The sequence below is a fragment of the Heterodontus francisci genome, chromosome 34 (genome assembly GCF_036365525.1).
Source record: "Heterodontus francisci isolate sHetFra1 chromosome 34, sHetFra1.hap1, whole genome shotgun sequence".
NCBI lineage: Eukaryota > Metazoa > Chordata > Chondrichthyes > Heterodontiformes > Heterodontidae > Heterodontus > Heterodontus francisci.
The window spans coordinates 18,143,462-18,287,640 of NC_090404.1; the positions used below are offsets into that span (position 1 = coordinate 18,143,462).

Consider the following 144,179-nt stretch of genomic DNA (forward strand, 5'->3'; position numbering starts at 1 on the left):
ACCCGCCCCACTCGCGCTCTTGGTCGGCAAAGGCCGTCATAGACACGGAAATTGCGTTCTCAGGTCAGAGATCAAGAGACTTGTGCGCAGACTCGTTTTCCTCCTGGGCTGTTTTACTGGAGTCGTGTTGCTGAGTGTGTCTAAACTCTGTCTCCCTATCCCGGTAATGTCGGTGGATTGGAGGTTGCTGTGAGTGTTGGACTATGTTGCCTTTCCTCATTCTTCCTCCTTCTCCCACTCCGAGTTCCAGGCTGCAGGCTCTGGTGGCTCAATGCACCTGGAACGTTAACCCTGTTTCTCTCTCCACAGATGCTGCCTGACCTGCTGAGCATTTCCAGCATTTCCTCCTTTTAATTTCAGATTTTCAGCATCCCCAATATTTTGGTTTTATTTTATTGCAAGTGTTGCTCACAGAACTGAGTCAAGAAACACAGACGGACCAGTTAAGAGCTGGTGTTTATTGGGAGTTGGTGTTGGATGTGGCATTTGCTCTCTGACCTCCTGTGTTGATCTTTTTTGTTGCATCAGTTTGATCTGGAGTGGAGATGGAGGAGAAGCAGCTGCTGGCTTTAATCCCGAGAACTTGTGAGCCCAGTTGGGCCCAACAGTTTCCAATGTGAGACGGTCAAGGGTGGGGAGGCTGCTCAATAAACACCAACCACTCAATGTGAAAGAGTATTGTTTCAGTAACAAGTATTTCTGTGGAGGCTTTTAAGCCATTTTACATATACAGAAGTTGTTCCTTCATTCTTGGGAGATGGCCGTCACTAGCCAGACCAGCATATATTGCCAGTCCCGTGCTGTCCATTGAGATGGTGATGGTGGGCCTTCTTCTTAAACCGCTGCAGTCCGTGTGGTGAAGGTGCTCCCACAATGGTGTTTGGGAAGGAGTTACAGGATTTTCACCCAGTGATGGAGAAGGAATGGTGATATATGTCCAAGTTAACATCAACCTGTATTTATATAGCACCTTTAATTTAATAAAATGTACCAGAGCATTTCATAGGAGTGTTATAAAGCAACATTTGACACTGAGCCACATAAGATATTTGGGCAGATGATCAAAACCTTGATCAAAGAGATGTGTTTTAATCAGTGTCTGAATCACGGAAGGTGAGGTAGAGAGGATTAGGGAGGGATTTCCAAAACTTATGGCCTTGGCAGCTGAAGTCACGGCCACCTGTGATGGAGGAATGAAAAGCAGGGATGTTCAAGATGTCAGAATTAGATGAGCCCTGATCTCTCGGAGGGTTGTAGGTCTGGAGGAGATTATAGAGATAGTGAGGGGTGAGGGAATGGAGGGATTTGAAAGCAAGGATGAGGATATTGAAATTGAGGTGCTGCTTAACTGGGAGCCTGTGTAGGCCAGTGAGCACAGTGGTGATGTGTGAACAGGACTGGGTTCGAGTAAGGACACAGACAGCAGAGTTTTGGATGATCTCAAGCTGACAGAGTAGAATGTGGGAGGCCGGCCAGGAGTGTGTTAGAATAGTCAAGTTGAGAGGAAAGAAATACATGGATGTAAGTTTCAGAGGTAGATGAGCTGAGACAGTGGTGATGTTACTGAGGTGGAAATAGGTGGTCTGAGTGATGGCACCGATTTGCAGTCGGAATTTCATCTCGGGGTCAAATATGACTAAGGTTATGAGCAGTCTGGTTTAGCCTCAGACAGTTTCCAGGGAGAGGGATAGAGTTGGTGACTAGAGACAGGAATTTGCAGCAGGAGCTCAAGACAATGGCTTCAGACTTCCAATATTTAATTGGAGGTAATTTCTGTTCATCCAGTACTGGATGTCAGACAAGTCAGGATGCTGTGTGACTTGGAGGGCAACTTGGAGGTGATGGTGTTCACATACACCTGATACCCTGTTCCTTCTGGATGATGGAAGTTGAGGGTTTGGGAGGTTCTGTCAAAGTTCTGGTCGAGTTGTACATATATGAAATACCTCTCCTCTCCCTGCCCCTCCTCCTCCCTCTCTTTCCTCCCAAAGAGAGCAGAGTCTTGTGTAGGTCCAGACTGGGTGGGAACTTCCCTTCCCTGAAGGACATTAATGAACCAGTTGGGTTGTACATCAATCCAGCAGCTTTCATGGTCACTTTTTCTCGTACTGCCCCCAAAAATTACCAGATTCATTCAGCTCCATTTCACACACTGCCTTTGTGTTTTTGTGAGTTCTGTCACAATTTTTTTTTCTGTTTTTAAATCAATTTCACAGGATTTTCGAAGGGGAGGAATTGCAGCCGTGAAATGCAAAGCAAACATCTGATCGGGATCTGAAGTCGTTGCCCAATTTAGCGTAACCCGAAAACCACTGGATTTTGAACGTGTTAGGAAAAAGCACTGATCACAGTGGGGAGAAACTGTACACGTGTTCTGTGTGTGGCCAAGGTTTTAGCCGATCATCTGGCCTGTCGAAACACAAGTGTAGTCACACTGGGAAGAAACCATGTAAATATGGGGACTGTGGGAAGGGATTGAAGTATCCAGTTGAGCTGGAAACTCATTCACGTAGTCGCACCCTGGAGAGTCCGTTCACCTACTCCGAGTGTGGGAAGGGATTCACTCAATCATCCAACCTGCTGGCACATCAACGGGTTCACGCTGACAGAGACATTTTAAATGTCTAGACTGTGGGAATTGCTATTTATGTTGTGCGGAATTGATGTCCCATCAACGTGTTCACACTGACGAGACCATTCAGGTCCACTCACTGCGGGACTGGGTTCAGGCAATCCTCTGATCTCACTGTACACCAACATATTCACACTGGGGAGAGGCCGTTCACCTGCTCTGAGTGTGGGAAAAGATTCACTCAGTCATCAAACCTGCTGACACACCGGCGAGTTCACACTGGGGAGAGGTCATTCTCCTGCTCTGAGTGTGGGAAAGGATTCACTCAGTCATCCCACCTGCTGACACACCAGCGAGATCACACTGGGGAGAGGCCATTCACCTGCTCTGAGTGTGGGAAAGGATTCGCTCAGTTATCCACCATGCTGACACACCAGCGAGTTCACACTGGGGAGAGGCCATTCACCTGCTTTGAGTGTGGGAAAGGATTCACTCAGTCATCAAACCTGCTGATACACCAGCGAGTGCACACTGGGGAGAGGCCGTTCACCTGCTCTGAATGCGGGAAGGGATTCACTCGGTCCTTCAACCTTCTGACACACCAGCGAGTTCACACTGGGGAGAGGCCGTTCACCTGCTCAGAGTGTGGAAAGGGATTCAAAACTTCATCTAACCTGCTGGCACACCAGCGAGTTCACATTGGGGAGAAGCCGTTTCCCTGCTCAGAGTGTGGGAAGGAATTCAAAACTTCATCCAACCGGCTGAGACACCAGCGAATTCACGTTGGGGAGAGGCCGTTCACCTGCTCAGAGTGTGGGAAGGGATTCAAAACTTCATCTAACCTGCTGTCACACCAGCAAGTTCACAATGGGGAGAGGCCGTTCACCTGCTCAGAGTGTGGGAAGGGATTCAAAACTTCATCGAACCTGCTGTCACACCAGCGAGTTCACACTGGGGAGAGGCCGTTCACCTGCTCAGAGTGTGGGAAGGGATTCAAAGCTTCATCCCAGCTGCAAAGACACCAGCGAGTTCACACTGAGGAGAGGCCATTCACCTGCTCTGAGTGTGGGAAGGGATTCAAAACTTCATCCGAGCTGCAAAGACACCAGCGAGTTCACACTGGGGAGAGGCCATGCACCTGCTCAGAGTGTGGGAAGGGTTTCAAAGCTTCATCCATCCTTCTGGCACACCAGCGAGTTCACACTGGGGAGAGGCCATTCTCCTGCTCTAAGTGTGGGAAAGGATTCACTCGGTCATCCCACCTGCTGAAACACCAGCGAGCACACACTGGGGAGAGGCCATTCACCTGTTTGGTGTGTGGCAAAGAATTCGAAACTTCATCCGATCTGCTGAGACACCAGCGAGTACACACTGGGGAGAGGCCGTTCACCTGCTCTGCATGTGGGGAGGGATTCAAAACTTCATCCCACCTGCTGATACACCAGCAAGTTCACACTGGGGAGAGGCCATTCACCTGCTCAGAGTGTGGAAAGGGATTCAAAAGTTCATCTAACCTGCTGAGACACCAGCGAGTTCACATTGGGGAGAGGCTGTTCACCTGCTCAGAGTGTGGAAAGGGATTCAAAACTTCATCTAGCCTGTTGTCACACCAGCGAGTTCACACTGGGGAGAGGCCATTCACCTGCTCTGAGTGTGGGAAGGGATTCACTCGGTCATCCCACCTGCTGAGACATCAGCGAGTTCACACTGGGGAGAGGCCATTCACCTGCTCTGAGTGTGGGAAGGGATTCACTCGGTCATCCCACCTGCTGACACACCAGCAAGTACACACTGGGGAGAAGCCATTCACCTGTTCGGTGTGTGGCAAGGAATTCAAAACTTCATCCGAACAGCTGACACACCAGCGAGTTCACACTGGGGAGAGGCCGTTCACCTGCTCAGAGTGTGGAAAGGGATTCAAAACTTCATCTAGCCTGCTGTCACACCAGCGAGTTCACACTGGGGAGAGGCCGTTCACCTGCTCAGAGTGTGGAAAGGGATTCAAAACTTCATCTAGCCTACTGTCACACCAGCGTGTTCACACTGCGGAGAAGCCGTTCAGCTGCTCAGAATGTGGTAGGGGATTTAAAACTTCATACGAAGTGCTGTCACACCAGCGAGTTCACACTGGGGAGAGGCCGTTCACCTGCTCAGAATGTGGGATGGGATTCACTCATTCATCCACCCTGCTGGCGCACCGGCGAATTCACACTGGGGAGAGGCCGTTCACCTGCTCCGAGTGTGGGAAGGGATTCACTTGTTCATCCACCCTGCTGGCGCACCGGCGAGTTCACACTGGGGAGAGGCCGTTCACCTGCTCCGAGTGTGGGAAGGGATTCACTTGTTCATCTAACCTGCTGAAACACCAGCGAGTTCACACTGGGGAGAGGCCGTTCACCTGCTCTGAATGCGGGAAGGGATTCCCTCAGTCCTCCAGTCTTCTGACACACCAGCGAGTTCACAAGTAGATCGGGGATGAGAAGTTTCTGCCAAATGGCGGATTTCCAACATTGGGGTTTCGGAAATCAACTAATGGTTTCTCCCTTTCCAACCTTAACTGCTGATAGTTCTGATTTTCTTTAATGCCGGTACAACCACAAACCATTTTTAAGTCGTCTTTGTTTTTTATTTTCTTCCACCTCGGTGGAAATGAGCTTCAACCAGGAAAGCAAGTGGTTACAACTGCATACTCCTTCACAACGTCAGTGTGTCAGTCTTCTGTAAATGGCAAAACAGGAGGTGTGTGTATACTCAGAGCAGTCGTGGGGAAGGTGTTAGAATCGATCATTAAGGAGGCTCCGACTGGGCACTTATAAAAACTCAATGTAATCGGGAATAGTCAGCACAGTTTTGTGAAAGAGAGATCACTTCAACATAGCGGCGCCTCATCAGACCCCTTTCCTATCCTGAGTGGCGTGAAACAGGACTATGTTATCGCACCCACACTTTTTGGGGATTTTCTTCTCCCTGCTGCTCTCACATGCGTTCAAGTCTTCTGAAGAAGGAATTTTCCTCCACACAAGATCAGGGGGCAGGTTGTTCAACCTTGCCCGTCTAAGAGCGAAGTTCAAAGTACGGAAAGTCCTCATCAGGGAACTCCTCTTTGCTGACGATGCTGCTTTAACATCTCACACTGAAGAGTGCCTGCAGAGACTCATCGACAGGATTGCGGCTGCCTGCAATGAGTTTGGCCTAACCGTCAGCCTCAAGAAAAGGAACATCATGGGACAGGATGTCAGAAATGCTCCATCCATCAATATTGGCAACCACGCTCTGGAAGTGGTTCAAGAGTTCACCTACCTAGGCTCAACTATCACCAGTAACCTGTCTCTCAATGCAGAAATCAACAAGCGCATGGGAAAGGCTTCCACTGCTATGTCCAGACTGGCCAAGAGAGTGTGGGAAAATGGCGCACTGACACGGAACACAAAAGTCTGAGTGTATCAACCCTGTGTCCTCAGTACCTTGCTCTATGGCAGCGAGGCCTGGACAACGTATGTCAGCCAAGAGCGACGTCTCATTTCATTTCATCTTCGCTGCCTCCGGAGAATACTTGGCATCAGGTGGCAGGACCGTATCTCCAACACAGAAGTCCTCGAGGCGGCCAACATTCCCAGCATATACACCCTACTGAGTCAGCAGCGCTTGAGATGGCTTCGCCATGTGAGCCGCATGGAAGATGGCAGGATCCCCAAAGACACATTGTACAGCGAGCTCGCCACTGGTATCAGACCCACCGGCCGTCCATGTCTCCGCTTTAAAGACGTCTGCAAATGTGACGTGAAGTCCTGTAACATTGATCACAAGTCGTAGGTGTCTGTTGCCAGCGTTCACCAGAGCTGGTGGGCAGCCATAAAGGTGGGGCTAAAGTATGGCGAGTCGAAGAGACATAGCAGTTGGCAGGAAAAAAGACAAAAGCGCAAGGAGAGAGCCAACTGTGTAACAGCCCCGACAAACCAATTTTTCTGCAGCACCTGTGGAAGAGCCTGTCACTCTAGAATTGGCCTTTATAGCCACTCCACACACCACTGACCACCTCCAGGTGCTTACCCATTGTCTCTCGAGATAAGGAGGCCAAAGAAAGAAAGAAATCATGTTTAACCAATTTACTGAAGTTCTTTGAAGGAGTAACATGTGCTGTGGATAAAGGGGAGCCCGTTAACGACTGTACTTGGATTTCCAGAAGGCATTTGACAAGGTGCCACATAAAAGGTTATTGCACAAAGTAGAAACTCATGGTGTAGTGGGGTAACATATTAGCATGAATAGAAGATTGGCTGGCAGAAAACAGAGTATACATAAATGGGTCCTTTTCTGATTGGCAGGATTTGACAATTAGAGTCCTGCAGGGGCCTCAACTTTTTCCAATTTATATCAATGACTTAGATGGGGGGAGTGTAGGCATGGTAGCTAAATTGGCAGATGACACAAAGATAGGTAGGAAAATATGTTGTGAAGAGGACATAAGGAGGTTGCAGACTGTGATAACAGAATTTTCAAGAACAGAATAATATGGGGACATTTAAGATGAAATAATCAATCATGTATTACTAACAAACTAACTTCGGAGCTGCACAGACAGCTTATCAGTAATGACTTCATAGCTTTAGAGCTTCAGCAGACAGCTTATCAGAATTTAATAGTAGCCTATTCAGTGCTGTAGGGACAGCTTATCAGTACAAATAGACTAACCAGCTAAAACCTAGCAGGACAGCTGCAGCTGTTGAAGACTAACCCTTTGTATGACAATCAGCCCAACGTTCCCAGGAGATAAGGGAATAAGAAACTGCTTGAGGAGAGGGCGACAAGGCCGTGCCCCAATCAGGCCCTGACACCAAGAAACTGCAAAGTTTGTGAACCAATTGGGAACATAAAGGGGGTGTCACTAATTTGTAAGAAGAACTATAAGAAAGGCTTGAATTCCCTCCTCCAGCACGGAGGAAGAGGGAGGAGAGCCCAGGTGTTGTTGTTGTTCGCTTTGCTGATGATGTAACCACTAAGTACTACAATAAAGTTTCTTAAAGCTCCAGTCGGACTTCGTCTCTTTTTGGTGTAACCAATGAGAACATAACAAAACTGAGATCCAACACAGACCAATATATATAGGTTGAGTGAGTGGGCAAAATCTGGCAGATGGAGGATAATGTGGGAAATGTGAAGTTGTTCACTTTGGGAAGAGGAATAAAAAAGCAGAGTATTACTTAAATAGAGAGGGCTCTAGGTATTTTAGTGCATGAGTCACAAAACGTAATAAAGAAGGTGAATGGAACGCTACCCCTGATTACGAGAGGAATTGAAAATAAAAGTAAGGATGTTATGCTTCAGTTATACAGGGCATTGGTGAGACCACATCTCAAATACTGTGTGCAGTTTTGGTATCCTTACTTAAGAAAGGAAGTAAAAGTGATGATGGAGGTTCAGAGGAGGTTTACTAGATTGATACCTGGAATGAGCTTGTTGTCTTATGAGGAAAGGTTGGACAGACCGGGCTTGTTTTCACTGGAGTTTAGAAGAGTGAGGGAGACTTAATTGAAGTATATAAGATCCTGAATGGTTTTGACAAGGTGGATGTGGAAAGGATGTTTCCTCGTGTGGGTGAGTCCAGAGTAATTCTGTTCGAGGAATTTAAAAACTCTCTCCCACTCTCAATAAAGACCCATGTAGAGGAGCAGTGCGTTCAGGGAGCCCGGCAAGTGGCCGTTCTGGTTGATGAGTGTTCTTTAATATGTAAGTCCGTTTCCCAGTGGAGAACCTTTCCTAATCACCTCCACAAATCCAAAAAGGACAAAGGGTGGGAAGGTGATCTCCCCCCAGCCAATCCTGAGAGAGAAAGGAAAGCAGGAGACACAGGGGGCCCTCCTCCAGTCAAGAAGGAAGGTGCTGTGAGCAAGAGTGAGACCTGGAGACCTGTGTGCTTCCATTGTAATAAAGCAGGGCATTTAAAAGCTGACTGCTGGAAACTAAATGGGAAACCAATATGTTTAATCAGGGCACACCTGCTCAGTGAAGACAGGGACCTGATGCAAAGCACAGCAGAACAAGCTGTGGCTTTGACTACAGTAAGAGTCAGACTCAGGAAGCTTACTACGGTCAGTGCAGGAAAAGCTAATAGGATTCCTGAAGGTTATCAGGGTTTTGTGTCTGAAGGGAAAGTAACCCCATACCCCTTGAGTGGGGCAAGCAAGCCCATAGTGATTCTTTGGGACCACGAGATCCCTTCTTAGGGACACAGGTGCCACTAGATCCCTTTTACTGGGAAAAGGCCTGACCTTTCCCCCAGAGCGTGCAGTGAACACCAACATGGTGGTGAATGGTATTGGAGGTCAGTGTATGCCTGTACCTGTACACCGGGTGCACTTGGAGTGTGACCTAGTTTCGGGATCGGTTACCGTTGGGATTGTCCCTAGATTGCCTGTGGACAGGGTTGACCTGCTCCTAGGTAACGGTCTGTTGGGGGTGAAGGTGGTGGTCCCCCAGACGTGAAAGAAAGACCGCAGGAGGTCAGAGAGACAGGGCTGTGGCAGGAGACGGTTCCCTGCAGTTTCCCTAAATGTGTAGTGGATCAGGCCATGAGCAAACCAGTTCCTGCAGAGGAGACTGCATTGGCACTGTGTGCAAATGAGCTCGAGGTCTGCCTGTCCGAGACTTTCTTTGGAAAGTTAGGAGACCCAGGGAATGAATTAAATGGATTTTCCCGAGGTGAGGCTCAGCGAGCCGACCCAGTATTGCGAGAGTTAGCACAGGCTGCCCAGTCTGAAAGTGAAGCCGAGGGAGTCCCTGATTGCTACTGTTTAAAAATGAGGTACTGATGAGGAAATGGAATTCTCCTCACAGACCTGAGGGAAAAGAGTGGACAGTAGTTCATCAGTTCATTGTGCTACAGAGGGACCAGGGAGCAATATTGAGAAGGGCCCATGAGACTACAGTAACTGAACATGCCGGTATATGAAAGACCAAAGCCCACATAAGACAGTAGTTTGACTGGCTAAAACTCCACAAAGATGTGGTGGAGTACTGCAGGAGTTGCTACATGTGCCAGGTTGAGGAGAAACCCCAACCTACAGAGAAACCTCCTAAGTCCTGTACCGGTGTTAGGAGGACTCTCCAGCCAAGGGCTGGTGAACTGTACGGAATCCATGCTGAGAACAAAAGGGGACAAGCAGGCACACGGCTGGCATAGGTTTGGAAAGAGAAGGGGAAAACGTGACCAAGAGGGCAGGTTAAAGAAAGTCCGGGAGGAATCCGGATAAAAACCCCGACTGTGTGGTCAGCCAACCCCAAAAAATTTGAAAAGTTAGACCCCGCCTCTCGGTGGCACAGATCCATGAGGGTGATGCCTCACCTAGTCGAAGTGCCAAGGGAGAGTGCAGCCGAGTCTGCACACATACCTGCAGGTAGGAGTGTCCCAGAGAACAGAGGGGAGATTAACAAAGAATTCTCCCCCACAGTCAGAGGAAAAGTGCACCACCTATCCCCTGAAGGCAAAAGGCTTTGCATGATTCAGCAAAGCACTGAGAGAGAGTTCAGGATAGACCCACCCACCACTAACTCTCCTGGGGGAAAAAAATGACCCGAAAAGGAACAAAACCTAAGGCAGTCATGGGAATGGGCAAACTGAAGAAAAGCTTCCCCTGAAAGAACGACCTGGTTACTGGGATGCCAAAAAAGGGGACATTGAAGCAACATCGGCACCCAGAAAAGACAATTCTAATAGGCTTTAAGATTGCTGAAGGAATGGAAATGAATGAGAGAAATGTATCTTATATTTCTCTCAAAATTGTAATGAAATGTGCCATTTTTTTTTCAAATCGCATTTCATTCCCCTGGGTGTGGAGGTGTCATGCAGGCCCCCACCTGCCAAGAATGAGACACATTAATTTTGCCACATGGACATTAAAACTTAACATTGTTGCTTGGAAGAAAAGAGGGCCTATGACAAGGAATTGCCAGGCCCCTCGTCAGAAAGGCCTTTTATGCATACGAGCAGACAGCATTGGAACAAAGGAACCAGTCCCTGCTTCCCAATATACAGAAGACGTGGTCAGACCAGTTTAGTCACATGACTAACTGGCTGTGGCAGGAATTTGAACTTGCCACAGAGTTTTGAACTGAAACTCAGAAAGCTGTTTGCTCCTGGACTGAAAAGACCTCTCTCCTTTCTGCTCTCATTTCTTTCTCACCAGCTTTGGAATCCATTGAAGATACAGGAACCCCAAGAGAGAAATGTCTCCTGCAGTGAACAAGGTTTAAGAATACCGGGCCCCAACGAAAAGCAAGAATGACTTCCAAGCAAGAACGACCTACAAAAGGACTACAATGAGCCCGAAGCACAGTAACAAGAAACTCTTCTGATATTGCCTCAAACTTCTCCACTTTATTTTTTTTCTTCCACTCTTTTCTGTCTCGACTTGCATGTGTGTATTGCATATGCATGCTAACTTGGGGGCACGGCGTGTATCCATAGGTGTTAACCGAATTAGAGTTTAAGTTTAAATTTTAATAAATTTCACTTTTCTTCTTTAAACCTAAGAAGGCCTGTCTGTGTCATTTCTTTGCTTTATAATTGGAAAGCAGTGATCAAGGATTCGCTAAGGGGGAGCTCAAAACACACCGTGTTTAAAAATTAATTCCTGTTACAGTAAGATCAGGTGAAGGCTGAAAGACACCCCTAGACATCTTTCTCACCTGGTCGTAACAATATGGAATTGGCTGAGTGACAGGAAACAAAGAGTAGTGGTGAAGAGATGTTTTTCAGGCTGGAGGAAGGTTTGTAGTGGAGTTCCCCAGGGGTCAGTGTTGGGACCTTTGCTTTTCCTGATATATATTAATGGCCTAGACCTTGGTGTACGGGACACAATTTAAAAAGTCTGCAGATGATATGAAAATTGGAAGCATTGAGAACTGAGGAGGCTCGTGTCGAACTCAAAAAGGACACAGACAAGTTGGTGGAATGGGCCGACAGGTGTCAGATGAAGCTCAATGCAGAGAGGTGAGAAGTGATTCATTTTGGTCGGAAGAACATGGAGACACAGTATAAAATAAAGGCTACAATTCTAAAGGGGGTGCAGGAGCAGAGGGACCTGGGTGTATACGTGCATAAGTCATTGACGGTGTTCGGATAGGTTGAGAGAGCAGTTAATAAAGTATACAGCATCCTCGGCTTTATTAACAGAGGAATAGTGGACAAGAGCAAGGAAGTTATGTTGAAGTTGGAGATGACACTAGTTTGACCTCAGCAGAAGGCAGGGGAATATTGCTCTTTCGGAGAGCAGGTACGGACACAACGGGCCGAATGGCCTCCTCCTTCTGTGATTCTGCGAAGCCCCGCCCCACTCTCTCCCGCGACCACCTCCCTCTCCGCCTCCGCCCCGGTCTGGTCGCGCATGCTCACCTCACACCGCCCGCCTGGCTGATGGACATCAGCTCCGGACCAATTGGAAGAGCGTTTGGGGGGAGGGGCGTGGCTGGAGGCCCGCTCGGGCGACGGGTCTGCCAACGAAACGGAGCGTGCGAGGGGGCGGGGCTTGCGCCAAGGAGGGGGCGCGGTCTTTCCCTTCAGTCCCGCCCCACTCGCGCTATTGGTCGACAGCCGCCGTCAACTCATCGGAAAAGCGTTCTCTCAGGTCAAAGATCAAGAGCCGTGTGCGCAGACTCGTTTTCCTCCTGGGATGTTCTACTGGAGTCGTGTTGCTGAGTGTGTCTAAACTCTGTCTCCCTATCCCGGTAATGTCGGTGGATTGGAGGTTGCTGTGAGTGTTGGACTATGTTGCCTCTCCTCATTCTTCCTCCTTCTCCCACTCCGAGTTCCAGGCTGCAGGCTCTGGTGGCTCAATGCACCTGGAACGTTAACCCTGTTTCTCTCTCCACAGATGCTGCCTGACCTGCTGAGCATTTCCAGCATTTCCTCCTTTTAATTTCAGATTTTCAGCATCCCCAATATTTTGGTTTTATTTTATTGCAAGTGTTGCTCACAGAACTGAGTCAAGAAACACAGACGGACCAGTTAAGAGCTGGTGTTTATTGGGAGTGGGAGTTGGATGTGGCATTTGCTCTCTGACCTCCTGTGTTGGTCTTTTTTGTTGCATCAGTTTGATCTGGAGTGGAGATGGAGGAGAAGCAGCTTTAATCCCGAGAACTTGTGAGCCCAGTCGGGCCCAACAGTTTCCAATGTGAGAGGGTCAAGGGTGGGGAGGCCGCTCAATAAACACCAACCACTCAATGTGAAAGAGTATTGTTTCAGTAACAAGTATTTCTGTCGAGGCTTTTAAGCCATTTTACATATACAGAAGTTGTTCCTTCATTCTTGGGAGATGGCCGTCACTAGCCAGACCAGCATATATTGCCAGTCCCGTGCTGTCCATTGAGATGGTGATGGTGGGCCTTCTTCTTAAACCGCTGCAGTCCGTGTGGTGAAGGTGCTCCCACAATGGTGTTAGGGAAGGAGTTACAGGATTTTCACCCAGTGATGATGAAGGAATGGTGATATATGTCCAAGTTAACATCAACTTGTATTTAAACTGCACCTTTAATGTAATAAAATGTACCAGAGCATTTCACAGGAGTGTTAGAAAGCAACATTTGACACTGAGCCACATAAGATATTTGGGCAGATGATCAAAACCTTGATCAAAGAGATGTGTTTTAAGAAGTGTCTAAAGCATGGAAGGTGAGGCAGAGAGGATTAGGGAGGGATTTCCAAAGCTTATGGCCTTGGCAGCTGACGTCACGGCCACCTGTGATGGAGGAATGAAAAGCAGGGATGCTCAAGATGTCAGAATTAGATGAGCCCTGATCTCTCGGAGGGTTGTAGGTCTGGAGGAGATTATAGAGATAGTGAGGGGCGAGGGCATGGAGGGATTTGAAAGCAAGGATGAGGATTTTGAAATTGAGGTGCTGCTTAACTGGGAGCCTGTGTAGGCCAGTGAGCACAGTGGTGATGTGTGAACAGGACTGGGTTCAAGTAAGTACACAGGTAGCAGAGTTTTGGATGATCTCAAGTTTACAGAGGGTAGAATGTGGGAGGCCGGCCAGGCGTGTGTTAGAATAGTCAAGTTGAGAGGTAACAAATACATGGATGTAAGTTTCAGAGGTAGATGAGCTGAGGCACTGGTGATGTCACTGAGGTGGAAATAGGCGGTCTGAGTGATGGCGCCGACATGCAGTCGGAATCTCATCTCGGGGTCAAATATGACACTAAGGTTATGAACAGTCCGGTTTAGCCTCAGACAGTTTCCAGGGAGAGGGATAGAGTTGGTGACTAGGGAGAGGAATTTGTAGCAGGAACTGAAGACAATGGCTTCAGACTTCCCAATATTTAATTGGAGGTAATTTCTGTTCATCCAGTACTGGATGTCAGACAAGTCAGGATGGTGTGTGACTTGGAGGGCAACTTGGAGGTGATGGTGTTTGCGCACACCTGATACCCTGGTTTTCTGGATGATGGAAGTTGAGGGTTTGGGAGGTTCTGTCAAACGTCTCGTCGAGTTGTACATATATGAAATACCTCTCCTCTCCCTGCCCCTCCTCCTCCCTCTCTCTCCTCCCAAAGAGAGCAGAGTCGTGTGTAGGTCCAGACTGGGTGGTAAGTTCCCTTCCCTGAAGGACATTAATGAACCAGTTGGGTTGTACATCAATCCATCAGCGTTCATAGTCACTTTTTCTCGTACTGCCCCCTAAAATTACCAGATTCATTCAGCTCCATTTCACACCCTGCCTTTGTGTTTTTGTGAGTTCTGTCACAATTTTTTTTTCTGTTTTCAATCAATTTCACAGGGTTTTCGAAGGGGAGGAATTGCAGCCGTGAAATGCAAAGCAAACATCTGATCGGGATCTGAAGTCGTTGCCTAATTTAGCGGAACCCGAAAACCACCGGATTTTGAACGTGTTGGGAAAAAGCACCGATCACAGTGGGGAGAAACTGTACACGTGTTCTGTGTGTGGCCAAGGTTTTAGCCGATCATCTGGCCTGTCGAAACACAAGTGTAGTCACACTGGGAAGAAACCATGTAAATATGGGTACTGTGGGAAGGGATTGAAGTATCCAGTTGAGCTGGAAACTCATTCACGTAGTCGCACCCTGGAGAGTCCGTTCACCTACTCCGAGTGTGGGAAGGGATTCACTCAATCATCCAACCTGCTGGCACATCAACGGGTTCACGCTGACAAGAGACATTTTAAATGTCTGGACTGTGGAAATTGCGATTCAGGTTTTGCGGAATTGATGTCCCATCAACGTGTTCACACTGACGAGACCATTCAGGTCCACTCACTGCGGGACTGGGTTCAGGCAATCCTCTGATCTCACTGTACACCAACATATTCACACTGGGGAGAGGCCGTTCACCTGCTCTGAGTGTGGGAAAGGATTCGCTCAGTTATCCACGCTGCTGATACACGAGCAAGTACACACTGAGGAGATGCCGTTCACCTGCTCTGAATGCGGGAAGGGATTCACTCGGTCCTTCAATCTTCTGACGCACCAGCGAGTTCACAATGGGGAGAAGCCGTTCACCTGCTCAGAGTGTGGGAAGGGATTCAAAACTTCATCTAGCCTGCTGTCACACCAGCGAATTGACATTGGGGAGAGGTCATTCACCTGCTCAGAGTGTGGGAAGGGATTCAAAACTTCATCCCACCTGCTGAGACACCAGCAAGTTCACATTGGGGAGAGGCCGTTCACCTGCTTAGAGTGTGGAAAGGGATTCAAAACTTCATCTAACCTGCTGTCACACCAGCAAGTTCACATTGGGGAGAGGCCGTTCACCTGCTCAGAGTGTGGGAAGGGATTTAAAACTTCATCTAACCTGCTGTCACACCAGCGAGTTCACATTGGGGAGAGGCCATTCACCTGTTCACAGTGTGGGAAGGGATTCAAAACTTCACCCCACCTGCTGAGACACCAGCGAGTTCACACTGGGCAGAGGCCATTCACCTGCTCAGAGTGTGGGAAGGGATTCAAAATTTCATCCCACCTGCTGAGACACCAGCGAGTTCACACTGGGGAGAGGCCATTCACCTGCTCAGAGTGTGGGAAGGGATTCAAAACTTCATCCACCCTGCTGATACACCAGCGAGTTCATTCTGGGGAGAGGCCATTCTCCTGCTCTGAGTGTGGGAAAGGATTCACTCGGTCATCCCATCTGCTGACACACCAGCGAGTTCACACTGGGGAGAGGCCATTCTCCTGCTCTGAGTGTGGGAAAGGATTCACTCGGTCATCCAATCTGCTGACACACCAGCGAGTTCACACTGGGGAGAGGCCATTGTCCTGCTCAGAGTGTGGGAAAGGATTCACTCAGTTATCCACCCTGCTGACACACCAGCGGGTTCACACTGGGGTGAGGCTGTTCACCTGCTGTGAATGCGGGAAGGGATTCACTTGGTCCTTCAACCTTCTGACACACCAGCGAGTTCACACTGGGGACAGGCCATTCAACTGCTCAGAGTGTGGAAAGGGATTCAAAACTTCATCTAACCTGCTGTCACACCAGCGAGTTCACATTGGGGAGAGGCCGTTCACCTGCTCAGAGTGTGGAAAGGGATTCAAAACTTCATCTAACCTGCTGTCACATCAGCGCGTTCACACTGGGGAGAGGCCGTTCACCTGTTCTGAGTGTGGTAGGGGATTTAAAACTTCATCTAACCTGCTGTCACACCAGCGAGTTCACATTGGGGAGAGGCCGTTCACCTGCTCAGAGTGTGGAAAGGGATTCAAAACTTCATCTAACCTGCTGTCACATCAGCGCGTTCACACTGGGGAGAGGCCGTTCACCTGTTCTGAGTGTGGTAGGGGATTTAAAACTTCATCTAACCTGCTGTCACACCAGCGAGTTCACATTGGGGAGAGGCCGTTCACCTGCTCAGAGTGTGGAAAGGGATTCAAAACTTCATCTAACCTGCTGTCACACCAGCAAGTTCACACTGGGGAGAGGCCGTTCACCTGCTCTGAATGTGTGGAAGTGAGCAGAACGACATGGCACTATGCTGGATGGGAAATATAGCCAAGTTAGGAGTAGTCACTTTGCTGAGCTCTGATGAAATGATTTAAAGCTTGAGAAACTGCAATGAAATAGTTAAAAGTAAAGGCTGAGAGTGTGAGATCGTATAAACTTACAGGCACTGGTAATTGCAAGGACATTTATTCATTCATGACTTGATTGTGTGACTCCTTGTGGTTTGGAACAAATGGATTCCTGTGAGAGATGCTGGCCATCCCTGTGTGAGTGATGATAAGGAATGAAAGGCCACACTATCACTGTATACTGTTGCTGCTTGGTGTTACTTCATGATGTGACTTGATAGAGATTACAGGATCCCAGGACTTATGACAATTGTGGGAAGCAAAAGCAGTATCTGTGGGAATCAAAATCAGTATCTTGTTTCTAACTCCTCTTCCTTTGCTAATTGTCTTAATGTCTGTTTTCTTTTAATCTTGCTGATACAAAACGATATTTTATTAGTAACAAGTATGTATTGAGAATGGAGTGTATTGTAACCTCAGTAACAGATGTACTGCATGTCACCACGTGGGTGAAGTCGAATTGTACCGCACTGATTGGTTAAACAAGGAGGTGTAGCATGAATCTTAATGTATAAACAGTAGTACCTGTATCACAAACTTCACTTACTCTGGGGGGGGACCCGACAGACTCTGGTGGAGTCAGTGCCGCTGTTCTCAGAGTAAGTCCGCTGGCGACTGCGCAAATAAAGTAATTGATTTTACCTACACATCCGACTCGGTATATTTACTGAACCAGACTGAAGGCAAAAAGAACTCAGATTTACAAATGCGGGAAGGGATTCCCTCGGTCCTCCAGTCTTCTGACACACCAGCGAGTTCACAAGTAGCTCGAGGATGAGAAGTTTCTGCCAAATGGCGGATTTCCAACATTGGGGTTTCGGAAATTTACCACTGGCTTCTCCCTTTCCAACCTTAACCACTGATAGTTCTGATTTTCTTTAATGCCGGTACAACCACAAACCGTTTCTAAGTCGTCTTTGTTTTTTATTTTCTTCCACCTCGGTGGAAATGAGCTTCAACCAGGAAAGCAAGTGGTTGCAACTGCATACTCCTTCACAACTTCAGTGTGTCAGTCTTCTGTAAATGGCAAAACAGGAGGTGTGTGTATACTCAGAGCAGTCGTGGGGAAGGTGTTAGAATCGATCATTAAGGAGGCTCCAACTGGGCACTTATAAAAACTCAATGTAATCGGGAATAGTCAGCACAGTTTTGTAAAGGGTAAATCGTGTTTAACCAATTTACTGGAGTTCTTTGAAGGAGTAACATGCGCTGTGGATAAAGGGGAGCCCGTTAACGATTGTACTTGGATTTCCAGAAGGCATTTGACAAGGTGCCACATAAAAGGTTATTGCACAAAGTAGAAACTCATGGTGTAGTGGATAACATATTAGGATAAATAGAAGATTGGCTGGCAGAAAACAGAGAGTATACATAAATGGGTCCTTTTCTGATTGGCAGGATTTGACGAGTGGAGTCCTGCTGGGGCCTCAACTTTTTCCAATTTATATCAATGACTTAGATGAGGGGAGTGTAGGCATGGTAGCTAAATTGGCAGATGACAAAAAGATAGGTAGGAAAGTATGTTGTGAAGAGGACATAAGGAGGTTGCAGACCAATATATATATATAGGTTGAGTGAGTGGGCCAAACTTGGCAGATGGAGTATAATGTGGGAAATGTGAAGTTGTTCACTTTGGCAAGAAGAATAAAAAAAGCAGAGTATTACTTAACTAGAGATGGCTCTAGGTATTTTAGTGCATGAGCCACAAAAAGTAATAAAGAAGGCGAATGGAACGCTACCCCTGATTATGAGAGGAATTGAAAATAAAAGTAAGAATGTTATGCTTCAGTTATACAGGGCATTGGTGAGACCACATCTCAAATACTGTGTGCAGTTTTGGTATCCTTATTTAAGAAAGGATGTAAATGTGCTGAAGGAGGTTCAGAGGAGGTTTACCAGATTGATACCTGGAATGAGCTTGTTGTCTAATGAGGAAAGGTTGTTTTTGCCTTCGTGGGATATCTTAGCAGAGACTACTTGAGAACTGACACAGCTCATTTGACATGGTTTAAAATTAATGGTTCAGGATCAGTAGCTGGGAAGTCGCTGGTCTGCAGCAAAAACATTGGTCTGTCAATAGGAAATTGAAACTTGCTTCCATTTACACAGCAGTGTGTGTTTGAAGTAATTTCTGAAAACCCTGCACAAACTGATTACTGTATGTGAATATTCTGCAGTGAGCATGAGCTGTATAAACTGAATATATCCTGTGCTTTGCAGCAACTGAAGTGATCTGGAATTTCCACTTATCGGTTTGCTCAGGTGTCTGGCTGAATTCCATTCATTGTTCATCTCCACTTTCACTGTCTACTGCCCCAGTCACACTGTAAACCTTGAGTCAGTGTGAAGCTGTCTTTTGCACCATACTGATGCAAGGCAAGGAGTATAACTCTGGCCATCTTTCTTCAAGGCAGCTAAAATGGCCAACTGAGACCTGGTCCCTTTTAATACAAAGCAAGCTAACTGGAAAAGCACTTGAGGTTTATTCCTTGTTGCCAGGTGGGAGTTCATCACATTATGAACTGACCAAAAATGCTATCCTCGGGCATCTGAATTAGTACCCAAAGCCTACCGCCAAAAGTTTAGAACCCTCAAAAAGCAAGCTAATCAAACTTATCTGGAGGTAAGCAGCTGGCTTTTGACCGGTGGCTGAGGGCTCTTAAAATACAGCTCAGCTATGAGACTCTCAGGGGAGTAATTCTGTTCGAGGAATTTAAAAACTCTCTCCCACTCTCAATAAAGACCCATGTAGAGGAGCAGTGGGTTCAGGGAGCCCGGCAAGCGGCCGTTCTGGTTGATGAGTTTTCTTTAATATGTAAGTCCGTTTCCCAGGGGAGAACCTTTCCTAATCACCTCCACAAATCCAAAAACGACAAATTGTGGGAAGGTGATCTCCACCCAGCCAATCCTGAGAGAGAAAGGAAAGCAGGAGACCCAGGGGGCCCTCCTGCAGCCAAGAAGGAAGGTGCTGTGAACAAGAGTGAGAACTGGAGACCTGTGTGCTTCCATTGTAATAAAGCAGGGCATTTAAAAGCTGACTGCTGGAAACTAAAGGGGAAACCAATATGTTTAATCAGGGCACACCTGATCAGTGAAGACAGGGACCTGATGCAAAGCACAGCAGAACAAGCTGTGGCTTTAACTACAGTAAGAGTCAGACCCAGGAAGCTTACTACGGCCTGCGCAGGAAAAGCTAATAGGATTCCTGAAGGTTATCGGGTTTTGTGTCTGAAGGGAAAGTGACCCCATACTCCTTGAGTGGGGCAAGCAAGCCCATAGTGATTCTTTGGGAACACGAGATCCCTTCTTAGGGACACAGGGGCCACTAGATCCCTTTTACTGGGAAAAGACCTGACCTTTTCCCCAGAGCATGCAGTGAACACTAAAATGGTGGTGAATGGTATTGGAGGTCAGTGTATGCCTGTACCTGTACACCGGGTGAACTTGGAGTGTGACCTGGTTTCGGGATCGGTGAACGTAGAGATTGTCCCTAGTTTGCCTGTGGACAGGGTTGACCTGCTCCTAGGTAACGGTCTGTTGGGGGTGAAGATGGTAGTCCCCCAGACGTGAAAGAAAGACCGCAGGAGGTCAGAGAGACAGGGCCGTGGCAGGAGACGGTTCCCTGCAGTTTCCCTAAATGTGTAGTGGATCAGGCCATGAGCAAACCAGTTCCTGCAGAGGAGACTGCATTGGCAGGGGAGGTGGTGGAAGCAGATACGATAGCGACGTTGAAGAGACATTTTGACAAACATATGAATAGGAAGGGAATAGAGGGATATGGGCCACGGAAGTGCAGAAGGTGTTAGTTTCAACAGGCATCAAGATCGGCGCAGGCTTGGAGGGCCGAATGGCCTGTTCCTGTGCTGTACTGTTCTTTGTTCAAAGCCAGTTCCTGCAGAGGAGACTGCATTGGCACTATGTGCAAATGAGCTCGAGATCTGCCTGTCCGAGACTTTCTTTGGAAAGTTAGGAGACCCAGGGAATGAATTAAATGGATTTTCCCGAGGTGAGGCTCAGCGAGCTGACCCAGTATTGTGAGAGTTAGCACAGGCTTCCCAGTCTGAAAGTGAAGCAGAGGGAGTCCCTGATTGCTACTGTTTAAAAATGAGGTACTGATGAGGAAATGGAATTCTCCTCACAGACCTGAGGGAAAAGAGTGGACAGTAGTTCATCAGTTAATGGTGCTACAGCGGTACTGGGGAGAAATGTTGAGAAGGGCCCATGAGACTACAGTAGCTGAACATGCCGGTATATGAAAGACCAAAGCCCACATAAGACAGTAGTTTGACTGGCTAAAACTCCACAAAGATGTGGTGGAGTACTGCAGGATTTGCTACATGTGCCAGGTTGAGGAGAAACCCCAACCTACAGTGAAACCTCCTAAGTCCTGTACCGGTGTTTGGAGGACCCTCCAGCCAAAGGGTGGTGAACTGTACGGGATCCATGCTGAGAACAAAAGGGGACAAGCAGGCACACGGCTGGCATAGGTTTGGAAAGAGAAGGGGAAAAAGTGACCAAGAGGGCAGGTTAAAGAAAGTCCGGGAGGAATCCGGATAAAAACCCCTACTGTGTGGTCAGCCAACCACAAAAAAATTGAAAAGTCAGACCCCGCCTCTAGGGGGCACAGATACATGAGGGTGTTGCCTCACCTAGTCGAAGTGCCAGGGGAGAGTGCAGTCGAGTCTGCACACATACCTGCAGGTAGGAGTGTCCCAGAGAACAGAGGGGAGATTAACCAAGAATCCTACCCCACAGTCAGAGGAAAAGTTCACCACCTATCCCCTGAAGGCAAAAGGCTTTGCATGATTCAGCAAAGCACTGAGAGAGTGTTTAGGATAGACCCACCCACCACGAACTCTCCTGGGGGGAAAAATTGACACCAACAGGAACAAAACCTGAGGCAGTCATGGCAATGGGCAAACTGAAGAAGAGCTTCCCCCAAAGAACCACTTGGTTACTGGGATGCCAAAAAAGGGAACATCAAAGGAACACCGGCAACCAGAAAAGACAATTCGAATAGGCTTTAAGATTGCTGAAGGAATGGAAATGAATGAGAGAAATGTATCTTATATTTCTCTCAAAATTGTAATGAAATGTGCCATTTTTTTTTCAAATCGCATTTCATTCCCCTGGGTGTGGAGGCGTCATGCAGGCCCCCACCTGCCAAGAATGAGACACATTAATTTTGCCACATGGACATTAAAACTTATCGTTGTTGCTGGGAAGAAAAGAGGGCCTATCACAAGGAATTGCCAGGCCCCTCGCCAGAAAGGCCTTTTTTGCATACCAGCAGACAGCATTGGAACAAAGGAACCAGTCCCTGCTTCCCAATACACAGAAGATGTGGTCAGACCAGTTTAGTCACATGACTAACTGGCTGTGGCAGGAATTTGAACTTGCCACAGAGTTTTGAACTGAAACTCAGAAAGCTGTTTGCTCCTGGACTGAAAAGACCTCTCTCCTTTCTGCTCTCATTTCTTTCTCACCAGCTTTGGAATCCATTGAAGATGCAGGAACCCCAAGAGAGAAATGTCTCCTGCAGTGAACAAGGTTTAAGACTATCGGGCCCCAACGAAAAGCAAGAATTACTTACAAGCAAGAACTACCTGCAAGAGGACCGCAATGAGCCCGAAGCACAGTAACAAGAAACTCTTCTGATATTGCCTCAAACTTCTCCACTTTATTTTTTTCTTCCACTCTTTTCTGTCTCTACTTGCTTGTGCATATTGCATATGCATGCTAACCTGGGGCACGACGTGTATCCATAGTTTCTTAACCGAATTAGAGTTTAAGTTTAAATTTTAATAAATTTCACTTTTCTTCTTTAAACCTAAGAAGGCCTGTCTGTGTCATTTCTTTGCTTTATAATTGGAAAGCAGTGAACAAGGATTCACTAAGGGGGAGCTCAAAACACACAATGTTTAAAAATTAATTCCTGTTACAGTAAGATCAGGTGAAGGCTGAAAGACACCCCTAGACATCTTTCTCACCTGGTCGAAACATTATGGAATAGGCTGAGTGACAGGAAACAAAGAGTCGTGGTTAAGAGATGTTTTTCAGGCTGGAGGAAGGTTTGTAGTGGAGTTCCCCAGGGGTCAGTGTTGGGACCTTTGCTTTTCCTGATATATATTAATGGTCTAGACCTTGGTGTACAGGACACAATTTAAAAGTTTGCAGATGATATGAAACTTGGAAGCATTGAGAACTGAGGAGGCTCGTGTAGAATTCAAAAAGGACACAGACAAGTTGGTGGAATGGGCCGACAGGTGTCAGATGAAGCTCAATGCAGAGGTGAGAAGTGATTCATTTTGGTAGGAAGAGCATGGAGACACAGTATAAAATAAAGGCAACAATTCTAAATGGGGTGCAGGAGCAGAGGGACCTGGGTGTATACGTGCATAAGTCATTGACGGTGTTAGGATAGGTTGAGAGAGTAGTTAATAAAGCAGACAGTGTCCTCGGCTTTATTAGCAGAGGAATAGTGGACAAGAGCAAGGAGGTTATGCTGAAGTTGGAGATGACACTAGTTTGACCTCAGCTGGTGTATTGCGTCCAGTTCTGGGTGCCGCACTTTCAGAAAGACGTGAGGGCATACGGAAAAACATTGACAAATGGTTCCAAGGATTAGGAACTTCAGTTATGAAGACAGATTTAAGAAGTTAAGACTGTTTTCCTTGGAGAAGAGAAGGCTGAGAGGTGATTTGATAGAGGTATTCAAAATAATGAGGGGTCTGGACAGAGTAGATAGAGAGAAACTCTTCCCACTGGTGAAAGGATCGAGAACCAGAGGGCACAGATTTACAGTATTTGGGAAGAGAAGCAAAAGTGACATGAGGGAAAACTTTTTCATGTCGCTCGTGGTTAAGGTCTGGAATGTGCTGCCTGAGAGTGCGGTGGAGGCAGGTTCAATTAAAGCATTCAAAAGGGAAATAGACTGTTGTATGGAAAGGAAGAATGTGCAAGGTTATGAGGAGAAGGTGGGGGAATGGAACTGAATGCATTGCTCTTTCGGAGAGCAGGTACGGACACAATGGGACGAATGGCCTCCTCCTGCACTGGAACAATTCTGTGATTCTGCAAGCCCGCCGCCCTCTCCCCCGCGACCACCTCCCCCTCGGATTCAGACCGGTCTGGTCGCGCATGCTCACCTCACACCGCCCGCCTGGCTGATGGACATCAGCTCCGGACCAATTGGAAGAGCGGTCGGGGGGGGGCGTGGCTGGAGGCCAGCTCGGGCGACGGGTCCTCCAAGGAATCGGAGCGCGCGAGGGGGGCGGGGCCTCCCCGTCCTGACCCGCCCCACTCGCGCGATTGGTCGGCAAGTGCCGTCATAGACACGGAAATTGCGTTCTCAGGTCAGAGATCAAGAGCCGTGTGCGCAGACTCGTTTTCCTCCTGGGCTGTTTTACTGGAGTCGTGTTGCTGAGTGTGTCTAAACTCTGTCTCCCTATCCCGGTAATGTCGGTGGATTGGAGGTTGCTGTGAGTGTTGGACTATGTTGCCTCTCCTCATTCTTCCTCCTTCTCCCACTCCGAGTTCCAGGCTGCAGGCTCTGGTGGCTCAATGCACCTGGAACGTTAACCCTGTTTCTCTCTCCACAGATGCTGCCTGACCTGCTGAGCATTTCCAGCATTTCCTCCTTTTAATTTCAGATTTTCAGCATCCCCAATATTTTGGTTTTATTTTATTGCAAGTGTTGCTCACAGAACTGAGTCAAGAAACACAGACGGACCAGTGAAGAGCTGGTGTTTATTGGGAGGGGGTGTTGGATGTGGCATTTGCTCTCTGACCTCCTGTGTTGGTCTTTTTTGTTGCATCAGTTTGATCTGGAGTGGAGATGGAGGAGAAGCAGCTTTAATCCCGAGAACTTGTGAGCCCAGTCGGGCCCAACAGTTTCCAATGTGAGAGGGTCAAGGGTGGGGAGGCTGCTTAATAAACACCAACCACTCTGTGAAAGAGTATTGTTTCAGTAACAAGTATTTCTGTCGAGGCTTTTAAGCCATTTTACATATACAGAAGTTGTTACTTCATTCTTGCTAGATGGCCGTCACTAGCCAGACCAGCATTTATTGCCAGTCCCGTGCTGTCCATTGAGATGGTGATGGTGGGCCTTCTTCTAAACCGCTGCAGTCTGTGTGGTGAAGGTGCTCCCACAATGGTGTTAGGGAAGGAGTTACAGGATTTTCACCCAGTGATGGTGACGGAATGGTGATATATGTCCAAGTTAACATCAACTTGTATTTATATCGTACCTTTAATGTAATAAAATGTACCAGAGCATTTCATAGGAGTGTTATAAAGCAACATTTGACACTGAGCCACATAAGAAGATATTCGGGCAGATGATCAAAACCTTGATCAAAGAGATGTGTTTTAAGAAGTGTCTAAAGCATGGAAGGTGAGGCAGAGAGGATTAGGGAGGGATTTCCAAAGCTTATGGCCTTGGCAGCTGAAGTCACGGCCACCTGTGATGGAGGAATGAAAAGCAGGGATGCTCAAGATGTCAGAATTAGATGAGCCCTGATCTCTCGGAGGGTTGTAGGGCTGGAGGAGATTATAGAGATAGTGAGGGGCGAAGGCATGGAGGGATTTGAAAGCAAGGATGAGGATTTTGAAATTGAGGTGCTGCTTAATGGAGAGTCTGTGTAGGCCAGTGAGCACAGTGGTGATGGGTGAACAGGACTGGTTACGAGTAAGGACACAGGTAGCAGAGTTTTGGATGATCTCAAGCTGACAGAGTAGAATGTGGGAGGCCGGCCAGGGATGTGTTAGAATAGTCAAGTTGAGAGGAAAGAAATGCATGGATGTCAGTTTCAGAGGTAGATGAGCTGAGACAGTGGTGATGTTACTGAGGTGGAAATAGGCGGTCTGAGTGATGGCACCGATTTGCAGTCGGAATTTCATCTCGGGGTCAAATATGACTAAGGTTATGAACAGTCCAGTTTCGCCTCAGACGGTTTCCAGGGAGAGGGATAGAGTTGGTGACTAGAGAGAGGAATTTGTAGCAGGAACTGAAGACAATGGCTTCAGACTTCCCAATATTTAATTGGAGGTAATTTCTGTTCATCCAGTACTGGATGTCAGACAAGTCAGGATGCTGCGTGACTTGGAGGGCAACTTGGAGGTGATGGTGTTTGCGTACACCTGATAACCTGGTCCTTCTGGATGATGGAAGTTGAGGGTTTGGGAGGTTCTGTCAAAGTTCTGGTCGAGTTGTACATATATGGAATACCTCTCCTCTCCCTGCCCCTCCTCCTCCCTCTCTCTTTCCTCCAAAAGAGAGCAGAGTCTTGTGTAGGTCCAGACTGGGTGGTAAGTTCCCTTCCCTGAAGGACATTAATGAACCAGTTGGGTTGTACATCAATCAGCAGCTTTCATGGTCACTTTTTCTCGTACTGCCCCCAAAAATTACCAGATTCATTCAGCTACATTTCACACACTGCCTTTGTGTTTTTGTGACTTCTGTCACAATTTTTTTTTCTGTTTTTAAATCAATTTCACAGGATTTTCGAAGGGGAGGAATTGCAGCCGTGAAATGCAAAGCAAACATCTGATCGGGATCTGAAGTCGTTGCCCAATTTAGCGTAACCCGAAAACCACCAGATTTTGAACGTGTTCGGAAAAAGCACCAATCACAGTGGGGAGAAACTGTACACGTGTTCTGTGTGTGGCCAAGGTTTTAGCCGATCATCTGGCCTGTCGAAACACAAGTGTAGTCACACTGGGAAGAAACCATGTAAATATGGGGACTGTGGGAAGGGATTGAAGTATCCAGTTGAGCTGGAAACTCATTCACGCAGTCGCACCCTGGAGAGTCCGTTCAACTACTCCGAGTGTGGGAAGGGATTCACTCAATCATCCAACCTGCTGGCACATCAACGGGTTCACGCTGACAAGAGACATTTTAAATGTCGAGACTGTGGGAATTGCTGTTTAGGTTCTGTGGAACCGATGTCCCATCAACGTGTTCACACTGACAAGAGACCATTCAGGTCCACTCACTGCGGGACTGGGTTCAGGCAATCCTCTGATCTCACTGGACACCAACATATTCACACTGGGGAGAGGCCGTTCACCTGCTCTGAGTGTGGGAAAGGATTCGCTCAGTTATCCACCATGCTGACACACCAGCGAGTTCACACTGGGGAGAGGCCCTTCACATGCTCTGAATGCGGGAAGGGATTCACTCAGTCCTTCAACCTTCTGACACACCAGCGAATTCACACTGGGGAGAGGCCGCTCACCTGCTCTGATTGTGGGAAGGGATTCAAAACTTCATCCGAGCTGCAAAGACACCAGCGAGTTCACACTGAGGAGAGGCCATTCTCCTGCTCTGAGTGTGGGAAGGGATTCAAAACTTCATCCGAGCTGCAAAGACACCAGCGAGTTCACACTGGGGAGAGGCCATTCTCCTGCTCTGAGTGTGGGAAAGGATTCGCTCAGTTATCCACCATGCTGGCACACCAACGAGTTCACACTGGGGAGAAGCCGTTCACCTGCTCAGAGTGTGGAAAGGGATTCAAAACTTCATCTAACCTGCTGTCACACCAGCAAGTTCACACTGGGGAGAGGCCATTCACCTGCTCTGAGTGTGGGAAGGGATTCACTCGGTCATCCCACCTGCTGACACACCAGCGAGTACACACTGGGGAGAGGCCATTCACCTGCTCTGAGTGTGGGAAGGGATTCACTCGGTCATCCCACCTGCTGAGACACCAGCGAGTACACACTGGGGAGAGGCCATTCACCTGTTCGGTGTGTGGCAAGGAATTCAAAACTTCATCCAAACAGCTGACACACCAGCGAGTTCACACTGGGGAGAGGCCGTTCACCTGCTCAGAGTGTGGAAAGGGATTCAAAACTTCATCTAGCCTGCTGTCACACCAGCAAGTTCACACTGGGGAGAGGCCGTTCACCTGCTCAGAGTGTGGAAAGGGATTCAAAACTTCATCTAGCCTACTGTCACACCAGCGTGTTCACACTGCGGAGAAGCCGTTCAGCTGCTCAGAATGTGGTAGGGGATTTAAAACTTCATACGAAGTGCTGTCACACCAGCGAGTTCACACTGGGGAGAGGCCGTTCACCTGCTCAGAATGTGGGATGGGATTCACTCATTCATCCACCCTGCTGGCGCACCGGCGAATTCACACTGGGGAGAGGCCGTTCACCTGCTCCGAGTGTGGGAAGGGATTCACTTGTTCATCCACCCTGCTGGCGCACCGGCGAGTTCACACTGGGGAGAGGCCGTTCACCTGCTCCGAGTGTGGGAAGGGATTCACTTGTTCATCTAACCTGCTGAAACACCAGCGAGTTCACACTGGGGAGAGGCCGTTCACCTGCTCTGAATGCGGGAAGGGATTCCCTCAGTCCTCCAGTCTTCTGACACACCAGCGAGTTCACAAGTAGATCGGGGATGAGAAGTTTCTGCCAAATGGCGGATTTCCAACATTGGGGTTTCGGAAATCAACTAATAGTTTCTCCCTTTCCAACCTTAACTGCTGATAGTTCTGATTTTCTTTAATGCCGGTACAACCACAAACCATTTTTAAGTCGTCTTTGTTTTTTATTTTCTTCCACCTCGGTGGAAATGAGCTTCAACCAGGAAAGCAAGTGGTTGCAACTGCATACTCCTTCACAACGTCAGTGTGTCAGTCTTCTGTAAATGGCAAAACAGGAGGTGTGTGTATACTCAGAGCAGTCGTGGGGAAGGTGTTAGAATCGATCATTAAGGAGGCTCCGACTGGGCACTTATAAAAACTCAATGTAATCGGGAATAGTCAGCACAGTTTTGTGAAAGGGAGATCACTTCAACATGGCGGTACCTCATCAGACCCCTTTCCTATCCTGAGTGGCGTGAAACAGGGCTATGTTATCGCACCCACATTTTTGGGGATTTTCATCTCCCTGCTGCTCTCACATGCGTTTAAGTCGTCTGAAGAAGGAATTTTCCTCCACACAAGATCAGGGGGCAGGTTGTTCAACCTTGCCCGTCTAAGAGCGAAGTTCAAAGTACGGAAAGTCCTCATCAGGGAACTCCTCTTTGCTGACGATGCTGCTTTAACATCTCACACTGAAGAGTGCCTGCAGAGTCTCATCGACAGGTTTGCGGCTGCCTGCAATGAATTTGGCCTAACCATCAGCCTCAAGAAAAGGAACATCATGGGACAGGACGTCAGAAATGCTCCATCCATCAATATTGGCGACCACGCTCTGGAAGTGGTTCAAGAGTTCACCGACCTAGGCTCAACTATCACCAGTAACCTGTCTCTCAATGCAGAAATCAACAAGCGCATGGGAAAGGCTTCCACTGCTGTGTCCAGACTGGCCAAGAGAGTGTGGGAAAATGGCGCACTGACACGGAACACAAAAGTCCGAGTGTATCAACCCTGTGTCCTCAGTACCTTGCTCTATGGCAGCGAGGCCTGGACAACGTATGTCAGCCAAGAGCGACGTCTCATTTCATTTCATCTTCGCTGCCTCCGGAGAATACTTGTCATCAGGTGGCAGGACCGTATCTCCAACACAGAAGTCCTCGAGGCGGCCAACATCTCCAGCATGTACACCCTACTGAGTCAGCAGCGCTTGAGATGTCTTGGCCATGTGAGCCGCATGGAAGATGGCAGGATCCCCAAAGACACATTGTACAGCGAGCTCGCCACTGGTATCAGACCCACCGGCCGTCCATGTCTCCGCTTTAAAGACGTCTGCAAATGTGACGTGAAGTCCTGTAACATTGATCACAAGTCGTAGGTGTCTGTTGCCAGCGTTCACCAGAGCTGGTGGGCAGCCATAAAGGTGGGGCTAAAGTATGGCGAGTCGAAGAGACAGCAGTTGGCAGGAAAAAAGACAAAAGCGCAAGGAGAGAGCCAACTGTGTAACAGCCCCGACAAACAAATTTTTCTGCAGCACCTGTGGAAGAGCCTGTCACTCTAGAATTGGCCTTTATAGCCACTCCAGGCGCTGCTCCACACACCACTGACCACCTCCAGGCGCTTACCCATTGTCTCTCGAGATAAGGAGGCCAAAGAAAGAAAGAAATCATGTTTAACCAATTTACTGGAGTTCTTTGAAGGAGTAACATGTGCTGTGGATAAAGGGGAGCCCGTTAACGACTGTACTTGGATTTCCAGAAGGCATTTGACAAGGTGCCACATAAAAGGTTATTGCACAAAGTAGAAACTCATGGTGTAGTGGGGTAACATATTAGCATGAATAGAAGATTGGCTGGCAGAAAACAGAGTATACATAAATGGGTCCTTTTCTGATTGGCAGGATTTGTCGAGTGGAGTCCTGCAGGGGCCTCAACTTTTTCCAATTTATATCAATGACTTAGATGAGGGGAGTGTAGGCATGGTAGCTAAATTGGCAGATGACACAAAGATAGGTAGGAAAATATGTTGTGAAGAGGACATAAGGAGGTTGCAGACTGTGATAACAGAATTTTCAAGAGCAGAATAATATGTGGACATTTAAGATGAAATAATTAATCATGTATTACTAACAAACTAACTTCGGAGCTGCACAGACAGCTTATCAGTAATGACTTCATAGCTTTAGAGCTTCAGCAGACAGCTTATCCGAAATTAATAGTAGCCTATTCAGTGCTGTAGGGACAGCTTATCAGTACAAATAGACTAACCAGCTAAAACCTAGCAGGACAGCTGCAGCTGTTGAAGACTAACCCTTTGTATGACAATCAGCCCAACGTTCCCAGGAGATAGGGGAATAAGAAACTGCTTGAGGAGAGGGCGACAAGGCAGTGCCCCAATCAGGCCCTGACACCAAGAAACTGCAAAGTTTGTGAACCAATTGGGAACATAAAGGGGGTGTCACTAATTTGTAAGAAGAACTATAAGAAAGGCTTGAATTCCCTCCTCCAGCACGGAGGAAGAGGGAGGAGAGCCCAGGTGTTGTTGTTGTTCGCTTTGCTGATGATGTAACCACTAAGTACTACAATAAAGTTTCTTAAAGCTACAGTCGGACTTCGTCTCTTTTTGGTGTAACCAATCAGAACATAAAAAAAACTGAGATCCAACAACTTGGTGTAGTCGGCAGGATCGCTGGAGGATCGAGACCAAAGCACTGGACATCGGTCCTTTATGGGGCCCCAGAGGTAAGGATTCCTCTTTGTTTGAAAAGTCATTGGCCGTTGTCTAGGCTCGGTACTCCACCACGCGATCCCGAACCTCTTTGTTCAGTAACTCAAGTCCATTCGGGGGGAATACGGAAGACGAAAACCCCATATTTAGGCGCCTGATTTGGCGTTATTCGGCGTAATACCGACCCACGGGCTTCGACGGAAGCTCCATCGGCTTGAGTTTCTGTAGAAATACCCGGTTATACCGACCCTACGGCATTGATAAAATGACCAACGAAGACAACCGACAGTTACCAACTACCGTCAAAGGTGGGCGGGCCCTGCCTGATGTTCCCGAAGATGAAATACTTGGTCAGTTAATAGAATGTATGGAGCAATGGTTTAATTTGGCTAAAACATACACAGACATTGGGCAAAAATATGGCACCGCCACGGGACAGTGGTCCCTGGAAGAGATAAAGAGAGTCTGGGGGAAAAACAACCTGTTTAAAGGATAGAGAACGGACCCAATGGTCCCTAGCCGTCATGGGCCAGATCAGCGTAATGAAATTATCCAACAAGCTCAACGTGACCTAACTAATGTGAAGGACCAATTGAAGGCGGTCTGCGAACAATTGAAAGAGGAAAAGCTTAAAGTGGAACAGTTAGAAGCTGCCCATAAAAAGCTAGAAATTGGAAATAGAGAACTTAAAAGACAACTACAGGATGAACGAGCGATCCAATTGAAGGGACCGCTTTACGGACCCCCCCCCCAACCACCACCACCGACTAACATATATCCGAGTTTGAAGATGTTACAAAAAGAACAACACCTACTGCAACTGCATGATGCAGGTCTAGCGGAGGACGAGTCCTCCAGTGAAGAAAGTGACACTGATGATGATGGTTTGCCTTTCCCGCGACTAGCTCCCCTCAAACAGAAACACATTAAGGTTAAGCAGGAAAAGAAGACTGTGGATGGTAACGAGGTCACAACGGCCCAGCACAACACCTACTGGTCGCATGTCCTGGCGGATCCTCAGAAGATTGATAAGTGGTCTAAAGAATTGCCTGACCCAAAGAAGGGGGGGGTCAGAAGACGTGGCAACAACTGGAACGTCTGAAGGGAATTTACCACCTCCACCCGTGGGACGGGGTACAGATTCTGACTGTGATGGTGCCTGGGAGAGCAGCCCGAAGACTGAACAGAGGTCAAAGCTGCTTTGGGCGAGGACGAACAGAAACTAGATGCCGCATGGATTACGATTGGCCAGTGGTTGCGAGCATTCTGTCCTGCAAAGACGGATTGGAATAAAATTACAGCCTGTCAGCAAAAAGGTGCCGAAGAGGTGCGGGAGTATGAAGAGAGGTTTCGATCTGTTTGGCTGGAACACTCGAGGATAATGGACATTGCTCCGGAGGATCTGGACGATACCCGTTTTGTGCCCTTGAAGTCTGCCTTTATTGCTGGACTAAAACCAGAATTATCCAAGATGCTGAAGGTAACCTTACCAGAGTGGGAAGGCACAGGAGTAAGTTATGCGCAGTTAATTGATCGATGCAGTCAGCTGGACAGGGACATGGGAGCAAAACTCCGCGTTATGCAGACAGGTCAGATACCGAAAGAGCCTGACAAAGGGCGAGGTCAGCGACCCGGCAAATGTTACTGTTGTGGGAAGGAAGGCCATTGGGCTAAGACGTGTAAAGTGAAAGGACGAGGCAGAGGACACCCGGGACATAACCCGGAACCCAAACCAGGACCATCTGATAACGACCTCTTAGAGAAGCTTAAACAGCTTATTCAGTTAACACCCCAGCACCCGGAGGAGTTATCATCTTTTCTGAGTGTAACAAAAAACTAGAGGAGTCCCCCCTTGTCGTTTCGGTGCCTCTCCAGGCGCTATTAGAAAATAGAAAAGATGGATTGTATATAACTGCGAGGGTGGGCGACCAAGATATTGACTTTTTATTGGATGCTGGAGCCGAATTAACGTGCATACCTCAACAATACGGAAACCCTCTACTAATGAACGGTAAGACTAAAACAGCTCACGGAGCAGGGGGCAATAAGTTAGTAATCAGGAAGACTCAGCCCATACGTATTGGTTTTGGTCCGCACGATTTGATAACACCAATTTGGATAGGTCCGGTGGACCAAGCCCTTCTCGGTATGGACATTCTTACCCAACTGAACTCTTTGTTACATTTTAAAGGCGGTCAGGTAACTTGGTCTATCAGAAGTTTGAAGAAAGAGGAGCTCAGGGAACACCCAATATGGGCCCAGGATAAGAACGATTGTGGGCTACTTCAAATGGAACCGGCAACATTTACGGGACCTGCTCCGCCCTGTACCAAACAATATCCCATTAGTCTGACCTCCGTTGCAGGAATCCTACCCGTAATCAAACAGTTAGAAGAGCGAGGAGTGCTAATTAAAACACACAGTGCATCCAACAGCCCTGTGTGGCCAGTACTGAAACCAAACGGGACTTGGCAGCTTACTGTAGACTATAGGAAAGCTGACCAGTGTATTGACCAAAAGGCCCCTCTGGTAGCTGACCCCCCCGACGGTATTTAATACCCTGAAGCCAGAACACGAATGGTTTTCTGTTATCGATCTGGCTAATGGATTCTGGTCGGTGCCACTGGCACCCGAGGTCCAACCGTGGTTCGCCTTTACCGTACAACAACAACAGTACACATGGACACGACTGCCACAGGGTTTCCACAACAGCCCTACGGTATTTCATATGGCCCTACAAAACCATTTGAGGGAGTTACCTTCCATGCACTCCACGGTCATCCAGTACGTGGACGACATTCTGTTAGCCTCTGAGACAGAAGAACAGCACGAGCAAGATCTGCATACCCTATTGAACCACCTTCATCAGAGAGGACACAAAGCCAGTATCGACAAAGCACAAATAACTCAAGGGGAGGTTGTGTCCCTGTTGGAGAATTTTTCTGAGCTTTGCTAATTATTACTTAACTTTGTAGAAGCAGAAAAACAGGACACAGCTTGTAGCTAATCTAACCACAACCAACGGTCATAAATTGTAGACAGAGCAGCTAACCACAATCAGACATTACGGCCAGATATGGTGTCTGGAGTGGGCATTGGATTAAGGAACTAGCTTGTTATTGTTGAAACTGATGTTTTGCTGACCTCGGACTCTGCGTGGTGCACAGTCACGTAGGCGGTGTTGTGATCATCTTGTGGGCATTTATCTAATTGTGAAATTGTTAGCTCTGCCTCTGTAATACTATATAAATCCACGGCGTTCTGTAGCTCTTTGGGAGTAGCACTGGACCGCCTTTAGGTCAGGTGTGCAACCCCATGATATCACGCAATAAAGTGTTTGATTCTCAACGTCTGAGTCCGGAGAATTTGTTCAACAATTGGGCACAATCTGGATTTTCTCCAACAGTTTGGCATAGTCGGCAGGATCCCTGAGTTCACTGGATCCAAAAGAACCTAGTGAAAAAAAAAAACGAATCAACAGGATCAGGGGTAAGTCAACTTTTCTGCGACCCTAATGTCTCAATCACCCAGCCTGAGCCGGAATTAAGAGGGTGACTGGGCCCCACGTGAAGGCCAGATAACTGGGAGAGGGGGACTAGAGGGGTCAAGGAAGAATTGGCTGAAACCTGATCAGAAAAGGTCTAAAATTGAGTAAGTTAAATCTCACACATGGGAAGTGAGTAATTCTGCGAAGGGAAGTTGAAAAGGAGATAAGTAGAAAATCCAGTAAATTTAGAAAATTTGGTGTAGAAGCTGATCCATACCTGAGTCCACGAGATGATCTCGCACATGGGTGGAGAAAGCGGCTGTGTGACAAGACTGGTGGGACAGGAATGAGTAGGGCTGTAACTAATAATACCAATTTGACCCGCCAGGCAAGTGATCGTTGCTCCTGAGTTCACCAGCTGATCTGGCCCAAGAGAAAGAAGGTGTGAGACAAGACTGGAGAACGAAAGAGGCTTGGCCTGAGAGACAGGGGTGACCCGGTTAGCTGACCTTGAGAATTTAACATTAACTGCGCCTGTTCGTATCCTTGTGTCTATTCGTTTTGTTGTGTCTTGTTTGTTTTCCTTTGTTTTAATGCTACTTGATTCATAGAAAAGAAGTCATAAAATTAGAAGGTTTTGAGAATGTTGGAAGCTTCCATGAATTGAATATCTGGGATGTACAACTTGTGTTCTGTAGAACTGACTGTCGTTAACTCTTTGTTGTCTGGCTTTAATATTGAAAATTGAATTCTATTAAGTTGTTTGGAATTGAGTGAGTGTGAAAAGTGATTGTTGAGTGTGTTCATTTCGATTTAGTGTTGTGCACCCAGGAATGGGATATAAAATTGAATTATATTTTAAGTTAAAGTTTTATTTTTAGTTGGTTTTGCAACTGTGAATAGGCAGTGAATAATTTTCTGAGGGATAAGCTTCAGCCTTGAAGGTCTGAAGATGTCTGGCAGAAATCCAATTTGGGGTTTGGAACATTGTTTTAATTGGAAACTCTGCTATTGTTTTATTTTACAGTCTAAATTTGAAGACATGTTTTACTGACTGTTATATTGTTTTAAGGGAGAGATAAATAAACAAAGGAAATATAGGAAAGATTCTGTCTGTTTAAAAAGCTGGTGTTAAATCTTTTGTTGTAAGAATGTTAAATAACTTTTCTTTAGTTTTTGGTTTTATTACAGTCATTTGAAAAGGCGCCTGAAGAAAGAGCAAGAAAATGAAGTAATTTACCTATCTTTTAAAATAAGCACGTGCTATTCTGTTCTGTTGTGTGTAGTTAATAAGTATTATAAGTTAATAAGTCTGAATTGAATTAATACTGTTAAGGTTAATTGACCTGTTTAAGTTGAAGAACTGGAAATTTCATTTGCAACCACAATGAACTTTCAAGTTTAGCATGTCGAGTTTTGGAGGAGTCTTAAGTTCCGGATAGAGGACTCACTCATAGAACATCGGCAGTTTCGATTTTTAAATATTATTGCAGTGAATTAGAATTGGAATCATCTTTGTTATAAAAATCCTTGGATTAGGAACCTCTGACAAGAGATACTGAAAGTTTGGAAACAATTGGAGTTTAATCTAAAATGCTGTCTTTCCTGATGGAGATGCTTTCCTTTGAAGTTGAAAATGTTACACATGATTTTGTTGTTTTTAAACCCTAAGGATACCAAAAGGATTGAAAAAAGTTTAAAATGGTTATTGTTCTTTTCGATCAGAAAAGAAAGGTTTCGTAAAATGACAAAGCTGAGAATGTTTGCTCTGCCCCCTTGGAGACAAACAAAGAACTTAACTCGCTGCAGTTTTTTTGCATTGCTGAGACTCAAATTTATACATATTGGACATTGTCAAATTTTACATTTCTAAGTTGACAGAATTGGACAAATTAACCCATTGGGCTCAGGGGCAGAGCCACAATGGATTCTTTTTAAGCAGGTGACGGCAGGTTCCAAGGCCACATGAGAACTGATGCCACAACAAGAGATCCAGCAGCTTTGAAAATTTAAAACTTAATTGCAGACATCAAATATCATAGCATCTTTATCAATGAGACAAAATGCTTGAGAAGGAAAGATAGTTGCAAGCATTTCTGTTCTTAACGTACAAAAAGTACAACCAAGTCTGGGCATAAGAAATTGGAATCAATAAACAAAATTTAATTGATATGAGTGGTTATTTAAAGCACTCAAAGGGAAATTTATCTGATATTTAAGAGGACAATCAAAGTTTTAGAAAATAACAAATCAGTGGTTTACTGTGTTGGACATTAGCAATGGATTCTGGTCCATACAGTTGGCACAAGAGTGTCAATATAAATTTGCGTTTACGTTCCAGGGACAACAGTACATCTGGATGTGTCTCTCCCAGGGATTTTATAATAATTGATCGATATTCCACCTTCCTCCAGAAGGTCAGAGTGAAAGTTAAGCTGAAAATGGCACAGATAATGAAGGAAAAGGTTTCATATTTGGGAACAGTAATAACACAGGGAAAGCATGAGACAGAGCAAAAGTGAGTGCAGACAATCCTCGAACTCCCCCTAGCGCAAGATATTAAAGCTCTAAGATAAAAAAAGGACAGTTCCTATTTCAGGTTGTGAGATTAAACAGACAAGAAGCGCCAACCCAACGGTTAACCCCACATCCGAATTCCCGACGAGTAAGGTTATGACCCAACAGCCACAAGTGACTGGTCTCCCTTGCCCGGTCTTGACTACAGGACCAGAAAATGGACTTGCGATAATAAAAACGAATAAAATTGTATATGATAATATAAAGCTTGAGTTGGTACCGGTAATATTGATTTTCTCAGATATCCAGCTACCTGACTGGTGCCCTGAGAAGACCCGAGAGTTGTACAAGGTATTACTGTAACAATTGTTGAGACAGGAATTTGGTAATGAGAAAATGATAAATAGATTACATAAAATACAATGATATTTTACCCTATGTTATGGAAATTGGGAAAAGAGGTAATTGGAACAACATTGTCCATTGTCTAAGTGTAGTCTGGAAAACCAGGTGATCATATGTCCTCATCCTAAATATCAAACGGCAGAATCAAAATATGGATTTAATACCACTGTAAATTGCACCAGGGAGGCGAGGAAAGCATTGTCAGGACTAACCCATGTGGCCTATATGGGAAAGGGGAGATATTGCTTAACCACCACAGCGAAGGAGTACCAGTATGGACATAAACGGACTTGTCCGGTGAGCAACAGTCAACCCAGAAGCCATTGCAAGCTGGAACAACAGTCGAAGATGCTACAAGATGAGATTGACAAGATAAATGATTCTACCTGGCAGGAGGACTTATGGAACTGGGGGTCAGACGTGCAGATACACCCCTGCTTTAGAATTATCTCCCATGTCCTGATAGTGGTTTTGGGTATCATGTGAGAACAGAATTTTAGAATTTTAAGAACAGAATTTTATGGGCACATTTAAGCTGAGATTAATCAATCATGTATTGCTAGCTTGGCCTAGCGGCTGCTACAGTGCGATGGCAGGAAAATATATTATGTTTCAATGACTACTTTAAGCCCCAGACCTCTCCCCTCCACATATGATGATGTTTTGTTATCATGGTATGATAAAAGGAGGGATTGTTGGAGAATTTTTCTGAGCTTTGCTAATTATTACTTAACTTTGCTAATTATTACTTAACTTTGTAGAAGCAGAAAAACAGGACACAGCTTGTAGCTAATCTAACCACAACCAACGGTCATAAATTGTAGACAGAGCAGCTAACCACAATCAGACATTACGGCCAGATATGGTGTCTGGAGTGGGCATTGGATTAAGGAACTAGCTTGTTATTGCTGAAACTGATGTTTTGCTGACCTCGGACTCTGCATGGTGCACAGTCACGTAGGCGGTGTTGTGATCATCTTGTGGGCATTTATCTAATTGTGAAATTGTTAGCTCTGCCTCTTTTATACTATATAAATCCACGGCGATCTGTAGCTCTTTGGGAGTAGCACTGGACCGCCTTTAGGTCAGGTGTGCAACCCCATGATATCATGCAATAAAGTGTTTGATTCTCAACGTCTGAGTCCGGAGAATTTGTTCAACAATTGGGCACAATCTGGATTTTCTCCAACAGTACCTGGGACAAAAGCTTTCGAAGGGAAAGAAAGAACTCACCCAGGACAGGACTGCCGCTATTCGAGCTGCCAAACAGCCAACTACTATCCAGGAACTTAGGGCTTTTTTGGGTTTGTGTAACTTCAACAGAAACTGGATCGACTCCGATACACAGCTGGCTCAACCGTTAACCGATCTCCTGAAGGGAAAGCGGGCCTCTAAAGAATCCGTGACTCTAACCAAAGAACAACAAGAAGCTTTTGAAAATTTAAAGAGAGCTCTGTGCTCAGCGCCAGCCCTGGGAATCCATGACAACGGGAAACCGTTCACCCTGTTTGTACACGAAAAAGAGGGATATGTGACTGCCATACTAACACAAGAGCACGGGGACAAACAGAGACCTATTGGATATTATTCAAAAAGACTGGACACCACCGCCCTAGGATGGGGCAGTTGTTTAAGAGCTATGGAAGCTACATGTCAAGCAGTAATGGCTACTGCAGGTCTGGTGTTAAATCAAAAGTTAACCGTTAAGTATCCGCACACAGTCCACACTTTGCTATCCATGAACAGAGTATCCCAAGTGACCGCAGCTAGATGGACCCGATGGACAACAGTCCGAGAGGCTGCTAATCTCCACATCGTCCGGGCCAGCCCGGTAAATCCAGCGCCTATGCTCCCGTGGTCTGAGGAGATAGAGGAAGAAGAACATGATTGTGTAGAGATTATGGAAGAAACAGAGGAGACAGCCCTAGCGGCAGAAGAAGCATTGCTCAACCCAGTTTTAATCCTATTCACAGACGGATCCTCCTTTGTTGACAACGGTATACGGAAAGCAGGATGGGCAGTTACAACCCAACATGACGTTTTGGAAGTGGGATGCCTGTCTCCAGGAACATCAGCCCAACAAGCCGAACTGCGAGCCCTGTCGGAAGCATGTCGAATAGCAGAAGGAAATACAACTAATATTCAAACAGACTCATGGTATGCTTTTGGAGTTGCTCACGACTTTGGTCAGTTGTGGCGCAAAAGAGGATTTCTCACCACAGCTGGTACACCTATTCGAAATGGGAAAGAAGTTCGAGACTTGCTAGAGGCGATGCAATTGCCACAAAAGGTATCTATTTTGAAATGTAAAGTCCATACGAAGGACAACACTATAGAAACAAAAGGGATTGCCCTAGCCGACAAGGCAGCCAAGGAAGCCGCCTCGCAGGGTGATCCCCCGGACGCAAATATGTGAACTGAATGTGTCCCGTCTGACACAAGAACTACAAATGATGCAGAGTGAATGTTCCAAAGATAAAAAATGGACCTGGATGGAAGCAGGGATGAAGATAGGTGACGACTGCATCTGGAGGCAAAGGGACACCGAGAAACCCGTCGCACCACAGGCGCTGATGCCCTTTTAAGCACAACAAATTCACTCCTGGGGCCACCTGGCCCCGCAACAGATGACTGCACGGTTCTAGAAAAGCTGGTGGGGTCGAGGGTTTAAAAAACATGCCAAGCTGGTGGCTGACCACTGTGTGGTCTGTCAGAGAAACAATCCAGGACCCACTACGATAATGTCTCAACTAAGAGCCCCTGCCCCAGCCGGACCCTTTCAGTGCTTACAAGTTGACTATATCACTCTCCCACCTTGCCAAGGATACACTGGCATTTCAGTCATTGTTGACAAATCTTCTAGATGGGTAGAGGCCGTCCCAGCCAGAAATGCCACGGTCAATCACAACGCGAAGGTCCTGTGTAAGGATTACATCCCCAGATGGGGAGTACCGGTCAGCATTGACTCTGATCAAGGAACTCATTTCACAGGCCCGGTCTGTCAGGAAGTCAGTCAAGTACGAAACATTACGTGGGATTTACACTGTCCTCATCACCCACAGTCATCAGGTCAAGTGGAACGAATGAATCAGACGCTAAAGCAGCGACTATCCAAGTATCACCAGGAAGGAATAAAGTGGCCTCAGGCATTGCCGATAGTTCTGTGTAGTATCAGAGCTACAGGCTTGAGCCCATTTGAAGTAATAACAGGAAGACCCATGTCTTTGCCGGGAACAATTGACCTACGTAAAGCGGATTGTCACTTGATGAGTGACACTTTACTCGAACATTGCAAGAACTTAATAAATGCTGTCAGTTCTGCTTCTTCGCAGGTATCGGCAGCTTGGGGTGACCCACCAGAAGGAGGGCACGACATCGTCCCGGGAATCTGGGTCTATGTGAAGAAAATACACAAAGAACCTTTGGGCGCCAAGTGGGAGGGACCTTTCCAAGTGCTACTGACCACCCAGTCAGCAGTTAAAGCCGAAGGAAAGAAAGCCTGGATACACGCCTCTCACGTAAAACGAGTGACCCGTGATTAAATGCTGAATTATTAATTGCTGCCATGTTTAAAATTTGTATCATCTTCTTTGCATGTATTTTAAGTAGTTGCTCATTTTTGTCGAACCAAACCTGTCCACATGGGGAAAGTAATCGAATGGCCAGAGAATTACATGTTAAATCTTTCCTTTACATGACCTATACTTATGCTAAAGAAGCTAACCTCTCCCGCTGTTGGACATGTGCACACATCCATTCCAGGGGAGGCATCCCCTTAGGTCCCATTCCGTCTAATGCATCAGAGAAGGCGGAATGGATCGCAAGAGGGTCTCGGAGCAGACGTGCCTTCATGGGGTGGTACTGACCCCATTACAATCGGACCCGAGAACCTCCGTTCTTGGTCCTTACTAACACCTCAGGCATGGGAAGACCACAGGCATTCATATGCCTGGTTAGAGACCAAAAGGGTGGACGAGAAGTGAGACGATGTAACTGCTCCCACTATTTCAATGTGACTCCAGGCGCTAAATCTATTTTCCTGCGGGACTTGAGGAACTAAAGGATCGGGACGCCACCTGGCGGGTGGACCCCTAAACAGTTAGAAACCCCATTGCCTACAACGGTATGTATTTTATTTGCGGCAACAAAGCCTATCCCTGGTTACCGAAATTCTGGACAGGATCATGTTACTGAGGTTATGTTGCACCTTATATCCATCATTTGACCTCCCTGTATAAGCCACCTCAGGGACGAAGAAGGAGACGAGCTATCACAGAGACTGAGAGATGTTTCTCGATTATGCTCCCGTGGTACGGTACAGATAAAATAGCCAGGGAATCCATCAATATGGCTTCGGTCCTAGAAAAAGTGTCCAATGACACCGCCGAAGCCCTTGATAAAATAATTGCAGAAATGGTAGCTATCCGCACCGTAGCACTCCAGAACCGAATGGCCTTAGATTTTGGCCCAGCAGAAAAGGGGGGTGGGTACATGTGCTCTGATATGACCCGAGTGCTGTACATACATTCCAGATAGCTCCGACGAAATTTCCAATCCGGCAGCACACACCCGAAAGGAGATGGAAAAGCTAAAACAACCCCCAGCTTCCACCTTGTGGGGTTGGGTGACCAGTTGGCTGGGCTCGATAGGGACCTCGGTGGTACAGGGTTTGGTTTTATTTCTAGTTATAATTGTAATTCTGTATTTGATGTTTTTGCTTATTAAGTGCTGTTGCAAACAAGTAACTGAAGCCCCTGCAAAACCTATGATTTTACAGAGCTCCCGCGGGCCCCTCCTGTGGCAGAAGCAGGCAACGTATTGAGTGTGACCCCTCCGGGTGTTGAAGGCTGTTTCTAAACAAGTAGAGACCATTAAAGGCACCGAGGTGGGATCAAGGGAATGATTCTTAAAAGTGTTTTGAAGAATCAAAGGGGGGACTGTGAGAACAGAACTATTGGGGACATTTAAGATGAAATAATTAATCAATCATGTATTACTAACAAACTAACTTCGGAGCTGCACAGACAGCTTATCAGTAATGACTTCATAGCTTTAGAGCTTCAGCAGATAGCTTATCAGAAATTAATAGTAGCCTATTCAGTGCTGTAGGGACAGCTTATCAGTACAAATAGACTAACCAGCTAAAACGTAGCAGGACAGCTGCAGCTGTTGAAGACTAACCCTTTGTATGACAATCAGCCCAACGTTCCCAGGAGATAGGGGAATAAGAAACTGCTTGAGGAGAGGGCGACAAGGCAGTGCCCCAATCAGGCCCTGACACCAAGAAACTGCAAAGTTTGTGAACCAATTGGGAACATAAAGGGGGTGTCACTAATTTGTAAGAAGAACTATAAGAAAGGCTTGAATTCCCTCCTCCAGCACGGAGGAAGAGGGAGGAGAGCCCAGGTGTTGTTGTTGTTCGCTTTGCTGATGATGTAACCACTAAGTACTACAATAAAGTTTCTTAAAGCTACAGTCGGACTTCGTCTCCTTTTGGTGTAACCAATGAGAACATAAAAAAACTGAGATCCAACACAGACCAATATATATAGGTTGAGTGAGTGGGCAAAATCTGGCAGATGGAGTATAATGTGGGAAATGTGAAGTTGTTCACTTTGGCAAGAGGAATCAAAAAGCAGAGTGTTTGTTTTTGCCTTCGTGGGATATCTTAGCAGAGACTACTTGAGAACTGACACAGCTCATTTGACATGGCTTAAAATTAATGGTGCAGGATCAGTAGCTGGGAAGTCTCTGGTTTGCAGCAAAAACATTGGTCTGTCAATAGGAAATTGAAACTTGCTTCCATTTACACAGCAGTGTGTGTCTGAAGTAATTTCTGAAAACCCTGCACAAACTGATTACTGTCTGTGAATATCCTGCAGTGAGCATGAGCTGTATAAACTGAATATATCCTGTGCTTTGCAGCAACTGAAGTGATCTGGAATTTCCACTTATCGGTTTGCTCAGGTGTATGGCTGAATTCCATTCATTGTTCATCTCCATTTTCACTGTCTACTGCTCCAGTCACACTGTGAACCTTGAGTCAGTGTGAAGCTGTCTTTTGCACCATACTGATGCAAGACAAGGAGTATAACTCTGGCCATCTTTCTTCAAGGCAGCTAAAATGGCCAACTGAGACCTGGTCCCTTTTAATACAAAGCAAGCTAACTGGAAAAGCACTTGAGGTTTATTCCTTGTTGCCAGGTGGGAGTTCATCACATTATGAACTGACCAAAAATGCTATCCTCGGGCATATGAATTTAGTACCCAAAGCCTACCGCCAAAAGTTTAGAACCCTCAAAAAGCAAGCTTATTAAACTTATCTGGAGGTATGCAGCTGGCTTTTGACCAGTGGCTGAGGGCTCTTAAAATACAGCTCAGCTATGAGACTCTCAGAGGAGTAATTCTGTTCGAGGAATTTAAAAACTCTCTCCCACTCTCAATAAAGACCCATGTAGAGGAGCAGTGGGTTCAGGGAGCCCGGCAAGCGGCCGTTCTGGTTGATGAGTTTTCTTTAATATGTAAGTCCGTTTCCCAGTGGAGAACCTTTCCTAATCACCTCCACAAATACAAAAAGGACAAAGGGTGGGAAGGTGATCTCCGCCCAGCCAATCCTGAGAGAGAAAGGAAAGCAGGAGACACAGGGGGCCCTCCTCCAGTCAAGAAGGGAGGTGCTGTGAGCAAGAGTGAGACCTGGAGACCTGTGTGCTTCCATTGTAATAAAGCAGGGCATTTAAAAGCTGACTGCTGGAAACTAAATGGGAAACCAATAGGTTTGATCAGGGCACACCTGATCAGTGAAGACAGGGACCTGATGCAAAGCACAGCAGAACAAGCTGTGGCTTTGACTACAGTAAGAGTCAGACTCAGGAAGCTTACTACGGCCAGTGAAGGAAAATCTAATAGGATTCCTGAAGGTTATCAGGGTTTTGTGTCTGTAGGGAAAGGAACCCCATACCCCTTGAGTGGGGTAAGCAAGCCCATAGTGATTCTTTGGGACCACGAGATCCCTTCTTAGGGACACAGGGGCCACTAGATCCCTTTTACTGGGAAAAGGCCTGACGTTTCCCCCAGAGCGTGCAGTGAACACCAAAATGGTGGTGAATGGTATTGGAGGTCAGTGTATGCCTGTACCTGTACACCGGGTGCACTTGGAGTGTGACCTAGTTTCCGGATCGGTGACCGTTGGGATTGTCCCTAGTTTGCCTGTGGACAGGGTTGACCTGCTCCCAGGTAACGGTCTGTTGGGGGTGAAGGTGGTAGTCCCCCAGACGTGAAAGAAACACCCCAGGAGGTCAGAGAGACAGGGCTGTGGCAGGAGACGGTTCCCTGCAGTTTCCCTAAATGTGTAGTGGATCAAGCCATGAGCAAACCAGTTCCTGCAGAGGAGACTGCATTGGCACTGTGTGCAAATGAGCTCAAGGTCTGCCTGTCTGAGACTTTCTTTGGAAAGTTAGGAGACCCAGGGAATGAATGAAATGGATTGTCCCGAGGTGAGGCTCAGCGAGCCGACCCAGTATTGCGAGAGTTAGCACGCTGCCCAGTCTGAAAGTGAAGCAGAGGGAGTCCCTGATTGCTACTGTTTAAAAATGAGGTACCGATGAGGAAATGCAATTCTCCCCACAGACCTGAGGGAAAAGAGTGGACAGTAGTTCATTGTGCTACAGAGGTACTGGGGAGAAATATTGAGAAGGGCCCATGAGACTACATTAGCTGAACATGCCGGTAAATGAAAGACCAAAGCCCACATAAGACAGTAGTTTGACTGGCTAAAACTCCACAAAGATGTGGTGGAGTACTGCAGGAGTTGCTCCATGTGCCAGGTTGAGGAGAAACCCCAACCTACAGTGAAACCTCCTAAGTCCTGTACCGGTGTTTGGAGGACCCTCCAGCCAAGGCCTGGTGAACTGTACAGGATCCATGCTGAGAACAAAAGGGGACAAGCAGGCACACGGCTGGCATAGGTTTGGAAAGAGAAGGGGAAACGTGACCAAGAGGGTAGGTTAAAGAAAGTCCGGGAGGAATCCGGATAAAAACCCCGACTGTGTGGTCAGCCAACCACAAAAAATTTGAAAAGTTAGACCCCACCTCTAGGTGGCACAGATCCATGAGGGTGTTGCCTCACCTAGTCGAAGTGCCAGGGGAGAGTGCAGTGGAGTCTGCACACATACCTGCAGGTAGGAGTGTCCCAGAGAACAGAGGGGAGATTAACCAAGAATCCTACCCCACAGTCAGAGGAAAGGTTCACCACCTATCCCCTGAAGGCAAAAGGCTTTGCATGATTCAGCAAAGCACTGAGAGAGTGTTCAGGATAGACCCATCCACCACTCACTCTCTTGGGGGGAAAAAATGACCCCAACAGGAACAAAACCTTAGGCAGTCATGGCAATGGGCAAACTGAAGAAAAGCTTCCCCTGAAAGAACCACCTGGTTACTGGGATGCCAATAAAGGGGACATTAAAGCAACACTGGCACCCAGAATAGACAATTCTAATAGGCTTTAAGATTGCTGAAGGACTGGAAATGAATGAGAGAAATGTATCTTATATTTCTCTCAAAATTATAATGAAATGTGCCATTTTTTTTTCAAATCGCATTTTATTCCCCTGGGTGTGGAGGTGTCATGCAGGCCCCCACCTGCCAAGAATGAGACACATTAATTTTGCCACATGGACATTAAAACTGAACATTGTTGCTGGGAAGAAAAGAGGGCCTATGACAAGGAATTGCCAGGCCCCTCGTCAGAAAGGCCTTTTATGCATACTAGCAGACAGCATTGGAACAAAGGAACCAGTCCCTGCTTCCCAATATGCAGAAGACGTGGTCAGAGCAGTTTAGTCACATGACTAACTGGCTGTGGCAGGAATTTGAACTTGCCACAGAGTTTTGAACTGAAACTCCGAAAGCTGTTTGCTCCTGGACTGAAAAGACCTCTCTCCTTTCTGCTCTCATTTCTTTCTCACCAGCTTTGGAATCCATTGAAGACACAGGAACCCCAAGAGAGAAATGTCTCCTACAGTGAACAAGGTTTAAGAATACCGGGCCCCAATGAAAAGCAAGAATGACTTACAAGCAAGAACTACCTACAAAAGGACTACAATGAGCCCGAAGCACAGTAACAGGAAACTCTTCAGATATTGCCTCAAACTTCTCCACTTTATTTTTTTTCTTCCACTCTTTCCTATCTCTACCTGCATGTGCGTATTGCATATGCATGCTAACTTGGGGCACGGCGTGTATCCACAGGTGTTAACCGAATTAGAGTTTAAGCCTAAATTTTAATAAATTTCACTTTTCTTCCTTAAACCTTGGAAGGCCTGACTGTGTCATTTCTTTGCTTTATAATTGGAAAGCAGTGAACAAGGATTCACTAAGGGGGAGCTCAAAACACACCGTGTTTAAAAATTAATTCCTGTTACAGTAAGATCAGGTGAAGGCTGAAAGACACCCCTGGACATCTTTCTCACCTGGTCGAAACATTATGGAATAGGCTGAGTGACAGGAAACAAAGAGTAATGGTTAAGAGATGTTTTTCAGGCTGGAGGAAGGTTTGTAGTGGAGTTCCCCAGGGGTCAGTGTTGGGACCTTTGCTTTTCCTGATATATATTAATGGTCTAGACCTTGGTGTACGGGACACAATTTAAAAGTCTGCAGATGATATGAAAATTTGGAAGCATTGAGAACTGAGGAGGCTCGTGTCGAACTCAAAAAGGACACAGACAAGTTGGTGGAATGGGCCGACAGGTGTCAGATGAAGCTCAATGCAGAGGTGAGAAGTGATTCATTTTGGTCGGAAGAACATGGAGACACAGTATAAAATAAAGGCTACAATTCTAAAGGGGGTGCAGGAGCAGAGGGACCTGGGTGTATACGTGCATAAGTCATTGATGGTGTTCGGATAGGTTGAGAGAGCAGTTAATAAAGTATAGAGTATCCTCGGCTTTATTAACAGAGGAACAGCGGACAAGAGCAAGGAAGTTATGTTGAAGTTGGAGATGACACTAGTTTGACCTCAGCAGAAGGTAGGGGAATGGATCTGAGTGCATTGCTCTTTCGGAGAGCAGGTACGGACACAACGGGCCGAATAGCCTCCTCCTTCTGTGATTCTGCGAAGCCCCGCCCCATTCTCCCCCGCGACCACCTCCCTCTCCGCCTCCGCCCCGGTCTGGTCGCGCATGCTCACCTCACACCGCCCGCCTGGCTGATGGACATCAGCTCCGGACCAATTGGAAGAGCGTTTGGGGGGAGGGGCGGGGCTGGAGGCACGCTCGGGCGACGGGTCTTCCGACGAAACGGAGCGTGCGAGGGGGCGGGGCTTGTGCCAAGGAGGGGGCGCGGTCTTTCCCTCCAGTCCCGCCCCACTCGCGCTATTGGTCGACAGCCGCCGTCAACTCATCGGAAAAACGTTCTCTCAGGTCAAAGATCAAGAGCCGTGTGCGCAGACTCGTTTTCCTCCTGGGCTGTTTTACTGGAGTCGTGTTGCTGAGTGTGTCTAAACTCTGTCTCCCTATCCCGGTAATGTCGGTGGATTGGAGGTTGCTGTGAGTGTTGGACTATGTTGCCTCTCCTCATTCTTCCTCCTTCTCCCACTCCGAGTTCCAGGCTGCAGGCTCTGGTGGCTCAATGCACCTGGAACGTTAACCCTGTTTCTCTCTCCACAGATGCTGCCTGACCTGCTGAGCATTTCCAGCATTTCCTCCTTTTAATTTCAGATTTTCAGCATCCCCAATATTTTGGTTTTATTTTATTGCAAGTGTTGCTCACAGAACTGAGTCAAGAAACACAGACGGACCAGTGAAGAGCTGGTGTTTATTGGGAGGGGGTGTTGGATGTGGCATTTGCTCTCTAAACTCCTGTGTTGGTCTTTTTTGTTGCATCAGTTTGATCTGGAGTGGAGATGGAGGAGAAGCAGCTTTAATCCCGAGAACTTGTGAGCCCAGTCGGGCCCAACAGTTTCCAATGTGAGAGGGTCAAGGGTGGGGAGGCCGCTCAATAAACACCAACCACTCAATGTGAAAGAGTATTGTTTCAGTAACAAGTATTTCTGTCGAGGCTTTTAAGCCATTTTACATATACAGAAGTTGTTCCTTCATTCTTGGGAGATGGCCGTCACTAGCCAGACCAGCATATATTGCCAGTCCCGTGCTGTCCATTGAGATGGTGATGGTGGGCCTTCTTCTTAAACCGCTGCAGTCCGTGTGGTGAAGGTGCTCCCACAATGGTGTTAGGGAAGGAGTTACAGGATTTTCACCCAGTGATGATGAAGGAATGGTGATATATGTCCAAGTTAACATCAACTTGTATTTAAACTGCACCTTTAATGTAATAAAATGTACCAGAGCATTTCACAGGAGTGTTAGAAAGCAACATTTGACACTGAGCCACATAAGATATTTGGGCAGATGATCAAAACCTTGATCAAAGAGATGTGTTTTAATCAGTGTCTGAATCACGGAAGGTGAGGTAGAGAGGATTAGGGAGGGATTTCCAAAACTTATGGCCTTGGCAGCTGAAGTCACGGCCACCTGTGATGGAGGAATGAAAAGCAGGGATGTTCAAGATGTCAGAATTAGATGAGCCCTGATCTCTCGGAGGGTTGTAGGTCTGGAGGAGATTATAGAGATAGTGAGGGGTGAGGGAATGGAGGGATTTGAAAGCAAGGATGAGGATATTGAAATTGAGGTGCTGCTTAACTGGGAGCCTGTGTAGGCCAGTGAGCACAGTGGTGATGTGTGAACAGGACTGGGTTCGAGTAAGGACACAGACAGCAGAGTTTTGGATGATCTCAAGCTGACAGAGTAGAATGTGGGAGGCCGGCCAGGAGTGTGTTAGAATAGTCAAGTTGAGAGGAAAGAAATACATGGATGTAAGTTTCAGAGGTAGATGAGCTGAGACAGTGGTGATGTTACTGAGGTGGAAATAGGTGGTCTGAGTGATGGCACCGATTTGCAGTCGGAATTTCATCTCGGGGTCAAATATGACTAAGGTTATGAGCAGTCTGGTTTAGCCTCAGACAGTTTCCAGGGAGAGGGATAGAGTTGATGACTAGAGAGAGAAATTTGCAGCAGGAGCTCAAGACAATGGCTTCAGACTTCCAATATTTAATTGGAGGTAATTTCTGTTCATCCAGTACTGGATGTCAGACAAGTCAGGATGCTGTGTGACTTGGAGGGCAACTTGGAGGTGATGGTGTTCACATACACCTGATACCCCGGTCCTTCTGGATGATGGAAGTTGAGGGTTTGGGAGGTTCTGTCAAAGTTCTGGTCGAGTTGTACATATATGAAATACCTCTCCTCTCCCTGCCCCTCCTCCTCCCTCTCTTTCCTCCCAAAGAGAGCAGAGTCTTGTGTAGGTCCAGACTGGGTGGTAACTTCCCTTCCCTGAAGGACATTAATGAACCAGTTGGGTTGTACTTCAATCCAGCAGCTTTCATGGTCACTTTTTCTCGTACTGCCCCCAAAAATTACCAGATTCATTCAGCTCCATTTCACACACTGCCTTTGTGTTTTTGTGAGTTCTGTCATAATTTTTTTTTCTGTTTTTAAATCAATTTCACAGGGTTTTCGAAGGGGAGGAATTGCAGCCGTGAAATGCAAAGCAAACATCTGATCGGGATCTGAAGTCGTTGCCCAATTTAGCGTAACCCGAAAACCACTGGATTTTGAACGTGTTAGGAAAAAGCACTGATCACAGTGGGGAGAAACTGTCCACGTGTTCTGTGTGTGGCCAAGGTTTTAGCCGATCATCTGGCCTGTCGAAACACAAGTGTAGTCACACTGGGAAGAAACCATGTAAATATGGGGACTGTGGGAAGGGATTGAAGTATCCAGTTGAGCTGGAAACTCATTCACGTAGTCGCACCCTGGAGAGTCCGTTCACCTACTCCGAGTGTGGGAAGGGATTCACTCAATCATCCAACCTGCTGGCACATCAACGGGTTCACGCTGACAGAGACATTTTAAATGTCTAGACTGTGGGAATTGCTATTTATGTTGTGCGGAATTGATGTCCCATCAACGTGTTCACACTGACGAGACCATTCAGGTCCACTCACTGCGGGACTGGGTTCAGGCAATCCTCTGATCTCACTGTACACCAACATATTCACACTGGGGAGAGGCCGTTCACCTGCTCTGAGTGTGGGAAAAGATTCACTCAGTCATCAAACCTGCTGACACACCGGCGAGTTCACACTAGGGAGAGGCCATTCACCTGCTCTGAGTGTGGGAAAGGATTCGCTCAGTTATCCACCATGCTGACACACCAGCGAGTTCACACTGGGGAGAGGCCATTCACCTGCTTTGAGTGTGGGAAAGGATTCACTCAGTCATCAAACCTGCTGATACACCAGCGAGTGCACACTGGGGAGTTGCCGTTCACCTGCTCTGAATGCGGGAAGGGATTCACTCGGTCCTTCGACCTTCTGACACACCAGCGAGTTCACACTGGGGAGAGGCCGTTCACCTGCTCAGAGTGTGGAAAGGGATTCAAAACTTCATCTAACCTGCTGGCACACCAGCGAGTTCACATTGGGGAGAAGCCGTTTCCCTGCTCAGAGTGTGGGAAGGAATTCAAAACTTCATCCAACCGGCTGAGACACCAGCGAATTCACATTGGGGAGAGGCCGTTCACCTGCTCAGAGTGTGGGAAGGGATTCAAAACTTCATCGAACCTGCTGTCACACCAGCGAGTTCACACTGGGGAGAGGCCGTTCACCTGCTCAGAGTGTGGGAAGGGATTCAAAACTTCATCGAACCTGCTGTCACACCAGCGAGTTCACACTGGGGAGAGGCCGTTCACCTGCTCAGAGTGTGGGAAGGGATTCAAAGCTTCATCCAAGCTGCAAAGACACCAGCGAGTTCACACTGAGGAGAGGCCATTCACCTGCTCTGAGTGTGGGAAGGGATTCAAAACTTCATCCGAGCTGCAAAGACACCAGCGAGTTCACACTGGGGAGAGGCCATGCACCTGCTCAGAGTGTGGGAAGGGTTTCAAAGCTTCATCCATCCTTCTGGCACACCAGCGAGTTCACACTGGGGAGAGGCCATTCTCCTGCTCTAAGTGTGGGAAAGGATTCACTCGGTCATCCCACCTGCTGAAACACCAGCGAGCACACACTGGGGAGAGGCCATTCACCTGCTTTGAGTGTGGGAAAGGATTCACTAAGTCATCAAACCTGCTGATACACCAGCGAGTGCACACTGGGGAGAGGCCGTTCACCTGCTCTGCATGTGGGGAGGGATTCAAAACTTCATCCCACCTGCTGATACACCAGCAAGTTCACACTGGGGAGAGGCCGTTCACCTGCTCAGAGTGTGGAAAGGGATTCAAAAGTTCATCTAACCTGCTGAGACACCAGCGAGTTCACATTGGGGAGAGGCTGTTCACCTGCTCAGAGTGTGGAAAGGGATTCAAAACTTCATCTAGCCTGTTGTCACACCAGCGAGTTCACACTGGGGAGAGGCCATTCACCTGCTCTGAGTGTGGGAAGGGATTCACTCGGTCATCCCACCTGCTGAGACATCAGCGAGTTCACACTGGGGAGAGGCCATTCACCTGCTCTGAGTGTGGGAAGGGATTCACTCGGTCATCCCACCTGCTGACACACCAGCAAGTACACACTGGGGAGAGGCCGTTCACCTGCTCAGAGTGTGGGAAAGGATTCACTAAGTCATCAAACCTGCTGATACACCAGCGAGTACACACTGGGGAGAGGCCGTTCACCTGCTCAGAGTGTGGAAAGGGATTCAAAACTTCATCTAGCCTGCTGTCACACCAGCGAGTTCACACTGGGGAGAGGCCGTTCACCTGCTCAGAGTGTGGAAAGGGATTCAAAACTTCATCTAGCCTACTGTCACACCAGCGTGTTCACACTGCGGAGAAGCCGTTCAGCTGCTCAGAATGTGGTAGGGGATTTAAAACTTCATACGAAGTGCTGTCACACCAGCGAGTTCACACTGGGGAGAGGCCGTTCACCTGCTCAGAATGTGGGATGGGATTCACTCATTCATCCACCCTGCTGGCGCACCGGCGAATTCACACTGGGGAGAGGCCGTTCACCTGCTCCGAGTGTGGGAAGGGATTCACTTGTTCATCTAACCTGCTGAAACACCAGCGAGTTCACACTGGGGAGAGGCCGTTCACCTGCTCTGAATGCGGGAAGGGATTCCCTCAGTCCTCCAGTCTTCTGACACACCAGCGAGTTCACAAGTAGATCGGGGATGAGAAGTTTCTGCCAAATGGCGGATTTCCAACATTGGGGTTTCGGAAATCAACTAATGGTTTCTCCCTTTCCAACCTTTACTGCTGATAGTTCTGATTTTCTTTAATGCCGGTACAACCACAAACCATTTTTAAGTCGTCTTTGTTTTTTATTTTCTTCCACCTCGGTGGAAATGAGCTTCAACCAGGAAAGCAAGTGGTTGCAACTGCATACTCCTTCACAACGTCAGTGTGTCAGTCTTCTGTAAATGGCAAAACAGGAGGTGTGTGTATACTCAGAGCAGTCGTGGGGAAGGTGTTAGAATCGATCATTAAGGAGGCTCCGACTGGGCACTTATAAAAACTCAATGTAATCGGGAATAGTCAGCACAGTTTTGTAAAGGTTAAATCGTGTTTAACCAATTTACTGGAGTTCTTTGAAGGAGTAACATGTGCTGTGGATAAAGGGGAGCCCGTTAACGATTGTACTTGGATTTCCAGAAGGCATTTGACAAGGTGCCACATAAAAGGTTATTGCACAAAGTAGAAACTCATGGTGTAGTGGATAACATATTAGGATAAATAGAAGATTGGCTGGCAGAAAACAGAGAGTATACATAAATGGGTCCTTTTCTGATTGGCAGGATTTGACGAGTGGAGTCCTGCTGGGGCCTCAACTTTTTCCAATTTATATCAATGACTTAGATGAGGGGAGTGTAGGCATGGTAGCTAAATTGGCAGATGACAAAAAGATAGGTAGGAAAGTATGTTGTGAAGAGGACATAAGGAGGTTGCAGACCAATATATATATATAGGTTGAGTGAGTGGGCCAAACTTGGCAGATGGAGTATAATGTGGGAAATGTGAAGTTGTTCACTTTGGCAAGAAGAATAAAAAAAGCAGAGTATTACTTAACTAGAGATGGCTCTAGGTATTTTAGTGCATGAGCCACAAAAAGTAATCAAGAAGGCGAATGGAACACTACCCCTGATTATGAGAGGAATTGAAAATAAAAGTAAGAATGTTATGCTTCAGTTATACAGGGCATTGGTGAGACCACATCTCAAATACTGTGTGCAGTTTTGGTATCCTTATTTAAGAAAGGATGTAAATGTGCTGAAGGAGGTTCAGAGGAGGTTTACCAGATTGATACCTGGAATGAGCTTGTTGTCTAATGAGGAAAGGTTGTTTTTGCCTTTGTGGGATATCTTAGCAGAGACTACTTGAGAACTGACACAGCTCATTTGACATGGTTTAAAATTAATGGTTCAGGATCAGTAGCTGGGAAGTCGCTGGTCTGCAGCAAAAACATTGGTCTGTCAATAGGAAATTGAAACTTGCTTCCATTTACACAGCAGTGTGTGTTTGAAGTAATTTCTGAAAACCCTGCACAAACTGATTACTGTATGTGAATATTCTGCAGTGAGCATGAGCTGTATAAACTGAATATATCCTGTGCTTTGCAGCAACTGAAGTGATCTGGAATTTCCACTTATCGGTTTGCTCAGGTGTCTGGCTGAATTCCATTCATTGTTCATCTCCACTTTCACTGTCTACTGCCCCAGTCACACTGTAAACCTTGAGTCAGTGTGAAGCTGTCTTTTGCACCATACTGATGCAAGGCAAGGAGTATAACTCTGGCCATCTTTCTTCAAGGCAGCTAAAATGGCCAACTGAGACCTGGTCCCTTTTAATACAAAGCAAGCTAACTGGAAAAGCACTTGAGGTTTATTCCTTGTTGCCAGGTGGGAGTTCATCACATTATGAACTGACCAAAAATGCTATACTCGGGCATCTGAATTAGTACCCAAAGCCTACCGCCAAAAGTTTAGAACCCTCAAAAAGCAAGCTAATCAAACTTATCTGGAGGTAAGCAGCTGGCTTTTGACCGGTGGCTGAGGGCTCTTAAAATACAGCTCAGCTATGAGACTCTCAGGGGAGTAATTCTGTTTGAGGAATTTAAAAACTCTCTCCCACTCTCAATAAAGACCCATGTAGAGGAGCAGTGGGTTCAGGGAGCCCGGCAAGCGGCCGTTCTGGTTGATGAGTTTTCTTTAATATGTAAGTCCGTTTCCCAGGGGAGAACCTTTCCTAATCACCTCCACAAATCCAAAAACGACAAAGGGTGGGAAGGTGATCTCCACCCAGCCAATCCTGAGAGAGAAAGGAAAGCAGGAGACCCAGGGGGCCCTCCTGCAGCCAAGAAGGAAGGTGCTGTGAACAAGAGTGAGAACTGGAGACCTGTGTGCTTCCATTGTAATAAAGCAGGGCATTTAAAAGCTGACTGCTGGAAACTAAAGGGGAAACCAATATGTTTAATCAGGGCACACCTGCTCAGTGAAGACAGGGACCTGATGCAAAGCACAGCAGAACAAGCTGTGGCTTTAACTACAGTAAGAGTCAGACCCAGGAAGCTTACTACGGCCTGCGCAGGAAAAGCTAATAGGATTCCTGAAGGTTATCGGGTTTTGTGTCTGAAGGGAAAGTGACCCCATACTCCTTGAGTGGGGCAAGCAAGCCCATAGTGATTCTTTGGGAACACGAGATCCCTTCTTAGGGACACAGGGGCCACTAGATCCCTTTTACTGGGAAAAGACCTGACCTTTTCCCCAGAGCATGCAGTGAACACTAAAATGGTGGTGAATGGTATTGGAGGTCAGTGTATGCCTGTACCTGTACACCGGGTGAACTTGGAGTGTGACCTGGTTTCGGGATCGGTGAACGTAGAGATTGTCCCTAGTTTGCCTGTGGACAGGGTTGACCTGCTCCTAGGTAACGGTCTGTTGGGGGTGAAGGTGGTAGTCCCCCAGACGTGAAAGAAAGACCGCAGGAGGTCAGAGAGACAGGGCCGTGGCAGGAGACGGTTCCCTGCAGTTTCCCTAAATGTGTAGTGGATCAGGCCATGAGCAAACCAGTTCCTGCAGAGGAGACTGCATTGGCAGGGGAGGTGGTGGAAGCAGATACGATAGCGACGTTGAAGAGACATTTTGACAAACATATGAATAGGAAGGGAATAGAGGGATATGGGCCACGGAAGTGCAGAAGGTGTTAGTTTCAACAGGCATCAAGATCGGCGCAGGCTTGGAGGGCCGAATGGCCTGTTCCTGTGCTGTACTGTTCTTTGTTCAAAGCCAGTTCCTGCAGAGGAGACTGCATTGGCACTATGTGCAAATGAGCTCGAGATCTGCCTGTCCGAGACTTTCTTTGGAAAGTTAGGAGACCCAGGGAATGAATTAAATGGATTTTCCCGAGGTGAGGCTCAGCGAGCTGACCCAGTATTGTGAGAGTTAGCACAGGCTTCCCAGTCTGAAAGTGAAGCAGAGGGAGTCCCTGATTGCTACTGTTTAAAAATGAGGTACTGATGAGGAAATGGAATTCTCCTCACAGACCTGAGGGAAAAGAGTGGACAGTAGTTCATCAGTTAATGGTGCTACAGCGGTACTGGGGAGAAATGTTGAGAAGGGCCCATGAGACTACAGTAGCTGAACATGCCGGTATATGAAAGACCAAAGCCCACATAAGACAGTAGTTTGACTGGCTAAAACTCCACAAAGATGTGGTGGAGTACTGCAGGATTTGCTACATGTGCCAGGTTGAGGAGAAACCCCAACCTACAGTGAAACCTCCTAAGTCCTGTACCGGTGTTTGGAGGACCCTCCAGCCAAAGGGTGGTGAACTGTACGGGATCCATGCTGAGAACAAAAGGGGACAAGCAGGCACACGGCTGGCATAGGTTTGGAAAGAGAAGGGGAAAAAGTGACCAAGAGGGCAGGTTAAAGAAAGTCCGGGAGGAATCCGGATAAAAACCCCTACTGTGTGGTCAGCCAACCACAAAAAAATTGAAAAGTCAGACCCCGCCTCTAGGGGGCACAGATACATGAGGGTGTTGCCTCACCTAGTCGAAGTGCCAGGGGAGAGTGCAGTCGAGTCTGCACACATACCTGCAGGTAGGAGTGTCCCAGAGAACAGAGGGGAGATTAACCAAGAATCCTACCCCACAGTCAGAGGAAAAGTTCACCACCTATCCCCTGAAGGCAAAAGGCTTTGCATGATTCAGCAAAGCACTGAGAGAGTGTTTAGGATAGACCCACCCACCACGAACTCTCCTGGGGGGAAAAATTGACACCAACAGGAACAAAACCTGAGGCAGTCATGGCAATGGGCAAACTGAAGAAGAGCTTCCCCCAAAGAACCACTTGGTTACTGGGATGCCAAAAAAGGGAACATCAAAGGAACACCGGCAACCAGAAAAGACAATTCGAATAGGCTTTAAGATTGCTGAAGGAATGGAAATGAATGAGAGAAATGTATCTTATATTTCTCTCAAAATTGTAATGAAATGTGCCATTTTTTTTTCAAATCGCATTTCATTCCCCTGGGTGTGGAGGCGTCATGCAGGCCCCCACCTGCCAAGAATGAGACACATTAATTTTGCCACATGGACATTAAAACTTATCGTTGTTGCTGGGAAGAAAAGAGGGCCTATCACAAGGAATTGCCAGGCCCCTCGCCAGAAAGGCCTTTTTTGCATACCAGCAGACAGCATTGGAACAAAGGAACCAGTCCCTGCTTCCCAATACACAGAAGATGTGGTCAGACCAGTTTAGTCACATGACTAACTGGCTGTGGCAGGAATTTGAACTTGCCACAGAGTTTTGAACTGAAACTCAGAAAGCTGTTTGCTCCTGGACTGAAAAGACCTCTCTCCTTTCTGCTCTCATTTCTTTCTCACCAGCTTTGGAATCCATTGAAGATGCAGGAACCCCAAGAGAGAAATGTCTCCTGCAGTGAACAAGGTTTAAGACTATCGGGCCCCAACGAAAAGCAAGAATTACTTACAAGCAAGAACTACCTGCAAGAGGACTGCAATGAGCCCGAAGCACAGTAACAAGAAACTCTTCTGATATTGCCTCAAACTTCTCCACTTTATTTTTTTCTTCCACTCTTTTCTGTCTCTACTTGCTTGTGCATATTGCATATGCATGCTAACCTGGGGCACGACGTGTATCCATAGTTTCTTAACCGAATTAGAGTTTAAGTTTAAATTTTAATAAATTTCACTTTTCTTCTTTAAACCTAAGAAGGCCTGTCTGTGTCATTTCTTTGCTTTATAATTGGAAAGCAGTGAACAAGGATTCACTAAGGGGGAGCTCAAAACACACAATGTTTAAAAATTAATTCCTGTTACAGTAAGATCAGGTGAAGGCTGAAAGACACCCCTAGACATCTTTCTCACCTGGTCGAAACATTATGGAATAGGCTGAGTGACAGGAAACAAAGAGTCGTGGTTAAGAGATGTTTTTCAGGCTGGAGGAAGGTTTGTAGTGGAGTTCCCCAGGGGTCAGTGTTGGGACCTTTGCTTTTCCTGATATATATTAATGGTCTAGACCTTGGTGTACAGGACACAATTTAAAAGTTTGCAGATGATATGAAACTTGGAAGCATTGAGAACTGAGGAGGCTCGTGTAGAATTCAAAAAGGACACAGACAAGTTGGTGGAATGGGCCGACAGGTGTCAGATGAAGCTCAATGCAGAGGTGAGAAGTGATTCATTTTGGTAGGAAGAGCATGGAGACACAGTATAAAATAAAGGCAACAATTCTGAATGGGGTGCAGGAGCAGAGGGACCTGGGTGTATACGTGCATAAGTCATTGACGGTGTTAGGATAGGTTGAGAGAGTAGTTAATAAAGCAGACAGTGTCCTTGGCTTTATTAGCAGAGGAATAGTGGACAAGAGCAAGGAGGTTATGCTGAAGTTGGAGATGACACTAGTTTGACCTCAGCTGGTGTATTGCGTCCAGTTCTGGGTGCCGCACTTTCAGAAAGACGTGAGGGCATACGGAAAAACATTGACAAATGGTTCCAAGGATTAGGAACTTCAGTTATGAAGACAGATTTAAGAAGTTAAGACTGTTTTCCTTGGAGAAGAGAAGGCTGAGAGGTGATTTGATAGAGGTATTCAAAATAATGAGGGGTCTGGACAGAGTAGATAGAGAGAAACTCTTCCCACTGGTGAAAGGATCGAGAACCAGAGGGCACAGATTTACAGTATTTGGGAAGAGAAGCAAAAGTGACATGAGGGAAAACTTTTTCATGTAGCTCGTGGTTAAGGTCTGGAATGTGCTGCCTGAGAGTGCGGTGGAGGCAGGTTCAGTGAAAGCATTCAAAAGGGAAATAGACTGTTGTATGGAAAGGAAGAATGTGCAAGGTTATGGGGAGAAGGTGGGGGAATGGAACTGAATGCATTGCTCTTTCGGAGAGCAGGTACGGACACAATGGGACGAATGGCCTCCTCCTGCACTGGAACAATTCTGTGATTCTGCAAGCCCGCCGCCCCCTCCCCCGCGACCACCTCCCCCTCGGATTTAGACCGGTCTGGTCGCGCATGCTCACCTCACACCGCCCGCCTGGCTGATGAACATCAGCTCCGGACCAATTGGAAGAGCGGTCGGGGGGGGGGGGCGGGGCTGGAGGCCAGCTCGGGCCACGGGTCCTCCAAGGAATCGGAGCGCTCGAGGGGGGCGGGGCCTCTCCGTCCTGACCCGCCCCACTCGCGCTATTGGTCGGCAAAGGCCGTCATCGACTCGGAAATTGCGTCATATCAGGTCAGAGATCAAGAGCCGTGTGCGCAGACTCGTTTTCCTCCTGGGATCTTTTACTGGAGTCGTGTTGCTGAGTGTGTCTAAACTCTGTCTCCCTATCCCGGTAATGTCGGTGGATTGGAGGTTGCTGTGAGTGTTGGACTATGTTGCCTCTCCTCATTCTTCCTCCTTCTCCCACTCCGAGTTCCAGGCTGCAGGCTCTGGTGGCTCAATGCACCTGTAACGTTAACCCTGTTTCTCTCTCCACAGATGCTGCCTGACCTGCTGAGCATTTCCAGCATTTCCTCCTTTTAATTTCAGATTTTCAGCATCCCCAATATTTTGGTTTTATTTTATTGCAAGTGTTGCTCACAGAACTGAGTCAAGAAACACAGACGGACCAGTTAAGAGCTGGTGTTTATTGGGAGTGGGTGTTGAATGTGGCATTTGCTCTCTAACCTCCTGTGTTGGTCTTTTTTGTTGCATCAGTTTGATCTGGAGTGGAGATGGAGGAGAAGCAGCTGCTGGCTTTAATCCCGAGAACTTGTGAGCCCAGTCGGGCCCAACAGTTTCCAATGTGAGACGGTCAAGGGTGGGGAGGCCGCTCAATAAACACCAACCACTCAATGTGAAAGAGTATTGTTTCAGTAACAAGTATTTCTGTCGAGGCTTTTAAGCCATTTTACATATACAGAAGTTGTTCCTTCATTCTTGGGAGATGGCCGTCACTAGCCAGACCAGCATATATTGCCAGTCCCGTGCTGTCCATTGAGATGGTGATGGTGGGCCTTCTTCTTAAACCGCTGCAGTCCGTGTGGTGAAGGTGCTCCCACAGTGGTGTTTGGGAAGGAGTTACAGGATTTTCACCCAGTGATGGAGAAGGAATGGTGATATATGTCCAAGTTAACATCAACCTGTATTTATATAGCACCTTTAATGTAATAAAATGTACCAGAGCATTTCATAGGAGTGTTATAAAGCAACATTTGACACTGAGCCACATAAGATATTCGGGCAGATGATCAAAACCTTGATCAAAGAGATGTATTTTAATCAGTGTCTGAATCACGGAAGGTGAGGTAGAGAGGATTAGGGAGGGATTTCCAAAACTTATGGCCTTGGCAGCTGAAGTCACGGCCACCTGTGATGGAGGAATGAAAAGCAGGGATGTTCAAGGTGTCAGAATTAGATGAGCTCTGATCTCTCGGAGGGTTGTGGGTCTGGAGGAGATTATAGAGATAGTGAGGGGTGAGGGAATGGAGGGATTTGAAAGCAAGGATGAGGATATTGAAATTGAGGTGCTGCTTAACTGGGAGCCTGTGTAGGCCAGTGAGCACAGTGGTGATGTGTGAACAGGACTGGGTTCGAGTAAGGACACAGACAGCAGAGTTTTGGATGATCTCAAGCTGACAGAGTAGAATGTGGGAGGCCGGCCAGGAGTGTGTTAGAATGGTCAAGTTGAGAGGAAAGAAATACATGGATGTAAGTTTCAGAGGTAGATGAGCTGAGACAGTGGTGATGTTACTGAGGTGGAAATAGGCGGTCTGAGTGATGGCACCGATTTGCAGTCGGAATTTCATCTCGGGGTCAAATATGACTAAGGTTATGAGCGGTCTGGTTTAGCCTCAGACAGTTTCCAGGGAGAGGGATAGAGTTGGTGACTAGAGAGAGAAATTTGCAGCAGGAGCTCAAGACAATGGCTTCAGACTTCCAATATTTAATTGGAGGTAATTTCTGTTCATCCAGCACTGGATGTCAGACAAGTCAGGATGCTGTGTGACTTGGAGGGCAACTTGGAGGTGATGGTGTTCACATACACCTGATACCCTGGTCCTTCTGGATGATGGAAGTTGAGGGTTTGGGAGGTTCTGTCAAAGTTCTGGTCGAGTTGTACATATATGAAATACCTCTCCTCTCCCTGCCCCTCCTCCTCCCTCTCTTTCCTCCCAAAGAGAGCAGAGTCTTGTGTAGGTCCAGACTGGGTGGTAACTTCCCTTCCCTGAAGGACATTAATGAACCAGTTGGGTTGTACATCAATCCAGCAGCTTTCATGGTCACTTTTTCTCGTACTGCCCCCAAAAATTACCAGATTCATTCAGCTACATTTCACACACTGCCTTTGTGTTTTTGTGAGTTCTGTCACAATTTTTTTTTCTGTTTTTAAATCAATTTCACAGGGTTTTCGAAGGGGAGGAATTGCAGCCGTGAAATGCAAAGCAAACATCTGATCGGGATCTGAAGTCATTGCCCAATTTAGCGTAACCCGAAAACCACTGGATTTTGAACGTGTTAGGAAAAAGCACTGATCACAGTGGGGAGAAACTGTACACGTGTTCTGTGTGTGGCCAAGGTTTTAGCCGATCATCTGGCCTGTCGAAACACAAGTGTAGTCACACTGGGAAGAAACCATGTAAATATGGGGACTATTGGAAGGGATTGAAGTATCCAGTTGAGCTGGAAACTCATTCACGTAGTCGCACCCTGGAAAGTCCGTTCACCTACTCCGAGTGTGGGAAGGGATTCACTCAATCATCCAACCTGCTGGCACATCAACGGGTTCACGCTGACCAGAGACATTTTAAATGTCTAGACTGTGGGAATTGCTATTTATGTTCTGCGGAATTGATGTCCCATCAACGTGTTCACACTGACGAGACCATTCAGGTCCACTCACTGCGGGACTGGATTCAGGCAATCCTCTGATCTCACTGTACACCAACATATTCACACTGGGGAGAGGCCATTCACCTGCTCTGAGTGTGGGAAAGGATTCACTCAGTCATCAAACCTGCTGACACACCGGCGAGTTCACACTGGGGAGAGGCCATTCTCCTGCTCTGAGTGTGGGAAAGGATTCGCTCAGTTATCCACCATGCTGACACACCAGCGAGATCACACTGGGGAGAGGCCATTCACCTGCTTTGAGTGTGGGAAAGGATTCACTAAGTCATCAAACCTGCTGATACACCAGCGAGTGCACACTGGGGAGAGGCCGTTCACCTGCTCTGAATGCGGGAAGGGATTCACTCGGTCCTTCAACCTTCTGACACACCAGCGAGTTCACACTGGGGAGAGGCCGTTCACCTGCTCAGAGTGTGGGATGAGATTCAAAACTTCATCTAACCTGCTGGCACACCAGCGAGTTCACATTGGGGAGAAGCCGTTTCCCTGCTCAGAGTGTGGGAAGGGATTCAAAACTTCATCCAACCTGCTGAGACACCAGCGAATTCACGTTGGGGAGAGGCCGTTCACCTGCTCAGAGTGTGGGAAGGGATTCAAAACTTCATCTAACCTGCTGTCACACCAGCAAGTTCACATTGGGGAGAGGCCGTTCACCTGCTCAGAGTGTGGGAAGGGATTCAAAACTTCATCGAACCTGCTGTCACACCAGCGAGTTCACACTGGGGAGAGGCCGTTCACCTGCTCAGAGTGTGGGAAGGGATTCAAAGCTTCATCCGAGCTGCAAAGACACCAGCGGGTTCACACTGAGGAGAGGCCATTCACCTGCTCAGAGTGTGGGAAGGGATTCAAAACTTCATCTGAGCTGCAAAGACACCAGCGAGTTCACACTGGGGAGAGGCCATGCACCTGCTCAGAGTGTGGGAAGGGTTTCAAAGCTTCATCCATCCTTCTGGCACACCAGCGAGTTCACACTGGGGAGAGGCCATTCTCCTGCTCTGAGTGTGGGAAAGGATTCACTCGGTCATCCCACCTGCTGAAACACCAGCGAGTTCACACTGGGGAGAGGCCATTCACCTGTTCGGTGTGTGCCAAGGAATTCAAAACTTCATCCGAGCTGCTGAAACACCAGCGAGTTCACACTGGGGAGAGGCCGTTCACCTGCTCAGAATGCGGGAAGGGATTCCCTCGGTCCTCCAGCCTTCTGACACACCAGCGGGTTCACACTCGGGAGAGGCCGTTCACCTGCTCTGAATGCGGGAAGGGATTCCCTCGGTCCTCCGGCCTTCTGACACACCAGCGAGTTCACACTGGGGAGAGGCCATTCTCCTGCTCAGAGTGTGGGAAGGCATTCACTCAGTCATCCACCCTGCTGAAACACCAGCGAGTTCACAAGTAGCTCGGCGATGGGACGTTTCTGCCAAATGGTGGATTTCCAACCTTAGCCACTGATAGTTCTGATTTTCTTTAATGCCGGTACAACCACAAACCGTTTTGAAGTCATCTTTGTTTTTTATTTTCTTCCACCTTGGTGGAAATGAGCTTCAACCAGGAAAGCAAGTGGTTGCAACTGCATACTCCTTCACAACTTCAGTGTGTCAGTCTTCTGTAAATGGCAAAACAGGAGGTGTGTGTATACTCAGAGCAGTCATGGGGAAGGTGTTAGAATCGATCATTAAGGAGGTTCCGACTGGGCACTTATAAAAACTCAATGTAATCGGGAATAGTCAGCACAGTTTTGTGAAAGAGAGATCACTTCAACATGGCGCCTCATCAGACCCCTTTCCTATCCTGAGTGGCGTGAAACAGGGCTATGTTATCGCACCCACACCTTTTGGGATTTTCTTCTCCCTGCTGCTCTCACATGCGTTCAAGTCTTCTGAAGAAGGAATTTTCCTCCACACAAGATCAGGGGGCAGGTTGTTAAACCTTGCCTGTCTAAGAGCGAAGTCCAAAGTACGGAATGTCCTCATCAGGGAACTCCTCTTTGCTGACGATGCTGCTTTAACATCTCACACTGAAGAGTGCCTGCAGAGTCTCATCGACAGGTTTGCGGCTGCCTGCAATGACGTCAGAAATGCTCCATCCATCAATATTGGCGACCATGCTCTGGAAGTGGTTCAAGAGTTCACCTACCTAGGCTCAACTCTCACCAGTAACCTGTCTCTAGATGCAGAAATCAACAAGCGCATGGGAAAGGCTTCCACTGCTATGTCCAGACTGGCCAAGAGAGTGTGGGAAAATGGCGCACTGACACAGAACACAAAAGTCCGAGTGTATCAAGCCTGTGTCCTCAGTACCTTGCTCTATGGCAGCGAGGCCTGGACAACGGATGTCAGCCAAGAGCGACGTCACAATTCATTCCATCTTCGCTGCCTCCGGAGAATACTTGGCATCAGGTGGCAGGACTGTATCTCCAACACAGAAGTCCTCGAGGCGGCCAACATCCCCAGCCTATACACACTACTGAGTCAGCGGTTTTTGAGATGGCTTGGCCATGTGAGCCGCATGGAAGATGGCAGGATCCCCAAAGACACATTGTACAGCGAGCTCACCACTGGTATCAGGCCCACCGGCTGTCCATGTCTCCGCTTTAAACACGTCTGCAAACGCGACATGAAGTCCTGTGACATTGATCACAAGTCGTGGGAGTCTGTTGCCAGCGTTCACCAGAGCTGGCGGGCAGCCATAAAGGTGGGGCTAAAGTGTGGCGAGTCGAAGAGACTTAGCAGTTGGCAGGAAAAAAGACAAAAGTGCAAGGGGAGAGCCAACTGTGTAACAGCCCCGACAAACAAATTTTTCTGCAGCACCTGTGGAAGAGCCTGTCACTCTAGAATTGGCCTTTATAGCCACTCCAGGCGCTGCTCCACACACCACTGACCACCTCCAGGTGCTTACCCATTGTCTCTCGAGATAAGGAGGCCAAAGAAAGAAAGAAATCATGTTTAACCAATTTACTGGAGTTCTTTGAAGGAGTAACATGCGCTGTGGATAAAGGGGAGCCCGTTAACGACTGTACTTGGTTTTCCAGAAGGCATTTGACAAGGTGCCGCATTAAAGGATATTGCACAAAGTAGAAACTCATGGTGTAGTGGAGTAACATATTAGCATGAATAGAAGATTGGCTGGCAGAAAACAGAGGATACATAAATGGGTCCTTTTCTGATTGGCAGGATTTGACGAGTGGAATCCTGCAGGGGCCTCAACTTTTTCCAATTTATATCAATGATTTAGATGAGGGGAGTGTAGGCATGGTAGCTAAATTGGCAGATGACACAAAGATAGGTAGGAAAATATGTTGTGAAGAGGACATAAGGAGGTTGCAGACTGTGATAACAGAATTTTCAAGAACAGAATAATATGTGGACATTTAAGATGAAATAATTAATCATGTATTACTAACAAACTAACTTCGGAGCTGCACAGACAGCTTATCAGTAATGACTTCATAGCTTTAGAGCATCAGCAGACAGCTTATCAGAAATTAATAGTAGCCTATTCAGTGCTGTCGGGACAGCTTATCAGTACAAATAGACTAACCAGCTAAAACCTAGCAGGACAGCTGCAGCTGTTGAAGACTAACCCTTTGTATGACAATCAGCCCAACGTTCCCAGGAGATAAGGGAATAAGAAACTGCTTGAGGAGAGGGCGACAAGGCAGTGCCCCAATCAGGCCCTGACACCAAGAAACTGCAAAGTTTGTGAACCAATTGGGAACATAAAGGGGGTGTCACTAATTTGTAAAAAGAACTATAAGAAAGGCTTGAATTCCCTCCTCCAGCACGGAGGAAGAGGGAGGAGAGCCCAGGTGTTGTTGTTGTTCGCTTTGCTGATGATGTAACCACTAAGTACTACAATAAAGTTTCTTATAGCTACAGTCGGACTTCGTCTCTTTTTGGTGTAACCAATGAGAACATAACAAAACTGAGATCCAACACAGACCAATATATATAGGTTGAGTGAGTGGGCAAAATCTGGAAGACGGAGTATAATGTGGGAAATGTGAAGTTGTTCACTTTGGCAAGAAGAATAAAAAAGCAGAGTATTACTTAAATAGAGAGGGCTCTATGTATTTTAGTGCATGAGTCACAAAAAGTAATAAAGAAGGTGAATGGAACGCTACCCCTGATTATGAGAGGAATTGAAAATAAAAGTAAGGATGTTATGCTTCAGTTATACAGGGCATTGGTGAGACCACATCTGAAATACTGTGTGCAGTTTTGGTATCCTTATTTAAGAAAGGATGTAAATGTGCTGAAGGAGGTTCAGAGGAGGTTTACTGGATTGATACCTGGAATGAGTTTGTTGTCTTATGAGGAAAGGTTGGACAGACTGGGCTTGTTTTCACTGGAGTTTAGAAGAGTGAGGGAGACTTAACTGAAGTATATAAGATCCTGAATGGTTTTGACAAGGTGGATGTGGAAAGGATGTTTCCTCGTGTGGGTGAGTCCAGAACTAGGGGACACTGTTTTAAAATTAGGGGTCGCCCTTTTAGGACAGAGATGAGGAGAAATTTTGTCTCTCAGAGGGTTTGTGCAACCTTGGAACTCTCTGCCTCAGAAGGTGGTGGAGGCGGGGTCATTGAATATGTTTAAAGCCGGGGTAGATAGATTCTTGTTAGGCAAGGGAATTGAAGGTTATCGAGGGTAGATGGGAGTTTGGAATTCGATACACAAACAGATCAGCCATGATCTTATTGAATGGCAGAGCAGGCTAGAGGGGCAGAATGGCCAATTTCTGCTCCTAATTCGTATGTTCATTTGTATGACCAATTCCGAGTGTTTGTTTTTGCCTTCATGGGATATCTTAGCTGAGACTACTTGAGAACTGATACAGCTCATTTGATATGGCTTAAAATTAATGGTGCAGGATCAGTAGCTGGCAAGTCGCTGGTCTGCAGCAAAAACATTGGTCTGTCAATAGGAATTTGAAACTTGTTTCCATTTACACAGCAGTGTGTGTCTGAAGTAATTTCTGAAAACCCTGCACAAACTGATTATGTGAATATCCTGCAGTGAGCATGAACTGTATAAACTGAATATATCCTGTGCTTTGCAGTAACTGAAGTGATCTGGAATTTCCACTTATCAGTTTGCTCAGGTGTATGGCTGAATTCCATTCATTGATCATCTCCATTTTCACTGTCTACTGCCCCAGTCACACTGTAAACCTTGAGTCAGTGTGAAGCTGTCTTTTGCACCATAGTGATGCAAGACAAGGAGTATAACTCTGGCCATCTTTCTTCAATGTGTGGTTTGGCATTGCTTAAGATTATCTGGAAAAGGCTGTCCTGCACCACAAGTGTTGTACATCGGCTACAGTGCAACTATCCTGTGAACTCTCTGCAGTTACTGTAAATGGTCACTGGGCTTCTGAGGCTGATGGCACAATACTCTGTACATGTATGAATATGTATATACAGAGTGCTGCCTTTCTCCAAGCCTACACAATAGTTATGATTTTCAGCTCACCTTGCTGTTAAATGCAGCTGCCACTGCACCAATTGATGCAGTAGAACAGGAGCCAGAAGTGTTCATCACTGTTGGGATATACAGCTGTCCATTGGACCTGCTGCATTGTCACAGGGCCATGACCAAACTTTTGAGCCTGATTTGGGGATGATGCAACAGAACCTCAAACTTGTTACTGTAGAGGTCGTCATCGTCGGCTATCCCTCGATTCGAGGATGACGTCTACTCAAGGTCGCGAGTTTCTGCCATGGGTCTTCAGGTCACTGAACAGGCCTATTCTCGACCCGCAGATCTTTGGTCACATGGGGCAGGACGTCCCACCAGGTAGTGGGACCCGGAGTGCAGGATTTGCTTCCTGGAGGTACAACATTAGTCTCATTACTTTTCCACTGTCACTAGCAAGATCTGGTACAATTTTTACATTGCATAATATTTGGATCCTTTGAAGAGGAAAATCACATTTTTAAAAATTTTTCATTAAGATTATGAGATCTGCACTGCAAACAGGATTATTTTAGTTTAGAATCTTTATAGTATGACAAATTACCATGAGTCATATTTAAAAACAAACATACTATTTTAAGAGGCACCATATTGAAGTTAATAAGGTTATTTTCCTCTTTTGTGCTTGAAGATAAATAATTGTCTGAAGGAAAATTGGGTCGGGAGTATCACTTTCTCCTAACAGAATGTATGTGATATTCCTGTCCATTTAATTTAATGGACAGCAAATTGGACAGGCTGTATAACTGGTATACAATCCTCCCTACCTGGTTTTACTTTCTGCTTCGTTCAGGTGATTATGTCACAGCACAAAATAAGAACAATGACCCCAGTTATGTTCAAGTTTCTGGATTGTCAATGTCTCATAAATGTTTACTTTTTATTAATTTATATACCTACTGATTTGTTCACATCACTTACCAAGGTACCAGAACGTGCCATCTGGTATGTTTATATATATCGCTTTCCATTAAAGTTGACACATCTTCACAGAACACCTTTTACATGAACAAGCTATAAATAGGCAGAAGCAGGACATTGAGAACATGAAGCTCCGTAAAACCAATTATCAGCTGTCAGGTAAGTCTCATGAAATTGTATTCTGAGTACAGTGCAATTTTATTCATTACATATGCAAAATTGTACAAAATTACCATTACTCAACCAGTTTGCTTCAATAACAGTGCTATAATTACATGATTCATTGTCCAAAAAAAAATCAGACGTTTGGTCTTTGGCCACTAATTTTCAGACCTTTTGGTCTTTGGTCACTTTCACCCCTGCATTTGTTTCTTGTTTTTGTGAAATACTCTCCCTATTAGTGCTGAACTACTGGATAACTCTGATTACATTTCTATGTGTTGATACATGTCTATAAAGTGTCTGTGTGTCCAGATTTAACGAAGTTGTGATTTATAACCAATAAATGATGTTTCGGGCATGACTTGTAGTCTGGTATCTTGGTGATTTGTCAAGAAAGATTTAATTCACTCACTCAGCAGCTTGAGAGGAACCAGACTGAGGTTTAATGAACATAAGAAATAGGAGCTGGTAGTGGGGGTGCTGTAGCAGAGTGGTTATGTTACTGAACTAGTAATCCAGAGGCCCGGACTAATGATGCAGAGACATGAATTCAAATCCCACCATGGCAGTTCAGGGTTTTAAGCTCAATCAATTAAATAAATCTGCGATAAAAAAGCCAGTATCCGTAATGGTGACCATGAAACTACCGGATTGTCCTTAAAAACCCACCCGGTTCACTAATTTCCTTGAGGAAAGGAAATCTGCCGTCCTTACCCAATCTGGCCTATATGTGACTCCAGACCCAGAGAAATGTGGTTGACTCTTAACTGCCCTATGAAACAACCTAGCAAGCCACTCAGGTATGTACAAAGAGGCAGCTCACAGCCACCTTCTCAAGGGCAATTAGTAATAGGCAAAAAACACTGACCTTTCCAGCAATGCCCACATTCTGTGAATAAATAGAACAATTGCCTCATCCCAGGAACCAGACGAGTGAACCTTCATTGCATTCCCTCAAGGGCAAGTATGTCCTTCCTTTGGTAAGGAGACCAAAACTGCACACAGTATTCCAGGTGGGGCCTCACCAATGTCCTGTATAATTGCAGGAAGACTGCTTGACTCTTATACTCCAATCCCTTTATAACAAAAGCTAACATACCATTTGCCTTCCTAATTGCTTGCTGTACCTGCATGTTAACTTTCTGTGATGCATGTACAAAGACACCAGTTCCCTCTGAATGCAAACATTTCTCAGTATCTCACCATTCACAAAAAAATTTTTTTTTTTATTTTTCATATCAAAGTTGATGACTTCACACATCACATTGTATTCCATTTGTCACGTTCTTGCCCACTCACCCAACCTGTCTATATCCCTCTGCAGCCTGTTTGTGTCCTCCTCACTGCTTACTTTCCCACCTAACTCTGTATCATCAGCAAACCTGGATACATTACACTCAGTCCCCTGTTACAGACAGGTAGGTAATGGGGGTGACTGGCTTCCACTTTTCACCTCCCAACTGATCACAGATAGTGGTATTCTTAAACTCTTGTTTCAGTCCCTGAGTGTCTTGAGGGTCAAATAAACAGACCAACAGCAGGAAAGAAAGATAACTATTGTTTCCGCAATAACTGAATTGTTGTCAACCTTCACCCACCACACATAAGGATAGATCGAAAGGAAAAGGTAAGATGCACTTAAAGCCCCAAGTGATAAAAGAGTTTTGTGGTTTGCAAAAACCTGTTGCATCATTTCTGGAGGAAAATCTTTTCAAAGGTGCAGGCCTGGATGTTTGTAGTCTTGAACTTGCTGAAGTGCTGCAGACTTCTGATTTACTTCTGCTGGTGGGGAATTCAAAGTCACCTTGCAATTTCTCTCTGTCTCAGTTGTCCAGAGATGGATTGAAACTGTTTTTGCAGACATCACACCTTTGCTCAACTGGTCGGCCTCACAGCTTCTCTGGCTGGAAGTTTGGCCTTCAGTCTCTCTCTATCTCCCTCTCTTTAAGGAAATAGTCTGATCAGCTTGTTTTAGTTATGTGAGCAAAGAATACTCTCCCCTGCAGGGTTTATACAATGTCTTTGAACGTGCACCATTGTTAAAAATGGGGTTTGAAGATGGCTCATCATGATACCGTGGTGTTAGGTCACACTTATTATTTTGGTTTTGAATCCACAGTCTCCCTCTCTGCCAAGGTCTTTGATAACTCAATTGTTGAAGATAGGAGCCACTTTGCTTTGAATTGCCTGTTTCCCATTCACAGTTTGCATGGCACAGTGGTTAGCACTGCAGCCTCACAGCTCCAGCGACCCGGGTTCAATTCTGGGTACTGCCTGTGTGGAATTTGCAAGTTCTCCCTGTGACCGTGTCGGTTTTCGCCTGGTGCTCTGGTTTCCTCCCACATCCAAAGACTTGCAGGTTGATAGGTAAATTGGCCATTATAAATTGCTCCTAGTATAGGTAGGTAGTAGGGGATTATAAGGAAGGTGGGGATGTGGTAGGAACATGGGATTAGTGTAGGATTAGGATAAATGGTTGGCACAGACTCGGTGGGCCGAAGGGCCTGTTTCAGGCTGTATCTCTAAATAAAAAATAAATAATGTCTTCCCAGGGCTGGACCAGATGTGATGATGGGTTTTGATCTCCAACAGCCCAGATGTATTTTGTATTACAGGAGGGGAGTCACCTGACCCCCTACCCAATCTTGTCTGCTGCAATGTGTCCATGTTTTGGAGTTTAACTCACCAGTTCATTTTTTATAGATCATAACTGCTCCAGTTCACTTCTTTTTTCATCCTTGCTCCTCCTGTGAGTGTAACAGCTGAGTCTGTCTGGGTTCAGTTCTACACTCACTGGTTTCCCTCTTTCTCCTCCCCTGAAGGTGCTGACTCTCTCGCTCTCTGTACGTGCTCTCTCCCCCTCCTCCAACACTCTGCCTCTCCCTGTCCATTGTAACATCTCCCAGTTCTGTTGATGGACTCTCACTGACCACTCTCCATTTCTCCTTCTTATGCAGATGCTTCCTGATCATCGCCATTTCATATAATCATACAGCAGAGAAGGAGGCCTTTTGGCCCATCGTGTCTGTGCCGGCCATCAAGCACCTATCTATTCTAATCCCATTTTCCAGCACCTTGCCCGTAGCCTTGTATGCTATGGCGTTTCAAGTGCTCACCAAAATACTTCATAAATGTTGTGAGGGTTCCTGCCTCTTCCACCTCTTCAGGCAGTGTGTTCCAGATTCCAACCATGCACTGGGTGAAATTTTTTTTCTTCAAATCCCCTCTAAACCTTACCTTAAATCTATGCCCCCTGGTTATTGACCCCTCCACAAAGGGAAAAAGTTTCTTCCTATCTAATTTATCAATGCCCCTCATAATTTTGTATACCTCCATCATGTCCCCCCTCGGCCTTCTCTGCTCGAAGGAAAACAACCCTAGCCTTTTCAGTCTTTCTCCATAGCTGAAATGCTCCAGCCCAGGCAACATCCTGGTGAATCTCCTCTGCACCCTCTCCAGTGTAATCACATAATGTGGTACCCAGAACTGTACACAGTACTCCAGCTGTGGCCTAACTAGCATTTTATACAGCTCCATATTAACCTCCCTCCTCTTATATTCTGTGCTTTGGCTAATAAAGGCAAGTATCCCATATGCCTTCCTAACCACCTTATCTACCTGTGCTGCTGCCTTCAGTGATCCATGGACAAGTACACCAAGGTCCCTCTGACACTCTGTACTGAGGGTCCTACCATCCATTGTATATTCCCTTGCCTTGTTAGTCCTCCCAAAATGCATCACCTCACATTTCTCAGGATTAAATTCCATTTGCCACTGCTCTGCCCATTTTACCAGCCCATCTATATCGTCCTGTAATCGAAGGCATTCCTCCTCACTATTTACGACACCATCAATTTTCATGTCATCTGTGAACGTACTGATCATATCTTCTATATTCATGTCTAAATCATTAATGTACATTACAAACAGCAAGGGTCCCAGCACCGATCCCTGTGGTACACCACTGGTCACAGGCTTCCACTCGCAGAAGCATCCCTCGACCATCACCCTCTGCCTCCTGCCACTAAGCCAATTTTGGATCCAATTTGCCAAATTGCCCTGGATCCCATGGGCTCTTACCTTCTTAACCAATCTCCCATGTGGGACCTTATCAAAAGCCTTACTGAAGTCCATGTAGACTACATCAACTGCTTTACCCTCATCTACACATCTAGTCACCTCCTCGAAAAAGTCAATCAAGTTAGTTAGACATGATCTCCCCCTGTCAAAGCCATGCTGACTATCCCTGATTAATCCCTGCCTCTCCAAGTGGAGATTAATCCTGTCCCTCAGAATTTTTTCCAATAGTTTCCCAACCACTGATGTTAGACTCACTGGCCTGTAATTACCTGGTTTATCCTTGCTACCCTTCTTGAATAATGGTAGCACATTCGCTGTCCTCCAGTCCTCTGGTACCTCTCCTGTGGCCAGAGAGGATTTGAAAATTTGTGTTAGAGCCCTTGTTATCTCCTCCCTTGCCTCACATAACAGCCTGGGATCCATCTTGTCTGGGCCTGGGGATTTATCCACTTTTAAGCCCGCTAAAACAGCTAATACTTCCTCCCTATCAATGCTAGTTCAAGTATATCACAATCCCCCTCCCTGATCTCTACACCTACATCGTCCTTCTCCATAGTGAACACAGATGAAAAGTAATCATTTAAAACCTCACCTATGTCCTCCAGCTCCACACACAGATTGCCACTTTGGTCCCTAATGAGCCCTACTCTTTCCCTGGTTATCCCTTTGCCCTTAATATGCTTACAAAATGCCTTAGGATTTTCCTTCATCTTGCCCGCCATTGTTTTTTCATGTCCCCTCTCCGTTCTCCTTATTACTTTTTTAAGTACCCCCTACACTTCCTATACTCCTCTAGTGCCTCTGCTGTTTTCAGCTCTCTGAATCTGCCATAAGCCTCCTTTTTTTCCTGATCCAATCCTCTATATCCGTTGACATCCAGGGTTCCCTGGATTTGTTGCACCTACCCTTCACCTTAACAGGTACATGTCAGCTCTGAACTCTCACTAGTTCCTCTTTGAATGACTCCTACTGGTCTGATGTAGACTTTCCTACAAGTAGCTGCTCCCAGTCCACTTTGGCCAGATCCTGTTTTATCATCTTAAAATCGGCCTTCCCCCAATTCAGTACCTTTATTTCCGGTCCGTCTTTGTCCTTTTCCACAACTACCTTAAATCTTACAGAGTTATGATCACTATCCCCGAAATGCACCCCCACTGACACTTCTACCACTTGTCCAGCTTCATTCCCTGGGATGAGGTCCAGTACTGCCCCTTCGCTTGTATGACTTTCTACATATTGGCTCAAAAAGCTCTCCTGTATGCATTTTAAGAATTCTGCCCCCTTTAAGCCCTTTGCACTAAGACTATCCCAGTTGATATTAGGGAAGCTGAAATCCCCTACTATTATTACCCTATTATTTTTACACCTCTCTGAGATTTGCCTACATGTCTGTTCCTTTATCTCTCCCTGACTGTTTGAAGGCCAGTAGTACATTCGCAGCCAAGTGATTGCTCCCTTTTTGTTTTTAAGTTCTACCCATATGGCCTCATTTGAGGAACCTTCTAAGATATCATCCCTCCTTACTGCAGTAATTGACTCCTTGATCAACAGTGCAATGTCACCTCCTCTTTTATCCCCTCCCCTGTCATGCCTGAAGATTCTATCCCCTGGAATATTGAGCTGCCAGTCCTGCCCCTCCCTCAACCATGTCTCTGTGATGGCAATAATATCATACTCCCATGTGCTAATCAACGCCCTCAATTCATCTGCCTTACTAGTAAGACTCCTTGCATTAAAATAGATGCAATCCAGCCTTGCATTTTTCACTTGTGCCTTAACAGGCCTATATTTGCTCTGCCTTCCAGACTGACTTAGTTTCTCTTTTATTTTTGACTGTGCATCATCCCTTACTGTACCTCCACTCTGTATCCCAACCCCTGGAAAATAAGTTTAAACGTCGCCCCCCCCCCCCCCCCCCAACAGTACTCGCAAACCTCCCAGCAAGGATATTGGTCCCGTTCCAGTTCAGGTGCAACCCGTCCAACTTGTACAGGACCCAACTTCGCCAGAAACAGACCCAGTGATCAAGGAAACTAAAGCCCTCCCTCCTGCACCATCTCCTCAGCCACATATTCATCTGCTCCATCCTCCTATTCCTATACTCACTAGCACGTGGCACTGGGAGTAATCCAGAGATTACAACCTTTGCGGTCCTGCTTTTTAATCTGCTACCTAGCTCCCTAAAGTCTCACTCCTCTACACTTTCCCCAAAACCTTGGAAATTTCCCCTCTGAAGTTTTTATCTAATTCCCTTTTGAAAGTTATTATTGAATCTGTTTCCTCCACCCTTTCAGGCAGTGCATTCCAGATCAGAACAACTCACTGTCTAAAAACATGTCTCCTCACCTCCTCCCACTGGCTTTATTGGTTAATTATTTTAAATCTCTGTCCTCTGGTTACTGACCCTCCTGCCAGTGGAAACAGTGTCTCCCTCTCTACTCAATGAAAATCCCTCATCATTTTGAACCGGTCTGTTAAATCTACCCTTAACCTTCTCTGCTCTCAGGGGAACAATCCCAGCTTCTCCAGAGAACTGGAACTCCTCATCCCTGGTATCATTCTAGTAAATCTCCTCTGCAAGGCCTTGATTCTTTTCCAAAATCTGGTGCCCAGAAGTGGACACAATACCCCTGCTGAGTATGCTGTGGAGACTCAGTCATTGATATGTTCAGGACAAAAATCAAGAGATTCCTAGATGTGAAAGATATCAAGGGATATGGGGATCGTGTGTGAAAATGGGGTTGAGGTTGATCAGTTATGATCTAGTTGAATGGTGGAGCAGGCTCGAGGGGCTAAATGGCTTGCTCCTGCTCCGATTTCCTATGTTTCTATGAGATCTAACTAGTGATTTATAAAGGTTTAGCAGAACCTCCTTGCTTGTTTACTCCAGAGTTCTGTTTATAAAGCCAAGGATCTGGTCTGCTTTTTAAACAGCTTTATGAATTTGTACTGTCACCTTCAAAGATTTGTGTACATGCACCCCCCAGATATCTCTGATCCTACACTGTGATTTTTTGTTGTTGTATTCTTTCATGGGATGTGGGTGTCGCCGGCAAGACCAGCAACTTTTTTGCCCATCCCTAATTGCCCTTGACAATTGAATGGCTGGCTCGGTCATTTCAGAGGGCAGTGAAGACTCAACCACATTGCTGTGGGTCAGGAGTCACATGGAGGTCAGACCGGGTAAGGACGGCAGATTTCCTTCCCCAAAGGACATGAGTGAACCAGAAGGGTTTTTACAACAATCGATGATAGTTCCCTGGCACCATTACTGGGACTAGCTTTAAATGCCAGACTTTTATTGATTACGTTTATATTCCACCAGCTGGCATGCTGGGATTTGAACCCTTGTTGAACTCATTCACATGGGCCTCTGCATTTCTCATCCAGTGACATCATCACTATGCGGCCATCTCTGCATTTAGTTTGTGTAGCCTCTCCCCATTCTTCTTTCCAAAATGCATTACTTTACACTTTACCGCATTAAATTTCATCTGTCATGTATCTGCCCATTGCACCAATCTGTCAATATCTTCCAGAGAGCTGGTACCATCCTTCGAACTGAATAGCAATCCTTTACAGACACTCCCTGACCAGTCTCCATTTCTCCTCCACTTACAGACACTCCCTGACCAGTCCGCCAAACAATTGGAGTGACTGAGTGGGCGGGGCTGATCCCGGATCTCCCTCGTTGGCTGAAACTCTGTATCATTGTGAAAGGTGATTTCTCTCAAACTCCAGGAGCAAACTGTTCTTGTTCTGTTGTGGCTTTAAACAGATGAAACCCTGTGGGTGTGGAGCAAACATTTCAACATTTGTTAGTGAAGTGGATTCATTCAGGACAGACAACAGGGATTATTTCAAGGAACAACAGTGTGGACTGAGAAAAGAAATGCAGTGGATGTTGTGTAGATGGATTGTCAAAAGGTGTTTGATAAGGTGTCAGACAGGAGGTTTGTTGGTAAAATTAAAGCTCACGGAATTTAAGGGAGTGGGGCAGCGTGGATAGGAAATTGGGTAAAGGGCAGAAAACAGAGAATCGTGGTTAATGGATGTACTGAGTGGAGGGATGGAAACAGTGGTGTTCCCCAGGGTCAGTGTTGGGAGCATTGCTTTTCTCAATATAGAGAAATGATCTGGGCTTGGGTATATGGGGCACAAGGTCAAAATCTTCAGACGACTTTAAAATAGTGAATGTGGGGAACTGTGAGGAGGAATGTAAGTGACTCATTATGAATACAACGGTTAGGAAATGGGACAGGGAGATGTCAGTTGAAACTTACCACATAGAAATGTGACATGATAGAGATTGGGAGGAACGAAATGGGAGGAAGTGGACATTAAATGGGATAGGTTTAAAAGGAGTAGAAGAGCAGAACAGTAAAGAGGTGGAAGGTTCTAGCTAACACCTTGTCTTAGCAGGTTGGAGAGTCCAGTCCCAGGGATTTTAATTCCTTGTTAAGAAATATAAGCTGAGCAGATTCTCTGTCCTCTACCATATCTTATATTGATCCATCAATTAGAGTAAACATGCAAGTCCCGCGTGTCCACAGTCACATACACGAGGTTAGCCCACTGGATGGAACCTTGGGCACCCTGAGCTTGATCTCTGGTGTCTCCAGTCCCGACTGCCCCCTTACATCAGTATCCCCTCACTTTTATACCCTGTAGTGATCCAGCTCTGGCACCTGACTCTTCTTTGTCTTCACTGCTGGGTTTTGATGGGAAGTGAGGAAAAGACAGCTGGAACTTCTCCAATCTGTGATTTACAAGGACACATTCCCTGGTTCCCAGCGGCTCCTTTTCTTCAGTAATGTTCTCATTATCCCTAAACTACCCTGCCTACTGTTAATCCTGTTATTTCTTACAGTTTCACAATTATATATATAAACATCAGACATTATAATCGAATCTATTCTATGACTCACTCTAGTTTCAGTTTATATTGTGGTTAATAACAGACAAACCCTGTCCTTTCCCCTGATCTGATTAGAGTTTCCAATGAGCTAATTCGGTGGTATGGAATGTCTTATCAGTGTTGCCATGATGACCTGTCTGCAGTGAAGTGCCTGTTTGAGTTTCTAATTCAGATTAAACTTCTACATCCCACAATACACATTATATCAGTTATTTGATGTCAATGTATTTTAGCCATATTATGTAAATATTTCTAAACCCAACAAGTGGTTCAGAGACACAAGCCTTTAAAAGTGGGAGGACAAGTTGATAAAGTGGTTAAAAAGCACATGGGATCCTAGTTTTATAATTCGGGGAGTAGAGTACAAAAGGTCAGAGGTCATGTAAACAAACCATTGGTTAGGCTGCAGTTAGAATATTGGGTCAAGTTTTGGGATCTTACACCAGGAAGGATGTCAAGGCCATGGAGAGGGTGCAGAAGAGATTCACTGAGATGATACCAGGGAAGAGAGGCTTTAGTTATCAGGAGAGATTAGAGAAACTAGGGCTCTTTTCATTAGAACAAAAGATTGTTGGAGATCTGAGGGAGGGCTTCAACATTTCATTAAATGAGGAAAATCTATTTGCACCAGTTGGTAGGTCAGTAATTAGAGGGCATCACATTCAAATCATCACCAAAAGATTCAGACCTCGGGACGAAATATCGAGCAGACAGTACAAAAATGTTGAGGACACTCACTGTCCCTCTGGAAGTGTGCCCAGGAGAGAAACTGATGGGTTTCTCTCATCTTTGGGTGCAATGTTGTTCTTATCGAGGTAATGAATATCAGTGCCTGGAAATGGAGCATTCAGTGCACTGAGTGTCTGCTTGAAGCATTCTCCAGTCAGACACAGTATGGATTAGATACAGAGTAAAGTTCCGTCCACACTGCCCCATCAAACACTCTGAGGACAGGTACAGCACTGGGTTGGCTGCTGCCTAATTGGATTGCTGAGTGCTGATTGCAGCAACGAGGTGCAGCTGACTGCTGCAGTCAGTGAATAGGAGGAGTTGCGGCTGGGGAGAGGAGCTGCCACAGGGGAAGCAAGTGCTACAGTTTTTCAACAACTTTAACTGCAAGAGACTAAAAAAGAAAAGAAAAAACGGGTGAGATACAGAGTAAAGCTCACTCTACACTCTGCCATCAAACAATCGGCGGGCAGGAACAGCATGAGGTTAGATACAAAGTAAAGCTCAATCTACACAGTCCCATCAAACACTCCAAGGGCAGATACGTGTTCATATTACCAATACCTTCCTTGTATACTAAGACTAGGAGAGGCACTCTGGAATATAGAGGGAGCTGAGACGTTGGTAGTGGGGGAAATTCTAGAGTCCATTATCAAAGATTTCATAGCAGAGCACTTAGAGAACAGAGGTAGAATCGGGCAGAGTCAGCATGGATTTACGAAAGGGAAATCATGCTTGACAAATCTACTAGAATTCTTCGAGGATGTAACTCGCAGAGTTGATGAGGGGGGGCCAGTGGATGTGGTTCATTTGGACTTTCAGAAGGCTTTCGACAAAGACCCACATAAGAGATTAGCGTGTAAAATTAAAGCGCTTGGGATTGAGGGTAGTGTATTGCGTTGGATAGAACATTGGCTGGAAGACAGAAAACAAAGGAGAAGGATAAATGGGTCTTTTTCCAAACGGCAGGCAGTGACTAGTGGGATACCGCTGGGATCGGCGCTTGGACCCCAGCTAGTCACAATATATATTAATGATTTAGATGAGGGAACCAAATGCAATATCTCCAAATTTGCAGATGACACAAAACTGGGTGGGAGGGTGAGTTGTGAGGAGGATGCAGAGAGGCTTCAGGGTCATTTGGACAAGTTGAGTGAGTGGGCTAATGCATGGCAGATGCAGTGTAATGCGGATAAATGTGAGGTTATCCACTTTGGTAGCAAAAACAGGAAGGCAGATTATTATCTGAACGGCTATAAACTGAGAGAGGGGAATATGCAGCAAGACCAGGCCTTCATAACGAGAGGATTCGAGTACAGGAGCAGGGCTGTCTTGCTGCAATTATACAAGGGAATATTGTGTGCAGTTTTGGTCTCCTTATCTGAGGACGATGTTATTGCTATAGAGGGAGTGCAGCGAAAGTTTACCCGACTGGTTCCTGGGATGGCGGGACTGACGTATGAGGAGAGATTGAGTCGGCTAGGATTGGGGGTAGTTCAGGAGACTGAGTGGGGCATCTCATAGAAACCTATAAAATTCTAACAGGACTTGACAGGGTAGATGCAGGAAGGATGTTCCTGATGGTGGGGGAGTCCAGAACCAGGGGTCATAGTCTAAGGATACGGGGTAAACCTTTCAGGACTGAGATGAGGAGAAATGTCTTCACCCAGAGAGTGGTGAGCCTGTGGAATTCACTACCACAGAAAGTAGTTGAGGCGAAAACATTGTATGTTTTCAAGCAGGAGTTAGATATAGCTCTTGGGTCTAAAGGGATCAAAGGGTATGGGACGAAAGCGGGAACAGGTTACTGAGTTGGATGATCAGCCATGATCATAATGAATGGTGGAGCAGGCTCGAAGGGCTGAATGGCCTACTCCTGCTCCTATTTTCTATGAGACCTGGCCATGAGAATAACCGAAGGTCTGAGAACTGAAATAATCTAGAGTAATGATGAGGTGTTAGTCCTGGCTCGGTGCTTACATTCTCATCTCTGAGTCAGTAGGTTCTGGGTTCAAATCTGCATCCAGAGACTTGAGCACATAATCTAGGCTGATATTCCAATGTAGTACTGAGGGAACACTGCAGTGTCAGAGGTCCCATATTTCACACAACACCTTCAGCCAAGACCCCAACTATCCTGTCAGATGGACACAAATGATCTCAAAGTTATCTCGAAGAGCAGAGGTTTTCTCCCCAGTGTGCTGTCAATATTCATCCTTCAGGCAACATCACTAATTTTACGGCCACGTGGTGAGATTTGGGTTGTTCCCACTGTTGAACTCCCACCTGACCAGAGCAAAGCGTGTTTTGTTTTAAGGGTTTAGCCCCCTGGTGTTTTATTTGTCAAATAAACAGACAGTAACAGGCTTTCGTGTAGGTTTTAAAACAAAAAGTCAATTGTTTATTGATCAATACACCTGATCCTGAAATTGTCACACCCACATCCACTCATGCATTCACTCAAATACGCAGACAAGAGACTAATAGAGAGGGAAAAAGGGGGAAGCAATTCTAAGTGGGTGGGGGGGTAGGTAGATTTCGGCGGCGGTCTTGGTGAACCTGTTGAATTCTCTTGGAAATCCAGTTCCCATTGTTTGCAGGCCTGAGGTGTTTTTAGGTTTCTCTCTTGTTGAAAGTTCACTGCTGTATAGAGTAGATACAGAATTCTGTAGCAGGGCATGTGTTTCTGGTTTGCTGGAAACAAGCTTCTTGATACTGCCTTTTTCTCAGGTGTCTCTCTCTCTCGGCTGCTTTTTAAGGCAAAGCTGCCATTACTTCTCACCTCCAGGTAGGAGACGCTTTGGTCTCTCCCAAAGGTGATGTCACAATGGCCCAGGACGTGGCTACTTCACACCTTCTTTGTTTCAGAAGAACCCATTCAATATGGGAATATTCTAGGAGGGGTGCAATTGACACCTCTTAGCTTTGAAGATTTTCCTTTGTTTATTCAAACTGTCTGACAGGGACAAAGTCCAAGTCCTTTTCCTTTGGCAGCTATTTTGGAACATTGTACACTTTTTAAAGAAAGGTCCATTTTTTAAAAGATAGAGTCAGTTTTTATAACTTCAGAATTTTGTCCATAATTCCTATCATTACACCTCTTGTGTGTGTGACACCAAGAAAAGATTATGTGGTCAAGGCCAATTTTCTGTTTGTGGGACTCGCTGTGCACAATTTTTCTGCTGCATTCCTGACGTTAAAAGGACTTGCATTTATACAGCGCCTTTCATAACCTCAGGATATTCTAAAGCATTGTACAGCCAATGAATGTCTTTTGAAGTGTCATCACTGTTGTAATGCAGGAAAGACAGCAGCCAATTTGCACACAGTAAGATCCCACAAGCAGCAATGTCATAATGACCAGACCATCTGTTTTACTGATGTTGATGAAGGCATAAATATTGATCAGGACACCGGGGATAACTCCCCTGCTCGTCTTTGTAATAGTGCAACAGGATCTTTTACATTCACCTGAGGCGGGGCCTCAGTTTAAATTTTCATCTGAAAGACAGGATCTCCGAGCATGCAGCACTCCCTCAGTACTGCACTGGAGTGTCAGCCTTGATTTTTGTGCTCAGGTCCTGGAGAAAACTTGAACCCATGACCTTCTGACTCAGAGGTGAGAGTGTTACCCACTGAGTCACAGCTGTCAACAGCACTGAGTAAACATCAAAAGAACTTCATTATCTGTAAAAACACTATGGGACATTCTGATGTCATGAAAGGCACTTTACAAATACAAGTCTTCCACAAAAAAAAAGGAGAAAAGGCCCAAAAATGTTACAGTCACTAACAGAACATCAGTCTCCTCTTATCTTAGAAAAATCATATCATATATCCGAAATAGTAAACTCCAGCCCAGTTACAGGAATTATAAACTGAAATAAATCCCAACATGGTCCAGTCCTGGATGTGATTAACAACAGCAATAACAGCAGAATCCAATCCCTGCAGTCACTTGTGAACTCGCTGGTGTGTCAGCAGGTTGGATGAATCAGTGAATCCCTTCCCACACTCTGAGCAGGTGTATGGCTTTTCCTCAGTGTGAACCCGCTGGTGTGTCAGCAGGGCGGATGAGTGAGTGAATCCCTTCCCACACACAGAGCAGGTGTATGGCCTCTCCCCAGTGTGAGTGCGACGGTGTCGCAGCAGGGTGTAAGACTGGGTGAATCCCTTCCCACACTCAGGGCAGGTGAATGGCCTCTCCCCAGTGTGAGTGCGCTGGTGTACAGTGAGATCAGATGATCGCTTGAACCCACTCCCGCAGTGAGAACACCTGAATGGTTTCTCGTCGGTGTGAATGCGTTGATGGGACATCAATTCAGTGGAACTTTTATAGCAAGTCCCACAGTTTCGACATTTAAAAGGTCTCTCATCAGTGTGAACTCGCTGGTGTGTCTGCAGGTTGGATGACCGAGTGAATCCCTTCCCACACTCGGAGCAGGTGAACGGCCTCTCTCCAGTGTGAACGCGCTGGTGTATCAGCAGGTGGGATGACCGAGTGAATCTCTTCCTGCACACGGAGCAGGTGAACGGCCTCTCCCCAGCGTGAACTCGCTGGTGTATCAGCAGGGTGGACGAACAGGTGAATCCCTTCTCACACTCGGAGCAGGTGAACGGCCACTCCCCAGTGTGAACTCGCTGATGCGTCAGCAGGTTGGACGACCGAGTGAATCCCTTCCCACACTCTGAGCAGGTGAACGGCCTCTCCCCAGTGTGACTGCGCCGGTGAACTTCCAGTTCTGATGGGTAATTGAATCCCTTCCCACAGTCCCCACATTTCCACGGTTTCTCCATGGTGTGGGTGTCCTTGTGTCTCTCCAGATTGGACGATCAGTTGAAGCCTTGTCTACACGCAGAACACGTACGGTTTCTCCCTGTTGTGAATGGTGTGATGTTTTTCCAGGCTGTGTAACTGGTTAAAGCTCTTTCCACAGTCAGTGCACTGGAACACTCTCACTCGGGTGTGTGTGTGTGTCTTGGTGATTTTCCAGTCACACTGATGTTTGAAATCTTTTCCCACAGACAGAACAAACATTTCTCCTTCCACATTCAAAGGCCAATGATATTCAGGTCCTGATGAATCGAGTGACTGTCAGATCCTGACGTGCTGTTTAGTTTGAGTTTCCCGTCTGTAAATCTTTCCCTTCTAATACCCTATAAAAGGAGTTTACAAAGGTCATCACTGTCAGTACAGGATAAAAATTCAGAACAGACAGTTCTAGTTTCTATGGAACATTCTTTCCTCTCTCGTTCTCCCCAAACATGTGGTCCATTCAAACTAAAAGAAGCCAAAACAAGCAACAAAGTCCCAACAATAGCAAAGGGAACCTTCTGAGATCGACCAGAATGGCGTTACCAGTGTCTGTGAGACATTCTGTACCCTGAAGTACCCCTCCCGGCACGGACAAGACCATGAAAGACAGAGCGGCAGACACAGAGACACCCTCATCCCCAACATGGTCCCTGCACATCCTGGACCTACACATTGCTGTTTTAACCAGGCCCAAGAGCAGATCCAGGAGAAGGTTGTCTGACTTACTCACCACCCCCCTCCCCCTCTCACCAAGTGACCAAAGATTAGGAGAGTGGAAGTAAATTGTAACCAAAGCTTTTGATAAGGTCCCAGATGACAGACTGGTCACCAAAGTAAATGCCCAGGGGATCCAAGGCAAAGCGGCAAGTTGGAGCCAAAATTGGCTCAGAGGCAGGAAGCAAAGGGTAACAGTCGATGGGTGTTTGTGTGACTGGAGGCTGTTTTCAGTGGGGTTCTGCAGGGATCAGTACTCGGTCCCTTGCTTTTTGTGGTTATATATCAATGATTTGGACTTGAATGTAGGGGGTTTGATTAAGAAGTTTGCAGATGGTACAAAAATTGACCGTGTGGTTGATACTGAACAAGAAAGCTGTAGACTGCAGGAAGATATCAATGGACTAGTCAGGTGGGCAGAACAGTGGCAAATGGAATTCAGTCTGGAGAAGTCTGAGGTGATGGATTTCCGGACAGCTGACAAGGCAAGGGAATATACAATAAATGGTAGGATACTAAGAAGTACAGAGGAACAGAGGGACCTTGGTGTGCATGTCCACAGATCCCTGAAGGTGGCTGGTAGGGGAATTAGGTGGTTAAGAAGGCATAAGGGATACTTGCCTTTATTAGCCAAGGCACAGAATATAAGAGCAGGGATATTATGCTGGAACCGTACAAAACACTGGTTAGGACACAGCTGCAGTACTGCGTGCAGTTCTGGTCAGCACACCATAGGAAAGATGTGATTGTATTAGAGAGGGTACCGAGGAGACTTACAAGGATGTTAGTTGGACTGGAGAATTCTAGTTATGAGGAAAGATTGGATAGGGTAGGGCTGTTTTCTTTGGATCAGAGGAGGCTGAGGGGAGACCTAATTGACATACATAAAATTATGAGAGGTCTGGGTAGAGTAGAGAGGAAGGCCTTACTTTCCTTGGTTGAGGGGTCTATAACCAGAGGGCATAGATTTAGAGTAAGAGGTAGGAGGTTTAAGAGGGAATTTGAGGGGAAATGTTTTCACCCAGAGGGTGGTGGGATCTGGAACTCACTGCCTGGGAGGGTGGTACAGACAGAAACCCTCATAACATTTAAATAGTACTTAGATATGCACTTGAAGTGACCTAACCTACAAGGCTACGGACCAAGAGCTGGAAAGTGGTATTTGGCTGGATGGCTCCTTGCTGATGATGGGCTGAATGGCCTCCTTACATTCTGTAGATTCCTAGAGATACTAAGTTGAGGAGCAGCCCCTTCAGGTGACTACGCAGGGGCTGTAACCTCTCACACTGAGTATATACATGACCCACGGACTCCTCTCGGCTCTAAAGATCACACACAGCCTGCGAGTGGGCGAAGCTGCTTAAAGCCCTGTTGTCCAGGATGCTTCATCTCCTGGGCACTAGGACCTGGTTTGGAACAGAGACACGGTGAAGCCCCACCCACTCTCTACATCCTCACCAAGATGGCCACACATGCGTCCTGACCTCACCCTCTCCAAGATGGAGGCGCTGTAGTCTCTTATTCGGGGCCTCAGGCCGACCCCAGGTGTTTATGAAGCTTCCCAGCCCAGCCATGGCTCCAATTCCTCCCCTGTGCCCACAATCTCCTCCCGAACTGCCTGTTCCATCTGACACCGTCTCCATCACCTGCACTGCATCTGCTCAAAACACAATCCGATTCTGCGCCAGTGCACTGGGCTCCTGCAGTCATTGATAGGGGACTTTCTGACCCAGAGAGAGGCCTGGGTAATTAATTCACCATTGAATGGTCCAAATGTCAAATGGATTATTATTTTTGTGACATCCCATGATGACTGGGGCCGGGGAGACAATGAAGAAAATTATTAAATAAATTATACAGAAACCCGAGTGCCCGGCATATCAACTATGGCGTGAAGTACAATGGGACTTCTGTTCATTACCCACATTTGGACTCAGGAATTAGAAGGATGTTTTCACAATTTTCAGATGACACCAAATTGGTGGTTGAACTAATGTGGAGACTGCACTGAAATCCAGGAAGATATAAACAGGCTGGCAGACTGGACAGATAAATGGGAAATGAAATTCAACACAGTGAAATGTGAGCTGGTTCATTTTGGGAGGAGGAATAAGGAGGCCAGTTATTGGTTAGAATGTAAGAAATTAAATGGAGCAGAGGAGCAAAGAGATCTGGGAACAGAGTCACATAAATCACTAAAAGGAGCAACACAAGTCGATAAGAGAGCAAAGAAAGAGCTGATGTTCTTTTCTAGAGGAATACAATGTAACAGCAGGGAGGGAATGTTAAATTTATAGAGAACCTCACTTAGAAGGACTGTGAGCTGTTCTGGTCTCCATATTAAAAAAGGATATTGAAGCACTGAAGAAAGTGCAGAATAGATTTACAAAGATGTCACCAGAGAGGATGCTACAATCCAGCAAGATTGAGCAGGCTGGGGCTCCTTTCTCTGGTAAAGAGAAGACTAGGTGGAGATCTGATAGAGGTCTTTAAAATTATCAGTGAGTCAGAACAAGGGAGCAGCAATATAAGACAGACATTAACAGGTCAAATAGAGAACTTAGGAGGAATTTCTTTACTCAGAGTGGTGGGAATGTGGAACTCACTGCCACGTGGAGTGGTTGAAGCAGATAGCAATGATGTGTTTAAGGAGAGGCTCAATATATTTATGAAGGAGAAGGGAATAGAGGAATGGGGGGGGGGGGGGGGCAGGGTGGGATGAGGCAATTAGATTGGGAGGAGGCTCATGTGGATTATAAACACCAGCACAAACTAGTGGGGCCAAACAGCCTGTTTCTGGGCTGTAATTCTGTGTATGTACAGTAGGGGGTGGATTAACGCTCGGGTTTACAGGGCCCAGGGATGGAATAATGAAAGGCCTGGCTCTAAGTTTTAGACTATGCCCCCAAGTGCTGGGTTCCCCAACCAGTGAAAATAGTTTCTCTATATTTACCCTGTCAGTTTCATTCAATATCTTGAAAACTGTGATCAATTCACGCCTTAATTTTCTGAATTCCAGAGAATACAACCCTCAGCGAGTTGGTTCATTCTGGCAGAAGGAAGAGGGAGAGGCAATTATATACTTAATGGTGCAGTTCTAAAGAGTGTGCAGGGATGGAGGTACCTGGGGGTTCATGTGCATAGATCATTGAAGGTGGCAGGACACATTGAGAGAACAGCTGGCAAAGCAAATGGGATCTTGGGCCTCATAAATAGAGGTATTGAATGCAAGAGGAAGGAAGTTATGCTGAATTTTTATAAAGTTCTGGTTAGGCCACAACTGGAGTATTGTGTCCAGTTCTGGTCACCACACTTCAGGAAGGATGTGAAGGTCCACGAGAGGGTGCAGAGGAGATTTACCAGAATGGTTTCAGGGATGAAGGAATTTAGCTACAATGTTAGGTTGGAGAAGCTGGGGTTGTTCTGCTTGGAGCAAAGGGGGTTGAGGGGAGATTTGGTAGAGGTGTACAAGATTGTGACAGGTTTAGTTAAGGTAGACAAAGAAAAGCTGTTCTCATTAGCTGATGGTACAAGGACTTGGGGACACAAATTAAGGTTTCGCACATGAGTTACAGGAGGGATGTCAGGAAGAAGTTTTTTTACGCAGCGAGTGGTAATGACCTGGAACTCTCTGCCTACGAGGGAGGTGGAAGTGGAGACGATCAATGATTTCAAAAGGAAATTGGATGGGCACCTGAGGGAAATAAACCTGCAGGATTACGGGGATAGAGCGGGGGGAATGGGACTGACTGGATTGCTCGACAGAGAGCTGGCATGGAATCAAAAAGCTGAATGTCCTCCTTCGGTGTTGCAATGACTATGACTCATTTGTGTAATCTCTATTTGTTATTTAACCCTTGGAGTCCAGGTATCATTCAGGTAAATCTACACTGCACTCCCTCCAAGCCCAATATATCCTTCCTAACGTGTGGTGCTCAGAACTGAACACAATACTCCAGGTGTGGTCTAACCAGGGCTTTGTGTATCTCAGTGCTTTTCCAGTCACACTGATACCTGAAATCTTTTCCCACAGACAGAACAGACAAACCTTTTTCCTTCCACATTCAAAGGTCGATGATATTCAGGTCCTGATGAATCGAGTGACTCTGTCAGATCTTGATGTGATGTTTGATTTGAAACTCCCCATCTGCAAATCCTCCCTTTCTAAGCCCCTGTAAAAGGAGTTTACAAAAGTCATCACTGTCAGTGCAGGATAGACATTCACAACATTCTCTCCTCCTGCTTCCTGGCCCGGGATGTCTGCACATGCGCCCTGCTGCACACTGTCCTGAGGGAGACAACACACCATCCTGGATTCGCATCTGCGGCTGCAGAAACGGCTGTCTATTTCCCTAACTGTTGAATCTCTTTTCACTATTGCTCTTCCAATCACCTTTGTGCTCCCTGCGCAGCTGAGCCAACCGTGGTGCTATGGATGTAGCTCTGCCTGCACTCCCCAGATGAACAATCACCTTCATCAGTACTCAGAACTGAACACTGGCTGCAGAGTGAGATGCTCTCAGGAGTCTCCTGCACTACCTGCTTGTTTTTTTCTTGACTGTCTGTTGGCCACCCGTTCCCTCTTTCCCTACATACTCTTAAGCTGCACGGTGACCACATCTCTAAAAGTGCTATCCACGAAGCTCTCAATCTCACAGATGCGCTGCAACGAAGCCAGCTGCTGCTCATGCTCCAAAACCCAGAGGTCCAGGTGCTGCAATTGATGGCACTTCATGCACAAATGATTACCCAAGACACGGGAAGTGTTCTGGAGTTCCCACATAGCACAGGATGTGCACTGCAGAGGTTGGAGCAACCCTGCCATTCCTCTATTTATTCAATAATAAACCTTGCTACTCCTCCTAAATCTTACCGATATGAATAAACCTTACTACTTAAAAATAAAAGACTCACAAGCTACTCACTTCCTTTCGGTTATATAGAATCACAGAGTCATTTATGGCACAGAAGGTGGCCATTCAGCCCATTGAGACTATGCCAGCTCTCCACGGAGCTGCCCAATTAGTCCCCCTCCCAGCTTGATTCCCCTAGCCCTGCAAGTTTATTTTCTTCATTAGTTTGCTTAATTAAAAGCATGTAATTTTAAGTCTTACTGTGGGATGTAGCGGTACGAATGATTAAAGCATCCCAATGATTTTTCTTCCTCTGTTATTTGAACTCAGCTAATGCCTCAATCAAACCAGCGGAGAGAGGGATTGCATAACCACATGAGGTGCTCCTACCCTAGTAACCAACAACATGTTGCAGCTTTTTCCAAACCTTGGGAGATATCGCCTTGCCTCGTGTGTTAAAGTTCATATACCCAACATCAAGGAATCTCCAATGCAATCAGCTGTTTATTTATATATCAGGTTACAAGATACTGGCAACACAATATCTGAAACAAAAACAAGAAACACTGGAAATACTCAGCAGGTCTGGCAGCATCTGTGGAGAGTCAGTGACCCTTCTTCGGAACTTATATCTGAATATCTCAATAATCTGAAGCAGCACAAGCTGACTGACTCCATCCTCTTCTGCTTTCCTTATTGCTGACAGCATCTCACCTCCTGATGTCACTTAAATCTCGGGAAGCTCCCCCTAATTCTGAAGAAAACGGGAATGTTTAATTTCCAGCTCCTTGTACTAACTTCCTAACTTTGAAGAAAGTGAAACAAAGCTACAATACTTACCAGCCAATCAACTCACAGGCTTCCTGACTCGGTGGAAACGGGAGAAGAAACCAGGAAGCGGCTGCGAGGATGGGGGAGGCGCTGCACCATCGCTTTAATGGAGCCCCCTCCCTCTCTCCGGGACCCTCGCCGAACTCGGCGGCTCTGATTCGGGGCCTGAGAGCCGCTGAGACTCCGTATTGCTGAGGCCACGCTCGGCCTCGTTCAGCTTCCGGGAGCCGCACCGCGCATGCTCCACTCAGTGGGGGCAAGCTCCGGGGCCACCCCGCGCCTGCGCATTCCGGCCCTGCTCCGATCGATAGGTCATATTCCAGCGCGCCGAGCATTCTGGACAGGATAGTCTACCATTTATACATAAATGGTATGGAAAGTTCATGTTTCATGCTGACAAAAATACAATAGTATAAAACAGGTATATAATAAAAGCAAAATACTGCCGATGCTGGAAATCTGAAATTTTAAAAAAAGAAATGCTGGAACTGCTCAGCAGGTCTGGCAGCATCTGTGGAGAGAGAAGCAGAGTTAACGTTTCAGGTCAGTGGCCCTCCTTCAGAACTCATGATGGTCTGATGAAGGGTCACTGAACTGAAACGTTAACTCTGCTTCTTTCTCCACAGATGCTGCCAGACCTGCTGAGCATTTCCAGCATTTCTTGGTTTTATTTTAGTATAAAACAGGTGATTGCCAACAAACTGACAACCACTGACACACACGCAAATGTACCTTCACTGACTGAAACGTCACTGTCTGCAGCTGCTAGGAATAAAGAAGGCGCTGCTAAATTCGACACAGAATCACAGAATTGTTACAGCGCAGAAGGAGGCCATTCGGCCCATCGTGTCCGCACTGGCTGTCCGATAGAGCAATTCCCTCAGTCCCATTCCTCTACTTCTCCCATAACCATGCACATTCTTCCTTTTCATATAACTGTCTAATTCCCTTTTGAATGCTTCAATTGAATCTGCCTCCACCACTTTCTTAGGCAGTGCATTCCAGAACTTAACCACTCGCTGCGTTAAAAAGTTTTTTCTCATGTCCCTTTTGCTTCTCTTCCCAAATACTTTAAATCTGTGCCCTCTCATTCTTGATCCTTTCACCAGTGGGAACAGTTTTTCTCCATCTACTCTGTCCAGACCTCTCATGATTTTGAATACCTCTCAGCCTTCTGTTCTCCAAGGGAAACAGTCCTAACTTCTCCAATCTATCTTCATAACAGAAAATCCTCATCCCTGGAAGCATTCTCGTGAATCTCTTCTGCACTCTTTCCAATGCCTTCACGTCTTTCCTCAATTGTGGTGCCCACAATTGGATGCAGTACTCCAGCTGACGCCGAACTAGTGTCTTGTACAATTTCAACATAACTTCTTTGCTCTCGTACTCTATGCCTCTATTAATAAAGCCCAGGATCTGTATGCTTTATTAAATGCTCTCTCAACCTCTACTGCCACCTTTAATGACTTATGCACATATACATCTCGGTCCCTATGTTCCTGCACTCCCTTTAGAATTGTGCTCTTTATTCTATATTGTCTCTCCATGTTCTTCCTACCGAAATGAATCACCTCACATTTCTCTGCATTGAACTTCTGTCACCTGTCTGCTCATTCCACCAACTTGTCTAAGTCCTTTTGAAGTTCTACACTACCATCCTCACAATTCACAATGCTTCCAAGTTTCGTATCATCTGCAAACTCGGAAGTTGTGCCCTGTACACCAAGGTTTAGGTCATTAATATATATCAAGAAAAGCAAGGGTCCCAACACTGATCCCTGGGGAACTCCACTGCAAACCTTCCTCTAGCCCGAAAAATGTCCATTACCACTACTCTTTGTTTCCTGTCACTCAGCCAATAGTTATATGCCTATAGAAAACTTTAGGATTTCCTTTAATGCTAGCTGCCAGTCTCTTCTCATGCTCTCTCTTTGCTTCTTTTAGTTGCGTTTTCACTTCCCCTCTGGACCTTCCATATTCATCTTGGTTCTTGATAGTATTTTCTATCTGGCATCTGTTATAAGCACACGTTTTCTTCCTTATTTCAATCTCTTCCTCTTTTATCATCCAGGGAGCTCTGGATTTGTTTGCTCTACTTTTCCCCTTTGAGGGAACATACCTTGACTGTGCCCAAACTATCTCTTCTTCGGAGATAACCCATTGTTCTTCTACCGATTTTCCTGCCAGCTTTTGACTCCAATTTATTCACCCCAGCTCCATTCTTACCCCACTGAAGTTGGCCTTCCCCCAGTTAATTATTCTTACCATGGATTGCTCTTTGTCCTTTTCCATAGTCAGCCTAAACCTTATAATACAATGATCACTATCCCCGAAATGCTCTCCTACTGATACTTGATCCACTTGGCCGACTTCATTCCCAAGAACCAGGTCTAGCAGTGCCTCCTTTCTCATTGGACTAGCAACATACTGTTGTAGATTGTTTTCCTAAACACACTATGGAAATTCTTGCCCCTCACTGCCCTTTACACTACTATTTTCCCAGTCTATGTTTGGATAATTAAAGTCCCCCATTAAAACTAACCTATAATTTTTGCACCTCTGTAATTTCCTTGCAAATTTGTTCCTCCATGTCCTTCCCTATTGTTGCCTATAGACAAAACCTAGCAATGAAACTGCACCTTTTTTGTTCCTTAACTCGAGCCAAATTGATTCTGTCCTCGACCCCCCTGGACATCCTTTTCCTCCAGCACTGCCATGCTCTCCTTAATCAATACCACCATCCCTCCTCCTTTTTTCCTTTTCCTATCTTTCTTGAACACCTTGTATCCAGGAATATTCAACACCCAGTCCTGCCCTTCTTTGAGCCAGGTCTCTGTTATAGCCACAACATCATATTTCCACATGGCAATCTGCGCCTGTACCTCACCAGTCTTATTAACCACACTCCATGCATTCATGTACATGCACATTAACCCTGATTCAGATGTTATTACTTTCTCCCTTACTCTGACCCCACCTAATAACGCACTATCCCCTACTCTCGTGCTATCTATCCCCCCCCCCCCCCCCCCCCCATATTCTGTGCACCTTGGTATTCCTCTCAAATACTTGCTCCTGGTTCCCATCCCCCCTGACTAGTACCAGTTTTACTTCCCTCCAATCTGAGCTCCCTCTCAGGTTCCCATCCCCCTAAAAATTTAGTTTAAACCCTCCCCAACAGCACTAGCAAATCTCCCTGCAAGGATACTTGTCCCAGTCCTGCTAAGATGCAACCCGTTCATCTTGTACAGGTCCCACCTGTCCCAGAACTGGTACCAATATCTTAGAAATCTGATGCCCTCCCTCCTACACCAGTTCTCCAGACATGTGTTCAATCACTCAATTCTCCTATTCCTATGCTCACTTGCACGTGGGACTGGGAGTAATCTTGAGATTACTGTTTTTGAGGTCTGCTGTTCAATCTCCTTCCTCACTCCTGAAAATCTGCTTTCAAGACCTCATCCCACTTCTTACCTCTGTCATTGGTACCAACATGGACCACACCCTCCCCCAGAAGAATGTCCTGCAGCCTCTCGGTGTCATCTTTGACCATGGCATGAGGGAGGCAACACACCATCCTGGAGTCAGGTTTGGTGCCACAGAAACGCCAGTCTATTCCTCTAAATAATGAATCACCCATCACAACTGCTCTTCCACTCCTCTTCCCTCCCCTCCTGTGCCGCTGAGCCACCTGTGGTGCCACAAACTTGGCTCTGACTGCACTCCTCTGAGGAACCATCACCCACACCAGTATCCAAAATGGAAAACCAATTAGAGAGTGAGATCATATCAGGGGACTCCTGCAGTACCTGATTGGTTCTCTTAGACTGCCTGGTGGTCACCCATTCCCTATCTGCCTGCATGCTCCTAATCTGTGGTGTGACCACCTCCCTAAACATGCTATCGATGTAGTCCTCTGCCTCATGTATGCACAATAGTGACACCATCCGCCACTCGAGTTCCGAAACCTGGAGCTCAAGCTTCTGCAGCCGGTGACACCTTCTGCAGATGTGTTTGTCTGGGACACATGGTGCATCCCTGACTTCCCACATGCCACAGGCTGTACATTCCATTCAGCAGAGCTTCCCTGCCATAACTTAACTTTATAGATTATTTATTAGAAATAGAATAGCTTACCAGGTACTTACCCAACAGCTCCTTCCACTGCACCAAAGCAAGAACCAAATACTGGAGGGTTAAAAAAGTAGGGAAAAAAAGAAAAATGGAACACCTCCGCCCCCTTTACAAAAGTTGCCACTCACCAAACTCCAATCTCCACTCTCAGCTTGTAATCTGCACACTGGGGCCGGAATCTTACGGTGGATGGATGCGAGTCGGAATACGACGTGAAAGTCGGTGGCGAACCCGCGTCCGCCTAGCCCGGGTATCCGTCCCATATTTTACGGGTCCCCGGGCTTTAATTGCAGCTCTTAGTCGCAGCAGCGCCACCGGGAGTGGTGGCCACTGCTGGGACTGCAGCCCAGCTGATGCCATGGATTGAGGAGGGAAGGTAAGTAAGGGCATGCCTCTCCAGGGGGATCGGTCCTTCCCTGGTGAGGCTGGATTGGTCGTTTGGGGGGGGGGGGGTGCGGGGAGGAGGGGGTGTCGTGGGTCCCGGGGGTGGGTTGGAAGACAGGGGTGGCCCTCAATCGGGAGACTAATAGGCCTTACCAATGATAAAGCTTTGCTATTACTAATAAACCTTACTGCTATTAGTGAACCTTACAAATACTGATAAACCCTAATAATACTTAATACAGCTTATGTATTAAATTGTCCTAACTTGAACTAATACACTTTCTACGGGCCTCTCCCACTCACTATTATAATTATAAAAACCACTTTAGCTTTTGGTTTATATACTAATAAATTGATCAAGTGCTATTCTAGATTTGATTTAAATTAAGTTGAAAGGTTACCTATATGCTCATCCAGCTGCTTTCTGTGTCCCTGCTCACTTTTCGAATTTTTCCCGCTGTGCTCTCTCTCTCTCTCTCTCTCTTGGTCTGTCTCCTGCCTCTGTCAATGACTCGATGCCTAATAACATCCGTTCAGTAAATTCATTCATTAAATTCAGTTGGAAATTGTTCAATACTCTCAATCAATGATCATTTGTGAGAATTACTCTGTAGCAGTCTATGTCAAGAACACAGTAGAACTACATGTACATATTGATAACAGTGTGATAATTCTCCCACTGTGTCAATAACACAATAGATGGACATTTACACTATGTGTGAAAAGTCACCAACAGTAGCAGTGTTAATAACACAACATAATTGGATTTACATTGTGACACCAGTGTGACAATTCACCACAGTAACAGTGTCAATAACACAATAGAACTATCTTTACATCATGAGATTGTCGCAGTAAATGGAAATAAAATTATGTCATTAAAATGATGAAATGGGAGCGGTCAATGGAAAATAGCTTACCATTAAAGGGGAGCAATTATACTAATAATGGTGAGAAACTATGATGCTAAAGGGGGAAAATGTTAAAGTTAAAGGGGAGAAATTGAATCATTAATGCCAGTAAAGGGATGAAATTATATCGTTAGGATAGACAATTAATGCCATTAAATTGAAAAAAAAAATACATTCTCTGAATAGGGCAGATTTATACCAGTTAAAAAGGAGAAATTGGCCCATTAAATGGGAGAAATTATCCAGTTAAATTGGAGAAATTATGCGACAAAATGAAAGAAAGGATATCGACATGGTGGAGAGGCCCTACTGGTCAATGGAAGCAGAGATACAGGTAACCAATAATTCATATAACTAATAAACAACTACAATACATTATCTGGAATCCCGATAGCTGCAAGAACGGGATAGTAAATGGCAAACAGCAGACCTTTTGGTGATATAAAAGCAAAATACTGCGGATGCTGGAAATATGAAATAAAAACAAGAAATGTTGGAATCATTCAGCAGGTCTGGCAGCATCTGTGGAAAGAGAGAAGCAGAGTTAACGTTTCGGGTCAGTGACCCTTCTTCGGAACTGACAAATATTAGAAATGTCACAGGTTATAAGCAAGTGAGGTGGGGGTGGGGCAAGAGATAACAAAGGAGAAGGTGCAGATTGATGATCCTTTTGGTGATTCGTGCACTTCTATCAGAAGCTCTGAGCGCGTTCTGCACTGCACTGAAAGGTTGTCGCATTTATACCTGGTGTCAGGCTCCAGGGAGATAGTTAGATGGTTTACTCTTTTACATTAATTACACTAATTGAAAGAAACATGTTATTAACGCTGATGTCACTCTCATGTTTATGTTTTGATTGAATGGAATGTTTTAAAGGGCACTGACACGGCTCTGAAGTGAAATACCCGGAAAGTGCAGCATGATCCCAATTACATTTCTTCAAAGAACAAAGAACAAAGAAAATTACAGCACAGGAACAGGCCCTTCAGCCCTCCAAGCCTGCACCGATCCAGATCCTCTATCTAAACATGCCGCCTATTATCTAAGGGTCTGTATCTCTTTGCTTCCTGCCCATTCATGTATCTGTCCAGATACATCTTAAAAGACGCTATCGTGTTCGCGTCTACCACCTCCGCTGGCAACGCGTTCCAGGCACCCACCACCCTCTGCGTAAAGAACTTTCCACGCATATCCCCCCTAAACTTTTCCCCTCTCACTTTGAACTCGTGACCCTGAGTAATTGAATCCCCCACTCTGGGAAAAAGCTTCTTGCTATCCATCCTGTCTATACCTCTCATGATTTTGTACACCTCAATCAGATCCCCCCTCAACCTCCATCTTTCTAATGAAAATAATCCTAATCTACTCAACCTCTCTTCATAGCTAGTGCCCTCCATACCAGGCAACATCCTGGTGAACCTCCTCTGCACCCTCTCCAAAGCATCCACATCCTTTTGGTAATGTGGCGACCAGAACGGCACGCAGTATTCCAAATGTGGCCGAACCAAAGTCTTATACAACTGTAACATGACCTGCCAACTCTTATACTCAATACCCCGTCCGATGAAGGAAAGCATGCCGTATGCCTTCTTGACCACTCTATTGACCTGCGTGGCCACCTTCAGGGAACAATGGACCTGAACACCCAAATCTCTCTGTACATCAATTTTCCCCAGGACTTTTCCATTTACTGTATAGTTCACTCTTGAATTGGATCTTCCAAAATGCATCACCTCGCATTTGCCCTGATTGAACTCCATCTGCCATTTCTCTGCCCAACTCTCCAATCTATCTATATTCTGCTGTATTCTCTGACAGTCCCCTTCACTATCTGCTACTCCACCAATCTTAGTGTCATCTACAAACTTGCTAATCAGACCACCTATACTTTCCTCCAAATCATTTATGTATATCACAAACAACAGTGGTCCCAGCACGGATCCCTGTGGAACACCACTGGTCACACGTCTCCATTTTGAGAAACTCCCTTCCACTGCTACTCTCTGTCTCCTGTTGCCCAGCCAGTTCTTTATCCATCTAGCTAGTACACCCTGGACCCCATGCGACTTCATTTTCTCCATCAACCTTCCATGGGGAACCTTATCAAACGCCTTACTGAAGTCCATGTATATGACATCTACAGCCCTTCCCTCATCAATCAACTTTGTCACTTCCTCAAAGAATTCTATTAAGTTGGTAAGACATGACCTTCCCTGCACAAAACCATGTTGCCTATCACTGATAAGCCCATTTTCTTCCAAATGGGAATAGATCCTATCCCTCAGTATCTTCTCCAGCAGCTTCCCTACCACTGACGTCAGGCTCACTGGTATATAATTACCAGGATTATCCCTGCTACCCTTCTTAAACAAGGGGACAACATTAGCAATTCTCCAGTCCTCCAGGACCTCACGAGTGTTTCAGGATGCTGCAAAGATATCTGTTAAGGCCCCAGCTATTTCCTCTCTCGCTTCCCTCAGTAATCTGGGATAGATCCCATCCGGACCTGGGGACTTGTCCACCTTAATGCCTTTTATAATACCCAACACTTCCTCCCTCCCTATGCCGACTTGACCTAGAGTAATCAAACATCTGTCCCTAACCTCAACATCCGTCATGTCCCTCTCCTCGGTGAATACCGATGCAAAGTACTCTTTTAGAATCTCACCCATTTTCTCTGACTCCACGCATAACTTTCCTCCTTTGTCCTTGAGTGGGCCAATCCTTTCTCTAGTTACCCTCTTGCTCCTTATATATGAATAAAAGGCTTTGGGATTTTCCTTAACCCTGTTTGCTAAAGATATTTCATGACCCCTTTTAGCCCTCTTAATTCCTCCTTTCAGATTGCGCCTACATTCCCGATATTCTTTCAAAGCTTCGTCTTTCTTCAGCCTCCTAGACCTTATGTATGCTTCCTTTTTCCTCTTAGCTAGTCTCACAATTTCACCTGTCATCCATGGTTCCCTAATCTTGCCATTTCTATCCCTCATTTTCACATGAACATGTCTCTCCTGCACGCTAATCAACCTCTCTTTAAAAGACTCCCACATATCAAATGTGGATTTGCCTTCAAACAGCTGCTCCCAATCTACATTCCCCAGCTCCTGCCGAAATTTGGTATACTTGGCCTTCCCCCAATTTAGCACTCTTCCTTTAGGACCACTCTCGTCTTTGTCCATGAGTATTCTAAAACTTACGGAATTGTGATCACTATTCCCAAAGTAGTCCCCTACTGAAACTTCAACCACCTGACCGGGCTCATTCCCCAATACCAGGTCCAGTATGGCCCCTTCCCGAGTTGGACTATTTACATACTGCTCGAGAAAACCCTCCTGGATGCTCCTTACAAATTCTGCTCCATCTAGACCTCTAACACTAAGTGAATCCCAGTCAATGTTGGGAAAATTAAAATCTCCTATCACCACCACCCTGCTGCTCCTACATCTTTCCATAATCTGTTTACATATTTGTACCTCTATCTCACGCTCGCTGTTGGGAGGCCTGTAGTACAGCCCCAACATTGTTACCGCACCCTTCCTATTTCTGCGTTCTGCCCATATTGCCTCACTGCTCAAGTCCTCCATCGTGCCTTCCTTCAGCACAGCTGTGATATCCTCTTTGACCAGTAATGCAACTCCTCCACCCCTTTTACCTCCCTCTCTATCTGACCCGAAGCATCGATATCCTGGGATATTTAGTTGCCAATCATGCCCTTCCCTCAACCAAGTCTCAGTAATAGCAATAACATCATACTCCCAGGTACTAATCCAAGCCCCAAGTTCATCTGCCTTACCTACTACACTTCTTGCATTAAAACAAATGCACCTCAGACCACCAGTCCCTTTGCGTTCATCATCTACTCCCTGTCTACTCTTTCCCTTAGTCACGCTGACTTCATTATCTAGTTCCTTACAGGCTTTAGTTACTACCTCCTTACTGTCCATTGACCTCCTCATTTGGTTCCCATCCCCCTGCCACATTAGTTTAAACCCTCCCCAACAGCATTAGCAAAAGCACCCCCAAGGACATTGGTTCCAGTCTGGCCCAGGTGTAGACCGTACAATTTGTAATAGTCCCACCTCTCCCAGAACCGGTCCCAATGTCCCAAAAATCTGAACCCCTCCCTCCTGCACCATCTCTCAAGCCACGCATTCATCCTGACTATTCTTTCATTTCTACTCTGACTAGCACATGACACTGGGAGCAATCCTGAGATTACTACCTCTGAGGTCCTACTTTTAACTTGGCTCCTAACTCCCTAAATTCGGCTTGTAGGACCTCATCCCGTTTTTTACCTATATCATTGGTGCCTATGTGCACAACGACAACTGGCTGTTCACCCTCCCCTTTCAGAATGTTCTGCAGCCGATCTGAGACATCCCTGACCCTTGCACCTGGGAGGCAACATACCATTCGGGAGTCTCGTTTTCGACCACAGAACCGCCTATCTACTCCTCTTACAATCGAATCCCCTATGACTATAGCCCTTCCACTCTTTTTCCCACCCTTCCAAACAGCAGAGCCAGCCACGGTGCCATGAACCTGGCTACTGCTGCCTTCCCCTGGTGAGCCATCTCCCTCAACAGTATCCAAAATGGTATACCTGTTTTGGAGGGAGATGACCGCAGGAGCCACCTGCGCTGCCTTCCTGCTCTTTCTCTGCCTTTTGGTCACCCATTCCCTTTCTCCCTCAGCAATCCTAATCTGCGGTGTGACCAATTCGCTAAACGTGCTATCCACGACCTCCTCAGCATCGCGGATGCTCCAAAGTGAGTCCATCCGCAGCTCCAGAGCCATCATGCGGTCTAACAACAGCTGCAGCTGGACACACTTCCAGCACGTGAAGGAGTCAGGGACATCAGCCGCGTCCCTGAGCTCCCACATTGAGCAAGAGGAGCATAACACGGGTCTGAGATCTCCTGCCATTTTTAATCTTAAGCTTAACTTAGTCTTAACTTAGATAAATGAAAAAGGAACGAAAAGTTTTTACCAATCACACGAAAAAAAAATAGAAAAAGCCTTACCTTATCGACACACCACCGAGTCCTTTTTTTTTGGTTAGAGGAGGAGGGTGGGTGGGAGACACTACAGGTGTAGTGTCTCTGGTTCAGCCGCTGCCCAAATATATAGGGCTTACTTACCCAGCTGCCACCTCGCTCTCCCTGTTGCTGCTGCAAAAAGAAAAAGATAATGAAAAGCTCAATAGGTGGTTACAATGGTGAACATAAGAGTTGTACACGAGGAATTATCGGTTTAACCTCACCTCCCCATTCCCCTCAATGTTGAGCTAAGCGGTCTCAGGCATAAGGTATAACCGACCAGAGATATTCTGGTCCTAAAGAAAAACACAGCCAAGTTCTCGTCTCTGTTCACTGTTAAATCTGTGTGATCATAGGTCACATGCAACGTGATTCCAAATCTCAGAGGGACTGCACACTCACGTTAACACAACTAGCTATGTATTTGGTGTAGACAGGCCTAGTTATGCAGGGTTAAATTCAGTGTGCACAGACTTAGTTCTTCTCGATTGCTTTCCTTGCAATCGTGTCCATCTCAGTTCCGTTATATTCACATGTGGGCACATCCAATTCAGCTTAACACGTCCAGTTCAGAACAGCTACATTCAGTATGAACATGCAGAGTTCAGCGCCCTTGCATTCAGTGTGGACTGGTCCAGGTCAGCGCAGTTATCGTTCTGGTGGGCAGGACCAGTTCAGTAAATTTTACATTCCGTTTTGACAAGGCCACTTCAGTTCATAGCGGTAACATTCGGTGTGGACTGGTCCAGTTCAGCATGGTTGCATTCGGTGGTGACAAGTCCAGCTCAAAGTGGGTACGTTCAATGTATACAGGTTCAGTTCAGTGCGGTTACATTCCGTCTGTACAGGTCAGGTTCCACACACTTACATTCTGAGTTGACAGGACCCTATTCAGCAAGGTTACTTTGTGTGTCGATGGGAACGTATGAACATCGGACTGAGGAGCAGGAGTAGGCCATTCGGCCCTTCGATTCTGCTCTGCAATTTGAGAAGATCATAGCTGATCTGGTTGTGGTCTCAAATCCACTTTCCTTTCTCTTTCCACGCACCCCCCCCCCCCCCCCCATAACCCTTGACTCCCTTGTCTATCAGAAATGTAACTCAACCTTGAATAAATTCAATGACCCTGCCTCCAATGATTTCTGGGGAAGGGAACACCGCAGACTATCGACCCTCTGATTGAAAAAATCTCCTCATCTCCGTCTTAAAAGGGAAACCTTTTATTTTTAAACTGTGCCCCCTAGGTTTAGTCTTCCCCACAAGAGGAACCATCCTCCCGGTATCCACTTTATCAAGTCCCCTCATGACCTTATATGTTCCAATAAGATCACCTCTCATACTCCCAATGGGTGCAGGCTCAACCTATGCATCCTTTTTTCATAAGATAAGCTCGTCATCCTGGGCATTAGTCGAGTGAATGTTCTCTGAACTGCTTCTAATGCAAGTATGTACTCAGTATGTAGACTGCCCGACCAGAGGGGAGGCAATATTGGATTTGGTACTAGGTAATGAACCAGGGCAAGTGATAGAGCTGTTGGTGGGCGAGCACTTTGGAGATAGTGATCACAATTCTGTAGCATTCACTGTGGTAATGGAGAGGGATAGGTATGTGCAACAGGGCAAGGTTTACAATTGGGGGAAGGGTAGATATGATGCTGTCAGGCAGGAACTGAGGAGCATAAGTTGGGAGCATATGCTGGCAGGGAAGGGCACGGTCGAAATGTGGAACTTTTTCAAGGAGCAGATAGTAGGGGCCATTGATAAGCATGTCCCTGTCAGACAGGGAAGGGATGGTCATGTGAGGGAACCGTGGTTGACAAGAGAGGTTGAGAGTCTTGTTAGGAAGAAGAAGGATGCGTATATAAAGTTGAGGAAAAAGGGCACAGGCATAGCTCTGGAGGGATACAAGATGGCCAGGAAGGATCTGAAGAAAGGGATTAGGAGAGCTAAGAGAGGGCATGAAAAATGCTTGGCGGGTAGGATAAAAGAAAACCCCAAGGCCTTTTACGCGTATGTCAGAAATATGAGGATGACTAAGGGGACCGTAGGTCCGGTCAAGGACAATAGCGGGAGACTGTGTGTTGAGCCGGAAGAGATAAGTGAGGTTTTGAATGAGTACTTCTCTTCGGTATTTACGAATGAGAAGGGGTGTATTACTGAAGAGGACGGTGGGAAGCAGACTGGTAAGCTCGAGGAAGTGCTCGTTAGGAGGGAAGATGTGTTGGGGTTTTTGAATAACTTGAAGATAGACAAGTCTCCCGGGCCTGACGGGGTATATCCAAGGATGTTATGGGAAGCAAGGGATGAAATTGCAGAGCCGCTGGCAATGATCTTTTCATCTTCTCTGCTGACGGGGGTGGTACCAGGTGATTGGAGGGTGGCAAATGTTGTGCCCCTGTTCAAGAAAGGGAATAGGAACAACCCTGGGAATTACAGGCCAGTTAGTCTTACTTCGGTGGTAGGCAAGTTGATGGAAAAGGTGCTGAGGGATAGGATTTCTGAGCATCTGGAAAGACACTGCTTGATTCGGGACAGTCAGCACGGTTTTGTGAGGGGTAGGTCTTGCCTCACAAGCCTGATTGAATTCTTTGAGCAGGTGACCAAGCAAGTGGATGAGGGTAAACCAGTGGATGTGGTGTACATGGATTTTAGTAAGGCATTTGATAAGGTCCCCCATGGTAGACTTATGGAGAAAGTCAGGAGGCATGGGATAGTGGGGAATGTGGCCAGTTGGATTAAGAATTGGCTAACTGATAGAAGGCAGAGAGTGGTCTTAGATGGTAAATACTCAGCCTGGAGCCCAGTTACCAGTGGCGTGCCGCAGGGATCAGTTCTGGGTCCTCTCCTGTTTGTGATTTTTATTAACGACTTGGATGAGGAAGTCGAAGGGTGGGTCAGTAAATTTGCAGATGATACAAAGGTTGGTGGAGTTGTGGATACCGAGGAGGGCTATTGTCGTCTGCAAAGGGACTTGGATAGGTTGCAGTGCTGGGCTGAAAAGTGGCAGATGGAGTTTAACCCTGAAAAGTGTGAGGTCGTCCATTTTGGAAGGACAAACATGAATGCAAAATACTGGGTTAACGGTAGGGTTCTTGGGCATGTGGAGGAGCAGAGAGACCTTGGGGTCTATGTGCATAGATCATTGAAAGTTGCAACTCAAGTGGATAGGGCTGTGAAGAAGGCATATGGGGTGTTAGCGTTCATTAGCAGAGGGATTGAATTTAAGAGCCGTGAGGTGATGATGCAGCTGTACAGGACCTTGGTAAGGCCTCATTTGGAGTACTGTGTGCAGTTCTGGTCGCCTCATTTTAGGAAGGATGTGGAAGCCTTGGAGAGGGTGCAGAGGAGATTTACCAGGATGTTGCCTGGAATGGAGAATAAGTCTTACGAGGAAAGGCTGAACATTCTAGGCCTCTTCTCATTAGAAAGGAGAAGGATGAGGGGTGACATGATAGAGGTTTATAAGATGATCAGGGGAATAGATAGGGTAGACAGTCAGAAACTTTTTCCCCGGGTGGAGCAAAGCGTTACAAGGGGTCATAAATTTAAGGTGAAGGGTGGGAGATATAAGGGGGATGTCAGGGGAAGGTTCTTTACCCAGAGAGTGGTCGAGGCATGGAATGCCTTGCCCGGGGAAGTTGTTGAGTCAGAAACTTTAGGGACTTTCAAAAGGCTTTTGGATAGGTATATGGATAAAGGAGAATGATGGGGTATAGATTAAATTGTCCTTGACAGAGGACAAAGGATCGGCACAACATTGTGGGCCGAAGGGCCTGTTCTGTGCTGTATGTTCTATGTTCTATGTTCTATGTTCTATGTATTTTTTGTGTCAAATAAGGAGACCAAAACTGTACACAGTACTCCAGATGTGGTCTCACAAAGGAGAAGGTGTAAATGGGACAAGGTCACAGAATAGCTGACCAGAAGGTCGTGGAGCAAAGGCAAACAATATGTTAATGGTGTGTTGAAAGACAAAGCACTAGTACAGATAAGGTGCTAATGGACTGAAATTGAACAGCCGCAAGTACAAACATGAAAAAACAGTGGGTAAGCAAACTGAACAAACTAAGATGAAATAAAATAAAATAAACATTTAAAAAATTTTTAAAAGGAAGAAGAAAAAAATAACTAAAAATAAAAGTAAAATGGGGGGCCCGTCATGCTCTGAAATTATTGAACTCAGTGTTCAGTCTAGCAGGCTGTAGTGTGCCTAATTGGAAAATGAGGCAATAGAACTACATTTGCACCATGGTAACAGTGAGATAATACACCCACAGTAACAGTGTCAATAACACCATTGATCTCTATTTACACCGTGATAACAGTGCAATAATTCACTCACAGTACGTGCGAATAACAGAATAGAACTGCATTTACACCGTGATAACAGTGTGACAGTTCACCCACTGTAAATGTCAATAACACAATAGAAATACATTTACACTGTGATAATAGTGTGATAGTTCACCCACAGTCACAGTGTGAACGGAATAGAACCACGTTTACATCGTGAAATGGCACAAGTAAAGGGGGGAGTCTTATACAGTTAGAAGTCCTAAATTATACTTTCAAGCAGGAGAAATGGCACTGGTTAATGGGAAAATGATTTGGCTAAAGAGGTGAAAGTATGCCGTAAATGTGGAAAATGATACAGGCTACAGGGAGAAATTACATTTATAATGTGATGAAATTGTACAAGTTATGGGGGGAGAAATTACATTTCTACAGGGGACTAATTATATCACCAATGATGAGAAATTATATCAGTGAATAGCTAAAAGAATTATACAGTTAAAATGGGAAATTAATACCATTAAAGTGCAAAAACTGATACTGTAAAACGGGAGAAATTAAACCAATTGGAGGAAAGACATGTTCCCGTTAAGGTGCAAAAATTAGCTCGTTAAAGGGAAGAAAGGATATCCATAATTTGGAGAAGCGCTACTAGTAAACGAGAGCTGTGACAAAGCTAGTTAATGATTCCCGTAACTAATAAATTATTACAATACCTTACCTGGAACCCCAATAGCTGCAAGGATGGGATAGTAAATGGCAAATGCCAGACCTTTTACTAATCGATGCATTTCTATCAGAAGCTTTGAGCACCCTTTGAATTGCACATTTATAGCTGATGTCAGGCTCCAGGGAAATAATTTTGATGTTTTACATCAACTGCATTAATTGAAACAAAGATTTTAGTGCAGCTATATTAAAAGCAAAATACTGCAAATCTGAAATAAAAACAGGAAATGCTGGAAATACTCAGCAGGGTCTGGCTGTATCTGTGGAAAGAGAAGCAGAGTTAACGTTGTAGGTCAGTGACCCTTCTTCAGAAGTTCTGGAGGGGCAGCGGACCAGGCCAGGATAGGGGAGCAGAGCGGGCTGGGGATGGGGGGGCGGGGTAGTGGAGCGGGCCAATGAAAGGCGTGGAGCAGAGCGGGCCTGGGACGGGGGGAGCAGAGCGGGCCAGGGCTGGAGGGGGGCGGGAGCGGAGCGGCCAAAAGAGTGGAGCGGCTAAAGAGAGCAGTGAGGGGGGGGAAGCAGAGCGGCCAGAGAGAGCAGCAAGGGGGGGGGGAGCAGATCGGCCAGAGAGACCAGCGAGGGGGGGAGGGGAGTGGCTGGAGAGACCAGCAAGGAGGGGAGTGGAGTGGCCGGACAGAGCGGAGTGGCCGGAGAGAGCAGCAGGGGATGAGCAGAGTGGCCAGAGCGAGCAACGAGGGGGGGGTGAGCAGAGCAGCCGGAGAGAGTGGAGTGGCCGGAGAGAGCAGCAAGGGGGGGAAATGGAGTGGCTGGAGAGAGCTGCGGGGGGGGGGGGGTGGTGCGGAGTGGCTGGAAAGAGCAGTGAAGGGGGGGAGTGGAGTGGCGGGAGAGAGCATCGAGGTGGGGAGCGGAGTGGCCGGAGAGAGCATCGAGGGGGTGTGGAAGCGGAGCGGCCTGAGAGAGCAATGAGGGGGGTGAGCGGAGTGGCCGGCGAGAGCAGCGAGGGGAGGGAGCGGAGTGGCCAGAGAGAGAATCGAGGTGGGTAGCTGATCTTGAGGCATGGGTGAATATGTTAGCGTTGCATTGCTGTACACGTAAAGCACATGCGCAGAGGCTGACCAGGCACATTGCCCAAAGATGAACACGTCACGCGATGACATCATTGGCGCTTGCGCTAACCAGTCCTGGCAAGTCAGAATGCAGTGCACGCGCAGAGAGCAGGAGCCCGTCTGCGCAAGTGCACACCTTGGTGCAGCCTGATGACGTCAGTGGCCGGCTATGTTGTCAGGAATCGCTTGATATAAAATACCATTAGACATTTTTCAAACAGCTCAGTTTACAGATGTTTCCTACAACCACCGCTGTTTTCTCAGCGCAATATTTTCATCTTCTGATAACTGTTACCACCACGGTGGGAGCAACACACTGTCAATTCAGTCCCGACACTCAACAGGTCGCAGCATATCATTAAGCTATCACCAAATCAGAAAAAAAAAACAGCCAAATTAAACACTCTCGTATCCCCAGAATGGAGCAGACAAACCAGGTACCTTTCAATAACAACAAATTAATTATCAATGAAAAGAAACTGAACCTTAAAGACTATTAAGATAAATCTATTTCTAAAGACATTATAAATTCTTAATTTAATCTAACTCCAGCATTCACGCACATACATTCAAAAATACCAGTGGTCTAGTTCTAAAGGTAGAGAGTTTAAAATTGTCGTTTAAGTGTGAAGATAATCAAAGTTCATTCGAAGTCTTCATCCAGATTTGATGAAAATACCCTGTTCTTGTTAGGCATTCAAACAGTTTGGCTGTTGCAGCATTAAACATTTCTTTCAACGATGAGCACAGCAATACAAATAATTTGTTCAAAAAGAAAAGCTTTTATTCTTTACTCAGGGAATTAACTTGGCTTGTATCTTTGTAGATCTTTTCTTGAGAGAGAATAAAAAAGCTCCTTTCTTCAGATTGCCCCGCTGGAAAAGCCTCTCAGAACTAATGGGTTTAAGCCAGTGTCTGCCAGTTCCACACACAGTCAAACGGACACATCATCCCTCTCTACTGATATTGCTCAGGGTAGCCAAAGATGCAGGTGTGGTACTGTGTCTCCAGATTTCTAGAATGTTCTCTCCCTTAAAGGTGCACTGTTTATAAGTCTTAAAGGCACATACACAGTTTTTTAATCCGAGGAGAAATACGTTTTTCCTCATGTCCCATCTAATCCTTCTACCAATCGCCTTAAATCTGTGTCCCCTGCTAATTGTCTTTTTGCTTGGGGAAACAGGTCCTTCCTGTCCACTCTATCTAGGCCCCTCATAATTTTTTACACTTCAATTAAGTCACCCCTCAGCCTCCTCTGTTCTAAAGAAAACAACCCTATCCTACCCAATCTTTCCTCATAGCTGCAACTTTCAAGCCCTGGCAACGTTCTTGGAAATCTCCTCTGTACTCTCTCCAGAGCAATTGTGTCCTTCCTGTAATGTGGTGACCAGAACTGTACACAATACTCCAGCTGTGGCCTAACCAGCGCTTTATACAGTTCCAGCTTTACATCCCTGCTTTTTTATTCTATACCTCGGCCAATAAAGGAAAGCATTCTATCTGCCTTCTTCACCACTCTATCTACCTGTCCTGCCAACTTCAGGGACCTGTGGACATGCACTCCAAAGTCTCTCACTTCTTCTACCCCTCTCAATATCCTCCAGTTTATTGTGTGCTCGGAGTACATTAATATTTCTTTATTGTCCTGGTGGACATCTACCTCAAAATGTTTGACAGCCAGCAGTGGAACATTTTTTTTTAACGGTAATTTATTTTTCTTGAGAAGGACCCTACTGGCTTCTCTATGCCTGATTCATCATTCTGCAATAGGACCGCACCAACCCCCAGGTTCCTAGCATCGATCATTATTTTAAAGAGTTTAGCGAAATTTGGAGCAGCCAACACTGGTTCATTAGTTAAGATTGCCTTTAGCTTTTCAAAAGCTGACTGGCATTCATCTAACTATACCACTTTGTTTTTCTTTTCTTGTAGCAAATTGGTTAATGGAGCAGTGACAGCATTAAAATTCCGTGCAAATTTCCTGTAAAAACCGCACATCCCTAAAAGCCTCATTATTGTCCATTTAGATTTAGGGATAGGGAACTCTACTAAGCCTTGTACCTTTGCCGTTTTTGGCAATACCTGTCCTTGCCTCACTCTGTGTCCAAGGTAAGTTACTCTTGCTTTCCTGAATTCGCTCATTGCTAGCTTTATCACTAAGGCCACAGCTTTTAACTTTCTAAACAGAATTTTTAGCTGGTTTAAGTGTTCTTGCCAAGTGGTACTGTATATTAGTACATCATTGAGATATATTACACAGTTGGGAACACTGGCTACCACCTGATTCATTAATCTTTGAAAAGTGGCTGGGGCATTTTTTTTTAGCCCAAATGGCATCACTCGGCACTTATAAACCCATCAGGTTACAAAAGCTGATATTTCTTTGGCTTGAGGAGTCAAAGGAACTTGTCAGTATCCCGTTAACAAGTTGATCTTGGCAAGAAACCTAGCACTGCCCACTCTGTCAATGCAGTCTTCTAAAGGCAGAATTGGATTGGAGTCTTCTTTACCACATTGACTTTTCTATCTCTATACAAAACTTGGTTGACCCATCAGGTTTAGGTACTCGAACTATCGATGAAATCCAGCTAATTTGACTGGGTGCAATCTAATTGTTTTCCAGCATGTACAGGATTTCTACTTTCACTTGGGCCTGTTTATCCGGACTCAAGCAGTAAGGATGTTGTTTTAATGGAATTGTTCTTCCTATATCCATATGATGTGTGGTTGTGGTTATACATCCCGGATGATCCCTACAAACTCTTTTAAATGTTGCGAAAAGCCTGGTTAGGTTTTCATGTTGTTTTGCCTCTAAGTGCAAAAGGATGTGGTCTAATTTTCCTTGTCATTCTGTATTCGCTAATCTGATATTTGGAGGTTCAATCTGAGAATTTCCTAGGCCTGTTCTGCCTCATCCTCACTATCCTTTTCCTTCTCAACAGACCCGATTAGCAGACATACTTGCACTGGTTTATCCTCCTCCCTGCGATAATATTGCTTTAACATATTGATGTGACACAACCAGTTCTTCTCCTGGTGATCAGGGGTGTCAATCAAGTAATCTACCTTACCCACTCTTTAGATCACTCTATATGGGCCACTGAACCGTGCTTTTGATGGTTCTCCCTGTAGTAAGAACAATATCAATACTTCATCCCCTGGTTGAAAATCGTGGATTTTTGCATTCTTGTCTGCCAATTTTTTCATATTGGCTTGGGATGCTTTAATGTGTTCCTGAGTCACATCACAATCTTTTGTGAGCCTATCCCGGAACACAGATATATAGTCCAATATCGAAGATTCGTTCTTCTGTTCCAAGAATCTGTCTTTTATGGGAACTAGTGGTGCCAGCTTTATGGTAGGTTGCAGTTTTCCCACCATTTGATATGTATGGCAAGCCCTACAAAATTGTCTCAAATCCTTTGTAAGACCTGGCCAGTAATAATGTTTGCTTATGAGTGATTTGGTTTTCTGAATTCCCCTGTGTCCTGCAAAAGGAATGTCGTGTTCTAACCTTAATAATTCCTGTCGATATTTAGGTGGTGCCACTACCTGTTCAACAACTGTCCAGTCTTCATCCGCAGGTCTATGAGACAGTCTCCATTTCCTCCTCAAAACGCCATTTGCTATATGTCACCTTCTGGAACACCTTTCACCTCAGCTTCTGTCAGAGGCATCTGCTATTCGGTATATCCCTGGATCAGCTTGCTGTGCAGCAATGATAGAAGATCTGTTAAACATCTCACTTGGATTATCTAAATCCCCAAATATGGTTTCAGATTCTTGATGTTTGTGGTGCCACGTTTACTTCCGACAATGGATTCTGTTTAACCATTACTCAGGTGACGACAGACACAGGAAATATTCCTGGGATGTGTTCCTGTAATTGCTCTGTTTCCTTAATTTTACTTGGTTCCTCTGTAATTATAGGAGAAACTGATACTTTTGATCTGGCCAAATCATTTCCTAGGAGTAGATCAATTCCCTCTACTGGCAAACTGTGGTCAACTCCTACACTTACTATCCCAGATATTAAGTCACTCTCCAGGTGTAATTTATGCAAAGGTACGGCTATATACTTCCTGCCACTTCCATCAACTAAAACTTTAACATTCAAGGTGCACTCTGGTCAAAACATTATATCTTTCCCCAGCTCCTGTATCCCTGAGTATAATGATAGGTTTTCCTACCTCATTTGCAGGATATGGAATTACTCTCCCCTTTGACAAAAAATCATCACAACTTTCGGGTTTTATTTCTTAACCGCTACACTCTCTTTTGTTTTTATATCTGGTTTTGCAGCTGCCATTAAAGCTATAGCCTGGCCTGCTATACTCTCAGTCAGAGTCTTTTCCTCTGAACTAACTTTGTGTACCTCAACAAGTCCTATGGGTTTACCTTGCAATTTCCAGCATTCTGGATGAAGATGACCCGTTTTGTGACACTGATAACACTTTGGCTTGCGATCCTCACTTCTACCCTCAGCATCTTCCTTTCTAGCCTGAGCAGGTGATCCTGGAGCATTCGCAGTTGTTCCTTCTTGTCCCAGTCTACGTGCCTTCCTTTCACTCTCCCACTTTCTATCCTTCTCAGGTTTATGGGGGCCACGGACAAAAGGTTTTGGCTTATTCACATGTTCGAAATCATCGCAATTTCTGCTGCTTGCCTAGCTTTCAAAACTTTCAGGTTATCTACATGAGTTCTCACCACTTGAAGGAATGGAGTTTTTAAAATTCCTCCAAGAGAATCAACTGTCAAAGATTCTCATATGTGGTTTCCATCTTTAATGTCTGTATCCAACAGTCAAAATTAATTTGCTTCACCCTCTCAAATTCTACAGATGTCTGCCCAGTCAATCTCCATATGTTCTGAAACTTCTGACGGTGAGCTTCAGGGACTAACCCATACACAGCGGGGACGCTTTTTTTTGGCATCTCATAATCTGCAGAAGCCTCTTCAGCAGGCATGGCGTAAACTTCATGAGCTCTGCCTCCCAACCTGCTTTGCATAAGCAGTGTCCAACTTTCCTTTGGCCATTTCATCTGTTTGGCTATTTTTTCAAAAGATATGAAAAATGCCCCTACGTTCCTTTCCTCAAACTTAAGAAGAACTTATATAAATTTAAAAAGCGTTTGGCTGGGTCCGGGGCTGAATTCAGATTCTTATTGACCTGAATTTTCCCTGGAGGCAAGACCACCCCTTTGTCTTAGTTCCATCTCTCTGAACCTAAATTCCCTCCCTTTCTGCCTTTCCACTTTATCAAGTTCAAGTTTTCTTAACTCTTTTTCAGCCTCAAGTTTCCTTTTGCTGTTTCTTTTTCCTGCTCAAGTTTTATCATTTTGAAATGAATCTTCGCCAATTCCACTGCATCACTATCTGACTTATTATCTTCCTGTTCCTCTTCTTCTTCTTCCTATTTTAAACGTTGGACTATGACATTAAATATCTCTGCTTTTTTAGCACTTGATTTCAAATGTAACCCCAATTTTGCCACCAATTCTTTTAGTTTCTTCTTAGTTAAAGTTAGTCAAAGTCACTGAGGGAAACATTCTCCTTACCCAGAAACTCTGCGGCAACTGCTAATGCCATTACAATTTATGTTATCCCAGAGATGAGCAATTAATATGACTCCAAATGTGAGCCCCCCAATTAGTCTGATTCCGATCCCAGATGCCAGCCATCCAATTAAGTATGGTCCTGATCCCAGACGAGCCCCCAATTAAATGTGTTATGACTGCAGCAGGAGCAACGCACTGTCGATTCAGTCCCATCACTCCACAGGTCGAATCATATTATTAAGCTTTCACCAAATTGGAAGAAAACAGTCAAATTAAACTCTAGTATCTCCAGAATGAAGTAGACCAAAACAGGTATCTTTAGATAACAACAAATTAACAACTTATTTATTTTAAAAATCTTGAAGACTATTACGATAAAACTATGTCGAAAGACCTCATGACTTCTTAATTTAATCTAACTCCCGCATTCAAGCATGTACATTGAAAAATAACAGTGGTCCAGTTTTAAAGGTAGAGTGTTAAAAAATTAGTTGCCTCTTAAACGTAAAATAAATAAGTAAAATTGTTGCATTTTATGTTCCCAGTAAATGAGATCTTCTGATGTGAAGATAATCAAAGTTCCTTCGAAGTCTTCATCCGGATTTGATGAAAATACTCTGTTCTTGTTAGGCATTCAAACAGATCAGCTGCAGTAGCATTAAACAGTTCTTTCATCGATGAGCACAGCAATATAAATAATTTGTTGAAAAAGAAAAGCTTTTCTCCCTTGCTCAGGGAATTAACTTGGCTTGTATCTTTGTAGAATTTTTTCTTGAGAGAGAATAAAAAAGCTCCTTGCTTCAGATTGCCTTGCTGGAAAAGTCTCATAGAACTAAGTAGTTTTAGCCAATTTCTGCCAGTTCCACACACAGGGCTGAATTTTACTGGCCCCTCGACACCGTGGGTCGTGGCACGGGGCCGGTAAAATGATGCAGGAAGAGGCCCGTCTTGACCCATGACGCCGAGAAGGGCCCGCCACGTATTACCGGCAGTGGCAGGCCTCGGTGCGGCCCCTCCCCCGCCGCGTGGCAGCGGCACCACAATCAACACATGGTAATGATTACTTACCTTTGCTGATTATGCAGCCTCTCCACTGACACTGCCGGAATTTTCATTGAACGGGCAGCCATCACCAGCCTTCCCGTTCATGATCTGACGGGTCCTCACTCAGCATTATGGAAGGGAGGAGGGAGGGGGAGATACACAGGGGTCGAACCCTGTATTCTGGAAGGGAGGAGGGAGGGGGGATATGCAGGGGTCTAACTCTGCATTCTTAAAGAGAGGAGGGAGGAGGCATATGCAGGGGTCTAACTGTATTCTGGGAGGGAGGGGGGGATACACAGGGGTCGAACCCTGTATTCTGGAAGGAAGGAGGGAGGGGGGATATGGAGGGGTCTAACTCTGCATTCTTAAAGGGAGGAGGGAGTGGGGACACACAGGAGTTGAATCCTGTATTCTGGAAGGGAGGAGGGAGGGGGGGGGGGGTGGTGATACACAGGGGTCTAACTCTGCATTCTTAAAGAGAGGAGAGAGGGGGGATATGCAGGGGTCTAACTCTGTATTCTTAAAGGGAGGAGGGAGAGGGGGATACACAGGGGTCTAACTCTGCATTCTTAAAGGGAGGAGAGAGGGGGGATATGCAGGGGTCTAACTCTGTATTCTTAAAGGGAGGAGGGAGAGGGGCATACACAGGGGTCTAACTCTGTATTCTTAAAGGGAGGAGGGAGGGGGGATATGCAGGGGTCTAACTCTGCATTCTTAAAGGGAGGAGGGAGAGGGGCATACATAGGGGTCTAACTCTGTATTCTTAAAGGGAGGAGGGAGGGGGGATATGCAGGGGTCTAACTCTGTATTCTTAAAGGGAGGAGGGAGAGGGGCATACACAGGGGTCTAACTCTGCATTCTTAAAGGGAGGAGGGAGGGGGGATATGCAGGGGTCTAACTCTGCATTCTTAAAGGGAAGAGGGAGTGGGGATACACGGGGGTCTAATTGCATTCTGGAACATATTGGCATGGATAAAAGATTAGCTAGCTCACAGGAAAATAGAGAGTAGGCATAAATGGATAATTTTCTGGTTGGCAAGTTGTAACGAGTGGCATGCCACAGGGATCAGTGCTGGGGCCTCAATTATTACAATTTATATTAATGAATTGAATGACAGAACCGAAGGTATGGTAGCTAAATTTGCTGATGACACATAGATATGTATGAATGTAAGTTGTCAACAGGGCATAAGGAGGCCACAAAGGGAGATAGATAGGCTAAGTGAGTGGGGAAAGATCTGGCAAATGGAGAATAATGTGAGAAAATGTGGAGTTGTCCATTTTGGCAGGAAGAATAAAAAAGAACATAGCATCTAAAAGTTGAGAGATTGCAGAGCTCTGAGATGCAGAGGGATCTGGGTGCCCTAGTACATGAATCACAAAAGATTAGTATGCAGGTACAGCAAGTAATTAGGAAAGCTAATAGAATGTTGTTGCTATTACGAGGGGAATTTAAGACAAAAGTAGGGAGGTTATGTCTGTTATACAGGGCATTGGCGAGACCACATCTGGAGTACTGTGAACAGTATTGGTCTTCTTATTTAAGAAAGGATGTAAATGCATTGGAAGCAGTTCAGAGAAGGTTTACTAGACTAATACCTGGAATGAGCAGGTTGTTGTATGAGGAAAGGTTGGACAGGCTAGGCTTGTATCCGCTGGAGTTTAGGAGAGTAAGAGGTGACTTGATTGAAACATATAAGATCCTGAGGGGTCTTGACAGGGTGGTTGTGGAAAGGATGTTTCCCCTTGTGGGAGAATCTCAAACTAGGGGTCACTGTTTAAAAATAAGGGGTCGCCCATTTAAGACAGAGGTGAGAAGATTTTTTTTCTCTCTTGAAACTCTCTTCCTCAAAAGGCAGTGAAAGCAGAGTCTTTAAATATTTTTAAGGCAGAGGTAGATACATTCTTGATAAGCAAGGGGGTGAAAGGTTATTCGGGGTAGGCGGCAATGTGGAGTCAAGGTTACAGTCAGGTCTGCCATGATCTTATTGAATAGTGGAGCAGTCTCGAGGGGCCGAGTGGCCCACTCCTGCTCCTAATTTGATGGTACTTTCGTACGTATGTAGAAATTGCAGAACTCCTGGCAACAATCTTCCAATCTTCCTTAGATACAGGGGTGGCCACAAAGGACTGGAGGATTGCAAATTATACTTCCTGTGTAGAAAAGTGAGGAAGGATAAGACTGGCCATGATAGAGCAGTCAGTTTGACATTGGTGGTGGGGAAACACTTTGAAACAATAAACCAGGAGAAAACAAATAACCACCTGGACAGGCATACTGGAAACAGAGTTAATCTTTCAGATCAATAACCTTAACTGAGAAATGGAAAAAAGTGATGTAACTGGTTTTGAGCAATTTACAGAGGCCGGGAAAGGGGAGAGGGGAGAAAAAAGCAAAATGGAAAGTTTATGATCAGGTGGAAGGCATGGGAGATTAACAGACAAAAGGGATGATTGTACAATGCATACAAAACAAAGGGTTGTGGTGAATGCCTGTTTACTGCACTGGAGGGAGATATGTAGTGACGTTTCCCCAAGGTTCACTGCTCTGACCACTGCTGTTATTGATATACATCAATGACCTGTATTTGGGGATGAGGGTACAATTTTAAGCATTGTAGATGACATAATGTTTAAAATGAGGTCAACATAATAATCTTCAAGAGGACATGGGATGGTGGAATTGGTGAATGCATGGCAACAACATTCAACTCAGAAACGTGTGAGGTGATACATTTTGGTAGGAAGAGCGAGGAGAGATAAAACGTGCTAAATATATTCAATGATGGTGCTTGTAAAGATTCACAACCCATTGAGTGAACAAATTTCTCCTCATCTCAGTACAAAATGATTGGCACCTTCACCTTAAAATGTGCCCTCTTCTTCTAGGTTAACCAGCCAGACGATACAACGTCTCAGTATCTACTCTGTCAAGTCCCTTCATAATCTTAAATGTTTCGATGGCATCACCTCTCATTCTTCTAAACTCCAGAGAATATAGACCCAATTTACTCAGTGTCTTATCAGAGGACAACCCTCCCACCTCAGGGACCAATCTGGTGAACCTCCGCTGTACTGCCTCCAATGCAAGAATATCCTTCCTTAAATATGGAGACTTAAATTGCACGCAGTATTTCAGCTGTGGTCTCACCAAAGCCCCGTACAATTGTAACAAGACCTCTTTATTTTTGTACTCCAATTCCCTTGAACTGAAGGCCAATATGACGTTTCCTTTCCTAATTGTTTGCTGTACCTGCATGTGAACTTTCTGTCTTCCTTGTATGAGTACATCCAAGTCTCTCGGAACATCACCATTTACACGTTTCGTGCCTTCTAAAAAATATCTATGCTTTTCGATTCATACGACCAAAGTGAATAAATTCAAACTTTCCCAGATTATATTCTATCTACCACTTGTTGCCCACTCACATAACCTCTCTTTTCTCTATTCAACCTCTTTGTGTCCTCCTCACAGCTTGCATTTCCACCTAGCTTCGTGTCATCAGCAAACTTAGATGCATTACCCTCTGTCTCTTCGCCTAAGTCATTAATATAGATTGTAAATAACTAAGGCCCCAGTACTGATCCTTGCATCACTCGACTTGAATTTGAAAATGCCCCATTTATCTTCACTACCTGTCCATTAACCAACCCTCTATCCATGCTAATTTCTTACCCACAACGCCAAGAGCCCTTATCTTGAGTGTTAACCCTTTTTGTATTCATTCATGGGATGTGGGCATCGCTGGCTAGGCCAGCATTTATTGCCCATCTCTAATTGCCCTTGAGAAGGTGGTGGTGACCCACCTTCTTGAACTGCTGCAGTCCATGTGAGGTAGGTACATCCACAGTGCTGTTAGGATGGGAGTTCCAGGATTTTAACCCAGCAACAGTGAAGGAACAGCGATATAGTTCCAAGTCAGGATGGTGTGTGGCTTGGAGTGGAACTTTGCAGATGGTGATGTTCCCATGCATCTGCTGCTCTTGTCCTTCTGGTTGGTGGAGGTCGTGGGTTTGGGAAGTGCTGTCTAAGGAGCTTCGGTGTGTTGCTGCAGTGCATCTTGTAGATGGTAACACATTGCTGCCACTGTGTATTGGTGGTGGCGGGAGTGAATGTTTGTGGATGGGGTGACAATCAAGTGGGCTGCTTTGTCCTAGATGGTGTCGAGCTTCTTGAGTGTTGTTGGAGCTGCACCCACCCAGGCAAGTGGAGAGTATTCCATCATACTTGTACCTTGTAGATGGTCGACAGGCTTTGGGGAGTCAGGAGATGAGTTACTCGCCACAGGATTTCTAGCCTTTGACCTGTTCTTTTAGCTATGGTATTTATATGGCTATTCCAGTTCTTGTGTGGCACCTTTTTGAATGCCGATTGGAAATCCAAGTATACTACATCTACTGGTTTACCATTGTCTGCACTACTAGTTACAAACCCTGGAAAATCTCTAATGAATTTGTCAAACATGATTTCCCTTTCGTAAAACCATGTTGACTTTGTCTAATAGTAATATGTTTTGCTAATGTTAATTGCATTGTTAATAATAGATTCTGGCATTTTCCATTGTTAATAATAGATTCTGGCCTGCAGGTCCCTGTTTTTTGTCTCCTTCCTTTACTAAATAGCAGTCTTACATTTGCTCACTTCCAATCTGCTGGAATCGTTCCAGAAACTAGGGAATTTTGGAAAACCAAAGCCAGCACATGCACTATCTCCGCAAAACAAACATTGAGCAGAGAGAGATATGTAAAAAGTGGTTTAAAAAACATTCCGCCTGCCTCCAAAGGACGATTGAGGCTCGTGCAACTGAAAATTTTAAAGCTATGAGAGATAGATTTTTGTTAGGTAAATGTATTAAGGGATAGGGAACCAAGGTGAGTAACTGGAGTTAACATGACGATCTGCTATGAAGCAATTACATTTCGGAACAGGCTAGAGTGGCTGAATGGCTCCCAATTGTTTGCAACCCCAGATATGGTTGTCGCTATAACAAATTCACATGTCATTCCTCAGTGAGATACTCTGACCACTATGTTGTAAAAGAGTTAAGACCTCTGTTAAAGTCATGCCAGTGGATATTACTTGGAAGAGTCAGACGTCGTTCCGCTGATAATGGTTGCCAGGGAACGTTCTGGGGAAGATTTGTTGCACTGATATTAGTTGCTAGGGAATATCATATGGAGGAGATACGTGTTGTGCTACTGATAATATTTGTCAAGGGAACATAGAGGAGTTTGGCGTTACTGTACAGATATTAGTCATAACGGAATATCATGGAGGAGATACGTGTTGTTCCACTGATATCAATGGTCAGGAGATATATGAAGAAGTTACACGTTGGCCTATTGATTCTAGGCGTCATGGAATATCATATGGAGGAGTTACTTGTTGTTCTATTGATATCAGTTGTTACCAGAACATCTTATGGAGGGGCATCACGTTGTTTTGTTGAAATACCAACACCACTTTAAAGACCATGCAAGTTACAGTGTACATTTATACATTGAACATGTGACAGTGAGTGCCTGATCATTCTTTACCTCGATACGGCGTCATATTTTCACGAACATCTACCCCATAAATTCATAATTTTCTGCCTCAGTATATGCATTCGAATTCTTTTACAGGAACAGATGTGAAAGTAACTTATAGGAGAGGTTCATCAGCTGTACAATTTTGAAAGAAAATGCTCCTCAAATTACAACGGCAGAGATTGTAATGATTGTAATGCAAATGTGTGCTTACCTCATCAACCATTAATGAAACAGATTAAAATGACTTCTATGAGATGCGTTCAAATGTGCACAAAAAATACAGGACCATCTTCCCGAGATTTCCAGCGAAATGATGTACAAACATATGTTAACGATTTGGACGTAAATGTAGGGGGCATGATCGAGACGTTTGCAGACGGCACAAAGATTGACCATGTGGTAGATTGCGAGGAGGATAGCTGTAGGCTGCAGGAAGATAATGATGATCTGGTCAGATGGGCAGAAAAGTGGCAAATGGAGTTCAACCTGGAGGAGTGTGAGGTGATGCATTTGGGGAGGTCAAACAAGGCAAAGCGAATGCACGATTAATGGGAAAATACTGAGAAGTGTAGAGGAAGTGAGGGACCTTGGAGTGAATGTGTTACAACTGATAGCAATAAATAAGTTGTCTTTCATTTCCATAGGCAGGCCTCAAAGTGCTTTGCAGCCAATGAAGTATTTTTGAAGGGCATTCACTACTGTAAAGTAGGAAATCATGGCAGTGCACGTGCACCAGTAAGGTTCCACAAACATCAAATAAATAAATGACCAGATAATAAGGTCTACTGATATTGGTTAAGCGATAAACATTGACACAGGAGAACTCATCTTCCTTTCTTCAAAATAGTGCCATTGGATTTTTAACATTGAACAGAGAGAGTAGAAACAACCTTGTCTCATCTCAAAGACCGCATCTCTGACAGTGCTGGACTCCCTCAGTACTTCACTTAACGTCAGCCTCGAATGAGACATGAGGCCACAACCATTTGACTGAGAGGCAAGAGAGCTACCACGGCTGAAACATGAGAGCTACTATCGCTAGTATCAAGCTCTACCGAGAAAGCAACTGGGTTACCCCTACTTACTGCTCTGAAGGAGTCATCACCACAAAAAATAACTGGTCACTGGGAGATTTGAAAAAAAGGCCAGTGTATGACATTAAACTGGTCGATACAGTGTAGAAAAAGGAGAGTAAATAAAAAGAGATAATGCTGGAAATATATAGAGGGTCTGGAAGTATCTGTGGAGAGTGAAACAGAGTTAACATTTCAAGTCTGTGACAGTCCATCAGCACTGCTAAAGCTTAGAAATGTAATCGGTTTAGCGTAGGTGAAAGGGGTGGGGAGAGAAGAAAAACAAAAGACGAGATCTGTGACAGATCAGAGGGCGACAGAGATTAAAAACAAAGATGTCATGGAACAAAAGGCAAAGGGAGTAGTAATAGCTGCAATAAAAAACAAAGCATTGGTCCAGTAAAAGGGTTAATAGCAGAATATTGAAGAGCTCTGTCTGAAAGCAAACACGTGACAAACAAGTTTAAGATTCGTGCGTGGTTAAAAAAAAAATCAAAATGTCAGTCATGGTCTGAAGTTGTTGAACTCAATGTTGAGTCCAGAGGGCTGTAGAGTGCTTCATTGGAAGTTGAGGTGCTGTTCTTCGAGCTTGCTTTGAACTTCACTGGAACACTGCAGCAGGCCAAGGACAGAAATGTGGGCGTGAGAGTAAGGTGGTGATCTAAAATAGCAAGCAACCGGAAGTGCGAGGTCATGCTTGCGGACTGAGTGGAGGTGTGCCACAAAGGCATCACCCAATCTGCCTTCGGTCTCCCCAGTGTATGGGAGACCGCATGGTGAGCAACGAATACAGTATACTAAATTGAAAAGAGTCAATCGCTGCTTCACCTGGAAGCAGTGTTTGGGTGGTGAGGAGAGAGGAGGTAACAGGGCAGGTGTTACACCTCCTGTGATAGCATGTGTAGGTGCCATGGGAAGGGAGAGGTGTTAGGGGTGATGGAGAAGTGGACCAGAGTGTCACGGAGAGAACGGTCCCTTCGGAATGCTGACACGGGAGGGGAAGATGTGTTTGGCGGTCTCAACATGCTGGAGCTGGCAGCAATGGAGGAGGATGATCCTTTGGATGTGGAGGCTGGAGGGGTGGAAAATGAGGACAAGGGAGAACCATGTCGCTGTTCTGGAGGGAAAAGAAGTGGTGAGGGAAGAAGTGCATAAAATAGGTCAGACACGGTCGAGGGCCCTGTCAACCACAGTGGTGGCGGTGGGGGGGAGGGGGAAGTGGGGATCATCTGTTGAGAAAAAAGGAAGACATATCAGAAGCGTTGTTGTGGAATGTTACATCATCAGAAGAGATGCGTCAAGGATGGAGAAACTGTGAGAATGAAATGGAGTCTGGACAGGAGGCAGTGCGTGAGGAAGTGCATTCGAGGTAGCCGTAGGAGTCGGTGGGCTTAAATGAATATTAATAGACAGCCTATCCCCAGAAATGGATTCAGAGAAGTCGAGGAAGGTAAAGGAAGTGTCCACGATGTACCATGTGAAGAGTTGAAATTGGAAGTAAAGTGAATTAAGTTTTCCAGTTCGGGGTGGGAGCAGGGAATGGCACTGATACACACATCTGTGTAGCAGAAAAAGAGTTAGAGGAGGGGGCATGAGTAGGACTAGAGCAAGGAATATTCTACACACCCTACAAATAGACAGGCATTACTTGGACCTATGCGGGTACCCAAAGCAACACCTTTTATTTGGAGGAAGTGAGTGGAGTTGAAGGAGAAGTTGTTCAATGTGAAAACAAGTTCAGCCAGCCAGAGGAGGGTGGTGATGGATGTGGACTGGTTGGGCCTCTGTTCAAGGAAGCAGCAGAGAGCCCTCAGACTGTCCTGGTGGGAAATGTAGGTGTAGAGAGATTGGACGTCCATTGCGAAGAGGAGGCGTGTAGGGCCAGGAAACTGGAAATTGTAAAAATGATGTAGGGTATCTGAAGAATCACGGATGTAGGTGGGGAAAAACTGGACAAGGGGAGAAAAATAGAGTCAATATAGTGAGAAATAAGTTCCGTGGGACAGGAACAGGCTCTACCAGAAAAGTCCTGTTTGTGGATTTTGGGAAGGAGCTAGTAGTGGGCTGTCCGTGGTTGTGGGACTATGAAGTGCAAAGCTGTAGAGGGAAGATCTCCAGAGGAGCTGAGGTCAGTGACAGTCCTGGAGACAGTGGCTTGATGTTCAGCGGTGGGTCATGGTCCAGGGGAGGTAACAAGAAGTGTCTGAGAGTTGATGCTCAGCCTCTCCAAGGTAGTGCAGCAAGTTCAGAGGGAGACAGGTTAGAGTGAGTGAGGGGAGTGGTGAAATTAAGATGGTCAGTGTCACGCAGACAGTTCTCAATGAAAAGATAAAGAGCGGGAAAGAGGCTGGGGGTGGGGCTGGGGGGTGGGGGGGGAGGTCAAGGTAAAGGAAGAATATTGGAGGTGGGTGAATGGGTCTTCTGGTTCTTCTTCACCAAAATAGTGAGCCTGGAGGAGAAGACGATGGGAAGAAGAGTTCAACGTCATGCTGAGAACAAAATTCATTGAGCTGGGGCACAAGGCAATACAACCGAGACCTTTGCGAAGTATAGATTGTTCAGTGTCAGAGATGGGAAGGTCAGAGGGTATTGTGAATACATGGCAAGGGGTCAGATTAGGAGAAGGGATGGAGTCAGAGGGAAGAGAAGAGGAAGAAAGATCTCGAAGGTCATTGGTACAGATGATCTGCTGGAGCTTGCATTTCTTTACACCTGAAAAGAAAGGGAATTTTTTCTTTGTTGATGCACCAGATAAAACCAGATAAAAAGGGCGGTGGAGAGAAAGCATGGAATTATAGACCAGTCAGCCTGACGTCAGTAGTGGGGAAAATTCTAGAGTCCATTATCAAAGATTTTAACGCAGAGCACTTGGAGAACAGTGGTAGAATCGGACAGAGTCAACATGGATTTATGAAAGGGAAATCATGCTTGACAAATCTACTAGAATTCTTCAAGGATGTAACTAGTAGAGTTGATGAGGGGAAGCCAATGGTTGTGGTTTATTTGGACTTTCAGAAGGCTTTCGACAAAGCGCATGGGATTGGGGGTAGTGTATTGCAATGGATAGAAAATTGGTTGGGGGACAGGAAACAAAGAGTAGGAATAAACGGGTCTTTTTCCGAATGGCAGGCAGTGACTAGTGGGGTACCGCAGGGATCGGTGCTCGGACCCCAGCTATTCACAATATGTATTAATGATTTAAATGAGGGAACTAAATGTAATATCTCCAAATTTGCAGATGACACAAAACTGGGTGGGAGGGTGAGTTGTGAGGAGGATGCAGAGAGGCTTCAGGGTGATTTGGACAAGTTGAATGAGTGGGCAAATGCATGGCAGATACAGTATAATGTGGATAAATTTGGCTACCACTTTGGTAGCAAAAACAGGAAGGCAGATTATTATCTGAACGGCTATAAACTGAGAGAGAGGAATATGGAGCGAGACTTGGATGTTCTCGTACACCAGTCACTGAAGGTAAGCAGGCAAGTGGTATGTTGGCCTTCATAGTGAGAGGATTCGAGTACAGAGGCAGGGATATCTTGCTGCAATTATACAGGGCCTTGGTGAGGCCACACCGCGAATATTGTGTGCAGATTTGGTCTCCTTATCTGAGTGGAAGGATGTTCTTGCTAAAGAGGGAGTGCAGCGAAGGTTTACCAGAATGATTCCTGAGATGGTGGGACTGACCTATGAGGAGAGATTGAGTTGGTTAGGATTATATACGCTGGAGTTCAGAAAAGTGAGGGGGGATCTCATAGAAACCTATAAAATTCCAACAGGACTTGACAGGGTAGATGCAGGAAGGATGTTCCCGATGGTGGGGGAGTCCAGAACCAGGGGTCATAGTCTAAGGATAAAGGTAACAGGGTTGTGATGGTGGGTGATTTTAACTTCTCCTATATTGACTGGGACTCACTTAGTGCTAGGGGCTTGGATGGGGCAGAATTTGTGAGGAGCATCCAGGAGGGCGTCTTGAAACAATAAGTCAATAAAATAGTCTGCTCATTTAAAGCTTCTTCACAAAAATGTATATTTGTTGTTGTTTTGATTAGTAGTAAGATACATTTTTAATGCCTTTATCTTTCTGAAAGTGCTGAACCAGCCCCCTATGCCAGGCAAATTTGTAATTTGCACCCCCCCCCCACCCGAAAAGTTTGGACAACCCTGTAATAGAAGAACAGCTGATCAATATAGCTTTACCCTGCTCCAGATGTTTGGTGAAAGGGACAGAATTTAGGAGTGATAGAGGAAGAACTGGTCAATGCTATGAGTTGAATGCGTGGCTCAAACAGTTGTGTGGGAGACAGGCACTTCTTTTCATGAGTCACTGGCTCCAGTAATGGGGAAAAGGGAGCAGTCCCATCAGGATGAGGTCCACTTAAGCTGGGTTGGGACCAATGTCCAGGCGAATCCAATAACTAGTGCTGTAGATAAAACGTTGGGGAGGCTTAAAGTGATACGGAATTTATAAATGCAAAGAGAAAACACAAGAGCACATAACAGTGCAACGACTTGAGTAAAGTTAAGCAGAATGTGACAGGAATGGGACGGAGAGTTTAATGGTAATAGTGTATCAGCAAATAAGGGAAAATTTAGGAGATGGGCAATTAATGCTGGCCTGACCGGCATCGCCCACATCCCATGAATTAATTAAAAAAAAGAAAGATAAAATTAAAAACTCTTTCTGAATGCCCGGAGGATTTGTAGCAGATTAGGCAATTAATGGTACAATTAATGTTTTGATCTAATAGCACTATTGAGTCTTGTTTGCATTGTGACCAAGGGGGAGAACTAAATATTCTCGGGTACTTGACATTTTGCAAAGACAGACAAAATGAAAAACAAGGTAGGGTAGCCCTGAAAATAAAGACCCACATAAGGACAGTAATAAGGAAGCATGTTGGCTCGAAAGAACAGGAAGTAAAATCAGTATGGGTAGAGATACGAAATAACAAGGAGAATCTAAGACATGTGAGTTATACCTTGTACTGTGCACACTTAACTCAACATTAAAGTGTTTAAACCTGGGGATTCCTCATCTCCACGGTTCACTTTCTCCATTGCAACAGCCTATTAAACGTTTTATTATCGTAACTCACAAGGATAATTTGTAATCTCTAGGTATTTCATTTTAGAACCATGTCAGATCCCTTGAAAAACATTCAATTCTATCAAAACAAAAAACAAAAGCCTGACAGCAGCTACACTAACCTGTTTGTTTCAATTAGTCTAATTAAAGTAAAACATCAAACCATGTAATCATCTCCCAGGAGGCTAACATCAAGTATAAATATGATAATGTTTCACTGCAGTTCAGAGCGTGGTCAGAGCTTCTGATAGAAATGCACGGATCAGCAAAAAGTCTGGTGTTTGCCATTTACTATCCCGTCCTTGCAGCTATTGGGGTTCCAGGTAAAGTATTGTACTTGTTATTAGTCACAGAAATCATTGATTAGTTTTGTCACTGCTCTTATTTACCACTATCCCTTCACCACTTTTTGGATATCCTTTCTCCACTTTAATGGGATAATTTCTCCACTTTAATGGGAAAATTCTTCCCTCCAATGGGTATAATTTTTCTCCTTTTACAGAATATTTTTTTCACTTTAACTGTATTATTTCTCCATTTTAATGATATAATATTCTCCATTCACTGATATAATTTCTCATCATTAATGACACAAGTTCTGTCCTTTAGAAGTGCATTTTCTCCCCGTTACTGGTATAATTTCTTTGCATTACAAGTGTAACTTCGTCCACTTTCCAGTATCACTTTACAATTTGTGGTGGCACAATTTCACCTCTTCAATGACATAATTTTTCCAATAACTGGTGTAATTACTCATGCTTAAAAGTATAATTTAGTGCTGTATACCGTATAAGTTCTCCCCTTTATGTGTGCCATTTCAATGTAAAGGTAGTTCTATTGTGTTCTTGACACTTACTGCAGGTGAATTATCATGCTATTATCATGGTGTAAATGTAATTCTATTGTGTTATTTACATTAACGTTGAGTGAATTTTCACATTGTTATTATGGTGTAAATGTAGTTCTATGGTACTACTGACACTTACTGTGGGTGAATTATCACACTGTTATCACAGTGTAAATTGTTCTATTGTGTTATTGACACTGTTACCGTGGCGGGTTTATCCCTGTTACCACAGTGTACATCGAGGTCTTCTGTGTTAATGACATTGACAGCGGCTGTCTGGTTTGCACAAATGATTCACTAATTGAAATGATTAAACAATAATTCCTGACTGAATGTCGAGTGAATTCATTAAAGGGACATTATTAGGCATCGAGTTATGAGCAGAAATATAAGCAATTTTAACAAGTGGCCGTTTTATGAATGAATCTGTACTGGCCCCAAGCTGACAGAGTGCAGTGCTTCTGCTCTCATTCTCACCTCACACTGCTTCGGCAAAGCTCCCCTCTTCCACATTAACTGCTGCTAAGGTGCTAACTGCTCTACAGTGACCACTACTGAGTCCAAACGTTCCTTCCACTCCAAGCCCCTGGCAATTTCATGGGCTGTTCCCCTCTTCACTCTTTTCTCCATACTTTGCATAACTGGTGGCAACTCTTGCATCTGACTCAAAAAGTTTTAATTTCAATATCCACATAGGACTAAGCTGATCATCTATGCCTGCAACACAGTACTGAGGAAGTGTTGCATTGTAGGAGGGGCCTTTTCTCAAATTAGACCTCATAATCCACTGCTTCCATTGGTGCGGATTGACACCAATGATCCCAACAGAGCAACGGGAGAAGCAGTCTGAGTTATCACTGCATCTTCAACAACATACCCTCTGCCATGTGAGAAAACACTAATTGTTAATTCCGATCTCTCTGTTTGAGGATCTTTACAGACAAGTTGACAGTCAAATTTTCCAACAGTGAATCATTTTACAGCAATTCATGGTATGAGGGTCTTTTAGCTCCCCAGGAGGATATGATGTGTTTTAAATCCAAGTTTTATTTTCTTAATTGCCTGTTATTTTCCATTTTTATTGTCGGTTATTGTATTCAACCTCTTAAATATCTTCTGGAATATGTTTCTGATATTTTTCTTGTCTGTCTGTTGTTCCCATTTTGGTTTCAAGGGGTATCTGATGCTTTCTTGGTCTACATCATGTTTGATTGTATCATTTTACATTCTGATGTTATTGTCTTGTTTTATTTTTTAATCAGGATGATTATTTTAAACAGGGAAGCAGGTGGTAGGAGGTTAAGCAATAGTTTTACACTCGGGATCAGGTGTCAACGCCGTGAATTTCACACAGAATTCTGTCAAACAGATGATTTTATTGGGAGTCAGACCACATCTAGAGTACTGCGGACAGTATTGGTCTCCTTATTTAAGGAAGGATGTAAATGCATTGGAGGCAGTTCAGAGAAGGTTTACTAGACTAAGACCTGGAATGGGCGGTTTGTCTTAAGAGGAACAATTGGACAGGCTAGGCTTGTATCCGCTGGAATTTAGAAGAGTAAGAGGCGACTTGATTGAAACATATAAGATCCTGAAGGGTCTTGACAGGGTGGATGTGGAAAGGATGTTTCCACTTCTGGGAGAATCTAGAATCGGGGGTCACTGTTTAAACTAAGGGGTCACCCATTTAAGACAGAGATGAGCAGATTTTTTTCCTATCAGACAGTCGTGAGTCTTTGGAATTCTCTTCCTCAAAAGGCGGTGGGAGCAGAGTCATTCAATATTTTGAAGGCAGAGGTAGCTAGATTCTTGATAAGCAATGAGGTGAAAGGTTATCAGGGGTAGGTGGTAATGTGGAATAATCAGTTCAGCCATGAACTTATTGAATGGCGGAGCAGGCTCGAGGGGCCGAGTGGCCTACTCCTGCTCCTAATTCGTATGTCATGTTCCTGTTCTTGCTCACTCATGCACATGCTCTTTCCCTCTTTCTCTCAGTCTCTCTTGTCTCTATTGCAGCTAACTTGGCAGTGATTGTGATCCTGTCCCGAGGAAGATGCGGTCTCTCCAGATGTATCACTTATTACTTGATGTCCATGGCACTGACGGATCTCCTGGTCATGATCACTACTGTGATATTAAACCGCATTGTTCGCATTTATTTCCCATACAGTTTGTTGTCCGTCACACCGGTATGCAGTGTCCATAATGCCCTAAATTATGCGATAATCGATTGTTCTGTCTGCGTAACAGTAGTTTTTACCTTTGATCGATTTGTGGCCATTTGTTGCCAGAAGCTGAAACTAAAATACTGCACCGAGAAAACAGCGTCTCGGGTTATAGGAACGGTCTGCACACTGAGTTGTGTAAAAAATACCTTCTGGTATTTTATATATAAACCTTTGTTTATAATTAACAATATACCCTGGTTCTGCAGCATAAAATTAACATTTTATACGTCGCCTGCGTGGATTGCATATGACTGGATTCATCGCATTTTAACCCCTTGTCTCCCATTCCTTCTGATTTTACTGCTCAATGCTCTGACTGTCAGACACATTCTCGCGGCCAGTAAAGCTCGCAGGAGACTCCGGGCCCACAGCAATGGAGAGACTCAGAGTGACCCCGAGATGGAGAAGCGGAGAAAGTCCATCGTTTTACTCTTCTGTGTCTCGGGCAGTTTAATCCTGTCATATTTACCACTTCTTATAAACTTCCTCTATGTCCGAATTGCGAAATTGAGTTATTTTTCCGGTTCCAATTTCAGTCGATCAAATTATATTCTGAACGAAAGCGGATTTGTGTTTCAACTTTTGAGTTCCTGCATCAATCCGTTTATTTATGGAGGGACGCAGAGAAAATTCAGAGAGGAGTTAAAGAATGGCGTGAAATATGCACTGAGTCTAATCGTTAAATTATTTAAGTGATGATAATAGTACAAACCAACATGAATTGCACGGTATATTTCATTCATTGCTGTGCTTGTGCCTGTCATACATGGCCTCCCCTGTCAGAAAAATAGTCACTCGCTTTGAGATCCTTATCCATTGTTTGAATTAAAGAATGCATAAGTTAGACCGAATCAGCGCACAATTCAGTGTTGTAACATGCCCTCCTTTAGTTTACAATTCTCTTCCCCAAGCTGACTCGAGCTTAACACATTCCTCGCAGCCCCAAGGGCCCAGATGTATCGCTCCGTTTATGTGGAAGACAGAGATTCCGACCTCCAGTCTGTTATTAGATATCAAGTTCAACTGTTCAATGAAAGGACATTAATATCCGTGCTCGGAATGATTTGTGCCTTCAGAATAGGATAGACTCTGAAATGGAAACGGAGAATGCCCCATGCATTTAGGATGTGTGGGATGGGGAAGGAAACTGCAGGGGACGGGCACAATCGAAATGTGGAGCTTATTCAAGGAGCAGCGACTGCATGTCCTTGATAAGTATGTACCTGTGAGGCAGGGAGGAAGTTGTCGAGCGAGGGAGCCGTGGCTTACTAAAGAAGTTGAAGCGCTTGTCAAGAGGAAGAAGAAGGCTTATGTTAGGATGAGACGTGAAGGATCAGTTAGGGCGCTTGAGAGTTACAAGCTAGCCAGGAAGGATCTAAAGGGAGAGCTAAGAAGAGCGAGGAGAGGACACAGTCATTGGCGGATAGGGTCAAGGAAAACCCTAGGGCTTTCTATAGGTATATCAGGAATAAAAGAATGACTAGAGTTAGATTAGGGCCAATCAAGGATAGTAGTGGGAAGTTGTGTGTGGAATCAGAGGAGATAGGGGAAGCGTTAAATGAATATTTTTCATCAGTATTTACAGTAGAGAAAGAAAATGTTGTCGAGGAGAATACTGAGATACAGACTACTAGGCGAGATGGGATTGAGGTTCACAAGGAGGAGGTGTTAGCAATTTTGTTAAGAAGGCATATGGTGTGTTAAGCTTTTATTAGTAGGGGGATCGAGTTTCGGAGCCACGAGGTCATGCTGCAGCTGTACAAAACTCTGGTGAGGCCGCACCTGGAGTATTGCGTGCAGTTCTGGTCACCGCATTATAGGAAGGATGTGGAAGCTTTGGAAAGGGTGCAGAGGAGATTTACTAGGATGTTGCCTGGTATGGAGGGAAAGTCTTACGAGGAAAGGCTGAGGGACTTGAGGTTGTTTTCGTTAGAGAGAAGGAGGAGGAGAGGTGACTTAATAGAGACATATAAGATAATCAGAGGGTTAGATAGGGTGGATAGTGAGAGTCTTTTTCCTCGGATGGTGATGGCAAACACGAGGGGACATAGCTTTAAGTTGAGGGGTGATAGATATAGGACAGATGTCAGAGGTAGTTTCTTTACTCAGAGAGTAGTAGGGGCGTGGAACGCCCTGCCTGCAACAGTAGTAGACTCGCCAACTTTAAGGGCATTTAAGTGGTCATTGGATAGACATATGGATGAAAATGGAATAGTTTAGGTCAGATGGTTTCACAGGTCAGCGCAACATCGAGGGCCGAAGGGCCTGTACTGCGCTGTAATGTTCTATGTTCTATGTTCTATTGTTCTCCAATCCATAGGCACCGCCTCACAGCCGCACTCTTGTGTCTTTAAACATAGGAACAGAGGACATACCAGAGGAAAATGACAAAACACATCTGGTTCGCCTTCTGCACTTTTCTTGGGCCAAATAGGACAACAGTCCTCTGTCATCAAACAAATAAAATTATTCAAACAAAAGTTCTCCCTTTTCAAAGCAGATGTGAACAATAAAACACCCATATCATCACAGAAGGAACTTATCAAATTAATTGAGGATATTATCTCTACTAACAGGTTGGCACAGTGGTGCAGTGGTTAGCACTGCAGCCTCACAGCTCCAGAAACCCGGGTACAATTCTGGGTACTGACTGTGTCGATTTTTCAGTTCTCCCTGTGACCGTGTGGGTTTCTGCCGGGTGCTCCGGTTTCCTCCCACTGCCAAAGACTTGCAGGTGATAGGTAAATTGCCCCTAGTGAAGGTAGGTGGTAGGGTATATGGGGTTACTGTAGGGTTGGTATAAATGGGTGGTTGTTGGTCGGCACAGACTCGGTGGGCCGAAGGGCCTGTTTCAGTGCTGTATCTCTAAATAAATAAAACAACAGTGCACTCCATTCACTTTGCCTTCTGGTAGACCCATGATAAACTGTTAACAGATTTTTTGACTAATCATAGTTATCGCTACAAACTAGCCTACAACACACCTAGACATGAGGCGAGGAAACCCCCAGTGGTGGAGAGTTTTAGGAACCATATTTACAAAGTCATCTGTTTTCTCTCAAGAAATGCTACACTGACCATATGTCATGTCTCGAATTTCTCATCTACTGCAATGCAAAATGTCACCGTATGAATGAAAACGGTCTAATTTGCAGCGTAAGAATCAATATTAAGTGCTTCCACCTTATATCAGAAGACTGCTCCATAGATAGACCACTTAGTGAAACACTGTTTCAGTAGATTGGCTTGGAATTTACCCCTTTCATTGCAGCCTGTGACCTCTGGTTCTACTGTTCTGGAAAACCCGTTGAACTCTACATCATCTCGCCCCTCTATAATCTGGAGAGCAGAACGCATACTGCCCCTCGACCTTCCCCTTTCCAATGTGAACATGTTACTATACATAATAGTCCCTCACAATACAATCTAGTCTATCCCCTTAATGATTCTAGTTACTCTTTTCAGTGTCTGCTCAATAGTTGCAACATCCTGTGGTGTCTAGAATACACACAACAATCTAAGTGAGGTTTTCTTTTCCAGGATTTATAAAGTGGCAGGATTACCTCACAATCACAGTTCAAAATTGTCCTTTTTATACATCCCAACGTCTGGTTTGCTTTGTTCACTGGTGCGATGGTTTCAATTTATTGTTGACAAAACAAAATAAACACAGATCTCTTTTATTTCCCATAGAAATTCGTTTCTTTTCATTTAAGTGGTAGATCCTTTCCGAATTTCTTCTCTCCCTGTGAAGTAATTTGCATTTCTCTACATCGAATGTCATCTGTCACCTCTGCCCAATAGCCAAGTAGTTTAATCCTCCTGTGACTTACCTCTTCAGCTTTTCAGTCTACCAACTGCATCATCTTTGTTATACCTGCAAGTGTAGTCGTTGCGATTCTCGTTCCAGGTCGTTTAAAAAGCTGTGAAAATAAACCAGTCCAAAAACAGCTCGCCGTAGGACCCACAGGCAACATTTTCCAGGGGTCATGACAATTCTTATATCACCAGCCTTTGGGTTCTATCAATCAAACACTACACTATAAAAGTACTACACAAATCCAAATACATCACACCCACCGCTTTAACCCTATAAAGCATTCATGAATACGTAGATTATATTTCTATTCAGATGCTCCATGATCTTATCTTTAATAGGGATTCCCACAACTTCACCCACGATGGACATGTCACTCACTGGTCTGTCGCTTCTTCTCTCCACTGCGCTCCACTCCCCAGACCCCTCTCCAGTGTCAATAATTTCTTCCAGATTCATGCCCAATATCCTTCTATTTTCTCCCTTATTTTCATTTGTATCATGGATGCAGCTCATGCTTCCCTGAGATGGATTCATCTCCAGTTTGCACATCTGTTCGACAACCATTCTGCTGGTAATGTGAACAGTGTCACAACTAACCTCTGAAAGCCCCTCTAGTTACCATTTCCAGATCAAATCTATCAGTAGATTTGTAGATCATTGGTAAAAGAAAAACTGCGGCAAAAACACTTAGATTCTTTGCAGCCTGTGTTGCCACACCCCATCCATAGTTTGATTTTTTCTGAATGTAATTAAATAAAACTATCACTGACTTTGTCTTCCTTCACTTGCTCTATTCATTTTTTCATTGTTTATCTCAAGGCATTTTTTTTACATTCCACACTTCCCTTTCAGTATTGAATCCATCTTGATTCTGTGACATTTTCCTTAATTAAATTATTTATTTGTACTTCTGGTAGTATAACTTTCATGGGTCACGGTAGCACAGAAACCTTCCCAGCAAATAAAGGTGCAGTCACTAGGGAGCGGTATATCTGGTGGTGGAAACATTGACTTATAATATAAATTCATTGAATGCTTGTATTAAAATGAAACACTGCGTGATTAATTTGAATTTGTCTTTACAAAAGAGGAGAAATCTGCTCGTGGTGTAGTAAAGAGGGGACGGCAGGAAATGTTGATAAGATTGTTTAAAAATAAACACATACAGGACTTGGGTTTAATAAATAGAGGCCATAACATACAAAACCAAGGAAGTTAGGCTAAACTTGTCTTCGGCCTTTCAAAGATTGAACCTGACTAATTGCCTTTGCTTTATTTGATATTTATCCAGGCTATTGGACAGTTCTGGATATAATTAACATCGTTCATAACAGTAGTACCCAACCCCTGCAGTTAGTAAACAACGGAATCCCTCCCCACCCATGGACCATTTAAATACCTCCATTCCCTTGTGAATGCACTGGAGTGTGAGAAGATGAATGGAATGTGTGAACCCAGTTCCACAAACAGAGCAGGTGAATGGCCTCTCCCCTGACTGTGCTGAGGAATATCCAGCTGAGGCGGGAAATTGAATCCCTCCCCACAGTTCCCCCATTTCCACAGTTTCTCCATGGTGCAGGTGTTCTTGTGTCCTTCCAGGTTGGACAATCAGTTGAATCCTCGTCCACACACAGAATGGTTTCTCCCCACCATGAATGGCGATTTTATTTTTCAGACTGTGTAACTGGTTAAAGCTCTTTCCACAGTCAGTGCACAGGAACGCTCTCACTATGGTGTGTGTGTGTGTGTGTATGGCTTTGTGTTTTTCCAGTCACGTCGATGTTTTAAATCTTTTCCCACAGACAGAGCAGACAATTGGGAGAGGTTGGTCCTGGGAGTCCTCAACATTGACACCGGATGTCTGAAGTCTTCAAGCATCTGGTCACACTTGGACAAGGAAAAACTCATGCTGGTTATCACCTTTCCTCACCTGATGAATCTGTGCTCCTCCATGTTGAGAACCAATAGGAACAAGCATGGAGGGTAGCAAGGGCACAAATGTACTTTGACTGGAGGAATTTCAATGCATGTCACCAAGAGCGGCTTGGAAGTGCCAATATTGGCTGAATCCTGAGGGGCATAGCTGCCAGACTGGTCCTGTGCCAACTGGCGAGTTAACTAAGAGACAAAAGATTACTTGACCTCGTCCTCCGAAATCGTAGCTGCCTCTGTCCATGACAGTATTGAAAGGAGTGACCACCGCACAGTCCTTGTGGAGACGATGTGCTGACTTCACACGGAGGGTATACTCAATCATATTGTGTGGCATTACCACCATGCTAAATGGGATAGATTTAGAAAAGAGCTCAACATTGGGTATGGTGAGGCACTGCGGGCAACCACCGGAAGGTGAAATATATTCCACCGCAATTGACACATCACAGCCTGGCATATCCCTCATGCCACCGCTACCACATTGACAGGGGACGAACACTGGCGAAATGGGGAGTGTAGCAGAGCATGGCAGGAACGACACCAGACATACCTGAAAATGAGGTGCCGACATGCATGTGAAACAACGAAAGCAGCGTGCTATTGACAGAGCTAAGCGATCCCACAGCATACAGGCCAGAACAAAACTCTGCAGCTCTGTCACATCCAGCCCTGAATAGTGGGTGGGCAATTAAACCACGAACGAGAGCAGGAGGAGGCTCCATGATCATTGCCATCGGAAGTTACAGCAGTGTAATGGCGGTGCAAAAGTCAAGGCATTTGCAACTATCATCAGCTCGAGGTGCTTGACTGGATTCTCCATCTCGGTGTACTCCTGAGCTCCCCGCCATCATAGAGGTTCAGACAATTCAATTCACTCCACGGGATACCAAGACACAGTTGAAGGCACCGGATACAGCAAAGACTATGGGCCCCGACAAGAACCTGGCAGTGGGACTGAAGACTTGTGCTCCAGAACTGACCAGACCCCGAGCCAAGCTGTTCTCGGACAGTTACAACACGGCTCTTTACCTGACAATGTTGAAAATTGCCCAGCTCTGTGCTGTCCACAGGAGAAATTCAGTCTGGGCCAATTCCCAATTCTCAAAGTGATGGAAGGTGCCGTTGATAGTGCTATCAAGCGGTTCGTATTCACCAATAGCCAGTGACCTTGCTGCCAATTGAATTAAATATCAGGCGCTGCATAGAACGGTCGGCCGATCAAATACTATCCGTTTTACGCCGCCGCCCATATACATTCCTCGCCCTTTATCTCCTCTACATACCTTGAGACATTTAGTGTGGCTATTTCTACTTTAAGCATGCTGGATGGGATTGTGTTGAAGTTATAATGTGTGAATCACTTCATTAATTTAAGGCCAATAATACATTCTCGGTGGCTGTAAGATCAGCTTCAACAGCACTCGCAGGAGTTCTATCAAATAGCTATTTCCCTCTTTCAAGCCCAGACAATTCCAAATGTCAACTTTGTGATGGATTTACACCCCACTGCGTGATAATCTTCCCGCTTGTTTTATTCACAGATATTTTTACAATTTCCTTATTATCAATTCTACTTATTGTTTTGCATTTGTGAGCTTTTTCCCAGTATGAAAGCTCTCCCTTCCCTAATTCCTATGAATGGACTCGGGTCCAATCCTCCACCCGCCATCTCTCTAACAGAGTGAGCTCTTTAAGGATGAACTGGAAGGTGTTGAAGTCAATCGCTGTGATTCATGAATTAATTTGCTGATATCAGACTTCTGGGCTCAGGGAACACCGGCTCCAGCTCTGATATGAGGAGTTGGGGACAAGAGGGTTGGAAGCTGCGAACTGCGTTATATTTTATTGAAATGGCTCCATATGTTCCGAGTAGATTTTAGATGATGGGATTGATATTTTCCAGCGATTAGTTTTGGGGTGTGACAGAGACACACAGAGGTGATCAATATTCAATCTTTTAGATGCAGCTCAAAATTCTGCGAGTGACTATTTCATAACACAACACAGAGCTTGGCAAGAATGTCATTGGCGATTAAATTCCTTCAAAATATCAATATATTTCTTCATCACAAAACCAATCAGATCAGTTAGTCACTCCACCTGATAACGGTGCTGCTCGATAACCACAGTCATTCTGTTTTATGATAAGGAGCTGTCAGATTCAGAGACAAGCACTGACCAGTTCTTCGTGCTGCACGAATCGAAGCAGTCACTGAGATGTACACGTGCTCCTTACCAGTGCTGGTTAACCATTGAAGCGCTGGTCGCGTTTCACTCTCCCTCACCCAGCGACACCCACACCAAATGCAACGCGTCGGCGCAAATTTGGGATTTCCCGGATTTTACGGGTCAATTTCCCACACGGTGATAAATTCGTTCCTGAGCGCGGATGTCATGTCAGTCAGGAACTCATATCTAAAATCGTTAAGAAAATTAATCCGAGTGTCAACGCCGGCAAATATCGTTAGAGCGCTTCAAATCCAAACATGTATAGTCTGTGTTGGAGAAAATCCAGATTGTGCCCAATTGTTGAACAAATTCCCCGGACTCAGACGTTGAGAACAAACGCTTTATTGCATGATATCATGGGGTGTACACCTTTCCTAAAGGCGGTCCAGTGCTACTCCAAAGAGCTACAGATCGCCGTGGATTTATATAGTATTACAGAGGCAGAGCTAACAATTTCACAATTAGATAAACGCCCACAAGATGATCACAACACCGCCTACGTGACTGTGCACCATGCAGAGTCCGAGGTCAGCAAAACATCAGTTTCAACAATAACAAGCTAGTTCCTTAATCCAATGCCCACTCCAGACACCATATCTGGCCGTAATGTCTGATTGTGGTTAGCTGCTCTGTCTACAATTTATGACCGTTGGTTGTGGTTAGATTAGCTACAAGCTGTGTCCTGTTTTTCTGCTTCTGCAAAGTTAAGTAATAATTAGCAAAGCTCAGAAAAATTCTCCAACAATCCCTCCTTTTATCATACCATGATAACAAAACATCATCAAAGGTGGAGGGGAGAGGTCTGGGGCTTAACGTAGTCATTGAAACATAATATATTTTCCTGCCATCGCGCTGTACCAGCTGCAAGGCCAAGCTAGCAATACATGATTGATTAATCTCAGTTTAAATGTCCCCATAAAATTCTGTTCTTAAAATTCTAAAATTCCGTTCTGACAGTCCCCTCTTTTATTCTTCAAAACCCTTTTAAGAATCCTTCCCTTGATCCCACCTAGGTGCCTTTAATGGTCTCTATTGTCTAGAAACAGCCTTCAACACCCGGAGGGGTCACACTCAATACGTCGCCTGCTTATATCACAAGGGGGCAGCGGGAACTCTGTAAAGGTATAAGTTTTGCAGGGGCTTCAATTACTTGTTTACAACATAAAAGGTGGTACACTTGTACAATTACAATTTCATTTAAGCATCACTGTTACATAATCGATTGCATAAACATAATACAATTTCATAAAGTACATTGATCATTCATTAACTCACTTTAAGTATATAAAAGGTTATACAATTACCCTTTTATGGCATAACTAATTGTCCCTCCTTTTACAGAGCAAGTTCAAACACTAATTGCTTTTCGGGTAGCTGTCCAACCTGTGTTCATACATCCTCTTGCATCGCCTAATTAATTTCTTAAGTTGCCAAATTAAGTAGGTCACATCTAACACCATGATACCCAAAACCACTATCAGGACATGGGAGATAATTCTAAACCAGGGGTGTATCTGCACGTCTGACCCCCAGTTCCATAAGTCCTCCTGCCAGGTAGAATCATTTATCTTGTTAATCTCATCTTGTAGCATCTGCGACTGTTGTTCCAGATTGTAGTACACTATAGCAATGACTTCTAGCTGCTGTCTCTCTTTACCCAAGTGTGTGGGCAATGGCTGAATAGTATATTCATATTCTTGGAGGTAATTTGTCAAATCCTCCTTAATACTTTCTGTCACAGTTATCGTTTCTGTCTTTTGCTCATGTATCTGTACCAACTCCATCTTTCCTACTCGGGTTGGTATTTGTGGGTTGAACCAAAATGTACTGTTGCTCACCGGACAAGTCCGGTTATGTCCATACTGGTACTCCTTCGATGTGGTGGTTAAGCAATATCTCCCCTTTCCCATATAGGCCACGTGGGTTAATCCTGACAATGCTTTCCTAGTTTCCATGGTGCAATTTACAGTGGTATTAAATCCACATTTTGATTCTGCCGTTTGATATTTAGGATGAGGACATATGATCACCTGGTTTTCCAGACTACACTCAGACAATGGACAATGTTGTTCCAATTACCTCTTTTCCCAATTTCCATAACATAGGGTAAAATATCATTGTATTTTATGTAATCTATTTATCATTTTCTCATTACCAAATTCCTGTCTCAACAATTGTTACAGTAATACCTTGTACAACTCTCGGGTCTTCTCAGGGCACAAGTCAGGTAGCTGGATATCTGAGAAAATCAATATTACCAGTACCAACTCAAGCTTTATATTATCATATACAATTTTATTAGTTTTTATTATTGCAAGTCCATTTTCTGGTCCTGTAGTCAAGACCGGGCAAGGGAGACCAGTCACTTGTGGCTGTTGGGTCGTAACCTTACTCGTCGGTAATTCGGATGTGGGGTTAACCGTGGGGGTTGGTGCTTCTTGTCTGTTTAATCTCACAACCTGGAATAGGAACTGTCCTTTTTTTAATCTTAGAGCTTTAATATCTTGCGCTAGGGGGAGTTCGAGGATTGTCTGCACTCACTTTTGCTCTGTCTCATGCTTTCCCTGTGTTATTACTATTCCCAAATAAGAAACCTTTTCCTTCATTATCGGTGCCATTTTCAGCTTAACTTTCACTCTGACCTTCTGAAGGAAGGTGGAATATTGATGGATTATTATAAAATCCCTGGGAGAGACACGTCCAGATGTACTGTTGTCCCTTGAACGTAAACGCAAATTTATATTGACACTCTTGTGCCAACTGTATGGACCAGAACCCATTGCTAATGTCCAACACAGTAAACCACTGATTTGTTATTTTCTAAAACTTTGATTGTCCTCTTAAATATCAGATAAATTTCCCTTTGAGTGCTTTAAATAACCACTCATATCAATTAAATTTTGTTTATTGATTCCAATTTCTTATGCCCAGACTTGGTTGTACTTTTTGTACGTTAAGAACAGAAATGCTTGCAACTATCTTTCCTTCTCAAGCATTTTGTCTCATTGATAAAGATGCTATGATATTTGATGTCTGCAATTAAGTTTTAAATTTTCAAAGCTGCTGGATCTCTTGTTGTGGCATCAGTTCTCATGTGGCCTTGGAACCTGCCGTCACCTGCTTAAAAAGAATCCATTGTGGCTCTGCCCCTGAGCCCAATGGGTTAATTTGTCCAATTCTATCTGTCAACTTAGAAATGTAAAATTTAACAATGTCCAACATGTATAAATCTGACTCTCAGCAATGCAAAAAAACTACAGCGAGTTAAGTTCTTTGTTTGTCTCCAAGGGGGCGGAGCAAAACATTCTCAGCTACGTCACTTTACGAAACCTTTCTTTTCTGATCGAAAATAACTATCTATTTTAAACCTTTTCAATCCTTTTGGTATCTTTGGAGTTTAAAAACAACAAAATCATGTGTAACATTTTCAACTTCAAAGGAAAGCATCTCCATCAGGAAAGACAGCATTTTAGATTAAACTCCAATTGTTTCCAAACTTTCAGTATCTCTTGTCAGAGGTTCCTAATCCAAGGATTTTTATAACAAAGATGATTCCAATTCTAATTCACTGCAATAATATTTAAAAATCGAAACTGCCGATGTTCTATGAGTGAGTCCTCTATCCGGAACTTAAGACTCCTCCAAAACTCGACATGCTAAACTTGAAAGTTCATTGTTGCAACAAATGAAATTTTCAGTTCTTCAACTTAGACAAGTCAATTAACCTTAACAGTATTAATTCAATTCAGACTTATTAACTTATAATACTTATTAACTACACACAACAGAACAGAATCGCACGTGCTTATTTTAAAAGATAGGTAAATTACGTCATTTTCTTGCTCTTTCTTCAGGCGCCTTTTCAAATGACTAATAAAACCAAAACTAAAGAAAAAGTTATTTAACATTCTTACAACAAAAGACTTAACACTAAGTCCTTACACAAACAGAATCTTTTTAAACAGACAGAATCTTTCCTATATCTCCTTTTCTATCCTTTCTTTCCCTTAAAACAATATAACAGTCAGTAAAACATGTCTTCAAATTTAGACTCCAAAAACTAGAACAGATTTTAAACTGGAACTCCAATTAAAGCAGGTGTTGTAAACTTCAAATTGGATTTCTGCCAGACATCTTCAAACCTTCAAGGCTGAAGCTTATCCCTCAGAAAATTATTCACTGCCTATTCACAGTTGCAAAACCAACTAAAAATAAAACTTTAACTTAAAATATAATTCAATTTTATATCCCATTCCTGGGTGCACAACACTAAATAGAAATGAACACATTCAACAATCACTTTTCACACTCACTCAATTCCAAACAATTTAATAGACTCATGCTTTTAACATTAAAGCCAGACAACAAAGAGTTAACGACAGTCAGTTCGACAGAACACAATCTGTACAGAACACAAACTGTAAAACCCAGATATTCAATTCATGGAAGCTTCCAACATTCTCACAGTCGAATCAAAGACACAGTAACTTGTTTTTACTCCAGAACATACCTATCTTTAAAACACATATCTACCGTGGTGCTTCTGCGTCTCCTTCGAGGGGGGAAACGGACGTGGGTCGCCTTTCTCCAGAGGACATGGATTACTCGTCCCCGGGGGCAAGCCTTCCTTCTTGGAAGCTGTTGAGTCCATTCTTACTTCTACTTTCTCAAAACCTTCTAATTTTATGAGTTAATTTCTATGGAGTAAACAACATTAACACAAACAAAAGACAAAACCACACACAAGGAGACGAACAGGCGCAGTTAATGTTAAATTCTCAAGGTCAGCTAACCGGCTCATCCCTGTCTCTTCAGGTCAACGGTATTTTCGTTCTCCAACTCTTGTCACCCGTGTCTTTCTCTAGGGCCAGATCAGCGGGTGTACTCAGGAGCCCCGAAAACGTGCCTGTTGGGTCAATTTGGTAATTTAGTTACAGCCCCAGTCATCTCTGTCCCATATCTTGTCACCGTATTTTACTCACTTCCCATGCATGAGATTTAACTTTGTATACTCAACGAGATCAGCTATTCAGCCCAGCCGACTATGCCAGATTCCTAAATTTACTGGATTTTCTACTTATCTCCTTTTCAACTTCCCTTCGCTTTACTCACTTCCCATGTGTGAGATTTACTCAATTTTAGACCTTTTCTGATCAGGTTTCAGCCAATTCTTCCTTGACCCCTCTAGTCCCCCTCTCCCAGTTAACTGGCCTTCACGTTGGGCCCAGTGGCCCTCTTAATTCCGGCTCAGGCTGGGTGATTGAGACACTAGGGTCGCAGAAAAGTAGACTTAGCCCTGATCCTGTTGACTTGTTTTTTTCACTAGGTTCTTTTGGATCCAGTGAACTCAGGGATCCTGCCGACTATGCCAAATCTGTTGGAGAAAATCCAGATTGTGCCCAATTGTTGAACAAATTCTCTGGACTCAGATGTTGAGAACAAACACTTTATTGCATGATATCATGGGGTGTACACCTTTCCTAAAGGCGGTCCAGTGCTACTCCAAAGAGCTACAGAACGCCGTGGATTTATATAGTATTACAGAGGCAGAGCTAACAATTTCACAATTCGATAAACACCCACAAGATGATCACAACACCGCCTACGTGACTGTGCACCATGCAGAGTCCGAGGTCAGCAAAACATCAGTTTCAACAATAACAAGCTAGTTCCTTAATCCAATGCCCACTCCAGACACCATATCTGGCCGTAATGTCTGATTGTGGTTAGCTGCTCTGTCTACAATTTATGACCGTTGGTTGTGGTTAGATTAGCTACAAGCTGTGTCCTGTTTTTCTGCTTCCACAAAGTTAAGTAATAATTAGCAAAGCTCAGAAAAATTCTCCAACAGTCTGCAACAGTGCACCAAGCACTTAGTGCAGCTGAATATTGGAGTTTAACCAGGCAAATATTGGAGAAGACGGAGGACTGGAATGGAGAATTAGATGTGTTCATTAGATTGCAGTGTTGTCCCAGTGACGGAGCTCATGATAAATTTGAAGTCAGTTATAACCAGAATGATTGGGACTTTGCAAGCTTAAATGTAGGAAAATAATGGGGAAAGCTGCCTGCAGTAAGTGAATCCGGAGGCTGGATGTGCTCTTGGTCAAGGATATCAGCGCCTATAGAATACCAGCATGGATTGGCGGCAGCAACAGCAATGTCTAATATTTTGAGAAGATTCACAAAATGCAGTTGTAGATCTGTCGTCCTTACTGAAGCTGACCCACATCAGAGTAAGAAATAATGTCTGGACTGTGTATGTGAATCTGTGTGTCTGTGTGTCTGATGTGCGTGGGTGTGTTTGTGCACATTTCTTGCGCATGCTCCGTGCAATTTAACATCTTCCATGTCACCACCGGGTAGCCAGTGACCCGCTCACATGTCCAAAAACGTGCTGTTCAGTGAGATATCCCCACGTGATAACCTGCCCACTGTCACGTGGATGCAGATTAGAATCTCAGTCACCACTGACCCGTAAAAAGGCAGCCGCACTGTGAGGCCAACGGGCGCTAAAGCAACGGAGCAGTTTATGGGCCAGAGAATGAAGTGGCTCTTTTTCAGTTTTTCCTTTGCTGAGATTCTGGTTGAATATCGCAGTGGGTTGCAAAGTGCAACATCTCGATCACGTGCCATGATACATAAAGATATAAACTCGCCTTTCAGGACGTCGTGCACGGAGAACGTTTGATCCATGCAGCTTCAGTATGGTTTATCTTTGTCGCTAACATATATTCGTTAATATATTCGGTACAACTGACTGATGTGACAAATATCCACAGCCGCCAGTATACAGATTAACAGGTACATGGGAGTGTGCAGGCTTCACTCCGCCTGGATAACCAATATAATGGCACCGTTACCAACCATCACAGTGATATAAGCCGATAAAAACAGAACGAACAACAGATTTAAGCATTAATCTGAACCGGTGAAACCAGGCAGAACAATCTCAGCGGGGCGGGGAGTCTGTGAGATTGGTAAGGGTTATGGTGTGGGGAGGAAATCCTCGAGTTCATCTCTGAGAGCAGAGAGTCTGGAAAAGAGAAGCGGCGGGGGCAGGAATTGTGAAGAGACTCATTCCATCCTCACCTCAATCCCCCTTCACAACAGTGAGACGATTTGGGCCGCTGTTGGAGGTCAGAATGCGTGTCAGTTCAGCTCAGGGGTAACAGTCCAGCCTTGGAATCGGACAGGTTCGAGTCCGACTGCAGGACTAAAATGCATGAAAAATAGACAGTTCATTGAAGTGGCGAGTGAGATGACTCCGTTCAGAGCAGTGGGTAAACTGTTCTGGTCAGTGCAATGCGCTCTGTGGCGCTATTTGAAGAATAAACGGGCAATATTCCTTCCTCAAAGACTATCCTTCCTCTCATTGTGGGAGCTTGCTGTGCCCACATCTGCTGCCATGATTACCTATAAAACACTTCCAAAAGCTATCTACTTATTTGGAATGTTAAATGTTGGTATTTTGAAAGTGTCATTCAGCAAGTCTGGTTCCAAATCCTGTGATAGAAATTACAAGAAACCTTCTCGCTGAATGTGTTCCACGTTATAACGTTAAACATTCAGGACATAAAACAAGAACACTGATTTCGCCATGATGGGCTGCAAGATGGGAGATTGATTGGAAAGGCAGCAGGAATGAGGTTAAAAATGCAACAGGTGATGAACGCGGATCCAAAAACTGTCGCTGGCAGCTTAATGAAGAATTAGCTTCAGCTTTCTGAAATATATTTATCTATTGTTCACAGGTCACTGAAATTCATAGAAACGGGAAAGCACAGAGAAAAACAACACATAAAGAGGTCATTTTCCCATCATATCTCCATCGACAATGCAGGAAGTCTCAATTACCCACTCTTACTCCATATTCCTGTAGATTTTGCTCCTTCAGACATTTTCATTTGAAGGCTATGATTGAATATATTTCTTTCCCACTATCAGACATTGCTTTCCAAATCATAACCGCTCGTTGCATCAAACAATTTTTCATCGTGTCGCCTCTGGTACTTCTGCCAGTCATCTTAAATCTACGCCCTTAGTTTATCAACCCTTCAGCCATTTTTTTTAATGCATTCATGGGATGTGGGCGTCGCTGGCCAGGCCAGCATTTATTGCCCATCCCTAATTGCCCTTGAGAAGGTGGCAGTGAGCTGCCAACTAAGTGGCTTGCTGGGCCATTTCAAAGGGCGTGTAAGAGTCAACCACATCACTGTGGGTCTGGAGTCACATGTGGGCCACACCAGGTAAGGACAGCAGATTTCCTTCCCTATAGGGCATTAGTGAACCAGATGGGTTTTTACAACAATCGACAATGGTTTCATGGCCATCATTAGACTAGCGCCATCATTAGACTAGCTTTTAATTCTAGATTTATTAATTAAATTCAAATTCCACCTTCTGCTGTGGTGGGATTCGAACACATGTCCCCAGAGGAATACCCTGGGTCTCTGGATTACTAGTCCAGTGACAATACCACTACGCCACCGCCTCCCCATTTCCATTGGAAACAGTTCCTCTTCCATTACTGTATCTAAACCTTTCACGACTTTAAACATACCTATCACAATTTCTCTCATCCTTCTTTGTTTCAAGGAGAGCAACCTCAGAATCTCCAGTGAACTATAAATCTTCATTACTGAATTCGACAGTGGATTTCACTTCATCACAACCTCAGATTCTCCAGTGAACTGTAAATCTTCATTACTGAATTCGACAGTGGATTTCACTTCATCACAACCTCAGAATCTCCAGTGAACTGTAAATCTTCATTCCTGAATTCGACAGTGGATTTCACTTCATCACAACCTCAGAATTGCAACATCATATTTGAAAAGAATTTTCAAGAAATCATTTGGGTGGGGACTTACTGAATAACAGCAGAGTTGGCAAATTTTGGGGAGTATTTTCTTACAGTCAAAGCACATGAGGAAAATTTGGAACCGCGTGGCAATGAATTCTGAAGGGAGAAAATAGTGAAAGCTTTCATCCCTGTGTGGCCTCAAACCACCAACCTTTCAGTTAATGGCCGAGACACTAACCAATTGCATGAAAGTGACTGGTGCACATGAACACTGAAAGATGACCTGGAGCAGCAGGAGAAAGGTTCATATTGTTGGGACAAAATGGCAGTTGTCCTCT

The 144,179-nt window shown here is 45.3% G+C and overlaps 3 protein-coding genes and 3 pseudogenes across 4 annotated transcripts; 4 read left to right on the top strand and 2 right to left on the bottom strand.

Annotated features, from left to right (window-relative positions):
• Window positions 1-2,310: 2,310 nt before the first annotated feature.
• LOC137348682 (zinc finger protein 239-like) lies at window positions 2,311-2,628 on the top strand (the record flags this gene model as incomplete). Its single annotated transcript, XM_068013941.1, has 1 exon — window positions 2,311-2,628. A coding segment is annotated over one exon (318 nt), but the record flags the coding sequence as incomplete, so codon positions are not given.
• A 35-nt stretch (window positions 2,629-2,663) lies between these two features.
• Window positions 2,664-17,299, top strand: LOC137349175 (zinc finger protein 850-like; annotated as a pseudogene).
• A 6,725-nt stretch (window positions 17,300-24,024) lies between these two features.
• LOC137349172 (zinc finger protein 208-like) lies at window positions 24,025-57,384 on the top strand. The gene is made up of 4 exons (XM_068014588.1): window positions 24,025-24,133; window positions 26,156-28,054; window positions 35,964-35,972; window positions 50,199-57,384. Exons 2-4 carry the CDS (start codon window positions 26,604-26,606, stop codon window positions 52,375-52,377), a joined length of 3,639 nt encoding a protein of 1,212 aa, XP_067870689.1. The 5' UTR covers window positions 24,025-24,133; window positions 26,156-26,603; the 3' UTR covers window positions 52,378-57,384.
• A 4,106-nt stretch (window positions 57,385-61,490) lies between these two features.
• On the top strand, window positions 61,491-63,349 carry LOC137349132 (zinc finger protein 229-like; annotated as a pseudogene).
• A 16,666-nt stretch (window positions 63,350-80,015) lies between these two features.
• Window positions 80,016-89,368, bottom strand: LOC137349150 (zinc finger protein 774-like). Of its 2 annotated transcripts, XM_068014557.1 has the most exons (3): window positions 89,133-89,368; window positions 87,488-87,611; window positions 80,016-83,066 (listed from the first exon to the last, which is right to left on the bottom strand). In XM_068014557.1, the coding sequence occupies exon 3, from the start codon at window positions 82,704-82,706 to the stop codon at window positions 81,864-81,866; it is 843 nt and encodes a 280-aa protein (XP_067870658.1). In that variant the 5' UTR covers window positions 82,707-83,066; window positions 87,488-87,611; window positions 89,133-89,368; the 3' UTR covers window positions 80,016-81,863. The 2 variants fall into 2 exon arrangements, 1 of the variants encoding a protein (XP_067870658.1); XR_010969256.1 differs by lacking the exons at window positions 80,016-83,066; window positions 87,488-87,611 and adding an exon at window positions 88,779-89,046.
• A 50,357-nt stretch (window positions 89,369-139,725) lies between these two features.
• LOC137348683 (olfactory receptor 52D1-like) lies at window positions 139,726-141,905 on the bottom strand (annotated as a pseudogene).
• Between the last annotated feature and the right edge of the window lie 2,274 nt (window positions 141,906-144,179).

What these genes read in the sequence shown, in the direction of transcription:
- LOC137349150 (XM_068014557.1), bottom strand. Translation starts at nt 82,706, where the DNA reads ATGGAGAAACCGTGGAAATGTGGGGACTGTGGGAAGGGATTCAATTAC.
- LOC137349172 (XM_068014588.1), top strand. Translation starts at nt 26,604, where the DNA reads ATGTCCCATCAACGTGTTCACACTGACAAGAGACCATTCAGGTCCACT.